The sequence below is a fragment of the Harpia harpyja genome, chromosome 15 (genome assembly GCF_026419915.1).
Source record: "Harpia harpyja isolate bHarHar1 chromosome 15, bHarHar1 primary haplotype, whole genome shotgun sequence".
NCBI classification, from domain to species: domain Eukaryota; kingdom Metazoa; phylum Chordata; class Aves; order Accipitriformes; family Accipitridae; genus Harpia; species Harpia harpyja.
Genome location: NC_068954.1, coordinates 27,502,723 through 27,621,045, shown reverse-complemented (window position 1 = coordinate 27,621,045; position 118,323 = coordinate 27,502,723). Strand labels below are relative to the sequence as shown.

At 38.7% G+C, this 118,323-nt stretch overlaps 1 protein-coding gene across 1 annotated transcript; it reads left to right on the top strand.

Moving 5' to 3' along the window:
- Positions 1-51,569: 51,569 nt before the first annotated feature.
- On the top strand, positions 51,570-115,128 carry BMP5 (bone morphogenetic protein 5). Its single transcript, XM_052809263.1, has 7 exons — positions 51,570-52,747; positions 79,929-80,121; positions 85,944-86,092; positions 96,459-96,656; positions 106,787-106,863; positions 108,696-108,806; positions 112,718-115,128. Exons 1-7 carry the CDS (start codon positions 52,264-52,266, stop codon positions 112,865-112,867), a joined length of 1,362 nt encoding a protein of 453 aa, XP_052665223.1. The 5' UTR covers positions 51,570-52,263; the 3' UTR covers positions 112,868-115,128.
- Positions 115,129-118,323: the final 3,195 nt, after the last annotated feature.

Here is a 118,323-nt window from a genome sequence, read left to right as displayed (position 1 = left end):
CTTAGTGCATGATAGTTTCTTTCCTTCAGCTTAGCAAGGGATTTTGCTGAGAAGCTTTGAAAAATCAGGTGTACTACATTCCAATGATCATCCTTATCTGCATTCTTGTTAATGATTTTTGGTTGTCTTGCTCTGGTTTTACATTTACAATTTTAATATTTTCCCTCTGGTTGGATGTTGATTTAGTTATTTAAACTGTTTTTTTACTTTAAATATTATTATTTTCTCCTTTTCTGCTATTTATCTGTACTTATTTTTTTTTCTTTCTTTTGCTAAGATTCTAACTTGCTGTTTAATATGTCTCCATCATGCCTGCAAACATTTTTAGTGATTTACTTTATTTTTTTTAATGAGTCCTCCTATTTAATTGTTCTCCTCAATAAAGCTGAGGTAGAAGGAGATCTGGGGGAAGGGGAGAGGGATTTTTCCATTCTACGAGGATGCTGAATATATACTGAGCTTGTTACATTTTTCTGTAGCTGCATTTTGATTTTTGTCATATTAATTACTCAGGAAACTCTATAGTTACTTTTTATGGATTTTCTGCCCAGATTTTTGCAGTCACATAGTCATATCTTGTTTTGCTTGAAATTTCATATTTTTTTCTATTATTTCATCCAAAAAACATGCTTTAAGTTATATAAACTTGTTGAAAGCATGAAAATAGTAAACAAGATTTTCTCCATGGAGTACTTTGAGACTTCTGTGTTACACAGTCCACATGTATTATAAAGTATTAATGTTATCATCCAAGTCAAATGCATTGTGAGTGTCTCAGAGAACATCTTTAAACAATAAACCCTCCATATTTCTTCTGTATTTCAATGTGCAGCATAAAATATCTTAAATGATATATGTAAGACATGTCAATTTTATCTCTAAATATAAGAAGTTTTCTCTGTGCTTTGAAGATATGCCTAATTATATTCTGATGCAGAGGAAAACAGGAAATATAGTAAGATACAAGAAATATAAAGCATTCTTCAATGAGTGGAAAATTTAAGAAATCCCACTGAAAGCAGGAAAAGGCATATTTCTGTGCTCTAAAAAGGGCATAAGTGTGAGGCATAAGTGTGCAGTTGTAAAATCAGAAAGGTGAATATTCAAATAGACTTAAATTTATCTCAAGAGACAAAAAAGAAAACTTAGGTTAATAGAAAGTTTGGCTAAAACTATATGTTTTATTACAATTCTTATTACCATTAATGTTAATATGGCACACAAAAGGAGAAAGGTCAGTTAGTGAATATTTAGATAAATTAATATAGCATGATATGAGACTATAGAGTTTACTTAGGGGACAAGATGAAGCAATTTCTGAATCATTGTGCTCTTCTTGGGGAACTCATGGAGGGCTAGGAAATCCTTGAGAACTCGCAAAAGGCAAAGAAATTACATTTAACATAGAGGGAAAAGTAAGTTTGAGTGGGGCCTATTTGCTGAGAAAATAGTAAATTGATAAAAATGTAATCATTGCTTCTCAATAAACCACCTCCTCAAACAAATTTAATATCCTTCCTTGATAGAGCAAGTAGTCTAATGGACAAAGAGAAACAGCATTTATGATACAACTTATGCAGACTTTTGGTTTGCCCCACATGGGACTATCATGAACAAATTAGGAAGTATGGTTGACTGTGAGGTGGATACAAAACTGTACAGAGACCTATAGTCAAAAAAGTGTTTCTGGTAGCTGGCTCTTAAGGTGGCATATCAGTGAGGTGAAACCAGCCTCCTCTGGGGCTAGTGCCCTTCTAAATTTTCATGTGTGACCTGTACTTGGCACTGGAGAAAAACAAGATGTTTGCAGAAGACAGCTAATTGTCAGGGGTTAGAGAAAACATGACTGCAATTCATAGTGGCTTTGCTAATTTGCAGGAATAGTCTGAAATCAACACAATGAGTGATGACCTGGTAACTTCATGGTCACCCTAACAAGAATTGCTTTCTAGCTTCTCATCCTTAACTCACTTCTGCCTGTTTTAGGAATCCAGTATAAGAGAACAGTTATTTTCTTTTGTATCCAGGAATTGCTCATTACACTTTGATTGTTTCTCCTCTGTGTGAAATTCATCTGCCCATATGTAGACATAAACATTGCAGACATTGTATCTGAACTTGTATTCCATAGCCAGGAAAGAGAAATAGGCTGTGATTTTTTTTTTTTTTTTTTTTTCATTTTAAAGTACGTGTCCAAATTAGACTAGATTAAATCCTTTCTAAAAGTGCCTGGGTTTGTTTACTGAATGCTAAGGATTACTATGTTGGGAGTAGCCTCTATATTGGAGGCTGAATCTGTACTAGAAAGTGAAGCACTGCCAGTGAATGTTTCTGTGTCAGTGAATTGCTGGAAGACACCCTGGCATGGTTACTGATGTTATTCCAAATAATTGCCAGGTACAGTTCGGAAGTGAAAACATTCCAGAGACCTTCTCACTAAGCTGTGCGCGTGTAGGCACCAAGAGAGTTCATCAGATTAGACATAGCCAACTCCATTAGCGATTGACCTTGCTGTCTGGGGAAGTCACTAACTCATTTGCCTGGGAAAGTTAATAAATCATTAGCTTACTAGTATGGAAGTGTTAATTTCACCTTTCTGTTTTAGAGCTCGCATTAGTACCAGCTCTTGTGCTTTGGATATTTACACTGGTTGCCCCCACAAAAGCTTTTGTCCACTTCTCACTGTTTTAGGTATCTATGGACAACCACTGTTGTCCTTAAGAGGAGTGTGGGCACTATTGCTCTCTACCCTAAATCCTACATGAATATATATAGCCATGATTTCCAGGTAACAGCTGAATCATCTTCCTACTGTATTTTCATTCTGAACAAGTGAAATCTTTGTGAAAGCTATATCCAATAAATTTCTGTTATTCTAATCAGGTCATAATTTTGATGATATGAAGGCTTCCAGATTTTGTTTGCACTCTTTGCTTTAGGATGAAGCCAAGTAAGGTATTCAGCAACTTGACAAGTGACCTTTTTTTTTTCTGATTCTCATGCCACCTTTATCAATAATTCTCAATGACTGAAATTTCTTCAAGAGTTTCAGATGACTGTATCCAAAAAGTTTCTTTCCTTTCTTTTTGGTTGTCACACCATATCTACACAGCAGTCTCTCTGCAGCATAGAGAAGGAAGCAAAAGTGCTACCAGAATAGGTATGCACATAAACAGGGTATATTTTCTCTTCACCCTGCTAAATGCTTGTATTTTGTCCTTCTATCCCTGAAAGCATGTGTATACATCATATTAACCAAAAGAGGTCAGTAATTGTCTAGCTTTTTCATGCATATGACAGAGTTGAGGAGACTATAATCTGAGCCTCTGGCCCTAGTAATTTCTGATCTGCTCACTTTCAGTCCCAGAGAAGCATCAGTGCATATGTGGATTAGTAATGTGGTAGAGTAGTCTGTGATTCAGATGAGTCCTGGCAGCTTTTCTGTAGTGGATTTGGGGCTCTTTGCTGTGGCACTTTCTGATACTTCACAAGTCAGGTCCATTCCTCCAGCTTCCTCAGGGCTGATTCCCAGAAGCACTGCTCTTTGAAATGTATAAGCACCACTACAAAGAAGAAACAGAGTCCTTAGGGCATTTTTTTTTTTTTTTAAATCAGTAGGGTAGATTCCTTGTTGGTCACCAAGATAGCAATCGGTTATTGGCCTGGGCTGCTGGGGCTAAGCATGCAGCTTTTCCTGCCCCAGGAGAAGCCACATTCCTTCTCTCGTGGTGGAATTGCTTCAGATTCCCTAGAAAACCTAGAGCCTTCACACTTCCAGATCTTATTCTGCTTCATGCAAATACTTATTTCTCATGTTTCAGTCTGCCCACTTCCTTCTCAATCTTTCCTGTTGTTCTTGAGAGGGTCTACTAACAGCAGCTCTTGTAATGGACTTTTTTATTTTCTTTTCATTCCTGACTTTCAGTGGATGTAAGATCCAGTCTTCAAAAAAAATCCTTATCAGTACATGCTTATATTTATTGGAATTCCTGGTTGTACACAGCTTTCACAGAAACAGTAGAAGATCTGGCAAGGAGATGCCTGCAATGAAACATTGAGGCTGCAGCATTTTTGTCCTTGCATATTATTGTAATCTTCATTTTCCTGTTCTGTAACTCTGACAGGAAATTCCTCTGCAGCTAACTCTTCACCTTCCTTTTTTCCATGGTTTTCTTTAGGTGGTTACAGAGAAGGAAATGCTCCTTGGAGCCTAGAGTAATGATTATGGAAATGCATACAAATAAGTCGTTATTATAAATGGATCTCTCCTTTGGGAGTTTTAGTGAATGTTAGTAGCCAGGATCTCTTTGCAGGACAAAGAAACATAGAATAATGTAGATTGAAAAGGACCTCTGGAAGTCATCTGGTCTCTCTGCTCAAAGAAGGGCCAACTTTGAAGTTAAATCCAACTTTGAAGTTAGATCAAGTTGCTGATCCATAAGATCAGCAGTTTTATTAGGGCCCTTTAGTTATGGACTATCTTCCTATTTCATGTGATGGCAGAAACTATTATTTTCTGTTAATCTTCTGTACCCCAAAAATATATTTTTATAGATATTTTATAGATTCCTGTCATTTGATGAAGAGGCTGCAACATTGGATAGGTTAAAGGCATGATGTAGAAGGGACCAGAAGCCAAAGCAGAAAAGAGGCCCAGGAGCAAACAAGGGTCAGAACAGAAAACCTGAGTTATTGTTATAAAACCATTCATCACCAGTGCACCAATCAAGGCAGAAGTAACAGAGATGATAGACTGGGAAAGCTTCCCTTTATTGACCTTTTGCATTGTTGGAGGGCACAGTTCCTTCACACAAATCTAATTTTCTATCTGTTGTATTCTTGAGGGAGAGGAGAGAAGAGGAAAATAGGAAGGGCTAGGCTGAGCCTAGCCCTGGGCAAGTAATAAATAAACTAGAAGGGTTCCATACGCACCACACATTTCTGTACAAAATGTGCATCAAAACAGCCTTGGGGTATGTGATCTGCTACAAACATCTGTATTTTCTGAGCTTGTACAAACTCATTTGGAGCACGCTCATGTTTGAAGCTGGTTAAACCAGTTATGCTTTTGGTTGCATTGAAATGTATACAGTTAGTTCCCTTTTACTTTAGCTTTGCTGTTGTCAGATCAGGTCATCAAATGAAAATATAGTGGATACTCAGATCTACTTCTGAAGCTAATAGCTACTGTTGTCCAAAGCAATAGCTAGTATCCTAATAGTAAAACTATTTGCTGGTGACATGGCAGCAAAAAGCTTTGGTTTTCTTTTGATACCTCTAATTATTAACCAAAGTGAATCCGGCCTAATTTGCAGGAATTTACAGCGTAGTGTAGTTCCATCATAGAATATTCCAAATTAAACATGAAGTCACAAGACAATGTTGTAAGTCTATCAAAATCAATATGTGATCTTCAAACACCATTATAGTAATCCAAGTACTCAGAACTTGTAAATAACCTTACTCATCTGGATTGGTTATTAGCTATTACACTGAAGATTATTTTATTGTAATGTATTCTAATCTTTGCTACTTTTCCTCCCCCCTTTTTTTTTTCTCTTCTTTGATTGTTCAAATACATTGAGGGCAAAACAAACTAGAAAGTTACTTAGCATATGTTCTTCCAAGCACTTAAAATTGCCAGGAACCATCTAATTTCTAGCCAAATTATTTGCACAGTTTGCTGAGTTGGAAAAAAGTACATGTAGCTGACACAAAATTAAGCGGCTCCCGTGTGCAGCTGATCTTTGGGGATTCTTACTTGAAGACCCCGAGCTAATAGAACTACCACATGTGTTGGCTAACAAAATGCATCTTGTTACTTACTGCTATGGTCATTGCCTATGGAAACTTACTTTTCTGCCTAACGTTAAAACATCACACTTCTTTCTGTAAACATGGTAAGGAGAACTGGAAATTTCCTTACAAAGTCACATTATTATAGCCTTGGGCTGTATTCTAACATGATGTGCTCTAAGTTCATGTCTTTTTTAAACATGTAATTATAAATATACTGCTTTGCAGTTGAAACACTCCCTGCAATAATGGCAATATGCAGCAAAGTCTGTTTCTTCGATTTTTTAGCACTCTCCAACATGGGTCAGTATTTCATGAATGTCATCATGATCTTTAAGGAAAACTTGCTTTTAAAGAAAATTATTTGGATGATGCAATCCATAGTGATACAGATAATTCATTAAATCCTTACTATTAGAGTGAAAAATACATAGAATACTTTTGGAAGCTGATTATGTGGAATTAGGCAGAGAAATATATAGGTGACTCAAAATGTGCTGCTTTTGAGGAGCATAAAAGGAACATAGTTTTTTCTTCTTGAATTCTTAATGAACAGGAAAACTATAACCAAAAGGAAAACTGGAACTCTTCACTCTTCTAGTCATGGTGCTCCAGGGAGCATCTGATCATTACTGTGCACCTTGTATTGCCTTTTATCCAATTGATTTATTTTTAAGATTCTACCAAGTCAAAATGGCAATCACTCAGTATTTATTTTTCATTCATATAAATAACAAGCAGAAAAGAACATAAATAATGCCATATTAAATCAGATCATCTGTCCATCATGCCTTGGTTTTTGTGCCTTGCAGTGACCAGTAGCAGACACTTCATATAAATTTGATAGAAATAGAGTATGCTTAACCTGCTCACTTCCCTGGAACGAGTTCTTCGTTTATGACAATCAGCGGTTGTAAGCATTTCCTGAATTGTGGGTCTCATCTGGACTCTCATGCTGTGTACTCTCTGATGGATCTATTCTCCATGAGAATTTTTTAATGCCTTTTGGAACCTTTTGGACTTTTGCCCTCCACAACATCCTGTGATAATGAGTTCCACAATTTAATTTTGCATGAGATTTAATTATGTGTGAAAAATGACTTCCTTTGTTTGTTTTAAACTTTCTGCATGATAAATAAATTGGGTACTTCCTGATTATTGTACTAAGAAAAACTGTGAATAGTGCTTCTCTATTCAATTTCTCCACATATTTCATGTTTTTATAGATCTCTAGCACATCTCCCTTTTGTTATCTCTGTCCAAACTGAAGAGACTATGTCATCTCTTCTTGCATTAAAATGACTTCATATCTTTGTTCAAAGATGTGCAAGGATACATAATGATGGAACGGTGAAGGTGATGATGCTTTTTGTGATAACAACTCACACTAAAATGACTGTGACTCCAATCCTTTTCCAAATTAGTGGGACTTCTGGCCAACCAATCCTTCTGACTACTGGGCTATTTTAAAGTGAGTCTCTGCATATATGTATACTCTGCTTATATGCATGACTTTAACTTCAGAGATTCTGGCTAAATTTCCACTCTGGAATTGCTCTGTCACCTTTACTTTCCTCTCTTCATCTAAAATTTGTGTACTTATCTATGATTTTTTTTCAAATCTAAGAATTAAAAGGTGCCATTTAATTGATAGATACTCTAGACGTTGTCTGACCCAGTCACTACTAAAGCTACATGATGTCTTCGTGACCTGCTTAGATATTAATAGGTCAGTAATGCAAGTACCTAATTAACAGAATTCTCACCTACAGAAAATTAGATTTCTACATCCAGCTGCTTTGTGTGACACAGAAAAGATGTCTGAGTCACCTGATTTGCATCAGGCAGCTGCTCTGGGCATCGCTGTCAGTCAGAGGCATGTGCAGAAGGAGTTGTGGGAACCGACAGAACAAGAACTTCTATTAAAAGTGCTGTCACAGAGAAGTAACTCAGATCCCAGATGTGCTGTGTTTTCTTGTATTTCCAAACATGGCACTGTCATTTGTAACCAAAATAATGAAAACTGCAACAAACCCTATTTTTATCATATGAATGCTTTTACCCTGTTTTGATTAAACATTATATTTTATGATAACATTCATCAATCCTTTTCCATTAATGTTTTTCAGGTGTATACAAGTTACAGTCTGTTAAAGAAAGGAGGTATGTGGGAGGGCAGTCACTGTCTCAGTGACATTAAAATGTACTGACACCTTGTCAGTGTGAACCTCCCTGGGCTTTGGCTTTTGTTATATTCTCAGGCCAGGTTCCCTAGGTTTTTCCAACCTTTTGGTGATTCTTGGTCATGTTCCATCAAGTTGGGGCCAAGTTTTAAGTACTCTGGAAACTGGACTTTGTTCAAACCTTAGAATAATTTATAGTTCGGGACAATATTTATATAAAACTTACTTTGATTCAGCCAGAATTTGGTGGATTTATGTAAGTTTTATTTCTAGTTTTATATCCTGTTTGAATGGATCTATGTAACTGGAATCTGAAGCTGATGAATGCATGTACTTATGGAAAAAAAAAGAAAAAAATGCTTAGCTTAACTAAAAGTACTAGTTGGTTTTGCCTATTTCCATGAAGTGAAGAGTGAGATGAGTAATTTTCTTCCATTCTACATTGTAAAATTAACAAGGTTCAGGGATCCATTGCAATATAATAGTTTTCTGGCAAACAGAGATAATGTTCTAATAAGATCACACTGTCATCCTAAATAGATCTGTGCCTATAGGGGCAAACATACGTATTGTACACCTACCCTGTTGGTATGAATCTCTCCATGATGCTCCTACATTATCTAGAAATAATGTAGCACACATGCTAGAAAACATCTGAGATCTATTTTGGAGTGGAACATGTAGTTCACACACATTTGGAATGGTTTACCTCTTGCATGTTAAAATGTTTCTCGCTCAGAGGGAGGTCACATCATAGACCAGTAAAAGACAATTTGACTGAAGGCCTACATCTGAAGGAGGGTGTGCAATTGCAGAATTCTACAATATTGTCACCTATGTGCATGTTGCTGGGTGACTTCTCACTGGAGGTTTTCAGTTCAGCCTGAAGACAGTTCCTGAAATAACAAATAGACCCCAGAAGTCTAAAATGTCATCTGTGTAAAAGTCCATGATGTGCCTAGTGTAAGTGAGCTGGAGAGGCTTGGATGTGAGCAGGCACAAGAACCTGTGCAGCTGGGGCCAGCACACACTCGAGGGTGCTGCTAGTGTAGAAGGAAGACATCAGCTGGTCCAAAGGATGCATAAAGGATTATGAAGGTAGTATAGACGTAAGTGATAATTTAATTCTTGTCTGCCAGTTTAAGTCAGTTTGCAAGATCAGGGTGCTTTGACTTAGCACAGTTTAATTCAGAAACAGACTTAAGACAATACAAATTTCTCAATATTTTTTTTTAATGCAAACTTTATCTCTCAGTTTGCTTTGTAAGTTGCCTGTGAAAAATTGTTTTCTCAGATGTAGATGCAATATTTATTTAGTAATTTTGTAAAATTCATGTTGATCAGTGGCTTTTGTAAGAATGATTACAGTGTGTGATATTAACAGCTGCTTCAGTTAAATTGAGAGGATGACAGGTCTGTTTCTTTGAAACTATCCTATATAACTGGATTTTTAGGCTTTGGGATTCTAATTAATAAATGCTTTCAATCAATATTCTATAATATTTATTTAAAGTCAATTTTTGGGATGCAAAATGAAAAAAAATGAATGCAAGCACAGTTGAAATTAACTATTACAATATTTTAAAATAACCTTTTTTTTATAAAAGGGACATAAACTTTTAGAAGCCTAAAATTCAATGGCATTTAATCTTCTTAGGACACATTTTGAAAGAGGTTTGCAGATGCATACAGGGATACATATAGGCTTGAATATTTGTATGTAGTTCTGTCAGGCTGAAAAATTTCATAATTTACATTTTCTCCATTAGTAGAGATGACTTTACCTTGTTATTCACATATTCACATCCAAATTGTATATTAGATGACTTTGTCTCACCTGGGCCCTCAGTAATTAACTGAAGATTTCTTGAGGGTGCAATTAAAACGTATTATAATTGTTGAAGGCGTTACCTGATCTGCTGTTTTATGCGAACACAGAGATTACTTGGGTAAAATTTCATACTTGGCCAGGTAAGCCCAGCAATGAGAGAAATCTTCTATTCTCTAGAACATAGTTTATGAAATCACCTCTGATGAAATTATCTTTCAGGTTCAGCTAGAAAGTACAGGTGGCCAGTACTTTAGTTTTTCTCAACATATGTCTCAGGAATGTCAGTATTAAATTAATGGTACTTAGGATGAGATTACCTACTTATAATAACGTTACTTAAACTTTACTCTGACTTTGTTCTTTGTAATTCAGAATTTGATTATCTTAAATGCATTATTAATTCCAAAAGGAAGAATACTCCTCTGCTTCCAAGACCACACAATGACTTCTTGTCGTGGTTTAAGCCCAGCTGGCAACAAAGAACCACGAAGCCACTTGCTCACTCCTCCCCCCCGGCCCCAGTGGGATGAGGAGAAAATATGAAGAAAGGCTCGTGGGTTGAGACAAGGACAGGGAAGGATCACTCACCACTTATGGTCACGGGCAAAAGACAGGCTCAACTTGGGGAAGAAACAAAATCAATTTAATTTACTAACAATCAAATCAAAACAAGGATAATGAGAAGTAAAACCAAACCTTAGAACACCTTCCCCCCACCCCTCCCTCCTTCCCACCTCAACTTCATTCCCGGTTTTCTCTCCCTCCTCCCCCCAGCAGCGCAGGGGGACGGGGAATGGGGGTTGGGGTCAGTTCCTCACACCTTGTCTCTGCCGCTCCTTCCTCCTCAGGGGGAGGACTCCTCACTCGTCCCCTGCTCCACCGTGGGGTCCCTCCCACGGGCTGCAGTCCTCCATGAACTTCTCCAACGTGGGTCGTTCCCATGGGCTGCAGTTCTTCACAAACTGCTCCAGCATGGGTCCTTCCCACAGGCTGCAGTCCTTCAGGCACAGACTGCTCCAGCACAGGCTTTCCCCTGGAGTCCCGGCCACCTTGGGGGGCATCCATCCCCCTGCTCTGGCGTGGGCTCCTCTCTCCCCGGGCTGCAGGTGGGCATCTGCTGCCCCGCTCCCCTCCATGGGCTGGGGGGGGACAGCCTGCCGTCTGGTCTCCCCACGGGCTGCAGGGGCATCCCCTCCTCCCCCGCTCCTCCTCCCCTCCTTCCTCACTCACCTCGGGATCTGCACAGGGGTTCCTCTCACATTCCAATCCCCCTACTCACTGCAGGTTCCCCTTCTTAACTCTGTTCTCCCAGAGGTGCTACCACCATTGCTGATGGGCTCGGCCTGGGCCAGAGACGGGTCTGACTTGGAGCCAGGGAAGCTTCTGGCAGCTTCTCACAGGAGCCGGCCCTGCAGCCCCTCCCCCGCTACCAAAACACCACCACACAAACCCAAAACACTTCTGCATATCCCAAATGGCACTAGATGCCTATGTGAGGACAAGTGAGTTGAACCATTTGTATTAGTGAAAAGAATGAAAATGTTTTCCTTTATTTTAGAGAGAAGTCTTATTTGAGAAACAGAATCATCTAACACATGTTTACTTTTTGCCTTACATATTTTATTCCCATGTCTTCATCTATACTCATAACATAATCTCCTGGAAAATAATTAAGCTGCTATCCTTCAAACACTTACCAAAAGAAAGCCTTCAGCTCACAGTGTACACACAGTAGTCACAGCCTTATTGCCTTACCCAAAGTCAGTGGAGTATAGCTGTTGCTATTTCCTAATTGGAGAGCCATTTAGGGAGAAGAGCTGTGGGAAAGTGATGGGAAACTCATCTTCCTAGGCAATCTGCCCTAGCGTTACTACCTAGTCACTTCAGTTGATATATTTCATCCCCAAACATATTAAAGCAGTTGGAAAGACTCCAGTAGACTCCAATGGGCTTACATCAGGCAATTATATGATTGCTGGAGAACTGGAAATTGATGGGCTTTTACTTTAAGTAGGAATTCTTTTGAAATCAATGTAAAATGATACAGGAGTATGTTACCAGATATTCATCTTAGTGATATATGTGTGGTTTCCCCTATGTACTGCCATTGCTGAATACTAAGGAGTGAATGGACTCGAGGTTTAATCAAATATTTCCTTCTAATCGAGTTGAGCGGGGATGTGAACTGTGCAGTGTAGAAGTGTGAGGGAGCTGGTACTGGCACGAGACCACAGCTGTCTGCCTTGTGCACACACAGTGATACACTCACTGAGCCCTCCAGGCACCAGAATGGTTGTTTTCGTAAAATAGTTTCAGTAGTGCATTTCCGTTAAAAGAGTTTCCTTTGTATTGACAAACTGATTACCTGACATAGACAATTGTAGATGTAATTTTCATTAATTTGTAAAAATAGTAAAAATTTACTGTCATCTCAAGCAAGTCTTAGCATTGTGTATTCCCTGAATGTCAGGTTAGTATCCAGACTCCTCACCTCTCTGTGTCTGAAGCCATGAATTAGTGCAGACTTCCCTGTGGCCAGCTGGGAATAGCTCACAACATGCAAATGATATATTAGAAACAATTATCCACTCTTCATTTTCCCCAGGGTGTTCTGAGCATTTGCACTTAAACATATGAACTGCCTTATTGAACTCAGTGAGACTACAAGCAAAAGCTTTAGGATTGAGCCATTTGTAATAAGTTTGGTCTTCAGGGCTTTCTCATTGATTTATTTCTGTTTATAAGGTACTATAAGTTGGGCGGTATATAAAACACTTCTGATGCAATATTAAAAGATGAAATTGTGGTTTTGGACTATTACTGGCTAGAAATCTTCAGATTCAGAAATGAATATGCTGAAGTCAGAGTCAATCCAAAAAACAATCCCATAGGCATGCTTGTTTCCCCACCAAGCATTGTAGTCTTTCCATACTGATGCTTTGTGTTCAGGTTTAGAGTTTCCCCAATGTACAATAACTTCTAACAAGACAGATTTTTATTTCTATCTTTTATAGACTCTCTAGCTCTCTCAGGAATGCCATGAAGATGTTTTACTGGATAAAAGGTTAAGTCATGAACCAACATTGACTTTTTCAAATGGTTTTGTCTGTAGTGGTCTGCCATACATATTGTACAGCACACAAAGAGTTAATACAATTGCATATCATGTGTGCTGACTATAAGGAATCAGTGTTGACATTCATGCATGCTTATTTCTAAAAGGAAGTACTTCAGATATTGCCTTTGTCTCTTATTAGTTTCCTTTTTGCCAAGAAGCATGTTTTTTTCAAATGAATCACTAATTTTTTTTCCAACACTATTATTTTGTTTAGCTAAATTTTGAGGCCCTCATAATAATCTGGAAGGAAATCTTGGCAAGAAACAAAACAGATCTTGAATTAGTTGTCTGAGTCCATTTTTACACTCCTTTAAAAAGACCAAGGAAACATTTCAAAGGAGTTCAAAGAGAGGGAGTAGAACATTTGGTGCAGATGTGAGTTTATGGCATGTGACTGGAAATGAATGGTAATGCAAAATGTACATTTTGACTATCAAATATAAACAACTTTGTTTCTTATTGGTTTTAAGGGTATTTTTTCTCCTTGCTTTATTTCATGGCATGTATTGACTGTGGGTTTGGATTATTTAGGTTTTTTTATGTGACCTTAAATCTGTGTTGAGTGTTAAGCATTCATTATATGCTCCACCACAGCTTTCATTCAGTTGCAATTATTTTAACAGGTTATGCAGTATTTATAAATTGTAATAGCACATAGTTCTGTGAACAGAGTTTCAGTGCAGTTGGATCTCCTACATATTTGTGACTTGGGTAGGTACTTAATAAAAGCTGAGCTGATGTTGCAGCTTTGAGGCATTAAAAAATCTGTCTTCTGTTGATCTGCCTATTTCCACCAACTTCATGAGGACTTTGCCAAATTTGGTTACCTTGAGATCAAAAGCTTGTGGGTAGGACTGACAGTATACCACATAACACTGATTTTTTTTTTCCATAGGTATCCAGAGAAAAGAATTACACACTAGTACTGATCCTTATCTTGCTGTTCTATGTCCGTTCCTCTCTCCTCGGCTTTTGGCAATCAATGGCTTAGGGATTTCCTGAGCTAGAGGCAGCATCTGGACCATCGTATTTTAATAGCCACTGGTGGATGCTTTCTCCATGAATTTGTCTAGTCTCTTCTTTAAGTCCATTTATGCTTTTGGCCTTAACAACATCCTGTGGCAATGAGTTCCAAAATGTAATTATGTGTTGCATGAAAAAGTACTTCCTTTCGTTGGTTCTTAAATACTTGTTATGGGCAAAGTGCATTCTCTGCTGAGTGATAACACTGGTTTCTGTACTGCACTGGGAAGCAATCGCACCCTGGACAATAGGTGTTCCCAGCAGTAGGCCAATGTGGTTATATGTGGACATCAGCAAGAAGAGTGACAGCAGACAAGAGAAGTGTGTAGTGGCCCCACATTTATTTGACTTTGTTCTGCCATGAGACTATATGTAAGAACATTATACCCTTAAATAGGAGCTGCCTGCTGGGTCGTTTATTGATGATGTTTAACAAAGTGGACAAGTGTTTATTGTAGGCTCTTCCTCTTCCCTCACTTTGGAAATGAACAGAAATATAAACTCTAATTTACCATACATGGTTAGGTGCAAGTTTCCATTGCTCTGTGTTTAACAATGTACAGTTAATATATTATGCACTAAACAGTTGTGTTTGCAACATAGAAATGTTGTTGTCTGACCCACAAGATGTACTTAATGTGTCACAGACTTTAGGGTCATTTTTTTCTGGCCAAGAGCTCAAAACTAGCAGCTGCGTCACAGGATGTCATTATCAAACCATGCCCCTGAGTATCAGGATCAATACTTTTGTTACTAAAGATGTTTTATTTGGTAATAAAATCTTTACCAGATATGCTGATTAAATTGGAATTGCTAATTGCTCAGAACTTAGGCTTTTTACTTATGCAGCAAAAAAAGGATATAGGGAACTGCAAAGCAACATTAATAAAGAAATCAGTGCCTGAAAGGTAGGAAAAATTTTGACCAGCTAGATCGTCTTATTCATGTCAGTAATGTCGCAAAAGAAGATTAGGAGAAATAGAGGGGTTTTGGGTGTTTTTCTGTACCACAGTGAGTTAATTTTTAATTATATCAAGTTGTTTGTTGTTTGAGCTTACATTTGGAGAGCAATCCTACACATTTTTAAGAGGAAGATTCAAGAGCTAATGTTATTGTAGAAGTAGATGAAGGTCACTCTTTTCACCTGGGTTTTGAAGACTAGAATGAAATTGTTATAGGGACATACCTGACGGCAGTGTAATGTGATCTCCTTTTTCACTTTTCATTAAATTGAACATTTATTTAACAATTAATAAAGACAAAAGTTGACCAAAGGAATGCTTTATTTTACTTGTAAAGGAAAATGAGATATTGCTTTACATGGTGGTGATAAAGAATGTCATAACATTGCTAACCAGTGACTGTGTCTTGAGCTGAAGCCATGAAAATGCAACAGAAAGTCTACATTACTAGAATATCTTTTGGGGAGGGACATAGGCTTATCCCATGTTGTCAAATTGCAGATATCTAACTCAAATACCTGAATAAGAGGGCAGTATCCCTATATTCCCATGTATAGGAAACCATAAGAGAAAGGAAGGAATTCAAAGAGAAGCTTAAATTAAATTCGATTCCTATGCCAAAGAGAGACACTACTGTAGGAGGCAATCCAGTGCTCCTATTCAGAATTACCTTTTGGAGGGGCCTGTTTCTCTCTATTAGCTGTATACAGATGTTAGCAAAACAAACCTATTTCTTTGAAGTTTGGTGATGTGAATTTCCTCCCTGCAGGTCTCACTTCAGGGAAGCATCGTGAATTCTTTTGCATGTGCTATGGGAATTCAGAATAGTGTAGAAATGAAAGGTAGGGAACTTACAGCATTCACATGGACTGTGGGATTCAGTTAATGAGGAATTTCACTTCATTCTAGATTTTTTTCAAGCACTTGAACCTACTGCCATGATTTATGCAAACTTAAGAGGTCAGAGTGCAGTAACTTCAGTCTGTACCATTCAACTTAAATTTCACATGCAGAATAATTTCCAACAAAATGTTTTCTTATTTTGCTTCAAAGGAGACTAGCAATTTTCTTGTTGATAAAACATTCAGCAATGAAGTCAGTTGTTTACAGCCTGGCTTGCACCAGGGGCTCTAGAACTATGCTTATAAATCTTCTCCTTTAAAACACAGTGGTCAGAGGAATCAGGATAAAAGAACTACAAGTCACAGTGTGGTACACTATAGTCATCAAATAATTTCCTAAAATATACTGGGAAAGTAACAGGCTTTTTTAGTGTTAAATATATCACATCATCTTTCTTTAATATCTGATTTCTGAAATAAATAAAACCTTGTTACTTAGTTAGGAAATGTTACATTGTTTGATCTAAATGGAAATTGCTGAGTATCATTTTCCAGAATTGGCTCTGCACACATAGGTCTATTCATTTACCTCATGGTAAACAATTTTACTCTAGTATTAAAATAATGTATTTTAATAATACAATGTTTTCTCTTTTTGAAGACTGTATCTGATCACCATAAGCTCAGGTAAATTGCAGATGATGGTAATTTCTTTGTTACAAAATAATTACCTAATTACCATCTGCTATAAAATGAAGATACGGGCAGGGTCTAAAGGGGCAGGTTCTACCTCTTCTGCAGAGTCTCTGTTTGGGAGGATGTGGTACAAAAAGCCCATATTCTCAAGAGTGACTAATAACCTTCCATAACCAATTTCAGATTCTTAAAAGGATTGACTTGCAGTGGCAGGAGTGGGTAACTGCACAAAATTTCTGAAAATCTGGTTACTTTATGATACTTTGCATTGGTTATTCACAAATGGAGGTTACCTGAGCTATGACCCACTTTAAAAATGAGAGCCCACAAGTTTATTTGCCGGAGTATTTTGCTATTTTTGGCAAAGCCTAAAGGCTGAGAAGACCTAAATGGAGGAGGCCTGAGAATAGAGAGTGAAATTCAAAATGGAGAAATGCTATAGCAAGCATAAACCTGTGTCCTCGTTTCAGCTGGGATAGAGTTAACTGTCTTCCTAGTAGCTGGTACAGTGCTACGTTTTGAGTTCAGTGTGAGAAGAATGTTGATAACACTGATGTTTTCAGTTGTTGCTAAGTAGTGTTTAGTCTAAAGTCAAGGATTTTTCAGCTTCTCATGCCCAGCCAGTGAGAAAGCTGGAGGGGCACAAGAAGTTGGCACAGGACACAGCCAGGGCACCTGACCCAAACTGGCCAATGGTGTATTCCATACCATGTGATGTCACATCTAATATAGGAACTGGGGGGAGTGGGAGCGGGGGGAGTCACCACTCGGGGACTAACTGGGTGTCGATCAGCAGGTGGTGAGCAATTGCACTGCGCATCATTTGTACATTCCAATCCTTTTATTATTGCTGTTGTCATTTTATTAGTGTTATCATTATCATTATTAGTTTCTTCTTTTCTGTTCTATTAAACCGTTCTTATCTCAACCCAGGAGTTTTAACTCTTTTCCCAATTTTCTCCCCCATCCCACTGGGTGGGGGGGGAGTGAGTGAGTGGCTGCGTGGTGCTTAGTTGCTGGCTGGGGTTAAACCACGTCAACCTGTTAACCTTAGCTTTCTCAATTTCATTCACCAATTTCTTCAGTTATTCCCCAGTACTTTTAAAATATATCATCAAACTACTAAAAATCCTCATGCAATTAAAATATGATCCTATCTGTGCAAGCGTGGCTGAGCTTGTTTAGACTAATTGGCTTAGGTACTGGTAACAGCCTTAGCCACAGCAGCAATGGCAGTATGAATCACCTGCCAACATTTTTATAGCAGGTTCCCAGCCGGGTTTTGCCATCTAAGTTAATCTCCCTGTCTTTATGGTTGGACTGTAATGAGTACCTGAGTGGGTTAGGTTAAGGCTCAGGAATGCCCTACCTGTAGCTGCAAAGGTAGGCATAATAAAAATATACTGTGTGTTATACAATATTTTCATATCAGTGTACAAATATACCTGTAGCACCAGCTATGCTTGTTAGGGATAGATGAAAAAAGTTATCAGGTCAGAAATGTTGCAAAATGGGAGGAAAATATCATTGGTTTGGACTCTGGCTCTTTTATGTAAGTGGTCAAATTTTATTTTGGAGCACTGCAAGTATATAGAATCATAGAATAATACAATCGTTTAGGTTGGAAAAGACCTTTAAGTCCAACTGTCAATGCAACACCACTATGCCCACTAAACCATGTCCTGAAGTGCCTCGTCTACACATTTTTTGAACACCTCCAGGGATGGTGACTCAACCACTTCCCTGGGCAGCCTGTTCCAATGTCCGATAACCCTTTCAGTAAAGAAGTTTTTTCTGATATCCAATCTAAACATCCCCTGGTGCAACTTGAGGCCATTTCCTCTTGTCCTATCACTAGTTACTTGACAGAAGAGACCAACACCCACCTCACTACAACCCCCTTTCAGGTAGTTGTAGAGAGCGATAAGGTCTCCCCTCAGCCTCCTCTTTTCTAGACTGAACAACCCCAGATCCCTCAGCCGCTCCTTATAAGACTTGTGCTCAAGGCCTTTCACCACCTTCGTTGCCCTTCTCTGGACACGCTCAAGCAGCTCAATGTCTTTCCTGTAGTGAGGGGCCCAAAACTGAACACAGCACTCGAGGTGCGGCCTCACCAGTGCCGAGTACAGGGGGACAATCACCTCCCTGCTCCTGCTGGCCACACTATTTCTGATACAAGCCAGGATGCCATTGGCCACCTGGGCACACTGCTGGCTCATACCCAGCTGGCTGTCAACCAGCACCCCCAGGTCTTTTTCTGCTGGGCAGCTTTCCAGCCACTCTTCCCCAAGCCTGTAGCGCTGCATGGGGTTGTTGGACAAAGGAGTTAGAGCTGGGTTAAAATTAGTCACTGCTTTTATTTGTTTGACTTAGACGCTTTGTATGTCCTTCACAATCGGTGGAATTGCATTGAATTTGCACATAATGCTGACTGCATTTACTTTGTTTTTTCAATTTGTGTTAATAGATGTTTATTTCCCTTTTTGGAAAATAACCTAGATGATAAATAAATATTACAATGCATATTGTCCCATTAAAATCAAATCTATGAACAATTGAACTTGTTATTCTGTGAAAACAGAAGCTGCACTCCCCTTGAGGATTGGTAGAGTTCTGATTGCACATCTAAAGAAAAAAATGTAACCAAAATCCCTTAAAAATATTGCAGCATAGAGGGAATGAATGGTATGTATAACTAAAACTTTAAAAATATTTACCTTTTAAATAAAAATCAAGAAATCCCTATATTAGGAAGAGTAGGGAGGGTGAATTTATTGGATTTATTGGAAAATATTTGTAAGTGTTCAGGACAGGCTTAAAACTTCTAGCCATATGGACAACATATGTATACATTAGCTGAAAACAATATGTAGTTTTGTATTGTCCAGGCACATAGAAGTTATTTCCTAAATGCATTTGTAGGCCAATAATTGTAAGACGTAATTCCTCATATCAATGAACCCCTAAGTTATTTGTTTATTGACTGAAGTAAGCAGGAAGAATCAGCAGTTACATTAGCAAAACTGAGATGGCATCCCATATGACTCACTTTCTAAGCCCAATCTTTTAATAATTGAGAGTGATATTTTGAGGGAGAAACAGTAAGAAAAAAATATCATGTTTGTTAATATATGCTAAAAGTGGAGGAAAATGAACATGCTTTTGAAGATAAAAAGTTTTGCTTGGGGGTGTGGCATTTTTTTTGGTTTCATTTTTAAATAGTGGATATCTTTGTGCATAGCTTTCTTACTCCTGACTGGACTACTTATGAAAGGAAGAGGAGTTTAAAGACATAATCAAACTTGACTTTTAGATTAGTCTCAAAATTATTACATTTCAAGGGTACCTGATATATTTTGAAAGGTACCTTGTCATTCTTAGCAGATTTTTTGACTATTATTTTACTTGTTGAAGGGTAATTTCACATGACCTGGAACTATTTCACGCAGAGATAGAAAGAACTGCTGGGGTCCCACCCATGCAATCTGTTGCAGCGTCCTTAGACTGACTGGTACTCTACCAGCACATAAAGTCATGTCAGGAGCAACATAGTTTGTAAACAGTGTGGGCAACCTGGAGAACAGCGCCCATCCCCCCGCCCCCCCCCCCCAGCTATGACTGTCTACTTTTGGGTTATAGGTATTTCTCAGGGGGGTGTAAAAGAGGTAATTATACACTCTTGCATCTAAGAACAAGCTGCAAATCTGTGGCAAGCAGGGCTATGGTCTAGCTGGGTGGAGCTGATAAAAGGTGGTGAAAGACAGGAACCTGAAATTGCACTGAAACAGAGCTGTTGTGATAAGCAGGGTTAATCCTGGCTTCCAGCTGGGTGACTAAAATGGGACCTTTGGAAGAGAAGATCAGGAAGTTTCCCAGCCATCACTGTAGAAAGCTGAGATCTGACCAAGACCCTGGAAGAGAGCTTGGATCCACACTGAATATCTGATGACACATAAGTCCCTGCTACTGGGATACAAAGATCACATGAACGGTAAGGGAGTGTTTCTGTCTGGGATGGTGAAAATTCAGTTGCTGGAACAACCATTTGTTTGGATTTCTCTCCATAGGGAAGGATGTAGTTCTTATTACTATATTTGAAGACTTCAGTTTTCTTCCCCACTGGAAGAACAAGGCTAAAAACAATTCACAGCATGGAGATGAAGAAAGGAATTTCTGTGAGAAGCAGTTTTAATTATTATGGTGGTATGCTAAATATTTATATGATTTTTAGGCTTAAGGCTCTAATTCTAGGATTTAAAACACACAATCATCACGCAAAGCTTGTGCCAGTGTGGCTTAGCTGTTAGCTATGTTACTGCTGAGAAGAAAAAACTAAGAAAAACATTCAAGATTTTTTTTCTTTTTTTACACAGAAGGAGATTTTTAGGGTTTCACATATGCCTTGATCTCTTCTTCTGTTGAACATTGCTAGACACCTTTCTTTGACAACTTTTTGGAGATTAGAAGGTTTAGTACAAGGTTGAATGTTGTCAGATGAATCCCTGTAGACTTGCTGACTTGCAGCTGAACACTAATGCTGTTTTACTACAGCTTTTTGTTTTGAGCATCCTTTTTCATTAGACTATTTCAGAAATTCTCAAATAAAAAAGTGCCTACAGTACAACTACTCATAAATCTGAAATCTCAAGCAGTTGGAGTATATAATACTAAAAATTGCCCTTTAAAAAAGGAACATGAAATTCTACCCTGTTTAACAGCAGGTCTCTGCTGAGAGTTTCAGGTGGAGAGTCAGATCTGCTCATCGGATCTGCTATTGGATCAATGTCTTCTGGGTTGGTCTCACTTCCAGTGATGAGTTAATCAATACAGTCCTACAGATAAACGACTCGGAAATAAGCAGCAATGATCTAATAATCTCCATGAAACAGTTCATTCAGCCATTTTTAAGAATACATTGCCATCTGGTGTACAAAATTTTGAATTTCTTTGTCTACTATTTAAAATCTAGTGTCCTTGATCAGAAAATCTTCCGTCATTTGAAACAAACTTCCTGGAATCAATCTATAATACATTTAAATTGCTACAGAGACCAGTTACTTTTAGTCCCTGTGTGACTGAAATATCTCTTTTGTTTTATCTCTAAGCTAAGAGAGGAAAGTGAACATAATTCTACAAAAATAAATTGTGCTTATATTAATAAGACAGGCACTGCACGTAGGTGCAGTATCCTTACTGGTTGTACCTTGTGCAAAGGGAAGTTTAAAAATAGAGGGGCAGATCTTCATCCCAGATTTTATAGCTCTTAGGGGATGTTTTGCTGGTTTAAATTAAGTAAAGTTTGATTCCTAATGTCTGGTTTGATTAAATTGCATCCATGTCCAAAAAAAGTGTGGTTAACAGCAGATTTTCAATATTTACTTTCATTTGGTCTCATAATAAGCAACTCTGAGTTTGTATTAGCTCTTTAGAATATGTCTTTGGCTCTTCTGTAAGGGTGATCAAGGGTGATCATGGTATTATGAAAGCTAGTAAAACTGGCTCCTCAAATATTAAATTTGTCACATGGTAGGCATCATACAATGATTTTCTTGCTAAAAATACAGGCAATCTGGAAAAAAAAAGATGGCATGCTTAAATGCATACTTTTTCTGAAGTGTAAATAAAAATCTAAAGTGTCTTAAAAGCAAACAAAAAAACCCACACCACCCACTGCAACCCAGTCTACACCCACACGCAATTACATCCAGTCTGATGAGAAATGGAGCAGTCCGTACTTCAAACTTAGTTTTGGGATTGGTTCTGAATTTCCATGTTAGAAAATTTTTTAATTATTCTAATGAAGTTTTAAAAACTTGCCCTTTTTTAACAGATGATTTCTAGTTTGAGTAAATTTTAGGTAGACTAGTAGAGTTACTTTCTGACAATGGTGGTATACTCGCTGCTCTGCCCCTGCAGCGTCTAATACAATGGGGTCCAATTCTCCTTAGTCATGAAAGACTGCCATGCTAATAAACATGTTTAATACTAATCTTTCTTATCTTGGGTTTCTGAGGACCTCTTTTTCTCTTCTCATGGAATCTGAGGAACAAACACATGAGGTTACTGGGTCAGGCTCTAGTCCTTCTAACAATGAACTTTGATTTGTTTAATTCCTCTGTCAGGATTGTTTGGCTTTACATAATTACTTCCAGGCTTATCTGTGATAACTTAATGGCTTACTTTTGTTGTGACCTTTTTGGTAAGGTTGTGTATAAAAAAAAAAAATGCACTGATTGCTTAAGAGGATGTGGGCAGTATTATAAAAGACATTTGTTTGATTAAATGGTAATTAAAAAGAGAAGGTAATTAAAAATACAGTTATGCCCAGCTCTTTTTCAGTATGACTCTTGTGGAGCTTAAAGGTCAGTCTACACTATTGCTTAGAATGGTTATTACTATTTATTACATGTATGCTAAAGTAAGCACTGCACAAATAAAAAACCTACAAAATAGTTCTTGCAGTCTTACAAAAAATTATTGTCTGAAGTAAACTTCCAGTGAATTGCATTTTAAAACTCTTCCCATTTTTCACCCTGAAGTTGCTTGCTGCAGTCAGGTTGAAACTTGCAGTAGAAAGCTGACCCTTAAAAAGACAGTAATTTTCAACCCAGAGAAATGTTTTGGCACATACTGCAGAAAGCTAGAGTTGCTTTGATATTTCTACATTCTGTTTTGGGATAATTAATACTTCAAGGGAAGCTCATCCCTCCTATGTATAAGGATATAAAGATATGGTTGCACAAGTGTGGGAAAACAGAGAATGTTTGCACCTCCTAATGAAAGAAGGAAGACTCCCTAGATCCCCATCTCACTATGACAGCTTTATCTTATCCCTATTAAACTATGCTTTGCACCTGATTGCTGGTGAGTCAGGAAAATAAGGAAAAAAAACATGCTATAAATTAGAGAGTTGTTTAATTATAAATGTAAGTAAGAAAAAGCTAAAGCTGTCTGATTAGGCAAAAGAATTAAAGAAAAAATGTCAGTTTTAAGATCAAGTATACCCCTTTATCTCTGCTTCCTCATCAGGATGATTTGCAACATTCTCTTTAATTCTATGATCAGATTATAATTTTTGAATAAGGCAGCAATCTGTGTTTTTCCAATATACCCGTGCAATCATAGCAAGTTAATAGAGGGATAAACTGATGCATTTTGTTTTCTCACTGAACTACCTTTTCATCTGGGACACAGGCTAAGGCTAGAAGCCATGAAGTCTTGATTTCTGTTTCCACCCTTATCTGGTCGGTCAATTTTAATAAATTTTAAAAGTCTTATGTTATGAAGCTTTGCAACGTGTCAGACATGGTTGCAACACCTACATTTGACAATGGTCTCAGAGGCATAGAAAATGGAAATGACATGTCCATCCAGAGTCTTGTTGCATAAATTGAAAAAACTTCCAGATCTTGGAATAAACTAGTTGTTTTTATTCTTTTCAGTCTTTTGTTGTTGTTGTTATTTTGTTCCTACATAGTTTTCAGGGGGAAAAATGTTTTTAATCTACTTGCTTCATTAGGTTATCTGTGAATAGTGGCTATTTGTGCTTCTCTGTCAAAGATTTGTAATCAGCCTTGAAGGGCAAGGTAGTTTAGTTCGTGTTTGGATTTTCAACCAAATAAAAGTCTTAATGAGTCTGATAATATTAAAGAGAAAAGAATAGTAATTTTTCTGCAGGCTTAATGCTAAACTTGGATTCCCTTTTGTGTTTTGCTAGTAGAGTTAGCTGTAAATTCATCTTGTTAATATGGCAGTGCTGTTCCTAATCTGCTGTGCTTGTGCCAGATCTAGATCTCTCCCCATCTATATTTCTTCTTCTGGAGTTAAAATCCTAATTCAGGCCAGCTGCTTAGGTAGCTAATGCCTAGGTTTTTTCAGCCAGTGAAAAATAGCAAATAGTAGTAAACACTCATTGTGGACGTGGAAGATCAGCAGTTGAGTCTCTGCTCTAAATCAAGCATGAGCTGTACCAGCTGTAGCAGGTATTCACATGCCAGATGAATCTCCCAAATATTTCTGTGCTGACCTTTGGCCGTAAGTATGCTCTGAACAAGTTTGTAGGTTTGAGCTCCACTAACAAATTGGGTGTTTTCTATAATGTTACATCTGTAAATGACAGTAACTCTGAATTGCTTGAGAAACTCCTTAGTGGAAAGTGCCTTTCTATGTGACTTGAGAGGACGGCAGCTTTGAGACCTAAGCTAACGCAACTTTGGCTGTCCCTTCCTTTCTCTCATTCTCATTTTCTGTTAGGAGAAATATATGATGTGGAGTTCAGATGTGAATACAGAACAGTTTGTTTCATGTCTTCTTTCCATTTGGCATGCAGATCAGTTGGCTAATCCTCATCCGAACATTAACTGCTAGCTTTCGATGCTAACCAAAGCCATCTTCCAGTGTGCCTCCAGTGAATCCCCTTGCCCCTCAGCCCTGCCTGGCCACCTGAAACAAGATTGCTCCTGGAAGGAAGAGCTGTGGTGTATTCAGGGACGTAAAGACAAAAGTTCAGAGACAGGAGTTTCAGGTGTTTTTCTTGTCTCTGTTTCAGGATTAGAGTTCACAAGATGGCCACAGAGGAGAGGGCTGGATACTGCTTTCATACGCAAGACAGAGATATTTTATCACCCAGTAGAAATCAGTTCAGTGAGAGTGTTTGATTTTGTTGTTGTTGGTTTTACATTTGTTTGCTAGATTTAATGTAAATGCTTAGACCATAGTGTCACTTGAAGAAAGGTGGGTTTGAGCCAGACAGGAACAGTAAATAAGTATTTCCCTGATGCTTTTAGTTACTAGGCACCCTGTGGAGGGAAAACAATGCAACAAACGTGTGGTTAGCCTTACTCTAGTATTAATTTTATTTTTACTCTAATAAATAATCTTCCAATGTAGGATCCTTTAGTGCTACTTTCAGTATTATAAAAAATAACTATTTGAAATCTAGATTAATATTAATCAGCTCCTCTAGACCTCAAGCTATACTGAGTGCAGGTGCCCAGGCGCTGGCAGGGGGGGCTGCAGGGCGGCCTCTGTAAGGAGAGGCCATGGCTGCCCCGAGCCGGACACAGCCGGTTCCAGCCGGCTCCAGCCCACCCACTGCAAGGCACGGCTCAGCCCCGCAGCCAAGGCCGGGGTGCCTCCGCATAAATATATTTAAGAAAGGGCAAAAACACTGGGCGACATACAAGGGAAGAGAGAGAGGGGGAGAGAGGAGCAGGGAACCGAGGAAGGAACACCAGAGGAACACCAAGGTCAGAGGAGTAGGAGGTGCTCCATGGCATAGCAGGCGTACCCCGAGAGGGACTGCAGCCCATGGAGGACACACGCTGGCACACAGGAAAAGTGAGAGAAGGAAGGACCAGCAGAGAGGAACCACTATGCACTGACCCCCATCCCCTGTGCCATCTGTCACCTCACCAAAGGGACGGAGTGACCTGTGGCAAGAACAAGGAGGCAGAAGGGACTGGAAGGAAAGAGTGGAGTGGAGGCCAGATGTGGGGGAGGAGAGGTGCCTGAAACGAAGCTGAGCCTGGGAAAGGACGAGGGGTGGTTTTTTCCCTGAAGTGCTTTGATGTTTGTCTTTTTTGTTTCCCAATACCTGGATCAATAATTAAATTGAAAATTTAATAATTTAAATAAAATTGTTTATTTTAATTGACAATAAATTAAGTACCCCATGTTGAATCTGTTTTGCCCATGACAGTGCTTGTTAATTGATCTCCCTGTCTTCATCTCAGCCCAGGAGCTTTCTCACTCCTGTTTGTCCTGTTTTCTCCCTGGTCCCACTGGTGGGGGGGAGTGAGCGAGCAGCTGTGTGGGAGCTTTGCTGACGGCTTGGGGCCAACTCACCACACAAACCCTTTCCTAATGGCCGTTACTGTGACACAGGCATCTCTTACACCTTTATCCTGAAGGTGAGTCCTTGTGGCCAGAATTTGGCCCAGTTCTGAGGTCAGTGAGGGATTTCAGAGGAATAATGCCTACCTAGTCAGTGGCATAATGAAGATAAAATGTCTGATTTGGATAGGCCTGAACTGTGACTTTTCATATTTGGATGTGGATCAGAACGACCTCTTCTCTGTTGAATTCAGGGCTCCAGGATCTAGCGTTGGCCCTTCTCCGTGCACAGTCTTTGTGGATATAAGCCATAATTTCCTTTATTGATTGACTGTGGGAATGTGGAAGAACATTGCAGGAGCTCTCTTGGATTCCTGTGACTTTCCTCCAACAAAAGTGCCCAGTACAGCTTTCCAAGGTATACTTCAAGGTCAGGATTGTGACTGTGTCTGTACATACAATAATATATTGCATCTTAGGACTGACAGTTCTGATTTGTTTCTGTGAGGTATTAAATTCCTTTGGAGTCCAGCTAAGAAGAAAACTAATGATCAGCTATGGTACTCTTATGATGTCTTCTGGTTTTATTTGGACTAAATGTTGTAAGATTCTCATCTTGTTATATACTGGAGTAAATATTTTTTAAGTTGGGCATCCTGAATGTAATAATCTACAAGTAACTGAAAGCACTGTGCTATTATTTGGAAGAGGTTCTAGCCAGTATATAGGTACACTGTCTTCTAGTCCTTTGCCTTTTGACAGCAAACCATCTCAGGTTTTTCCTTGAAACTGAAACTATTACTTTGGATTCCTCCTTCAAATTGCCTGATATTATGGCCCTTTGGTCTTTGGTATGTACCTGATATGCTTAACTTTAAGTATACTCTGAAGTATTTCAAGAGATAAAGTTATGGTATTAAACACATCCAATGTTTAAAGTCTTCACTCATAAAATCCAATATTAATGAAAAATTTTCTGGACAAATACTTATATTAAAGAAGATTTCAGAAGTGAACCTGTTTTCTTGCTAGTTGCATAACAATTACAATTGCATTTCCAATGAGTGCAAGTATTTTTTATCTTCTGCTTCTCAGGGCAGCATGGATGAACCTTGCCCGAAGACAGCCTAGGAGATATTTTGCCCACTAGATGGCAGGAGATGCTTTGGGCCAGAATATTCAGCAATTTATACAAAAATTACAATTAACTGACTTTAAATACTGGCTTTTGCCCACAACTGCAGAGATTTTATTTATTAAAAGTATATCTAGTCATACATTATCCACATTCCTTTGAGTATATAGGCCCACTCTCTCTGCAAATAAATGTTAAAATTAAATCACAAAGGTTTGATTACAAAATTCTCTTGTGCTCATGTGGTATTGAAATCACAAATGGCTTATAGAAATTTCTACATGACATAAATACATAGAAAAATCTACTAATCCAAAAGAAGCTGCAAAGGTGTAATGAAACTGATGCAAATACTATTATTATAATGTTTCCGTTATAATATGTATCATGTTTTGAGACTGTATATATAATATACTATATGTATTTTAAGTGTTTTATATTAGGAAGCATACTGAGTTGCTGTATGGCAAGATTTTTACCCAGTAAAAGTTTTCACTAACGTTTTCATGGATGTTCAATTTAATTTGGTTTTGGTACAACACCGTGACAAAGTAGTAATCTTTGTTTTGTGAGCACTTCCTAGACCATTTGCAGTTCCAACAGCTGGAATCTTCACTGAATAACACAGCAAGTATGCACTGCACATATACATAGAAATCCCCCTCTCTCTGGCATACACACATGTATGTAAATATGTATCTATACTTTGATTTATTTTTCCCTAAGTGCTTCTCTGACCATCAGGCAAATGCTGCAGTTACTAATGCCATTGTTTACTGTGAATGTTTTCCATACGAGTTTGGCTTCAATAACATCTGCTGGCTGGAAACACTGAAAAACCCAGCTACATCTCAGGTTGAGGGTGATAACAATGTATTCTGAAAAATGCAGTGGAAAGCAAAAAGGTGTCAACGACCTTAACTCCAACAAAACTTGCCCTATTTTTTTATATCCACAGAACAGATGAACTGCTGAGTATAAGTAAAAGAGTTCCAAATAAAAAAAAAACAAACCAAACACTTGGGAGCTCAGTTAGCTTGCCTTAATTAGCTTGTACTTAGTTAACTTGTCCTTGTGACTTGAAATGTTTCCTAGAGATTATGTAAATTGTATGTTATTGGGACTAATAGGATCACCCCTACTTTTAATGTTGCCAGTTCTAACCCCCAGTTTTCAGCCCCTTATGATTTTCTGAACTGTAACACTTCTTCAGGGTAGTATTTCGTATCCTGGCTGTGCCTCAGGCTGCGCTTTTTGGAAATTTTTGGCTGAGAAGATTCAGCCATTTCCAAGAAAGCCTGAGGAAAATGACTTAGTTATTCCATGTTAAAAAATAAAAATCTGGGATCTTTTCTTTGAATGACTCTTGCAGTCTGGTGCTCTGAAGTTAGCATTTGAAATTACGCTGGCAAGGAATGGATAAGAAAAGGCAATTTAGAGTCAGAATATGACCTTTGCTACTCATGGGAAAATCTGTTACAGGCCTTTGTAAAATCGGCCCTTGCACATAGGCAGTATAATCTCCTTTGGTTTTTGTAGCAAATGTGTCCAAAGAGCATACTTGTGCCAGAGAGGGCACGCAGTATCCCTGCAGCATGAATGAGAACGCTGCCCTCCGTCACTGCTCCTGCATGTGTCAGGTTGGTCTGTGTAAAGTTTCACAGGCAACTGAGCATACACCAGTCCACGGGACTGCAGCCGGAGATGGGAAGGGAGCAGGCTGGTTTCATCACTCCTCATTTCAGACATCTGTATCTATGTCAGCCACTGCATGCTGCTCCCTGTATAGGCTTTCTTAGGCACAATACATATAATTTCTTTTAAACTCTTAAGATGATCTGCTACCAGTGGGTGGGGTAACCTAGCTAAGATATATAGATTTCTAATCTAGATGAATCTGATCTGATGACTCCAGTGAGAGAATAGGATATGCAGATCTGCAGAAGGAAACTGGGTCTGGCTGAGCATAAAGAGGGTGCATATTCTCTGCATAAATTGGTTTCAGGTACCTTGTTTTGCTTGACAGAGGAGACTTTCTAACAGTACCCAAAGGCATCTCTGTACTTCTGGCATCAGGCACAGTCCCCAGAGTAGCTCCTGCAAGCTTAGTGACAATCCTGTCCCCCAGTTCCTGAAAAAAGCAGTTTCCTTGGCGTGCTTGGAGTATGCTTGTCCACCCTGAATAAGAATTCACTGTTCCTTAAGAACTTTTAAACTACCACAAATGTTTAAAAATGGAGGAAATCTCTTTTATTCTGTTAAGATAAAGGTTTAAGGATTCCTTTGGATGAAAGCAAACAGTTACCAAAAGACAGGACAGTGATACGCTGCTAGAATTTAACTGAGCTGTTTTCTCTCCAGCTTGTTGTGAGCCTTAATGAGAACGTGTTCTTGCAAGAATTGTATCATGCAGAATGAAGCCTGAGAAAACTACCCTAAGGCTACCCCCAAAACTTCCAAATTCTCACCTTGCATAAGGAAGAACAGAACACAAATATTTTTTTCAAAGGACACCCTTCCCTCTGTTGTGTAGTTTGAGGAAGTCCACTGTATTACTTCAAACTACTGAAGCCATGTGCTGATTCAAGCAAATTATTTTTTAATTTATTAGAGCTTGCCCTTTATTTTGGATGTTTGGGGTTTTTTATGCTCTCCTTTCTTCATCCTTTTATTAGGCAGAAAATATAAACATTGTGAAATTTGTTTCCCTTGTTTTAACTGATGTCTCTTTTCTTTTGTCGATGCAATATGCTGTCTGTTAACTATATTTCTTAAGTGAGTTCAACCTTGCCTTCTCAGCTAGCATTTGCAGACCTACTATTTCACAAATCATGTATCTCAAGAAACAATTATTATATCTATATCTTGACAGAACTGTAGAAATCAAATTGTCCTCAAGAGTTCATAGAGACCAATTAGTCTAAATAAACATATTTTATTCCAAAATTGGAAGAAGATTCTCTGGACAGTATAATACTTCTCTCTACACTGCTTTAGGGAACCGTTCCAGTGGGTTCTGTCACACAGAATGGTGTCATGGTCTAGAACTATCCTTTCTTGTATATGAAAAGTTGTTTTTAAATATATATGTATATAAAGAATTTCATCAAAATGATTGCCTAGATGATTTTTTTCTACTTTTCCATTGCTAAACATAAAACAGAGGAAAAGTGTTAAACAAAAGGAAGTGTTAATAGTTCCTTCTGTGAAATAGCTTCTTCTGATTACATTTCCAACTGATCTGAGACCTGCTAGAGTTCTGGGCAGGTTAGGGTGGCTGGTAATGCTGCTTTGTGGTTGTGGTTCTAAGCAGGTTTTACTGCTCTTGCTGATACCATATAAATATTCCAAGAAGACTTACACTTGAAACCAGTTAAAAATCAACTGTGTCATTTGGGATATATTTGGGTCTATATTCCCTTTGTTGTTGCTGTAAAAGATAACACAGCACTCTTTTAAATATACGTTTCCTGTCTCCCATAAAAATCTTGGCTCTTAGTTTGCTTTCATGTTAGCAGAAGAGATTAGTTCCAAATGACATTAAGAATCAAAGAAGCTCAGCAAATTAAGGTGCCTTGAAAAATCTGTCAAATAAATCCAATATAATGGATTGTTTGGTCTTGATAGCGAAACAAACCAAACAAAAACAGCATCTCATGTCTGCTAAAATTTCACTGTGGTGCTGGAATGGAGGTCAGAGCTTCCTCGATATGAAAAGGAATCCTGTTACAGGGATAAGTAATCAACCACCTGGGAGAATATAAAACTAAAATGAGAGGTGTCCACGGAGACGCAGCAGTGCTGCCAAGTTAAAGATTTAAATCCAAATAAAATATTACAGTAGTCTCAGGTGATAGCATCCATAGAAGTTTGGACCTCATTAGGGGAATTGAAAAGCTTAGAGCTGTTTCCAGTAATAACACTCAATTTAGTTGGTTAAATTAAAGCCAAACTAATCTCCTTTCCATGAAGTGTTTGAGCAAGTTGTAGAAAACTCCCCCATCAGTTTTCTTGTAGGAGAGAGGGAAGCCTCATATAAATAGTGCTGCAAGAGTGAACTCAAATTCTTCACACCAACCTGGCAATTCCCGTTTACACTTTGGTGTGGTCATATCTCTTCACCTATTAAACAAATCTAAGACCTCACTGTTTCATCCTTCATCAGATCTTATAAAATCAAACTTTTGCAGAGTGTTTGGGTTCATGAGTGTCAGCTTTACTCTCGTAAAGAAAGTGGTGAGTTCATGATTTCAACAGAAGCTGATGGAATTTGGTTTGAAAGAACTGGAGTAGAGTTTTCCTTTTCATGTGGTGTCTGCGGTGTTTTTTCATGTAGTCCTCAACCGCTTATAAAGATTCTTAGGAAACATTTAACTAGCCAGAATTAAAATCAAGACATGACTTTAAAGGAACTATTGAAGTAAGAAACAAAACATGTTCCATACATTAGAAATCAGTATTAAACTGAAAATGAACCAAACTAAGCAAAAGCTATGCTTCTTCATAATTCAAGGAATACCGAATACAGAAAATTACTCTGTACAGTGTATGTGAATATTCTTTGGCAAAGCCTTTTCTGTGAACCATGCTCACAACATGTCAGTCAAATTATAAATTCCAGTGTTTATTGGTGATTAAACTTAATCAGTGTCCATCTCAGTCTTGGTCTAGCCAGCCTTAAACAGTACTATTTCCTGTCACCCTTTGTAGGTTTCCACGACACTTCTGAAACAAGTGTCAGTGGTACAGCAAATTTGTTTTTCCAATTTTCCTTGGCATTTTTGACTATATATATACAACCAGACTGAATAAATTGTGTGAAGAACCGTCTCTGAAGAATAGCCACAAACAGGTTGAAAGCTTATGGATAAGAATCAGGGACCAAGGCAACAAGGGGAACCTTGTGGTTGGTGTCTACTACAGGCTGCCCGATCAAGGGGAGCCTATTGACAAAACCTTCTTACTCCAGCTACAGGAGGCATCACATTCACAGGCTCTTGTCCCGCTGAGGGACTTCAGCCACCCCAACATCTGCTGGAAAAGTGTCACAGTGAGCTATAGGCAATCCAGGAGACTCCTGGAATGCATTGAGGATAACTTCTTAAGCCAGGTAATAGACAGCCCTAACCAAAGGGGATGCAATACTGGACCTGATGGTCACTAATGCACGTGAGCTAATCAGTGATGTCAAGATTGGAGGCAGTCTGGGCTGGAGTGATCATGCACTGGTGGAGTTTGCAGTCCTGAGGGATATGGGTCAGGCAAAGAGTACAGTCAGGACCCTGAATTTTAGGAAAGCAAAATTCCAGCTCTTCAAGGAGTTAGTCAATAGGACCCCCTGGGAAACTGCCCTCAGGGACAAGGGAGCAAAACAGAGCTGGCAGATCTTTAAGGACGCTTTCCATAGAGTACAAGAGCTCTCAATCCCCAGGTGTAAGAAATCAGGCAAGGAAGGCAAGAGACTGGCATGGATGAGTCAAGACCTGCTGGTCAAACTAAAGGGCAAGAAGGAAATGCACAGGCAGTGGAAGCAGGGACAGGTATCCTGGGAAGAAAAATTTTTTTACTGAGAGGGTTGTCAAGCATTGGAATGGGCTGCCCAGGGAAGTGGTTGATTCACCATCCCTGGAGGTATTAAAAAAGCGACTGGACAGGGTACTCCAGGGCATGGTTTAGGGGGCTGGTTAATGGTTGGACTCGATGATCTTGAAGGTCTTTTCCAACTGAAATGATTCTATGATTAAGATTATAGGGACGCTACCCAGTTGTGTAGGGATGGGGTCAGGAAGGCCAAGGCGCAGCCGGAGCTGAACTTGGCAAGGGATGCAAAGAATATTAAGAAGAGCTTCTACGGGTATGTCAGCCGGAAAAGGAAGGTCAAAGAAAGTGTGCCCCCCCAGTGAGCAAGACTAGCAAACTGATAATGACAAACAAGGAAAAGGCTGAGGTACTCAACAAATTTTTTGCCTCAGTCTTCACTGGCAATCTCTCTTCCCACACTCTTGAGTGGATGAACTGCAAGATGGGGACTGGAGGAGCAAGGTCCCTCCCACTGTAAGAGAAGATGAGGTTCGTAACCACCTGAGGAACTTGAACATACATAAGTCTATGGGACCTGAGGACATGCATCCCAGAGTGCTGAGGGAATTGTCTGATGTATTTGCCAAGCTACTCTCCATGATATTTGAAAAATCATGGCAATCAGGTGAAGTCCCTGGTGACTGGAAAAAGGGAAACATTGTACCCATTTTTAAAAAGGATAGAAAGGAAGATGCTGGGAACTACTGACCTGTCAGCCTCACCTCTGTGCCTGGGAAGATCATGGACCAGATCCTCCTAGAAGCTATGCTAAGGCACATGGAGGACAGGGAGATGATTCGAGACAGCCATCATGGCTTCACCAAGGGCAAGTCCTGCCTGACCAACCTAGTGGCCTTCTATGATGGAGTGACTATATCAGTGGACAAGGGAAGAGCTATGGATGTCATCTATCTAGACTTCTGCAAGGCCTTTGACATGGTCCCCCACAACATCCTTCTCTCTAAATTGGTGAGACATGGATTTGATGGGTGCACTGTTCAGTGGATGAGGAACTGGTTGGATGGTAAACAGCTTGATGTCCAGATGGAGATTGGTGACAAGTGGTGTCCCTCAGGGGTCTGTACTGGGACCAGTACTGTTTAATATCTTCAGCAATGGCAATGTTTAATATCTTCATCAATGACATAGACAGTGGGATCAAGTGCACCCTCAACAAATTTGCAGATGACACAAAGCTGAGTGGTGTGGTTGACACACCTGAGGGAAGGGATGCCATCCAGAGGGACTTGGACAAGCTTGAGAAGTGGGCCCATGTGAACTTCATGAGGTTCAACAAGGCGAAGTGCCAGATCCTGCAACTGGGTTGGGGCAACCCCCGATATTAATACAGGCTGGGGAATGAAGGGATTGACAGCAGTCTGGCAGAGAAGGACTTGGGGGTACTGGTGGATGAAAAGCTGGACATGAGCCAACAATGTGTGCTTGCAGCCCAAAAGGCCAACCATATCCTGGGCTGCATCAAAAGAAGCATAGCCAGCAGGTTGAGGGAGGTGATTCTGTGCCTCTACTCTGCTCTGGTGAGATCCCACCTGGAGTGCTGCATCCAGCTCTGGAGTCCTCAGCACAGGAAAGACATGGACCTGCTGGAGCAGGTCCAGAGGAGGGCCACAAAAATTATCAGAGGGCTGGAACACCTCTTCTGTGAGGAAAGGCCGAGAGGGTTGGGGTTGTTCAGCCTGGAGAAGAGAAGGCTCTGGGGACACCTTATTGCAGCCTTTCAATATACAAAGGGGGCTTATAAGAAAGATGGGGACAGACTTTTTAGCAGGGTCTCTTGCGGTAGGCCAAGGGTTAATGGTTTTAATCTAAAAGAGGGCAGATTTAGACTCGATGTAAGGAAGAAATTGTTTACGATGAGAGTGGTGAAAATCTGGAACAGTTTGCCCAGAGAGGTGGTAGATGCCCCATCCCTGGAAACATGCAAGGTCAGGTTGGATGGTGCTCTAAGGAACCTGATCTAGCTGAAGATGTCCTGCAGGTGGGTTGGACTAGATGACCTTTAAAGGTCCCTTCCGACCTAAACTATTCTATGATTCTGTGATTCTATGTCTATGTTTAGATTTACCAAGAATTTTACTCTAACTAAAATTAGAGCGCTACAGCAAATGTGAGCTTGATATCATAATAAATTGAAAGTTGTGGACACCATAAAGGCAAAATTACCTTGTTTTTTATACAGAATTTTAGTAAATGCATAGAAATAAATCTTGAAAAATATGACATGTCTGTTGGCCTTTTCTGTTACTTACTGTATTCTACAACTTATCCTGGATACAATAAAGTACTTAAGAGAAATTGGCCTCAGTGAATTTCAGCATGTATTTAAAGGTTAGCATGTGCTGGAGGGCTTTGCTGAACTGGTCATCTTGCTTGTGTCTTGTGATGTATCATGCTTTTATTATGCTTTCTAAGTTTCTCATGCTTGTCACCTTTGCTTTCACAGCTTAGATGATAATTTCTTACTTTAAAAATCCCCTTTGCTTTTGATAAGTTTTGTAAAATTTCACTTTTCAAAGCAAAAAGTGTCCCATGGAAGATGTGTACAGCAAGGATGAGAAAAAAATGATGAGAAGATCAGTCAGAACTGTTGAGTCAACAGGACCAAAATCAAGAAACTGCTTTCTTATCTTCCGGGGTAAGGAGGCATTTTACTGTCTTGATCCTTCAGTGTGCTGTCACCATCATGTCAAAAACTCTCTGGTGTGGTTCATTTGAAGCTTATTGGATGGCTTTGGAAATGTGCTAAATGCACTCAGGGATGAGGATAGAGTTCCATAAACATGCAGAAATGAAGGCATTGCACCATTAGGGATCAAGACCCCCCCAGGACTCTTCTTGGGTAAGTTATGGCTGCTTTTCATGGGCGAAATAGAAGATTACATGCACAGAACATGGGTACTTCAAACTGATCTGTCCAAGTCTGCTACTCTGCGTTTGTCTACATCATCCACGGGTTGTGAAGTTTAGCTAGACTATGTTGTTAATGAGGGCAAAGCTGTTGATTTCAGGTTGCAAAACTTCAGCTTGACATGTCAATCTTGCAGGTATGGTCATGTAGTCACTGAACAGATTACAGTGATTTCTGAAAAAACAGTTTCTGCCTCAGTCATAGATGGGCAGCTGAACTGTGGGGTTGTGCTGTACAGGTTGGATTTAGCAGCCTGGGGTTTTAAAGGAGCAGAAAGGCTCATTCCCATGCCATGTATGTTTCCTTGCTGACCTTCCCAAACAGACTATGACCAAGACATTGCTAATAATACCCAAAGTCTTGAGTAACCTACGCATGTGTCTAAAATATGATTATAAATGCCTTAATATCTTGATATGTTGTAGAGAAGAAATAAATTAATAGCCTCATTTAAAAATAAAATAGCAAAAAACAATGCTAGAAAGTTCAAAGGTTAAGGTGATATTCTATGTCAGATATACCCTGCTTTTTGCAATAGTTGAGGCTGTTTACACTCTTCAAAGTACCTTCTGTTAAAGTAATCTGTGTTACATGACACATCTTTAAAGACTTAATGATGCTCACCTCACACTGTGCTGTTGATTTAGTGGGATGTTGTTTAGGCAGTACTCTTCCTTTCCATGCCTTTGTCCTTCTCCTTATTAAAGTCTCTTTTTGCCCTTTACTAAGTCCACTGATACATAAATCAAAGTACCATAAGGTAATTAAATAAATTTCTTTTTCTAAGAAGCAGTTGATCCAAAGTCTTCTTCAACACTCATTCTAGGTAATAAATACTACAATTAAGCTGTACTTATTTAAAAACTACCCTACAAAGAGCCCAAGCTAGCACTTCTTGTTGAGACAAAATCCAGTGGAAGCTGTGCCATTGAAAGGAATGCATACCCAAAAAATCACAACACTATGATGTGATTTCACTTTATTCAGTGCTCCTGAAATTGCTAATCATAGAAATTAGATTATAGGCATGAATCATGTGCTTACTGAATACAGCACATTTGTGAATTTCTTATTTATGTTTTATTCATATTGTATAGAGAGTCTAGAGATTTGGGGGATTTTTTTTAATAATCATGTATAGCTGTCAAACTGGGAGAGTCTCTTTGGAATATAAGCCTGTTTATTTTATTGTGCTCTGTTTAGTTATTCTAAAAAAAAGTTACAGACACATAATTGTAGCCATCTGTTGTGTTTTAACTCCAATCTAGCCCAAAAGTCAAAAAAGTCATGGCAACAACTTATAAAAACAATGGCAATAATATGAACTCACTATGGTTACTGGTGAACCTTTATTTCTCCCTTCAAATGAAGTAAGTTTCCTCAGAGAATTATTTTAATGTCTGATTTATTTCTTTATTAAATTTGCCCACAGTATGACCAGCTTCCCTATCAAGATTGTCATACAGCTGTCCTCCTGATAGTAGATCTATGTTTCTCCAAAAAGGTGAGTTCTGTAATTATACAAAACCAAGCTCTAAGAGAAACCCCAGTGCTTGCCATATATTACTCTAGCATAAACCAGCAAGGAGGATTAAGATTGTTTAAGAAAATTTATTAGTGGGACTGAATAATATTTATCATATAATATATTTAACCCATACTCTGACAGATTTAAAATTCATTATTTATATATTTTAGATATTTGATGTATTTGGTTTAGTAATTCACTCAGCTGTTTAGTAAATAATTTCTTCTATTAATTTAATCAAAATGTCAGTGATTTCCATGACAGATTGTTGATTTTCAGTATTATCCTGTCTTCTAGACATATCCAGTTTGTAAGTGTACCACAGTTATATTAACTAAGAGCGATGCATTTGTACTTGTACTGTGAGCAATAAATGGCACATGTATGTTGAAAATGACCTCTAGTTGTATTGGATAAAGTCAGATAGATAGACGCTTTCTGCTACTGCAGATTGTTGACATGGCATATTTCATTAGTTCCCTTTTCTCTGTATTTATGGAAGAATCACTTGACAGAAATCTATGCACAACTGTTTTTACGTAATCATTCACACACCCACCTCCTGTTAAACAGAAGAGATGAAGAGTGAGGAGCAGTGCTGTCCTTTTAGGAGAATTACAGAGCATAGAATTCTAGTGGCTTGTAATTTCTTGAGAAAGGTGAGGATGCCCGAGGCATGAAATGTATCCTGGCCAGAGCCATTTCTCTCTTTTGACTATGAAGAGCCTAGCCTTATGACGATCATAATTTGGAGCTTCGGGCAGTGCTTGCCATTAGGCAGGATGGATATGATCCCAGGCTACCTCCAGAGAGACGGTGGTCCTATGACAAGAATCACATTTCCCCCAGGTGATCAAGCAGTGGGCAAAGTTCCTTAATGGTCACCAACAGGGAACTGGGTTGTTTCTGTCAAACCAAATTGGGCACTGTAACAGTGAAGTTAAGACAAAAAATAACAGAGATCAGTTTGCAGTTCTTTAAGCCACCTGCCTGGGAAATAAGGGGAGATGTAAGTAATGGGCAGTGTTTGTAGATTGTTTTCTTTAGTTAATAATAATTTAAATAAAATGGCAGGTATTTCACATTGCTGTAAATGGGAGATGAAATAAGAAATGTAAATGATGGTGTCTGTGCAAACTTCATTCACAAGTATAAATGTCATGTAAAAGCCAACTGCTATTTTTTCACTTCTCATTTACTGGGTTAATTAAGACTGTGTATGGATGTCTTTGCTTTTACTCTTTGTTCTTTTGATAAATATGTGTAGTGAGCATGGGAGTGAACATACTGTCATTAGCATCTGCTTCATACTACCATTAAAAGTGATGGTGTGGACTTGCTTTTACAGGTTATTGCTACCTTTTTTTTTCCAAGGGTGTACAAAAAATATTGGTTTGTAACCTGAAGATGACATATTTACAGAGTGATAGTAACCACAAAGCTTTGTGCCAAAACATCAGCTGTGATTTATTTTTTTTCCTGAGAAACTTACACTGAACAATTATTTATAAAGTCAGACTTTCCCTGTATTTTCTTGAGTTACAGTGAAAAACATTCTATACAATATCATCTTCTCATTTAGGTGTCCTTGGAGTTCCTCCCCTTTTTTGCTCTCCTACTTTTGCTTTTATCAGACTTCTGATTCTCAACCATTTGAAGTAATTTTCCAGGTATTTATCATTATTTCATGTTTGGGTATGCATTTGTGCAACTGGAACTGTCTGTAGCCATTGTCTTTTGAGTCTTAATGCCTGAAGTTATCTGGTTTGATAACATTCCTTTTATTACCTTTTATCAAACAACACAGTAACTAAAAGTCAACTTTTTTTATATCATCCATACAAAGCACTCATTTCTTTACTACTTTATTGTACAAATCTTTCTCAGGCTTCTTTAGAAGCAGGTCAGTGTGTAAAAGTAGGGCATGCTCATGGTTCAGAAGGCAAAAGGTGTGTGTGGCTGCGAAAAAGAAGCTGTGCCAGACTCGAGTCTGATCAGTAGCACCATTAGTAACCTCACTTGGTCATCACCCACAGGCAGCTGGGACTGAGTTATACAACTGCAAGAGTTTCTGATTTTTTGGATCATCCACAGCAAGTAAGAGAAATAGTTTTAGAAAAAGGAAAGACCTTAGGACACTCTCAGTATGCAGCTCAGGAAGCTGAAATACTGATGACACCAATTTAAATGCAAGTGGGATACTTTGGGATGACTTAAAAACAAGGTTATTTTTAAAAAAATTAGTACTCCTGAAGATCAGAGACTTCAGTTTCTAATCAGAGATCTCATCTGTTAAGCAGGTGATTGTACAAACCATTTGAAAAGTATTAGCAGGATCGAAATATCACAGTTGTGTGTTGCAGTGCTTGGAATGTCAGTTCACTCTAAACCTCACTCTCCCATTATGTCTCTTTTCAATCTCTGGTTAATATTAATCCAGGCTAATGGTGCAAACATTCTGGGTGTGATGCAACAAGGCATAAGAGCATGTTCATAATTTGAAGTATTTGAGTCATCCTTTTAACTGATAAGCATATGATTAAGTGCTTTGCTGGAATGGGGCCAGAGTACGTTTTACTGCTCGCTAGAATAAGTTTGCTTGCATGCTTAACACATACCTTTAAATCTGACTCCATCCCTACACAGGATGGAGCTGGTACATCATGGACTAGATTGTTATCGCATTAAACAGCCAGAGAGTGTTCAAACCATCCCCCAATGCTGCACCAAAAAAAAAAAAAAAAAAAAAGTAGGAATCATGATCTGTGAGTGAATAAAGAAACCAGGCCCATGTCCCAACAGTTTGCATAAAGGAAAAATCTCCCACTGACTTAATTCGGTGCTCTGACTAAAGCCTGCATGATTTGGCCAACATTTCCTATCATTCCAGCGTTATGACAGAAGTAACCACAACAATTCCAGCTGAGTAGTCGTGCTCCTCACTTCATTTGAAGAACAAATAGAGGATGACTGCAGAACCTGCACACGGATTGACAATAGTTAACGATACCACATAATCCTGTTGCTCAGCTCCTGTTGGGCTCTCAGATTTAATGACCCTTCTGTTTACACAATTACATGAGACAGAGGAGGTTTCCTGTCAGGTAAACAAAATAAAGCTTTGGCTCTTAGCTCTTGCATATGTCGTATAGGAAGTTCTGTTTTGACAAATCCTGTAAAAATAGTATTTTATTTCCAACAGAAACCCTTAATCTTTTATTCTACTTATTATATTTTTTCTGTTATTGATATCTGGTGGCAGAGATTTAGTTACATTAGTTTCCTATTTGTATATCATTCTTGGGAGACTGATACCTAATTCTGGTTTCTAGCAATCACTCCCCATTGTATTTTTGGTTATGTCTCTTTTCTTCCTGAATAGCCTAAATGTTGACAATAACTCAAGTTCACATTATAAGACACTTCAAGAGGAAAAGCGCTTGATTTTCAAGGACTTCTGTCTGTAGCTGTCCTCCTCTTGACTGTAGAAGACAGACAGAATTATCCTCTTTTATTTGTTTTTTCTGCCACACCTTCTTTTTTGTAAATTTTATTTCTGAAATAATACATCTTCCTTTTCACATTTTTTGCTGTTTTTGAAAGGCCTTATTAATTTCCCTTCTACAGCACAAAATAACAAAGTGCTGCAGTCAAATACATACTCCTAGGAGATGGACTCTACTGGTTTCTGCTTTCACCTTTGTAGGCATCCTTTTCTGGGAATTAGAAAAAGGACCCAAACCACCCAGAACATGTGGAATTGATAAACATGATGTCAAGGCAATCAGCCTAGTCAGTTTGGATAAAGGAGTCAGATGATGGGGCTGGGATTTTCTTTCTTTTTCATTGTCACACACAGTCTGTTTGTTGGTCCCTCTCATTTCCTGCGTGATGAAATATTGCTTGAGCTGTTTTTGGAGGATCAGATAAAGAGGTGGTTTAGCATATAGCCAAGCAGAGAAAAAATTATGGAACTGAACCTACAGTAGCACTTACTGCAATAATTCTTCATCATCAGTGCTCAAATCTACTGGCTTTCCTAAATCCCCACGGTCACATCCCACCCTGCTCTCACCTCCACAGCCTGCTTGGGCAGTGCTGGGTGCCTCTCCCCCTGGACAACCCAACTGAGGGTGCTCCTTCCCTTGCATAGCATCAGCTGATTGGAACTTGCTGGAAATCTCACCTTAAAAGCTTCCCTCTTTCTCATGATTAAAAGCAGAGTGCAAGTCAGCATCCAGAAAATGATCCACCACTGCATCAATTGGATTTTGCTGTTCCAAGGGACCTCACTGGACCTTGGCTAGATGTGGGCATCCTAGGCTCAGATTCCAGCCTTTCCAGTCATCCCATCAATTATTGCTTGTTCACCAGTTTTTCTGCCTGAGCATTATCACTGAAGCATATTTTCCAGCCTTTTTTCCTCACACAGCTGAAATCAATGCCACCTAATAAATAGCTGGTGAAGAGTGATATGTGAGATATTTGAAACCTCAAATATAGATATTTGAGAAAGGCCTGTGATATAATTTCTGTGCATTTTCTATTAATTTTCTTGCTGGGTATTTCTCCCTTAAATTTCTCTTCACTTTGCATTTGTTCTCCAAGGACACAAAACAAAAACAAATACTGTATTTCCATTTTCATTCAGCTGTTTGGCCATAATTATAACTCTTTGGTAATGTAATACCAATAGCTGTTTCAGGACCCAAAACAAAAGCACAAGACAATGCCATTATTTTTTTGCCCTTTTTTTTTTTTTCCCAAGCCATGTAGTATTAGATTATGTCCTATACTCTTTTCCCTGTGCTCCATCTGGAAGATCCAAAGGCAGCGAAGACTTGTTGAAGGTCCTCTTGGCAGGAGGCAAACATCTGTAGGAGGAAGCAGGGAGAGATCTGCTGGTAAGGCTGACTCCTTTATCTCTTTTCTTAGCCTGGGAGTGTGTTGGAGAAAAGAAAGAAAGTGACATAATTAACTTTGATAATCTCTCCGGTTGGTAGATAGTCCTGGGGGAAAATGACTGAATGCTGTTTGTTAGAACAGCATCTTTCCAAGGCCAAACAGAGAGAAAGGGGCTGCGAGCAATGCTTTTAGCTGAGTCTTTGCTGTACCCAGTGCCAGTCAGGCATAAAAAAAAAAAATCATTTGAGAAACATATTCTTTTAGTCCTGGACTGCTTCAATTCATATTTTGTTTTTCAGTTAAAAATGTTAAATGCTTCTATTGATATAATTTCTGTATGTGCCTGTGTGATACTACTATTACAGCACATTAAATTACACGTGCTGGTGTGACCTACTTAATTTTGTACATATTAAGGTCCTTCTCTGAATACCTAATTAACAGCAGAGTTTTCCTGTCAAAATTAGATACCCAACGCTTGTAGACCATACAAGTAAAGAGCTGATGCTCTTTGTCACTGTTGGCTATGGGAGGACACACACTCCAGCAACATGAAGAATAACTGAAAAAAATCAAGAAACAAAAGCAAAGCCCCAAAACTGCCAGAGGATGTTTGTAGCAGCAGCTGCTTGGGCAGGAAGGGGTGAGGGCGAGGCGGGCCGGGGAGCACAGCCCTCACCCCTGCTGCCGGCAAACAGTCAATGTTTCTTGGGCTCCTGTGTGCCATGGTTTTTATTTCAGCAACATATAACAAAAGGAGCTTAGATGCAAGTAGTAAATATGGCTCGGTGTCCAGGAACAGAAATTCTCTGTAGCGTCTCAGCAGACCTGTGGTGATGCCCTTGTCAGGGCAGCGTAGAGAAGGTCTAAGTGTTTCTGTGTCACTAGGCAGCAACAGTCTGTAGTACCCGCCTAGGGCATTAGGCAAGCATAGCCAAAGAATGTGCTTTCCTATGGAAGGCCTGCATGGTACAGGTAAAGGCAGGTAACGCAGATGCTGTAGTATTATAAACTGTAAACCTTTTCTGGTCACAGATGAGAGGAACAAAAATCTCCATTAAAAACTATAGAACAACTGAAGTCACCAAAAGACAGTTAATAATGACCTATAAAATGCATGCAATCTTCCAGTCAACAATATAAAATGTACTTAAAATATTTAACAAAGAAAGACTACTAGAGGCAAGAGTCTCTTTTACAAGAGTGTCCTGGCAAGAGGGGCGGCATAACAGTCAATTATTACAAACAAAATCCAGGTTTCTTAATTAAAATACAAAATACTGGCTCTGCTGCATAGCCTGTAATAAGTTATGTCTTGAGAAGACTGTAATTACGCTGGCGCCTGCTAGTGCCGCCATAGTTAAGTCTGTCACCATTTCCATTATAAACCCCATTTTTAAGCAATTTATAATGTAGCCATAAAAAATAATTTTAGATTGAAACTTGGCAAAGAAATTCTTAGACCAAAAAGTTTGGTTGTTTTTTTTTTTAATACAAATAATCTGTTTGGTCATCTTTATGTTTTTTAGGAGAGCACTAAACAAGCCAGAATTTTTATGGTTTTGAAGCTTTCTGGCCATCCTGTAGTATAAACATATTTTCTTTTTTCATCTGCATCAAGAGGATCCTTCATTGCTTGGAAGCAGAGCATTTTAGTTCTTCAAAGGTCCATAAATACAGGAAAACAAACTTCATGATTCTTTACAGAAATAGTGAAGACTGATTAACTTCGAATTACAATGAAGAAATGAGAACAAATAGAAATTAGTTAACCTTGGGCCTCAGAATAAATCATTGTAAAATGTTTCTGCCATGAGACTAACCTCAGCTTTCCAGCCCCCTTCTCATGCCAGAGGAAGATGTGGCCAGAGCTAGAGGCAATAGCGTCTCAAAGGTGGATAACAAAGCTGAGGCTGAAGCTTTCCTGGCAGCCCATTGTGTCTGCTTCTTCTATCAGTGCTCACTGCAGCATACGGAAAATATCTGCCCAAAAGTCATAGAAAATTCTCATTGATTTGTCCCAGTGCACATTTTATCACCAGAGGGTGATAAAGAGGAGAAAATGAGCACAGAAAATATTGGGCATCTGCTCTGAGAAATTGCCATGGGAAGGTACACCTGTGTGCTTGGGCTATGCAGAAGTAAGCTATAACTCTTGACCACTATTGATATAACAACTGAGTAAACTAAAAATGTTCCCCATGTATCATCCTAATCTAAGCTATGAATGAAAAAAATCCAGTTTATTTTTATGATTCAGTACTGAGTTTCTAGAGAAGCAGGTACATTTTTTGATGAGTAGCACTGAACAACAAATAGTAAACCCTATGAAAATATCATTGTGAATCTACTTCCCAAAGGAAAAGACTGTTCTGCAGTCACAGTCTGCATCTGTAGCTGTCTTATAATTTACATGGCTTAATTAGAATTCCTCCAGGAAGTACCATTTGTTGCAAATTAAAGGTCTGAGTGCTAAGGAAGGAGCACTGAAGGTAGAGCTAAAGAAGCAGAAATTAAGGACTGCTCGTCTCTACCATGTATAGATTACAGTGCAGTTTCAGATGCAAAGGCTGCAATGTAAATCATGCTCCTCTTGCCTAAGCCTGGTTCACAAGGGACATGGATTACACTATTTAACATCATGCAGATTGTATTTTCAAACCTCTGGTTACGTAAAGGGAAGTTTAGCAGCTAAAGTGATCTTTCAACTTCAATGTACAGATTTTACTGCAAAGTAGGTATATACCTTCTCCAATATTTCAGTTTTTCTCAGCCACTGTAACAAAACTCTGAGGGAAACAAATGAGTTTTCTAGGCCAGCAGCATAAACTGGCTTTTCACTTTATTCCTTTGCTTTGCCAGCTTAACAAATTCTGGCTTGAACAGACTGTTGTAGTAAATTTTGGCAATGATTACCCATTGTTGATTAAATAAATTTCATCAGCTGTGGCCAATTGTAATCATTTTGCAAGATAAAGGCATTACATGCTAGAAGGGAGTATGGTCTAATGAGAGAAATTCAGGGAACCAGTATTTTATTTTAAAGACTTTTCTTGACTTGTATTATGGCCATTGCCACCACACTGCTACTGCATGTTGGCTAATTGAATAGACCCAACCCTGGAGAGTTTAAATGGTTGCTGTGATGTGTTCACACACTTGCCTGTCTCAATGCAGCTTGATTGCTACCGTCTGCTAGGGTTCTTATGATGATAATTTAGTACAAATACACAGGACACAAATAATGTCCTTTCTGACTGAGCTAGCATGGAAGCAGTGCCAGCAGAACAGCACTTGCTAATATTACTGGATGATTCACAAAATCCCTGGTATCTTACTGCTGATTCTTAGCTGACTCTGATGTCTATTTTCCTGAAAATGTCGTTGTGGCGAAAACCTTACAGCATTTTGTAGCTGGGTTGTTGCCAGTTCCTCAGCTGGGTCTGGCCTGCCTCCCTGGTGGATCCCCACACCTGAAAAAGTCCACGTAGAGAGATCAGTCAGCACACACTGAAGATTTTAGGGTGTGCATAGTCTAGCAATGGTCCTATGCACGTCTTTTTCTTTCGCAATCTTCCAACAGCAAGAGATGACTGGTCTCTCAAGGACTGTGTGATTCATGGTAGTGCTCACTTAATTGAAAGTACTGGAGCAGCAGCTCCTCTTTTACTGCCTGAGAGGCCAGCTGATCTTTTACAAAAGGGGAAACGTTAGTAAACAAAGGAAGTCATTTTGAAAGAAGAAAATAACATCTGTCTACAGATACATGGGGAGGGAAGGAAGAAATGTAAAAATGGAGATGGTGGGGGAAAAAGGTTTAAAGTTTTAAAAGCTGAAAAGAAAGTCCATGTAGGATCAGAGGCAGCACATCCAAGTGGTAGACCACATGTAGAGAGATGTAATGGGAGGAAGTATAGGAAAGAGAGGGAGAGTGTGTATAAAACAAAGCACAGAAAAAGGTATAAAACCCCCAAAACTAGTTTACAAAGACTGAGAGACTGCTGCATCATCCCATTGCCAGTAGAGGTGCTAAAGCCACGGCTATAGAACTTAGTAGCAAAATGCTCAAGGGAAGAAATAATTCCTATATTTAGATAGGTAGAGTATTTCACGACATGAACAATAGTGCAGTGCAGGTACCCAGAAGGCATCCATTTAGGAATGAATTTCTATACGTATCTGTAGTTGAAAACAAAAAGACCACCAGCAAGAGGCAGAAGAGGTTTCCCGAAAAAGCGCTGAGGCCAGTCGGCAACACCACAAAATGCTTATGGCCGTGCTGCAGCCACAGAACAAGGAGACCAGCAGGTACCAGTCTGCAGCTGGGGCACAATAATACCATTCTACAAGCTGAGCCAAGAATAATCTTCTTAAAAAGTGCTATGCTTTGCTACTTACAAATGCTGCTCTCGTCCAAGTGTTTTGTATTTGCCTCAGTGCAGTTCCTTTTTTCTTTCTTTCTTTTTTTTTTTAATAACTAATTAGAGCCTTATTGTAAACCAAAGGGGATTTCTGGGAGCTCTTTGGGTTTGTAAATTATACAGATGTGCAAATGACGGCACTCTGATGTTGGATCATATTATTAATTGTATATTTTGCAGTTCACGTATTCTGAAGAATATGTGTGAAACAAGTTGGTTTTTTTTTTTTCCAGTCCTTGAACACAACAAGTTTAAAAAAGAGTCTTCAGGCAGATTACAAAATGATTTTTATTCATTTTCTTGATGTTAAAGAAGAGTATATTTTTAATGCTACAAACTATTCTGCGCTGATAGCTTTACAACATTGTGTATGTACTATGAATAGAACAAACTTCACAGATGATTATACTTAAAGCCGGAGGTCTTTCTGTAAATTTTAAACAAAGTGTTCTATTAAATGCCATCTATAAAATGCTTGATGACTTACCTCCTAGGCTGATTTGTGATTTTGCCTGAGCTTTTGAAATCCTGGATGAAAAACTCTTTTGCTACAGGAAACCGGTTAGTAACTGAATAAATAGCACTATAATCTAAGTATTGAACACTTCTACATAGCAAGTATTATTTTGCAATGCATTGCTCTGCCTGCAGCATAAAATGGAAGTACTGTATCTATATAATGCTTAACAATCCCCAGGAATATGTGTAAACCGTATAGATGTCAGGTAAAACCCCAGTGTTTATCCTAAAATTTCCCCATGGTTGAGGAGCACAGCTATCTTTGTGGTTCAGGACAGCTATCTTTCCATTCTGACATGAAGTTAAATAAAGTAATAACACTGAACAAATTTTCTGTTAAAAAAATGGTAGTGTTTCTGCATCTGAAATTATTCCTGTCTATCAATTAGGAAACGCTGTGAGATTATTTGGGATAAAAGGGGTTTATATCAGTATGCAACATTTACAAATATCATACTCAATTTATGTCTCAGCTGCCTATTTCTGCAGCTAATTCTACCAGTTTTCACACTGTGTCCATTACAAGTGAAATTCCCTTTGCATTAGGAGACATATCTTTCATTGATACAGAAAAATACGTTTGTGTTTCTTTCTTACGTTTGCAGGGTGAGAATACAATTGTCATACAACATCCAACTGGATAAAATAAAATAAAAAACCCCTGAGTGAAAGATGTCATACGTGTTTTGTTGATTGTACATTTGGAACATATGAACATAAACATACTTATGTCCAAAGGATTGAATGTACACCTCATGCAGTCCATACCATTGTAAATCCAGGTTGAATAAATGTAGTACAACAGATATGCCTAACTATGGTGTCTGTGTAACGTTTCTGTCCCAGGAAGAGTTGAGATGACTTGCTTTCTTTTTGCTGGGGAATCTGTAGTTTTAACCTCTAATGATTTTCCTGCTTTCATGAAACCTTTTCATAAAAGTCTTTCTCCCTGTACCTTTTGCAGCAATAGCCTTGCAGAGAGACAACAAGGACAGACTTACACATTTGTAATGCTGGATCATCTGTTTATGCATAATATTGATCTGAATGCCAAATTTAGCTGGTCATTAAGATGGAAGGAGCCAGCAGAATCATTTAGCGTGTGTGTGTAGGTTTCAGATTTAGTCTGCAAATATCTTGGGAAGGGTCTGCATTTTAGTCTATTTTGTCAGACAGTTAGAGAGAACCATTGCTGTGGGAAATCACTTTCAGCTGATATGATATTGAGGACCCAGAGGGGTTCTGCATTCAGTAGCCATCCACTGATTTTATATATTTTTGAGTAGTGGGCATTGCCCATAAAAACAATTGCACTCTCAGTGATGGCAGTCATCTGTTGGGTAGTTATAATTTTTTTCACTGTTGCAGTGTTATGATCCATTGGAATCCGAAATTGGCGATATCTGAATTCACGGGTTTCACTACCACCCTTATTTGCTGTAACATTGTTTAGGTTAGTACAAACGTACTGAGCTCTGAATTCACTCATGATGTACATATATGCCACATTGTTTAAGAAATTCATGCAACTGCTTCCTATCCTGCGCTGCTAGGGGTGCCTGCATGGTGCTCTGCTGCTCTCCTGCCTCCGAGACCCTGCTCTCCAGGTGCTCTGCTGGTTACATGCTCCTCTGTCAGATATCTATCCCTAACGGGAGCTCACTTCTGGAGACATTTTAGTTTTTCTTTTATTTTTAAAGGACTGGATAAGGGCTGGTCAGGTGATTTCTTATGTTGCTTCCAGGTTGAGAATCTGGGGAAGAAAGAAGGTCTATCTGTGTGTAGGTTTTATATTTCAAAATTTCAGTTTTAGATGCAGGGTAGAACTGGAATCTCTGGGGCATCTTGTTCAAACCCCTGGTTTTGATTTTTGGTCAATACTTTATACTGACCTCAACTGTTATTTAGATTTGAGTGCATCTAAAAATGGCGCGAACATGGCATTTCTTTTAAGTTTCAATATTATGCAAACAGCTCGGAATAATTTTTTGTTGTAAAACTCGAAACCTAGATCTAAGGTGACTTTGAAACTGAACCCAAACCTAAACTACATCCAGATATCTGTGCCAATGTATTTTTATATATTATTAAATAAAATACCCTGACATGCTGAAACTGTATGTGGTATTTTTTCTTTAGAAGTAAATTGATTCATATTGAAAATATGAAATGGGTCCTATCAGCTATTACAGATCCCTTTCATTTCTTTAGCAAAGGCTTTCATTTTTAGAGCTGGTTGTCTCTCCCATGTACGAGATATCCTTGTTAACAATGATTGTTTATGGAACTCAGGCTTATTACAAAAGGACATTGTGTTTATATTAATAAAAAATATTTTTATTTTTGTGTTCTAGGCAAGGATGCTTGGTGCCTCATTGTAGGGTAGGTTAAATGTAAAATAAATCCTTTGTATTTAGGTTACATGTTTGGTTATGGCTCCGTCTGAAAATAACAGGGACTATTTTTGTCAAACATATGATTACTATTTTATATGTTTTCTTACTCAGTTTCTGTCTGGAAGAATGTTTACTACATAAAAGCATCCTCAAACTTGAGGGCATTTTTGGCTTTTTAGATGGGAAAAGATTAACTAATGTGGAACTCCAGGCACTCTAATGGGATAATGTAGGAAGTTTCTATTGTGGACATACTGATGGGCTGAGGACTTAAATCCTCTGAGCAATCAATCCACTGGCTTTTATGAATGCTTAGGGAAAAAAAGGAAATATATTGCTGGAAAAGAGGAATAAACCTTGTTGCAGGATACGTGATGGCCAAATTAAAAAAAGACATATGTATGGTAAAGTCTCATGTATAATTGCAACTGTCTGAGCAGGACAAGTGAAAGCAAAACAAAAACAGGAAATAATACTCCTCTTACAATAAATGCATTTTGAGGGAAAACCTCAATGAGGAGAGAAAACTTATTCTGATTCTGACTGCTCTTCTGCTGAGAAGAACAGGACTTTTGCTAAATAGCTTCATAATTAATTTTAGTGTTAATTCAGCAGGTCTAGTATGAAATAAATCCTTCCTTGGGAGAAGCATTGTGCATTATGTGCGCTGATTTATAAGAAAGAATCAGCTATATTTTAATGATAGCTGGACTAGACTGTAAATATAGACTAGGACTCAAAATATATCAGAAAAGTTCATTTTTGCTTAATATACTAGATAAATTGTTCCTGGCTTCTTAAGGTGTGACTATACTTGCTGTCACACTCCCAAGTTTACTCAAGAACTGTGTGATTTGCTCAGTAGGTGCTAGTCATGTAAGGGAAAACCCAATGGGATGCATTTTTATACCTGTTTTTTCCTCAGTGTCATGTATTAACCATTTTTGTCCTTTTTTTCTCCCCTTCATCAAACGAAAGTCTCCTTAAGACCAAAGGCCAATTATAGGAGTGGGGAAAATGACCACCAATAATCTGAGCAATATGAAATTTAACACTGTGATTTTGTTTTAGTGAGAGGAAAACACCAGTTGCTGGCTGTCAGAAAATTTTAAGCTGAATCTTAACTTCATGGGCAACAGCTTTAAAATCTATTTAATACTTCTTATTTCTTCAGTTAAGCTGTTTCTTTATCCAGTTAATAATAGGCTGTGGGATTAAATCTTAGCTTTTGATATTTACCAGGAAATGTAGTATAACGATTTATGAATCAAAATGTACTTTGAATAAATTATCATTGCAAATTACAGTTTATGAAAGTTGTGACTATAACCATAATTATGCCATTGGCTGTGCACAACCTGAAATCTCGCTTGCTGAATAAATTTGTTTTCATTCAGATTGCATTCCCAAGATTTTTAGAAAAGAGTGAATCAAGCCTCACCGACAAAATTTCCTGCAGAGTTTATTAAAAAGGTCACCTTTGTTTGCTAAACTTACCTAAAATATAAACATTCCTTGAATTAATGAGATGCTATTTTAGTCTGTTATGAGAGTTTCTTATTCAAGTTTACTAAACCATAGACTCATAAGGAGACTCACAAGGGCTTCCACGTTACGCCATGCCTTTAGCAATCTATATATATTAAAATTGTTAAAGTTAAAATTGATTCTGCAAGCTGTTAGGAAAAAAGCAGCCGATAGCCAAAATTAGATATATTACTGTAAATTGGGAGGGGGGGGGATTTAAACTCTGTCTGGTAAGAGAAGGGTTAAGGACTTTTTTGCTATACCCGTTTCAAATTACAATGAGAAGCCTCTTCTTTCCCAGCAGGGTTGTGCTTACATTAGTCTTTAGATCTCTCTTGAAAAGAGCTGTTATATTTTGTGCCTGCTAGAGTTGGAAATAACATTTCAGAAGCTGAAAAGGGTTGAATGGATTTACAGAAGGGGTTTTTTTGCGAGTAATTCATGGCAACACATTAATTTGATTAGTACGTGCTTTAGAATTACTTTACACTCAAGCAATTCAAAAGATGTCAAAGTTATCACCAGGCTGCTGGACAAATATGTGTTACACCACCAAGGTACAGATCAAGACAAATCTGTGACTCAGGATTTTATCTTGGGAAGAGCGCAAGGTGTACGAAGAACTCAGAATAACAAGGGAAGATAACTCTGGGAACTACAATGTGTCAGAAGAACAGCTCTTGCTAATACAGCTCCCACCAAAGACCTGGTTATCTAAGGTTTATATAGGAATGCCTAGGTCAGCTGACAAAATACTGGTCTTCTGCTCCATAAATGCAGAAAAAACGATAACAACAGTGGAAAATTGGAAGTCTGAATTTCAGCTTTCTTAGAAATAACTGCAACCTGACACATTCCATAATATTTAAACAGGGTGGGGGGAGAGAAATCACCAAAGATGTTACGTTTAGAGATGACATTGACATGAAGAATAGGTAAATTTTGTTTTTCAGCCACTGGGAAAGCAGACCTCATAGGAACTCAGAACAAGTAGGAGAAAAGATTTTTTTTTTTTCCTTGTTCTTTTTCTTTTCAAAGATGAACCTAACTGCACTCAAAGCTTTCGTGGGCTTGCTCTGGAATTGCTGGGTTCTGGTGGGTCACGCACAGGGAGGTTTAGGAGACAATCATGTCCATTCGAGTTTTATTTACAGGAGGCTGCGGAACCATGAGAGAAGGGAGATTCAGAGAGAGATTCTCTCTATCCTGGGTTTACCTCACAGACCCAGACCATTTTCACCAGGAAAGCAGGCTGCTTCTGCACCCCTCTTCATGCTGGACCTGTATAATGCCATGACAAATGAAGAGGATACTGAGGAGCTGGAGTATTCACTAAAGGGATCAATGGCAGGGGAGAGCAGAGGGATACGAAAAGGATACCCTGCCTCTCCAAATGGATATTCACGGAGAATACAATTATCTCGCATGACCCCACTGACCACACAGAATCCTCCCTTAGCCAGCCTGCACGACACCAACTTTCTGAATGATGCTGACATGGTAATGAGCTTTGTCAATTTAGGTACGTGGAAATTTTTTTTGTTTCTGCTCTCTTTGACAAACTGTTAGCCTGATCTTGCGAGGGGCTAACCTCTCGGCCAGACCGTAACCTTTTCTAAAATGGCAGGATTGGGCCCGGACTGCTGTGCCACTTGTAAAAGAAAAGTTGTACTGATGGTAAAGTAGCTACGTTGTAGGTGGCCACGGAAAAAGATTTTTCTCACTGTTTATATAAAGTCAGTTTCTATAACTCCCCTCTGCTGGCTTCTGTTTTCTTTCTTTCATTGATGTAATGAAAATTCTAGCCTTAGGCCAGCTAACTCCTTTTTTTTTTTTAAAATCTCAAAAAATCAAACACTTATGCCTATTGCTCAGTTATTTCCCTCACTGTTTTGCTTAAAGCTCAGACATGAACAAACATCAGATGTTAATATTTTAAAGCCTAGAATGTTATGAAAAGGGAAAAGTTAAGCCATTTCCGGGGGGAAAAAAAAAAGAAAAAAAAAAAGATTTCTTAGGTTATTTAGGGGTTTTTTTTCTGTTGGTAAAAGTCACAGTTTTATTATCTTTTCAGCTGGATGGCTGGATTTTAAATAATCTGCTGCTGTTTCTTTGTTATTTCTATTTAATAACCACAGACTGTGTTTTATTATACCTCCATGGTGCTCAGAGTCTGCAATGGTTCTTACTTTCTCTGTCATAAATAAATTAAATAACGAGTATTAAACACCAGAAACATGCAAGCAAAGAATGCTTTTGAAAATGATATCAATTCAGACACAAAAACTGATAAAACTAAATTATATTGGCTTCTGAGTATAATAAACATGCTTACCGGTTTCGTTGTGGTTAAATGAGGAGTTAGAGATTTCTTTAATAGAAAGCAAATTAAATCTTATTAAGAAAGCTGCAAATAATTCATGAAATGTATTTACTGTTTTTATAAGTATTTTAAATGCTACAGGACTCATAAAGTTAGCTAAAAAAACCCTCCTTGTTTGATCTGAATAGCAAGAGATTTAGTTGAAGTTTATTAATAAGCTGGTGCAAAATCTGATGAACTCTTGATTTTCAGGATAATACTTTCTGCAGAAACTTTTTAAACATTTCCAAATATACCTTCAGATTATCACACACATTCTGTACCTTTTATATCTACCAGGTCTTTAATCCTTGCTGCAGGATTAAAAATGTTTCCAAATACTAAAATCCTCAACAACTTGAATTTCTAGGAAAATGACACCCTAGAGTTTAGTTGTAGTGATAATAAAGTTACTTTTCATTAATTATTTGGCAGATAAGGAGATGTTCAATTCTGAGATCTTTTTCCTGAAGAGTAATATATGTCCACAACTCTAAATACATTTGCTCTACATAAACTCTAAATAAATTTGCTTGTTGCTCTTGCTCCTGAAATAGCAGACTAGAAAAATATTAAATCTCTGTTTTTTGAAAATGTGTTCCTCATCCTTAAGAAAGGGTTACATATTATCTGTGTATTACTTTTAAGTTATCGTTGTATGCCTCAATTTACCCAGAGTATCTGGAGTCAGCTGAATTTAAAATGGCAATGTTATAAAGGAAAATAGGAAATGCTCTGATCTCCTAGGCATTAGTCAAGGCCCTGATCCTTCAAAAATTTTCCTCATGTGTCCTGAGAAATACCCTCAGTAAATCTGTCGCAGTCCATTGCATCAGTGGCCCTGAGGACTATTTGCACAGGACCTAGCCTTTGATTTCACAAACCGCCTTTGATTTCAAGAGGACTTCTTGCAGTGCATGAGTAGAAGTCTTTGAAGGCTCAGTGTCAGGTATGTCCTAGCCTGATCCTGCTGTGCTTCTGCAGACAAAAACCCTCTCTGGAAGAACTCAAGTTTCCACTGAGTGTCTTACCTTGACTGGGAAGTTTCTAATATTTGTCTCATTTTTATGGGAAGCCAGTGCTGCCTTAAGAAAGTCATTTTGAGAAGCTAAAGTGTATCTTATGTTTCTAAAATGTGCAAACTGGGTATGAGATGCTTTATTTTTCTAGGGATTATGATTAATAGACACTATTAACTTATAAAAAAATACTGTGTAAACACCAGGTTCTGTTTGTCCTCTGTAAAATTAAAATGTGTCTCAGGTCCCAGCGAGTCTAAATCCTAATTCACTTTAACTGTCCTTCCATACATGTTGGAAGTTGTGGTTTATCACACATTCCACTGTGTAACATGCGTAAGAAATATTGATGACCAATATAGATTAGCTTCAACATTTTTATTAAACAATCCTGTGTTTCAGTATAATTAACATAAAAATGAAATAAATCATGGAAACAAGTAACTATTTTATATGATTTATGCAGTATAAGATCATGACAGATGAGGGCAAGCTCTTTTAATGTACAATGGGGAAAAATATGCAGTGATAAGTGAATGCTAACACTGTACCTTAAAATCAATAAATGCTGATGCAGCACAGTAATAACTCAACTGGTTTTAGATTTGAAGCCTCAGTCAACTTGCATCAAATTAATCTGCTCTGTTCATACTTGCACACCATTAATTACGCAAGTTGTAATTATAAGGCTTTATTAATCATCATGATATTTTAAATTGAAACTTTTGTATATAGTTGTAGCCAGTTATAATAATTTAAGACATATATATTAAACCAAGAAATATGTAGCTGAGATGTTGGATAGCAATTATTAAGCATAAGATTGAAAAGGCTGAGTAAGATTAAAAAGTAAAGTAAAAAATAGACGAGGACACATAATTTTATATTAAAGAAGAAAAATTGAAACTTAAATGTAATTTTGATAAAAATCAACCTTTCAGAGTTGCAAATACCTCACTTTCAAAAACAAATTTAAAAAATAATCATCAAGGGAACCGCAATTATAATTCTGTAAAGCAACCAGGGAGAAAAACAAGACTGCATTTACTTCTCCTGTACTTAAAATTGTAAACACCTGCTCTTTATACTGAAATTTATACCAGAATTTCCATCTCTTTCTTTCTTGAAAGATATGACAGGACAGAGACTATGTCTTGTCCTGTATCTTGTATGAGACTGTGTGTTGGCAGCTCTCCATAAATATTGATGAGTGTAACAGAAGAGTTAACTGGGGTTGGTCCAGCAGTCAAAGAATAAATCCTCCACTAAATACACTGGGGTTTTCAAAGATCTGATTATATCACCTACGAGTTCAGGACTTTGTTTTCCTCACTGGGTGTTTTTTATTCTGTTGTTATATTTTATTATGTTGTTGCAAAGCCCTGACTGTTTTGAGTTCTGGCGTCTTCTTTTTGGCCAGTCTCCCAAAATGACATATATAGGATACCCTGTTCCTCAGAGAACAGACAAATAATACTCATGTAGTTCTACTCACTTTTCTGGTCACTCAGAATTTAGTTAGGGAAGGACTTTGTTGAGATAAATGTTAGTGTTCCCACTCTTCACCTCTCACCAAAAGAAGGGGATCGAATAAAAAAATATGTACGTGAGGCTTGGAGAAACAGCACCACTTTTATAAACTACATTTAAACATTTCAAGGACTGAATCTTCCATTAGCATCAAAGTGATTATTAAATCCACTGTACTTAAGTGTTCCTTCTCTTGCAGTTCAAATGGTCTGTATTTTCACTTGTTTACAGCACGTCTGTAAATTTTTCTCTAAACAGATTGCTGCATTTGCTAAACAACTCTCTTTTCTTTCTCCATATTTTCCTATGAATTGATATGAACTTTCTATGATAGGGGATAAATATATAAAAGGGTTGTGGTTTTCTGTTGTTTTCTTTCTTAGTATATAAAACTAATTTCAAAAACTCAAATGTGAAGATCATTATAAAATTTGTGACCCTGACCTACACATGCTAATTTAAAGAAGGATACAATATTATGGAGATTTTTAAGGCAACCGATACACCCCAGAAAGACAACTTTTCTTCTTCACATACAATGTGATTCTGCAAACTTAATTATAATAATCCTCAAACCACACATGCTGTGATCATTTCTTAAATCAGATGCTGAAATCAAAGGAAATTTTGCCCGTTTGAGGCACAGAGGACTGTTCATATTTCTCCAACTTCTCTACCCCAAGTTTGTACACTCTCTTGAAGATTATGTTCTTCTTTAAAACCTGAATCATTAAGCAAATACATAAATTCACAAGATTTACAGCCCATTGTGTTCATTGGAGAATGCTAACATGGCAGAGAACAACTTTTATACAACTACTTTGAGAAACCTACAGTACATCAATCCACACCGAATACCTGTACTAATATATTTTTGTTACACACAAAAAAGAAAGTATTCCTAACTGCAATCAGACCTTGAGCGTATATAGTAGCTAGTTTCTTAAATTAAACTAATTCAGTTTCTACAACCTTCTGCTCACAGCTAACATATCATCAGTGAGGGATATGGAGTGCTAAGCTATAAAATGCCAGGAGCTGTGGAAGGGGAGCTGGGTTTGAAGGATACAAGCAAAAAAGGCCTCAGGATCATTAACTTCTCTCTTCAAAGCTTAGGAATGAGCACACTTTCTTTCTTTCTTTTCCACTGGATTTCAGATGTTGCTGTCTTAATTTTAACCTTACATGAATTTCCTTTGCTGTGGTACAATTTTAGTCCATGAAATGCAGGCTTCTAATGAAAATATTGACACAGCCTTAACTGAAGTGACGGAAGTAGTGCTATTATCTTGCCTTGGACAGAGGGATGCTATTACAGAGATAAAACTTGTTAAATGACAGATAGACCCCATGTCTTTATTTGGGGAGTTGGATCAATACTGAGAAAAAATGAGAAAACATTTGTGAAGTTTTTTTGAATGGCAACCCAAAGTCAATAAGATGCTGTTTTTCACTCTTTTACATAAAATTTAAAACAAATTAGATCAAGCAGGTCTCATTTAATCTTCACCCAAAGTACACCTCACTGGCATCTTGAAATCCTAAGTTTTTTTTCACTTAATAAAATTTTAGTCACATAATCAGTGAGCTGAACTAATTTGTTGTGACCTAGGCATGCAATCAAGCATTAGAAATAACTATTAATGATGAAATAATTTTATATGGCCAAATTAAATATTAAGACAGCTTTTTGCAAAATAGATTTATTTATTTCTAGAACAAAAGGACTTTACTCATGGGATGACATGCCCTAAAAATCCTCACCCAATCCTTACAATTCATTAGGCAGTTTTAACCAATTTTTGTGTGATAACAGAGCAGGTTGTTAGGGATTGTTTTTGATTTTGAGCAAGAAATATTCTCCACATTCCTTTTTGGAATTACACTACATTTGTTGTTTTATATTGAAATATTTTATATTTCCTTTGAAATCTGTCATGTTACATGAACTTTATGAACTATGTAGCTCTACCTCAAAATAGGTTTGTGTGCGATCCATAAATATCATCTAACAAAATAATGTTTTTATAACTGTCAATTAATTTTTTTGCCAAAGTTAACACTTTAAATCCAAGTAAATTATTGTATCTACCCAGCCAAAAAAATGTCAAGCTCTCCATTAACTGGGGTATAAAACTGTCTGATTTTCCTTGCCGACAGATTTGAAAGAAATTGCAGATAACTGAAGAGAAACTGATTTAGAAGATGGTTAGATGTGCGTGGTGAAAAGCTATATATATGTACGGATGTATATAAAAATATATATATTATTATTAATATTTTTCCCATTGGGAAGAACAGCTGACCCAGTTCTGCTTCTTCTTTTGAAAGTGCTCCTTTCCAGACTAAACACAGACTTTGGGTGGGGTTGTGGGGATTGTATGTATTGTACAGTACATATTTTCCCAGGAAAACACAATCTCGGAGTGCTTCTGGCTAGCCATGAAAGAGAAAGAGGAAGGCTTGTGGAGACGCCTCTGTGCAGAGGATATTAGGGGAGGAATCCGCCTGCCATGGAGTGGATGGAGAGCCTCTTGGTTCTCTTCCTAAACCCCAGGTTATTTGCTTAAATAACAGGACCACTTTGGCACATATGTGATCTCCCACACTTATTGCTCCTGTTATTATTTTCTCTGAATGTCAAATTATGCAAAGAATTTTACCATGGCTACCTGCCTACTTACTGCCTGAGTTATGGAGGTAATTACGACATGGGCAGTTCCTTTTTCTTCTCTTTTTAGCCACAGTGGTTCCTTTCAGCTTGCTTTCATAGGCCGACAAACTAATAGAGTTTTGCAGAAAATTGATTGATTACAGTCTGATCATTCTAGGTGTCATCTGGTGTTTCCACATAGCTGAGAATGAACAGTTTATGAAGTGCCAATTGCAGCCTCCAGCTAAAGAAAGGCTCCCCAGGGCCTCAGGAGAGCTCTGGCTGCTACCAGACTTTATAATTATTTCCCACACTTTTCCCCATCCTCTCCTACTTGTCCTTTCCCTTGTGTCTAACCCCCGCCGTCTAGGCAGGGTCACTGAACTTTAATTTTATGTCAGTGGCATTTTGCTGCAGAAAGGATTAAAGGCCGAGAAGCAGTGAGACTAGGTGACAGCACGGGAGTTGGAGAGGGAAGGAATGAGAACAGGCATGAGAGAAAAATGGCAAAGCACAGACCAAGCCTTACAGGGAGGACAGCCGTCTTCTTCTTGGTAGGCAATGGCCAACGTGCAGGGCTGGACACAGACCTGCTGGGCATAGGAAAGGTTCACAATAGAGAAACAGCCTCTGCAGGAACTGGTATTACTGAAAGAGTTAGTCCTGCTCCTCTGTGCCTCACATGGAGCATGGTGATATAGCACTAAGAGCATTTCCCATGCCAGTAGAGTTACAAAAGTGGAGGAAAGTTCATCATGGTAGGGAGAAGAAGGTGCATGTGGACAGAGGAAAGGGAAAGAACATGATAAAGACAGATAATGTGCAAATTAAAGAGCAAATTATTCCAGGTATGGGTTTCTTCTCCTAGTAAGCCTTGCAGGTGAAGGGAGCAGTTTTCTTCTCAGTCCCTTGTGGCAGAGCAACTACCTCAACCTCCCCAGGCACTTGGCTCCCCAGGCAAAAGTTTTTGTCCTTGCAAAATAAAACGCAGCTCACCCCACCCTTCAGTACATCTGTGCAGGGAGTACACAGACAGGCTACTAACATTTGCAGCCATAAATAACGTAGAAGCTAGCTTTTAAAAACCGCAGGTTAAAGGATGAGGGCTGCCATGACGCACATAGAGAGGTTGAGATCAGAGGAGCAGCTAAAAGGGGTCGGGAGAAACAATGAATCCCCTTGTTCTGAGTCATATTTATGAGTGCTCCATTGCACCTAAAGTTCATATTTTATTGGCTAGGCCATGGGGTTTCCCCATTTGCTCATCTCTTAAAATAACACCCCTGGTTAAAATTTCCTATAAAACACAGAAATGCTACAGCAGGCAGAACTTGTCAACCCTGACAACTACATTATTTAAGTTTGTGGGTGGGGTACACCAAGCAGGAGCTGGTTTGTGTTTTGTACTGAATTATGAATTTGTTTCTATAGAAAAAATGACCGTAAAACAAGTAGAAAAGGACAGGTTTTACAGCTCAGCTCTCCACTCAGAAACTTCCCACTGTTATTGAGGCATGCTCCAAAAGGTGAATCTAAGTGTTTAGTTCCCAACTGTTTTTGAGCAACTGCTCTGGTGCAATAGATCAAGAACTTGGCTTTATTGATCACTGTTATACAACTCAATGGCATGTGTGGTACCTTGCCAGAATGTGGCTTTACTATTTTTCCCACTGTAATTCAGGGCAAACTGAGACAACAGCTATTAATGAGTCAGGGCCTAGAAAACTAATCAGGACTGCTAGTGCTGGTACATGATATATATCCATAGCTGACAACCAGTGACTTTGCAGAAGCAAAATTCCACTTAACTCTCTTTTTGGAGGAGAATCAGGAGGAGGTAGGAATTTGTATAGCTGATATTTCTGTTAAGTTTATCTTTATCTGACTTAGCAATATTACCCATTCAGACCCCATGAGAACCAAAGGGTCTTTTCCAGCCTCAACAATTCTGTGATTCTATCCCTTTGTAGACTGTGTCTATCAAATGAAATTACTGTTGTTCTAAGTCTCGTGTATTTGACTGTAAATTAATGAAGCTATATTCATATTATCTGGAAAAGCTGTACCCATAGCCCAGAGTAATTATTATAAATTAATAACAATTTGTCTAGGCGTATCCATTTAAAATATCCCTTTTTTAAAAGTGAGGGGGAAATATAGATAGGGTATTCAACTATAAGGTACTGCAAAATAATTTCTAAAAGATACTGTGTTGGACTTTCATGATATGGATAGCATCAGTTTTTTGATCAGATAGCACAGTCAAATTCTGTCCTGACAAACCTAGACTACATAAGAGGAAAGAGCAGGGACACTGGATGATTTGTGAGTCTGATTTTGAGGCAGCGGGCAGATGGCGCCTGATGGCGCCTGATGGCGCCTGATGGCACCTGATGCCTGGAGCCATGGGATTCTAGTGGCATGGTTTGCAAAAATGTTAGCTGAGAAATCAAAAGAGTGGGCAAACAGTAGTGTGGATGATAAAGCCATGGGAGCAAAAGCAAGCCCAGCGTACAACTGCATGACAGCAGTAGTCTCTGTGGTGATTTATGATGGCTGAGATCCAGCAGGAACATAGCTTTGGGAAAGTTGTTCACAAGGTTCCCTCAGCTGGGGTATATGTCAGTAACTACAAGTCATAACATGCTAGTCATCCCAAAGGTTAATGTGCTACTCCTGACCAGGTTAACTTTCTGCCTTGCACATGAAATGTGTGCAAATGTTTTTGCAGTGGGTCTGTACCGGCCCCACCCTGAAAGTTGGAGAGTGAAATGTCTGAGCAGCCGAATAAGAAAAACCTGAAGAGCTTCAGATAGAGAATGAAAACAGCATGCCTCTGTTTTCCAATCCATAAAATTAGGATGGGCAAATACTTCTGTGTTCATTTTCACTTGTGTGCACTCTCATTCTTTGATCTTGCAGAGTACTGGAATATCTTTCTTCTTGTGAAGCCTCTTTTTATTCTGTCTGTGTGCTCTGTAAAATACCTCCCTCCTAAGAGCCTCGCAACACCTTGCATTTTCTCATGGTGATCTCAAGTGTTATTTTAGAAAGGGCTAAAAAAAGCCCTCCTATAAGGGCAACAAGTCTACTGTTCTTAAACCAGACAGTTTTACAAAACAGTGAAAAAGAAAAAGAAACACTGGCATTAAAGCAACAAAAATGAGATTTAAGATCTGGTGCAATGGAGAGAGGACGTGTGGCTAGTTTAGCTCTTGTTCTCAGAATATAGATTTGTGCCACTCTGATGCATGTGTGCATGCCTATCAGTTTGTGTGCACGGCTTTGTGTATGTAATATAGAAAGCATGTAAATCTTCAGTTTTAGTCATTGGGATTTTTTCCCCCTTAAATCATAATATTCTTTCCCATCAATACTATGTAGCTTTAGCAGCCCTGACCTTTCAAGCTGCCTGTTTGGGCCAGTGTTTATCAGATGACCGTTTGACCTCCTTTTTAATTGTACTTAATTACATCCTGTTGTAACATTTTGAAATAAGGAGGAGAGTTTATGGATCTGCTCCAAAGAGCTGAAGACTAAAACGGCAGCAGAATTCAGTGGTATGAGGTGCTGAGTAATCTCGTAGTTAGGTCAACAAGAGCTGTGCCTTGTCCAGTTGATTGCAAAATGGGATCCTTAAACGGTTCCTTTTCCATTTAGGATCCTTGGTACTTCTGAGAATAAAATCACACAATATCCTCTGTTCTGAGAAGGACTTCTCCTCTCTTATCTCAGCTTGGAGCTTTCTCTAAAGAGATCAAGGAATGAGTGAGAGGCCTATCAACAGCATTGCAAGGGCTGAAGTTCACATATGATGATATAAAAAAGACAAGCCTCTGTTGCCACAAGTGATCTCTCTGTGGTTTTCTAAAACTCCAGAGTTCCTTATGCTTCCCTAGAATTGCCAGTTCCCATGAGCTTTTTGAGACTTGTATAATATCTGCTATGAGATTTTCTGTGCATTGATGATTTATGTGAACATCTAAGGTTTCATTAAAAAGCAGCAATCATCCCTTGCAGTTGCAGAAAAACAAAAATGAAGGCAAATCAACATCCAGAAACAGATGCAGGTTTTGAAAGTGGGGACTCTAAAGTCTCGGAAAGCAACTTCAAACATTTCTTATTTTATAATGCTTTTCGTATAGCTGATGGCTTTTGAAACACATAAGGTTGACCATACTGCTTCTCTTCTCACTAGAGATGTTTCCTCTACTGTTGTTGTTCCATAGCTCACTTTCCACAACCTTGATTTATAAGATTATAGTAAACTTGATTTCCTAAAATGAATGAAGACAAAAAGAAACAGAAGCTATAAAAAAATTAATACCAAGTGAAAATCTAGTCCCAAGACTTTAAGGTTCACAAAGCAAAAGAATACACCTTCAATTTTATTTTATTAGAACACTGATAATTAGACTTATTGGAGAATGAAGTGCCATGAAGAATTAATTGTCTGTAGTAGTAAATTACTCATAATTATGGCATTATTGTAAATGGTTTATCAACCAGCATGAGTCATATTCCAGATAAAAAAGACAAGTTACTTAGTACTGTGCTGTGAGACTCTAGGCTGACACAGCACTGCCCATGATTATCACCATGAACTGAACAGTATTGTTGTGAAAGCTAAAAGTCTGTACTGTCTTTCAGGTAGCAAAGATTAAACCTACAGTTCAGCTACACACAATTGCATTTACATAGTTAAATGTTGATTTAAGTTACAAGCTGATATGATTAAAAATAAAAACCAGAATTTGCTGAAAATCATAGTAAGGTATTCAAAGATCGTAATGTTTAAATCCTCTTTGGTGTTAAGCAATAGTAAGTATAACTGAAATCATACAATTAGATATGATGATTTCAGGGAGGGCTGATTTACTTTTCAGAATTTTGAGAAATACATATAATGTGGCACAATATAGTATTGTTTATCAAAGTAGTTCAAAATTAGGTATTATTTCAGAATAAAGTTCTTTCTTTTCTTTGATTCCTTGGTGTGCTCCTTTATTAATGTCATCTTACAGTTATTGACTATGGGTCTTCAAAAAGTAATATTTTTTTCATCACTTCTTAAACTATTGAATTAATAATCATGTTTACTGAGGCTGTATATCATAATGAGATCACATTTACAAGGAGATAAATTTTTATATATATATATTTAAGCAAATATATTTTAATTAATATTTTATAAAATGTATGCACATATATATCTTTCACATATATATATATATATGGTAATGGAAAATCCGGACACGGTTTATGCTATAGAGTGAATACCAAGTAGATCGAGTTCATGTTGCAATTCACTGGGTCAGAATGGAGGGAGTAATGTCATTAAGATTAACAACATAGTACCTCCATTTTGGTTTCCCAGCAGCTATGTTTTGCTTTCTCCATATTTGTACGTATTTCTTAGAAATCGAAAAATACAAAGGATGTGCTTACTAGCATGTGTGTGTGTACAGAGGAGACCTAAGGTAAAAGGGGTTTATCACAGGACTTGAATCAATGAAACAGGCACATGCATGAATTGAAAACTTGGCTACATGGGCACAGCTCCCGAATAAGTTATTACCTGTTCATCCTGTGTTTACATTACCATCTGCTGCTGTACAGGAACAGAGCCTTTTCTATTAACATTATTTCACCTCGGGTCAATGAGATTTACCGCGGACTCCATTAAAACAGGCTGCTTCAAGCTTGTCCGCAGGTGGGGAGTGTGCTCTCATCAAAATGGGAATGAAAGCAAGCCTCCAAAAGAAGAGACTGTGATGCTTGCAGTTTTGGGGATGGGCAACAGCTGGTTCTAAATTACTTAAAAAAGAAAACCAGGCCTATCACCAAAGATTAGGGCAGTAGTCCCTTCTAGCCCTAGTAGAAACTATGGTTTAGCGCAAACACCTGCAAAGGCAAAGGCTGATCAGATGCTGTAAAATGCATGCCAAATATTCTTAATGGTGTTGTACCAAAAAGATTGCATTTGGAATAAAAGCACAATGTTAGTGGTCAGGTTCCCACTCCCTGCTCATTCTTACCCTCTGCTCAGAAAGACACCGAAATTTTGTCTGAGACACATCAGCTCAACTATAAGGAGTGGAGAGAAGCCAGTATTATAACATACCATATGAGCTTCAGGAGATCATCTTTGCTGTTCCAGAGATGTGTTACACCTACAGATAGCTCTACAATCAGCCTGGGTATTGTGTTTGTAAGTAACTTGGCGAGGAATATGAGAAATGCAGTCCCAGGTGGAATAACAGTGAAAATGCAGGAATGATACAAGCATGTCCCCGGTCCTGGGCAGCCAGCTCTAGGTGGCCGTGCTGAGCAGGGGGATTGGAGCAGTTGACCTCCTGAGGTCCCTTCCAGCCTCAGCTGTTCTGTGACTCTGTGACAGAGTGGTAACAGAGAAGGGGGATCTTACTCTTGTCTTATACATTGACATCAATCATTCCTACTTTTTTTTTTTTTTTTGAGTGGAGTGATGATCTTGCTCAGACAATTGTTGGATGAACAGTTCTGTGTGTTCAAAGTGTCATGCTTTTTCTTTCTACTTTGGAAATTATTTTCTTGCTTTTTATGTCACTTTGAGACTCCTGTGTCTGTCTCCCCAGGTCTGTCCAAAGTAACCTACTGTGAGAAATCACCACCTATTGTCATGTTACCTGGAGCCAAGCTATGCTCTTTCATGGCACAAATATTTTTTGTGAAGACTACTTTTCCTTTCCTCTGGCAGTGCAGGTGTATTGCTGGATCGCCAACCCAATGATCTTTTAATTCACTAACAGTCAGTGAGTTTCTGCCCTGGAAGAGGGTCAAAATACAATGTTCATTAACTTTGGTAAGATTTAAGTTTCTTTCAGGAAAAACAAAGTCCAGCTGTTTTTTCCTTCTTGTTGAGGGGACTTATTCTGTATGGGGGATTATATGTGGGTGAAATAATCTCTCTTTGCAAGACTAAATCATCATGAGATTAGACTACCAGAGCTGCAGAGGAAAGGGTGCAGTTTGAATCAGTATAACAAGCTGTTAAAATCACAGCCAGCTCCCAAACAGGCTGTTAAAACCTGCTGTCTGAAGGTGCCACTCCTCACCACCACTGCCCAGTCTCCTGGCTGCTCTTCCTCCTCATCTTCCTCCTGTTTGTCGCCAGGTGTAATGTCTGGAAGGGCCCATCCATGCTGTGCTTCTGGCCCCGTCACTCTGTTTCTCAGCACCACTGCCTAGGCTCTCCTAGGTGTGTCCTTGGTGTTGGCCAATAGCGAGCATGCACAGGGCAACCCTTCAAAATGAGGGCTAGCAATTTACATAAGATGAAATTCCAATCTCTTTACATTTTTAATTTTTAAGGTGATGACTCAGTTAGTATAGCAATTAGCCCAGTATATACTTGGACACACAAAAGTATAAATCTGAGGAACTCTGAATTCACTTGAGCCATACTGACATACTAGCTAAGCACATGGCCTGTGATCAGCTATTTTTTGCAAATGTATTTAATATCCTATCTATAATATAGCATATAAAAATAATTTTTAATTTGTTATATGTAATAAAGCATTTTTATACTCTCTAAATGAGATGTTCTTGAGGGTTTCCCTTTCTCATCATTGTTACAGCTGGACTGTTTTTTGTGGAATGTTTGGTCAGTGTCAATGGGTATGGGTAATATTGAAATACTCAGAAGTGAGCACAGGGTAAGCAGAAAATAGTGCCTTTAGAGTCGTTTCCAGTTTGGCACAACTTCCATGGAATCTTTTCGGACAAATTCCACAGCGGGAAGTGCATGGAGTTTATTAGACGACATGTGTGAATGGTAAACAGTGGAGAGACTTGCCAGTTCTGGATGGAAGTGAGCAGAGGGTTAACATGAGCAGGAACTAAGGAGATGTGGGAAGATTGAATGGGCTTTAATGTTTAACTTTTACTCCCCTGCCAGTTGCCCTATGATGATGTATGCCCTTTCACCCTCCTCAGAAGTTATGTTCCATCTGTATACTTTTACAGTGTCAAAACAGTTATAACTTACACCTATTTTCTGACCATTGGATCCCAGAGGTATAACTTTTGTTCTTATTCAGTTGCAGCTGAATCCAAGAGGGATCTTTTTTTCTGTCATTTGTTAACCTTGGGGTTGTGTTGATCTGACATCCTGACTTTCACACACAGTCAGAAACCTGGGAATAATTGTTAGTTTTCTTTGTGATGATCTGTGATTAGAGAAAAACAAGACTAAATATGAGAAAAAATGCAAGTCTATTGACAGATGGTATCAAAATGTACTGGCTTTGCCAAAGCCCAGGCAAAATAGACATCATTGAAAATGCAGACAAAATTACAACGTCAGGCGTGGTGGTGTAAAGATTAGCTAATTTATCTATGCATTAGCTCAGAACTACTTAATACAGTGATCTTTTCTCTATCTGTTCTATTCTTTCAAGTAACAATTTATTTATCACTGATGAAAATGAACACAACCAAAAATCTAGTAGATATGTATTTTTAACATAGGTATTTGTGACTGGAGTGTCTTTGTAATACAGTGCGACTTAAACCAATGAAGAAATCACAGGAGCCTTACTTATTACATTCAAAATAGCAACTGCATGTGATTTTTTCTTCATTGCCTCCTCCCAGACCCTTGGTTGCGATGCTTCCCTCTTTTGGCACACGTTACTATTGACAGCACGAAATGGGTCCAAATACAACCTGTTACTGTTAATCCTAGAAGCTGTGATGAGCTGGACTTTCAACTTTAAAATTTATGGAAGAAAATTCAGCTGTGATTCATTCTACCACTGTTAGTAGAATTAAAAACCACATATATGCAGTGTATCTTTTATTGTGCTTTGTGCTACAGCTGAACAACTGGAGTGAAAAGCTTGCATTTGGGAGGTTGAAGGATACAGTGCATTATACTGTCGAAACCAGGAGAAAAATTAGATTTTGAGGAATTACTTTTCCAACTATCTTTTGTATTAGGATCACGATAATACCGAGACTTAGACTCTCATAATTCTGTTCACTTCCAAAATTCAATCTCTTTATTCTGTTTACTTACTCCTACTCTTGCATTGGCCAGGATCAAACCAGCATACGAAAAGTAGGGTGTTCCTTTTCGACTTATTCTGTATCAACAACTGAAAGCCTTCCAGCATTTAATTATTATTGGAGCAGCTGCAGCGTAGCACTTGTTTTGACTTGTTGAGCAAGTGCATTTGACTTGGAAGAAGAGTAAATTGAATTAATAACACATGTTTACCAATGAAATTTTCAACAAAACATTGGCTATGGAATGAAGACCAGCAATTTCACTAAAACATCTATTTTATCCCCTATTTTAGTGTGATGTAACAAGAAGGCATCATAGGTAATCTCATGGTGTACAGAACACCTGGGAGATGATGCGTGAGAAAGCCAAGTACAGTTATGCCTCTTTGGTTGAGGCATTTCTTTAGGTCTGTGCTTATAAAAGTTGCTGGCAGGCACTGTTATACAGTTCCTGGGAACTCCTTCTGGTCAGGGTGAATGCTGAAAGCTTTTAATTACTAACCAAGCTCTAATTCTTAAAATAATTTATGAAAAAAAACCATTATCCTTTTACATATTCACTTATATTCTACCATGTTTCTGTAACTTCCATTTTTTGCCTAGCTGCTGCTTACCACTTACTAAAGTTGAATACATTGCATGTACATTTTGAGGGGATTAGAAAGTAGAAATCACATAATTTCAAAGTCCACCTTAATAATAATTTAGTGTTTCAAACTATTTTGACTTTTTCAAATGTGTGTTTTGTTAATCGCTAAGAATCTATCAGATCTTACTGACTACAACAACAAAATTAAGAACTTAAAATTTTAGTAATAGAACAATGCTTTCCTGGTCATTCTCAAAAGATGTAATACTAAATGCTCGGGTAGGATACATTAATATTCTAACCTATTTTTTAATAAAGTATGGGATATTGAAATACATTTCTCTATGAGGGATAAAGAAAGAAAACCAATATGTGCTTGAAAAAAGTCCAGGCAATGTATTATTCTTTTCTTTTTTTTTAAATTACAGTTTTGCTTTTCATGCTTGCTCTAGATTCTGTTGCAGTCGCTGAAGGTTTTTTTCATTGACTTTATCTTGACCTGAATTACTTTGCAATTCATACAGTTCAGTAATTCTGTGCAATTACGGAAGGGATGTTCTACCATTAAAAGTCTGGATTCAATAAATAATAGATGATTTTTCATTTATTGAAACTGCCACTGACTGCACAGTATTTCATCAAATAATTTTCAAACTGTCCCTAATTTAGTTAAGCAAAATAGCCAAATGTTGCTTGTTGATATTAGTAGCTGACCTGAAAATAAAGAATTTAGTGAAATAACTCTACATTTACAGCAGTGTAACTTGCTTCAGAATATGACCTAACAAGCTTTCTCCTTTGTGTTTTAATAAGAAAGTATATTTCATGTAAAAGCAATTTACATCATTCTTTCAAAACCACATCTGTAAATCTATAATTACTTTAAATACAGTCTAATAATAATAAATACAGAGAAACTCAAATATACAGTACTGCAATAAAGCAGTTCTTAAGAAACAGAACTGTTGTAATAAAAAAAAATAAAGTTTCTGCAGACTTACCCTCCCTAATTAAGCAAAACTCTCACTGATTATGGAAATAGTTTTGCCTCAGTTGGAAGGGAATCAGAATTTGGATTAAGCTTCTGACACTGAGTTTCGCGTTTAAGATAGGATATGTGTGGAATGTAATTTTGTGGACACCTAATTTCCACGCCTGCCTACATTTTTGACTTAAAGGATCATAGAATCGTAGAATCGTTTAGGTTGGAAAACACCTTTAAGATCATTGAGTCCAACTGTAAACCTAATAGTGCCAAGTCCACCACTAAACCATGTCCTTAAGTGCCACATCTACACATCTTTTAAATACCTCCAGGGATGGTGACTCAACCACTTCCCTGGGCGGCCTGTTCCAATGCTTGACAACCTTTTTGGTGAAGAATTTTTTCCTAATATCCAATCTAAACGTCCCCTGGTGCAACTTGAGGCCATTTCCTCTTGTCCTATCGCTTGTTACTCAGGAGAAGAGACCAACCCCCACCTCACTACACCCTCCTTTCAGGTAGTTGTAGAGAGTGATAAGGTCTCCCCTCAGCCTCCCTTTCTCCAGGCTAAACAACCCCGGTTCCCTCAGCTGCTTCTCATAAGACTTGTGCTCCAGGCCCTTCACCAGCTTTGTTGCCCTTCTCTGGACACGCTCCAGCAACTCAGTGCCTTTCTTGTAGTGAAGGGCCCAAAACTGAACACGGTATTTGAGGTGTGCCCGCACAAGTGCCAAGTGCAAGGGGACGATCACTTCCCTAGTCCTGCTGGCCACACTGTTTCTGATACAAGCCAGGATGTCATTGGCCTTCTTGGCCACCCGGGCACACTGCTGGCTCATATTCAGCCGGCTGTTGACCAACACCCCCAGGTCCTTTTCCGTAGGGCAGCTTTCCAGCCGCTCTCCCCCAAGCCTGTAGCGTTGCATGGGGTTGTTGTGACCCAAGTGCAGGACCCGGCACTTGGCCTTGTTGAACCTCATACAGTTGGCCTTGGCCCATTGATCCAGCCTGTCCAGATCCCTCTGTAGAGCCTTCCTACCCTCAAGTAGATCAACACTCCTGCCCAACTTGGTGTCGTCTGCAAACTTGCTGAGGGTGCACTTGATCCCCTCGTCTAGATCATTGATAAAGATATTAAACAGAACTGGACCCGATACTGAGCCCTGGGGAACACAACTAGTGACCCGCTGCCAACTGGATTTAACCCCATTCACCACTACCCTCTGGGCTCGGCCATCCAGCCAGTTTTTCACCCAGCAAAGGGTACACTTGTCCAAGCCATGAGCAGCCAGTTTCTCCAGGAGAATGCTGTAGGAAACAGTGTCAAAGGCTTTACTAAAGTCTAGGTAAACAACATCCACAGCCTTTCCCTCATCCACTAAGCGGGTCACCTTGTCATAGAAGGAGATCAGGTTAGTCAAGCAGGACCTGCCTTTCATAAACCCATGCTGACTGGGCCTGATCACCTGGTTGTCCTGTACGTGCCGTGTGATGGCACTCAAGATGATCTGCTCCATAACCTTCCCTGGCACCGAGGTCAGACTGACAGGCCTGTAGTTCCCCAGGTCCTCCTTTCAGCCCTTCTTGTATATGGATGTCACATTTGCTAACTTCCAGTCAACTGGTACCTCCCCGGTTATCCAGGAGTGCTGATAAATTATTGAAAGTGGCTTGGTGAGCACTTGTGCCAGCTCCCTCAGTACCCTTGGGTAAATCACATCTGGCCCCATAGACTTGTGTGTGTCTAAGTGGTGTAGCAGGTCACTAACCATTTCCCCTTGGATTATGGGGGTTTCATTCTGCTCCCCATCCCTGTCTTTCAGCTCAGGAGGCTGGGTACCTGGAGAACAACTGGTCTTACTATTGAAGACTGAGGCAAAGAAGGCATTAAGTACCTCAGCCTTTTCCTTATCCTTTGTCGCTATGTTTCCCCCCGCATCTGATAAAGGATGGAGATTCTCCTTAGCCCTCCTTTTGTTGCTAACATATTTACAGAAACATTTTTAATTGTCTTTTACAGCAGTAGCCAGATTAAGCTCTAGTTGGGCTTCAGCCCTTCTAATTTTCTCCCTGTATAACCTCATGACATCCTTGTAGTCCTCCTGAGTTGCCTGCCCCTTCCTTCAAAGGTCATAAACTCCCTTTTTTTTTCTGGAGTTCCAGCCAAAACTCTTTGTTCAGTCAGGCCGGTCTTATTCCCCACCAGCTCATCTTTCAGCACGTGGGGATGGCCTGCTCCTGCCCCTTAAGATTTCCTTCTTCAAGAATGTCCAGCCTTCCTGGACTCCTTTGCCCTTCAGAACTGCCTTCCAAGGACCTCTGTCAACCAGTCTCCCAAATAGGCCAAAGTCTGTCCTCCGGAAGTCCAAGGTAGAAGTTCTGCTGACCCCTCTCCTTACTTCTCTGAGAATTGAAAACTCTATCATTTTGTAATCACTATGCCCAAGACAGCCTCCAACCATCACATCGCTCACAAGTCCTTCTCTGTTCACAAACAACAGGTCCAGCAGGGTGCATTCCCTCATTGGCTCACTCACCAGCTGTGTCAGGAAGTTATCTTCCACACACTCCAGGAACCTCCTAGACTGTTTCCTCTTTGCTGTATTGTATTTCCAGCAGACATCTGGTAAGTTGAAGTCCCCCAAGAAAACAAGGGCTAGTAATTGTGAGACTTCTCCCAGCTGCTTATGGAATATTTTGTCTGCTTCTTCATCCTGCTTGGATGGTCTATAACAGACTCTTACCATGATATCTGCCTTGTTGGCTTTCCCCTGATTCTTACCCATCAACACTCAACCCTATCATCACCATCATTAAGCTCTAGACAGTCAAAATACTCCTTAACATACAGGGCTATCCCACCGCCTCTCCTTCATTGCCTATCCCTTCTGAAGAGTTTATAGCTATCCACTGCAGCACTCCAGTTGTGCAAGTCATCCCACCGTGTTTCCATGATGGCAACTATGGCATAGCTTTCCTGCTGCACGATGGCTTCCAGCTCCTCCTGTTGCTTGCCCATGCTGTGTGCATTGGTGTATATACACTTCAGTTGGGCTATTGATCCTGCTACCTTTTTTGGAGGGATAAACCCTAATTCTTATGTGACCATTCTCAGGTGCTTCTGTGGTTTCTAATACATCAATAACCCTTGCGTCTTTCCTGCTGCATGTATCTCCATCCCCTACCTCCACTGAGATGGCAGACCAAAGCACCTCACTAGCACACTGTCCCTCAAACATTGGTGTGCTGCCTCCAGGCTCATCTCTAGTGAGCCTGGTTTTATCCCTTTTCCCCTTCTAGTTTAAAGCTCTTTCAATGAGCCCTGCTAACTCCTGACCAAAGGTCCTTCTCCCCCTTTGAGACAAGTGTACCCTGTCTGTTGCCAGCAGGCCTGGTGTTGTGTAAACTGATCCATGATCAAAAACCCCCAAATTCTGCTGGTGACACCAGTCTCGGAGCCAGGTATCGATCTGCTGAGTCTTCCTGTTTCTTCCCTCATCATTCCCTGCAACTGGAAGGACAGAGAACACTACTTGTGCTCCTGATCCCTTAATCTTTCCTGATTGCCCTTGGATTTCTTATTTCAACTTCATCACTGCCTACAGGAAAAATCAATAATGGATAACAATCTGAGGGCCGTACCAGGGTAGGAAGCTTCCTCTTCACATCGTTAACCCGTGCCCCAGGGAGGCAGCAGACTTCCCTAAGAATTGGGTCCAGTCTGCGTATTGGGCCTTCTATTCCCATCAGAAGGGAGTCTCCTATGACAATGACCCATCTGTTTTTCTTTATGGTAGCAGTTTTTATGCAGGGTGTAGGCAGACTTAACCTCGGCAACACCTCCAAGCTAGATGAACCATTGCCCTCGTCATTGTTCGGTTCCACTTGCAGATCCTCATACCTATTATGCAAGGGCACCTGGGAAGGCTGGGGAGTCATGGAGGAGACGCGCCTGCTGTGCTGGGCAGGAACTTGTTGCCATTGCCACCTATCCCTTAAGTCACTGTGTTCAGCCAGGTGGAGAGAGGCTAGGGAACCCTCCATATCATGCGTTCTTTGTGCCTGTTAGGACCTGTCCTAGGGAAGGTAGGGTGCCATTCCAGTAGTCTACATCTCTCTCACACTCCCTGATACTCCTCAACCCACTCACCTCCTCCCAGAGCTCTGTCACTAAGCGGAGGAGTTGCTCTCCCTGGGCACACCTCCCACAGGTGTGCTCACTGCTGCTATCCTGTACTGGTGTAAGAGCAGGGTACGGCCTGCAGCCCCACACCTGGGTGGCAGCGTGTTCCCACTGGAGCTCTGTCAGGGAAGTTGCGCCAGTTGTGGTGGGTGCACAGCTTAGAGACGCCACGGCTTTCTGCTGGATCCTTATATGCCTGCTCTTGGGCTTTGAGTACGGGCTGATCCATTTTGATTGGAGACAAGTTCCCAAAAGATCTCAGTTCAGAAGGTAAATTCTGAACATCCCTAAGACACAAGGACAGACATGACTGAAGCCTGTGCAATGTATTTTCCCACCTCAGCCTGGGGAGGGAGATGGAGAGGGAAATGAAGGGTTATTAAGCATAAATCATACACTCTCCCTTACTACTGGCTACAGAATATGCTTGGGAGCACCAGTGCTCCCTCACTCTGCTGATGAAAATAGGTAAAAAGAAATTAAGAAGACTTGGTACTAAAAGGAGAACAAGCAAGTGGGCATATGAGTCTGAAGCTTTGTAGTTAAAACACTCAGCTGAGTGATTATCTAGTAAATGCCTAATGTCAAATTAATAAAAAAATCAGATGTGGGAACAAAAACTTAATTCATTCTCATTTTGACCCCCAGCCCCTGCATTTCTTCTGTGCAGTGGCCCAGGATGTCCCATTGCTGGGCTACTCAGCATCCTGGCAGTTAGGATACGGTCACTGAAAGCAGCTGATAGGGATTGAAATGTCATTTGACTGAGCAAGGGTTATTGCTTAGTCCTATTCTCTGGAGCTGCAGATGACTGAAGGGGAAATGTAGATAAACTCCTCTGTTCTTCTTACTGGCTGGTGCAAGACAGTTGGCCCTTAACAAACAGACGTGTCTCTCCACTGACTGTATCACGCAGCCATCTCTGGTGTCCGAAACAATCCAGATCAGGATTCTTACCATTCTATAAAACAGATTAAACCTATTAATAAAGCAGTAGTGCTTAGACAAGTATTTACATTGTCTGGGATTTTTTTGAATAATCACTTTGGGAAAGTATTTTTCATCACACTTGAACTTTAAAAATCCACTTGATTTAAAACCTTTTTTAGAAGACTGTAGTCCTCATTCAAAGGCCAACAGGCAGAATGAAAAGGCTGCCATTTACTTCAACAAACTTTGAATTATATTTGCATTTTTAGGACTTCCAGAGTAAAAAGATGAAAGATATACTTGCTGAGATAAGCTTAATCTAAGTTTCTAAAGTTAATGTTAATTTTCTACAGTGTAAAAGCCTAAACAAGGTTACAAAGCTTTAGCATACATTTTTAAAAATCCATTATCTGCTTTCCTCAACTGAGAATGATGTTCTGATGAATGTGTTCTTAACATCTCTCCGATGCACTTCATTAAAATATTTACACCTAGCATAGCTGTTGTCTGGTTTTTTTTAAATCCTTCATTCTGCTCTAGGATCACATCTTTTCTCCTATACACATGCCCTACGAAACTTTGTTGCCTTATTTTGTAAAAAGTGAGTCACTTTAAATAGTCTAATCATGGAAGAAAGAACATGTTTCTAGAATTCGAATGTTGGAGAGAAGAACAAGAATGAAGTAAATAGCTATTTGATGTCTGTCTTTTCACAGTAGCACAATAGCTAATTCCTAGGGCCTCTGACCTTTTAGTGTCCTGTAACAGCGTACTTGCATTAATCTGTTGCTTATCTGTCACCTACTGCATTTGAAATATCCAGCCTCTGCTTTCAATTATCAGTCATTAGAGGCAGCACTGAGTAATTTCAGGAGAAAACGCCTGGAACCTTTGACCTGGTTTTGTCAGATAACCACAAGTGTTCACTGTAGATAAACTATCATTTCATTATATTCAAGATGTAAATGAGTGTTGTTTGTAGTGTATCAGCTTACTGTACCCTTTATCACCCTTGAAGTGATTAAAACTGACTGGTTTACTTAGCACTTATACAAAGAATTCAGAGTAAAACAGTGAAATTCAGCGAGATTAGTGTAAATGGCCCCTTAGAATTAGACGCGGTCTGTAAGACCCTCCATTTTGCCTTGGCATGTATATTTAGTAGTTAAACAGTGACATTAAGTTGATTAGTGAGGCTTCACTATTTGTGAATCCAGTTGGGATCCTGGGATTTTACATTGTAAAATCAGATTATTACAACATATCTTTGGTTTGTTCCCTGATTTGCCAAAGAAGCTTTCACTTTCCCTACGTGTCACCACGTACCAACCTCTTCAGGAAAAGCAAAGCACATGTCAGTGGGAAGCTAATCACTAATGAAAGAGCACGTCTAATAGCCCCTCATGCACTATGACCTAAACTCATTGCTAGCACTTTTTACATTTTTTAAGCTCAGTCAACAGTTACTCAGACATTTATAGCTGAATTGGTAAAATACCAATTACTTATTATACTGTCCATCCATATATGTGCTTTGTATTTTTTTCCAGAAGACAAATACTTTTGTTAATGAAAATCAGTGCATGACATCTTCTCTTAGTGTAAAAGATGACCCCTTCTCCAAAATATCATTTTGGTGTAAATTTGTCTTCATTCTTAGAGTTGGGCTTAGTGTTAATACAGTACAAATAGTTCATCAGTTTGCCACATGGGTGGAAAATATCATTCTTTCCCACCATACACACAGGTGTTTGTGATATTCCCCTGAGCCATGATTTGTCTGATGTAACCATAGTGCTGAATGTATTAATTTCAGGTGGTATAAAAATAATGTTTTAAAAAGTTGATGCTAAGAAACCTAATTGATGAAAGCAAATGAAGAATTTTGTTGCAATCAGCATTGACCCTAATATTCTAGTTACTTTTACTTAGAAAAATTATATTCCTCCAATGGTTAAAAAAGGACTTCTCAATTTTCTGGTCAATCAGTTTTTAGATGCTGTGATTGGTCCCACAGAGATGCATTTTGGCAGATGAACTGAGCAGAGCTGGAGCAACATAAGAACGCTCTGGAAGAACTGAATACTTTAAAATGTTAACCTGTATTTTTTGGGCTGCCAGTGTTGAAAAGCTCTTGCATGTGAAATAAAAATATTTGAGATATGATGCCCCCCTGCACTTCATGCCATTTCAGCAGGTGAAAGGACCTCAGAGATACCCTGCTGAGCATTCACGGTCTTCCCTGATAAGGTATTTATTGGATGCAGAAGGGATCAAGACTTGTGTATTATTTTCAGTATTACAATACTCAAAATCATTAAATAACATTTCGCTTTTATAACTTGGCTGTCATTCTAGCCATTAGTCATTATTGCAACTTCACCATCACTGCTTTTTTTACAGTCTACTGTATAATGCAAGATCTTCTCTAAATTTGTGAAAATTGTTTTTATGTTTTGTACATTCGCCAACAGAAATTTGAAGTTTGAGATTCTGGCTTTGTTGCGGAGAGTGGGACCTCCCTGGACTCACGTTTTTTTGTGGTATTCAGTGCCTGTTTCCTACAACCCTTCATTTCTGCAGGCTGTTGCTACTCCCAAGTCCTGGCCTGCCTGCAAATGCTGTCTTGACCCAAGGAAATTTTGAACTTGTGTCCCTTTCAGATGGCAGCGATGTCTTTTCCTTGGGTAGACATGGAAACACAGATAAGTACTGTCTGTGTGAGCTGTAATAATTAATTTTGGGCCCATCAGGAAGTGGCTATCAGTATTCTTTCAGCAGTTGTGAGTGGTCCTGAGAGAACCCCACCGATGCTATCGCAGGGTATTGTAGAGGTTTCTGTCCAAACTGTAACATATAGGGAGGGAACTGCTGTTTCCAAACTAATGTTACTAATTAGAAGGTACTTGTAAGAAACTAGACAAAAGGAAACCTCAAACCCAAATAAAAATGAAACAGGCCAGGAGTAATGACATTTAAAACTTTTATTGAGCATCTAATTCTCCAATGCTTACTCATAGTGAGTAGTGATTAGTTACCTGTGCATGCTGGTAAATACTTGTTGAATAAATACTAACCAGAGATATCAGAAAGGGTTGCTACATTAAGTCTGCCTTTAATATATTTTTCATTTGAAGGTTATTGGCATATCTGTTCCACGTCAGCTTCGAAATGCCCAGTTATAACCTTAGAATCTTGCAGCAGACTCTGCACTAGAAAAAATCCTCCCCAGGTCAGTGCATTTGCATATGCTAATCTCTGCCAATTTGTCTCCAAAATGAAAGGCTTTACATGGACATTAAAAAAAAAAGGCAAACAACCCCCATACCTCAAGTCAGATCACTGTATATATCTTACAGTTTAGAACCGGGCAGTGGAGCTGCTAAATAGACTGTATCCTGTTTCTCTTCAGTAGCAGCCCATTCATCTTCAGGTACAGAGCAGTCAGTTTACATGCTTCTACCTCTTTTCTGCCTTACTTTTTCTACTTAGTGTATGATGGCAAACCCATGTAAGCTAAATACACACTTGAGCCAAGTAAACCTTACAGTTAGCAGACAATTTTCCTTTTGTCAGCCAGGAGAAAGTTCATTTTCACTGAAGATAAAGTGGTCTTATAGCCTATATATTTTATTTTGGTGGTTCTTAAGGCAACATAGATTTGCACATTTTAAAAAAATATATGCTAATGAAAACAGGGATAGTTTACATTTTGAAAGGGTGAAAGGGAAGTACACTGTAAGGGGCTAGCTACATGGCCACAGGTGACTTACTTAACTAGTAACTACTGCTCTGAAAATAATGTAAATACTTTTCTTTCAATAGCTCTCACTTTAATATGTCCCTGTACCCTTACATGGCAAGCCCAAACCATATTTTTCTTCTTTTAGTGCATTTCTGTTTTGTAAGACCACATATACATTCTAATAATACACATATGCAGGCTTATATATAAATATATATGTATAGTTATGCACACATACAAACCCACACATTGCATACAAAACACATACAAAATTGCTTGGGTGTACACATATAAATGAGGATATAAGTATAAATATACATATGTATTGTAATAACATACACATTTTATTATTTATACATGTAACATTTAGTAATCTAAATATGCGCTTTTTCAGAACTGACGTGGCTCCTCCCTCAGATCCGAGGACTGTTAATACTAAAATGCAATAAAAGAGCAGGGGTTATAGGAGGGAACATTTAGCAGAGCTGGGTACAGTCATAAATGTTTAGCTGGTTATCCAAACTGAATCCCAGCTCTGAGTGTTTTAGGCTTTGTCTGCCATCAGTAAAACAATGCACCTATCTCATGAGGCAGGTAGAACTTCTCCAGAAGTGAGAAGTTCTCTCTTCTCACAGAGCACAGGTTCTTCACAGGTCAATGATATGTTGCACTGTGTGGCAGTGGAAAACATGGATCATTTTCCATTCCATGTCCGTAAAATCTGAAGTATTAATCCCATAAAATGGTAATCAGCCAGTACTGTGGTCTGTAGGTTCCCTTGCCACATCAAAACATGTATTCCATTGCAAAAGTCACTCCTAACTCCAGGTCAGAACTGCAGCAGACAGTGGAATTAGCCCCAAATCAGTTGTAAACTCAAATAAACTAAAATCCTCTGTTTACTCCCCCTTAAAATTTTGTGCAATCCTGGATTAAGCAATGATGAGGTTAACTTTTTTATTTTAAATTGTGGCAGCGTCAGAAGCAGTAGAAGCTGCATCTGCCCACCCACAGAAGGTTTGAGGGGACTTCTTAAGCCGGGAGTGTGCTCCCTTTGCTGCTAGGGCCCAGAACGACTCAGCTCCTTCTTCTGACCACTGGCAAGATGACGTTTATGCCATTAGAGTACAATGTGTTTATTTATATGATGTAACTGCTTCTTAAATATATAGTTGTCGCAGTACACTTTAGTACCACTTCAGAATTTATTACGTTAAGTGGAAATGAGCAGCACTCCTCTCATCTGCCTGGTTATTAGTGGCAATTAGTGTTTTCCAGTCATGTATGGCTCTGACATTACTACTGCTGTGCTTACGACTACACTGAAGTCCTAAATCCTTTTGCAGATTTCAGTTTGTCCATATTTCTAGTTACTTCACAACACGCTCCCTTTCAGCTTTTTTTGATATTCTTTCCACTCCAACTTCTGGAATTTGTATAAAAGCCACCGAGGTTTTTTTCATTTTAACTGAAGACACTGGCCTGGTGGAATTTCCTTGAACTGGAAGTGTGTCTGGGCTTGTGGTTTTATTATTTGCACAGTTTTATATTGTCCTGTTTGTTTACTCCCAAGCACAGGGAATGCTCCATTAATCATGGGAAATGAGCATTCGTGTCACCTCTTTAATTTACATTCAACTCTTTTTCTCACAGTTGAAAGGGACAAGGACTTCTCCCACCAGCGAAGGCACTACAAAGAGTTTCGCTTTGACCTTACTCAGATCCCACATGGAGAGGCAGTGACAGCAGCCGAATTCCGGATATACAAGGATCGAAGCAACAGCCGCTTTGAGAATGAAACCATTCAGATTAGCATATATCAGATCATCAAGGAGTATCCAAACAGGTACCCTGTTGGCATGAACATATCACGTGTTGAATAATGTCTCATGTTTCTATCTTAAGTAGGGAGACAATAACTGATCATAAGCGTACCCTCGGCAAGGCATCATTGCTATCACTGTGGTTTATGCAATATTAATTCCTAGGCAAAGACAACAAATACTGAGCAAGAATAAAACTTATCTTCAATGTAATTTATTCCAGGTTTATGTAGAGTTGTCCAATCTCACCAAATAATCTGCCCATGCACAGAGAGGGTGAGGGTTCATGTTCTCAGTGAGCAAATGGTGGAGTTGTATGCACAGTCTAAGCGTCTGGATTTGGGAAACGCAGTATTTGCTGACACTGAGGTACTACAAGCCAAGATTCACTTAGCTCCTTAAAGGCAGATAGATTGTTCCTTTGCTTTGAAGGAGCTTGGCTTTTTTGCATGTACTTTAATATTTTGCAGAATTTAATTAAAAGATAGAGTCCTGCACTAACTTTAAGATGACAAATGCACACTTAACAAATGCTGCTCACCAAAACTGAAAATTAAAACAAATCATAGAATCATAGAATCATTTAGGTTGGAAAAGATCTTTAAGATCATTGAGTCCAGCTGTAAACCTAACACTGCCAATTCCACCACTAAATCCTATCCCTAAGTGCCACATATGATGTTACACATGAGCAAATCTCTGAACCTGAGTTTGCAGAGCTTTGTGTGTGACATACTTCCAAGACTCTACAAGACCTGAGTAAATGACCAGATTTCACCAAGCAAAGTAGTCAAATACCTGAAAATTCCCACTGAAAACTAGTAGCAATTCCAAGATGCTTCTGAAAAAAGCTACATACATGCAAAAATTGGGTTTTGAAATTAAATTAGCTTATGTCTTTTCTCAGAAAGGTGGAAAAAAAAAAAGGGGGTTTTTTGAGATAAACAAAACCTCTTCCTCATCTTGGAACAGATAAAACATTTCTATCCCGGGCGTGTTTAGCAAAAGCAAAGAAAATGGCAGCCTAAACTTGCAGAGTATTCTGGAGGAAAAAAATGCCCCATCACCAGTTAGCTCGAAGGTTGGGCCAGAGTTCAAATCTCTTTTCTGCCCACAGAAGCTTGAGCTTGTACCTTCCAGGTGAGATCTCTGAACGTCAAGTTATAAAATATTTATGGCTATAACCAGGGAGTCATGTAAATGGAGCAGAATCAACAGGAGGGAAAGAACTCATCCTTCCAGAATACCTTCTGCTTTCTTAGTAAATTTGGGGATGAACAAAACAGTGTGGGATTTTTTTTTACCTCTGTCTTCAGCTTGCAAAAATTCTTTTGACGTAGGTTCTAAAAGAAACTTATTGGACAAAGAAATGAAACAGGAAGGAACAAAACATATCTCTTTAAAGAGCACAGGCAGGCCAAGGCTAGGGTGATGAAAGCTCTTCACCTGAAAACTCAACAGATTTTTTTTGAAGAACTAATGGGAAAAGTTAGTTTTTCTAATCCATTTGATGTTTTCTTTTTGGTTTTGTTTGGTTGGTTGGTTTTGGTTTGGTTTTTTTTAATGTTTTCTCAGTAGGTGGTTTCTATTTTATTTTAGAGAAAGCAAAACTGCTTACTATTCTGAAGCAAGATCACAATTTAATATTATCTGACTTCTTAAAATGACAACTGTCTCTGTGAAGCCATTAAAGAATGCTCTTGATTTCTTTCAATACATAAACATAAATTTATAAACATTTTAGATTTCCATTTATAAACATAAAAGCCCCATGTCCTCTAATGGAAGCATGATGCTGGAAAGGGGGACATGCAATGATATGCCACCTATTTGATTTCACCAGTAAAGCTATAGAAACTTCAGATGTAGGCTAAATGTTTCCCTCCTATTGGTGATTTTGCCACTCTCTACTCATATATGGAGTATATAGAGTAGTATATATGGAGTATATATCTTGATACCTCCAGACAGAAGAGCTACCAAGAATAATTTATCTTCTTCTTTTTTTTTTTTTTTTTTTTCCAATAAAGCCACAGCTTTTGCTTTGGGGCCCAGAACTCATTAGTGTTATCCTTGACTTTGTCACCTCAGGTTTGTCCTACATATGTACGTGAGATTTTAGATGCAAAATTTTCAGAAGCTGCAACTGCAGAATGTGAGGGTGAGAGAACTGTGAGGGTGGTGACGCACTGAGGGAACAGGTTGCCCAGAGAGGCTGTGGCTGCCCCCTCCCTGGCAGTGTTCAAGGCCAGGTTGGATGGGGCTTTGAGCAACCTGGTCTAGTGGAAGGTGTCCCTGCCCATGGCAGGGGGGTTGGAAATAGATCATCTTTAAGGTTCCTTCCAACCCAAACCATTCTATGATTCTAGGACTCTGTAATGTCCCACACTCCTTACTAGTGCCATACCACAGAAAACCTGCTGGGTTTGACCCTGCTTCTCCACCCTTCTTTGCTTTGAACAGGAAACATGAGTGTCTGACAGGGCTCTGCAATGCAATCCCAAATGCAGTCCTGCTATGCTTTCAGGCAAGGAGGGGTCAGTGTTTAGGGTTTCTGAGTTGCAGACTAAGGATTATGTTGTAGTCTCAGACATTTTTCTGTCTCTGTGGCAACATGGCCACTGAAGTGTCTGTGTATTATAGTCGCCCAGAGTTTGCTGAAATTACAGTCTTTGGGATTGAAGTTTTCTATTTGTTCTAAGGAAACGTGTAAAGCACAGCCCATGGCAAGGCAAACTTTCCTACACAGCCCTGCCAATGTACTCCTACCCGGATCTTTTCTCATGACGAAAGTTATGTAGTCCAACAGGCCAAATCCTTGTTCATGATCTGGTGGCGGCTAGCCACTAATTTAACTAAACCCCAAGGATTTTTCCCGCATTAGGGAATCCTCAAGTGACATTAAGATACTAAAGCAGCTTTCTGGAATGAGGCAAGAGGTGAAGCAGCGTTATGGGGATGGCCTATTACATAGTAATCATGATTTGATCTGGCTGAAAACTTTGCTGGGTTTCAAGGAACATATAGATTCCACCTTTACTTCCTTAAGTGACCCAGGAGATGCAGAGCTTCTTAGACATTCTGCCCGCAGCTTCTTTGCTGAAATTCTTGACTGTGGTAGCATTTCTGCTGTAGACAACTGGCCGTTTGGGACAAGACTGAGATCACTAAACTTAAACAGCCTCCATAAAGGTAAAGCCAATCAGCTGTATTCTGCCTGAATGTGTTCACTGTTGCATTTCAGGCTATTTACGACATAATGCCTTACTTTTTTATTATGTGTTGTGGGCTATTTTTTAAATAGAAATATTTTTAAAAATCAGAGCCAAAATTTGCAGCTGTTTTTCATTTTAAGTGTGATCATTTTTTTCTTTCCACAGAATAAGGGAGAATTTTAAAATTAAAAATGTCACAAAATGTGATGAGAAGTTTGAGTGAATGACACCAGCTAATGGGGGAATCCTGATCCCAGAGCTCTCACTGCCTTCTCAGGGGTCAGGTTTTCACCCTATGTTTCTATCAATTGTGAAAAAAGTTGTTTTTTTTCCTGACAAATACTTTGCATTTCTGTAGTAAATTGCTGTTATGTGGGCTAAATCATTAACATTGGTCTGGAGGTATTTTCTCTATTCTACCACGTGTTCTCAAGAATCAGTTCTAGTTTTCTCTAGGTACCCACAACTAATTTTTGGTTCATTTGCTGACTTAAGGGGTAAGAACAATCTGCCTTTTTGAGTCTATTACATTAGCCAGATCTATACTTGTAGGAAGGTAGACAAGAAGATTGACATACCAATGCCAAAGACACTTTGGTGTGAGTTTCTGCTGCAGTACAAAATAATAAAGTCACATTGAGGAGAGATCCATGGGGGAAATTTGTCCTTTATGGGGATTTCTGGACTGTACCATTAGCAGGGCCCTACTCTGATTTGGCATATGAGACATTGTGCATCCTGACTTTTGAGAACATTTCGTATCAGTCCCAGCAAAATTTGGAGCTGAAAGAATCTATATGGGAAAACAATTGCAGATTCTATGAGGAGACAAGACAAATGTGAAATTATAGCACTGTGATACTGTAATATTTTAACAATTTTCTGTTAATTCTACTGAATGATACAAGAAATATTTAAAAATAAACATCTTAAAGACTGTCACATTCAGAATTAAACCTTTCAGCTTTAAAGTTCCAATAAAACTGATTATTAGAGAAAAAAATTGGCATTTAAGATGCCAGAGAGTACTATTTATGAGCTTGTGGCACGTTGTCAATTTGTTTAGTGCTAGCATAGCAGGTCAGGCTCTTTTGAATTGTAAGACTGTTTTCATGTTCGCTCCAGAGGAAGAATGTATGTTTTCTCCTTGTGTGGTCATTAGCACAGTTCTACTAGAATGGAAGTGATAAGACCCAAGCAAAAGATTATCCTTTTACAGAAGGAAAAAAGGTGACTTGAAAGAAAGCCCTTTCAATTTTCTTCTTTTTAAAAACAAAACTCCTTTATCATTTCTGAGCTCTTTAACCTAATTCTGCAGATATTTCTTACATGTAAGTAAACATATGCTTTTCATAGCTCATTTGGTCTTATTTTCCTGAGTGTTGAACAACCACAGTTTCAAGAGCTACACAAGATGGTTTTTTGAGTATCAGACCTAGATGCATTTAGTGTTTAGGCTAGATAAGACAGTAACTTCCTATGATGTTGTTGTGATTAAGCAACATAAAAATACAGTGACAGGACTGTCGTAATTTTAAATCCCCTTTTTATACACAAGGCCTATTATTTCTGTCTGTCTTACCTCTTTAAGCGTATATTCATGCTATCTGTGAGGTAACAACATGATTCCAAGGTCTGTGTAAGCCAAGTCTGTCTTTAGTTGATTTGGACAGTCACAATTTAGAATAAAATATTTTTTCTTGTATATTATTGTTTTGATTACTAGTTATGGCAGAAAAGAAACAGGTTTCTATAACTATAGATTTAAAAAGCTAAATGGTAAAAAGAGTTTTTAATACTGCATGCTGCTTTGTAGAAGAATGTAAAACAAAGCTGATGAGAGTTAAATTTCTTGGGTTTAGTGTGGTCATTGTAGTAAGTTATTTGTAATGCAGATGTGGTTCTGGAACCAATTGTGTCAGGAGATATGTGAAAACAGAATAAATAAACGATCCATGCTAAACATTTAGTAACACGATTATACTAACTCCCCTGAGCAGCCCTTCTGAATTACTGGAAGATTTAATGGGAACAAATTTGAGAATATACCAGGGAACTGAGGGTTAAAATGTAACAATTACATTATTGAATAGATACTTTGATATAGAGACTTGTTTTCATATTAATATGAAACTGTCTGAACCGTCATCTATTCATGTTTTGTCATATGATATAGCCGCTGTCATATGTTATTAATAACAGATTTTTTTAGCAACGCTATGCCTTTGAATTTTAGTTGAAATTGGAATGTGATTTTGACATTTTTTGTCTTTTACACTGAGTGGTTTATAAAAGTTAATTTTCCTGAGACATTCTAGTGCTGAAAGATGAATCCTTTATACACAGCCTCAATTATATATTTTGTGTATTTATATCAGGAAGCTGGATTTTTCAGATTTTCCAGAGCTGTAGTTTTTACATGCTGAGACTCATTTCAGAAAGGCCTCTCAGGGGAAATACCTGTATTATACTTAACAATTACGTTAGCTACAGCACATGCTGTACTGTGTCATGATGAGGATATGTCAAAGGATTATTCATTTGGACTCCAGGAAGTTATTGTCAGCAAGGAAATTAAGGACGAAAAATAATAATATTTGAATGCCTTAACTCTATTTTCTTTAACTTAGAGATGCAGACTTGTTCCTGTTAGACACAAGAAAGGCTCAAGCTTCTGATGTGGGCTGGTTTGTGTTTGACATTACTGTGACCAGCAATCACTGGGTGATTAATCCACAGAACAATCTGGGCTTGCAACTCTGCGCTGAAACCGGGGACGGTAAGATCACAACTGTAGATTGTAACGCTGTATATGCTCTTGTCGTCTCTTGCTAGGAATCTTTTTTGGACGGGTGTTTTTTAACTTGACTGGGTGACAATTCACTGAGAGTTTATAAGCAAAGAACACAAGTCTTATCCTGCCATAGCTATAGTCTGCAAACTTTCTATTATTCTTAATTCTGTAGAATATGGCAATTATAAAGCTAACTAAATTAAGTTAAATTAAATGAAGTTTGGGATAAAAGCTCCTGTATACAAAATGAAGTTCTATTTTAATATTCTTCCACTGATGATTACATTCAGGAAACTCAAGTAGATTTGTGGAATTTTTGTTTTAGAAAGTTTCTAAAGAACTTTCTGGGCTGAAGCCTGGAGAAAGGTATAGAAACACCTCAGGACAGTTCAGGAAGTATCTTATAGCCGCTGATACTGATGCTGGAGAAGGGTTAACAATAGGGTAATGTGGGAATTTACTTTCTATCATTTGAAAAAAAATTGATTTCAAAACTTTTTATCTTGAAATGGGTTAAAAGTTTGAAATCTTGAAAATTTTAATTAGGTGAAAATTAGAAAGAACCCTATAAAAACTGAAGTCAGAGTTGTGGGGTTTTTAGTACAAATTTACTGGGCTACTACATTATTCACAGTTATGCTCTTCATTAAAAAGTGAAAATGCATCTCAATGCAAAATAATATTTTTAGAAGAAATGTTCTTTACTTAGACTTCTTTAGAAACTAATAAAAAGAGACTTATATACTGTTTTTTCTGCGATGGTTCACTTAATCCATTCTACTTTACAAGCAAACTTTCAGATTTAGCGCTTTCTTGTCAAAAAGCTTTTTATGTCAGAGGTCAAGGGATCTATGATGCCAGTTAATCTAATCCTTAGCTGACATAATGTTAATGAGTAGCAGAAGAAATCCTGGTGTAAGGATTAATATTTTTTTCTTCTTTCTTTGTTCTGGCTACATTTTCTCATTGTTTTTGATCTGAATTCTCCCTCAGGCTCAGCTGGGCTGTGAACAAAGCCTCTCATACTTTTTCGGCAAGTGCTCCGGCTGCTGGAGAGTTACGCAGAAACTGTCCTCCTTTAGGCATGATGCTTAAAAACAGATTTGGCAGGCTTGAACCAGAGCAGACGACCATTTCACCTAATATTGCCTATATGGTCGGACTACAGTCAGTGGAAAAGGGAAGCAGCAATGCAAAGTAGAACACGTTGTTGCTGTGTTCAACCAGCCTTCAAAGGCACCACACCTGAGCTCGGGCTGTATGGGGAGCGGCTCTCAGGCAGCCTGGTTTTGTGAGGCCATTTTTAAGCCTGTAAAATTCTGGAGAGGTGACACCTCCATCAGGCATCCAAATTAGGTGGACTGGCTTCCAGCCAGCTTTTCTGCTCCAGAATAAACTCCATCCTTGACTTTTTTTCCCAGGACATTCAAATACAGAAATTCTTGAAAATTAAATATCCATGAAAGGCATTCATTAAGAAACCCTGGAACCAGCAATTTGTTGGTTCTAGCCTCAAAATTATATCCATTCAGTAAACAGCAGGAAAATTTGTATGGGTAAAAGGAAACCTTTAGGTTAATACACTGAAGAAATTGTAAAAGAATAGTTTATGTAAATATTTTCCCTGTCTTACTCCCAAGATCAGGAAGGTGATAGATAAATTTCTATTTTAAATTCCAAAGCCACAAGAAGCTTTACCTTCTGCACCTCACTTATTTGAATTTCTCAACACAGCTGCTTGAGTGAGGAGGGAATTCCCCTCTTCCCTCACTTTCTGTTCCCTTTTCAGTTTATTCATGCAAGAAGAGTGCCCTTCTAGGGACTAAAGTTTTCAAAACTATAGGGAAGACCTGTGCTATACCACTTCAGTTTACCATAAGGAAAATCATCCTTTCGTGCTCTTACAATTTTGCTCTTAAGGCTTTGATTATTTTTATTTGGTTGCTGTTACTTCTGGAAGCTGTTAGAAACACCAGCAGTTGAATGACACGTTTGTGTACAGATGGAAGATGAATTTTTATACATGACTCAGTATGTAGTGGACTCAGTTCGTAACCCAGAGAACCCCACCCACCTTCCTTCCAACCAGTTTTCTATAAAAGCTCAGACACTGGTTCAAATCAACCGAAAAACCTTCCCTTGGCTCAAGTGAACTTAGGCCATCCAGGTCTGAAGCATGTTTCTTCATGCCTCCAGCTGTCCATTGAGTTTTGGGGAGGTAAAGGAGTTCTGCCCCTGTAACTGGAGAGACATTTATGATAAGACCTGATCCATTAACCTTTCTATTGCAACAGACCAGTAAACTAAATGGGATTCTGTTAAGTCAGAGGATGCCTGTTTGAGGTATCCATGTGCTGCACTGGGGCCATGGATAATCAAGTTTGTAAATACATACTAATTTTTAGATTTATTCATACAGCACCTTTAAAATGGGGTGCCAATAATTACTGAGACTCCGGGGTGCTACTATATTGTTATTACCATTAACAGTAATCTTTCTTACAGCTAACTCTCAGTGACTTTTTAGGCAATTACTTGTGTAGGTATAATCCTTTCGTGATCCCTGAAGATGGTGCATAAATAATAATAATGTATACATAAGGAATAAAAAAATTTGTAACTATTTAATATAACAGTGTGATAAAAACACCTTTGGAAGAATGTCTGGTTGTTGTAATTCAGATTTTTCCCCCTTTGAAAATGCTGAAAAAGTACAAAAAGCCACATGACATTGGAATGTGTTTTCTTTTTTTTCTTTAAGACAGTATTTGGTATCATACGTCTCATTTTAGCATGAAATGTAGACTTTTTCTCTTAATGGGACGTTTTATTTTGAACAGTAAGAATAAAGGTTTGCATGACACATATGGAAGCTGTCAACATATAATGCACTGTTTCCCTGGGGCTGTGATAAATTAAGGATCAGGTTTTTTTGATTCTCTTTTTTAATGTCTCCTCAACATTCTGCAGCATCCCCTTTTGGCTGATTCCCTCCTTTTGACACCAAAACTCTCCATGGTGTTTAGAATGAGGGGTGATCATTTTCACACTGATAGAAGTGCGGGTGCTAGATGAATTGCAGCATAAAATCAATGCAGATGCAGAAACAATTCAAAAAGCTCCATGTGACACTTTTCCTGTATATATATCATATGTCTCCTAAGACTTAAAACAGGTTCCAGTGAATCAGCACCTTTGTATTACATTTAACATTTTTATAATTGAAAGTCAGCAACAGTTTGAACATCATTTTGCTGGAGGAGTATAAATGGCTGCAAGAGTACTCCTTTTGCTGTTTATATCATTGCTGAAGAGAACCTAGTGGTGTCTACAGAAAATGAGAGAGGGAGATAACGTGTAACAATGACTATTTGTGATCCACAGAATAAAACAAGTTCCAAATACACAGCTCTCAATGCAACATCCTGGGTAGCCCCCACAGCTGTGTTGTTCTGTGCCTTAGATTACTGCAGCTCCCAGTTATTTTCCATCCACCTGCACATCAGAGGGGAGGAAACTGGTGGTAACTTTGAAAAGCCTAAGATGATTAAGGTGATTGCTGTTACCACATTGTCCTATGGAAGGTTTCTTCCGACTTTCTTGCTGTTTGAGGTGGGCAGGCAGCAGGACTTCTCAGCTCCCCAACTCTGACTCTTACTTCAGGTATTTTTTTTTCTCAGAGCAAAGGGAAACTTGAAAGAAATAGGTTCCTTGATCGAAGTGAAGCCTGGGGAAGGCCAGTTGTCTCTCCAGCACATATTTGGGTACACTCTGACATGTGTCCCCTGAAGGGGGTTTGGCTCCTAATCCTATGTGCTGCAGGAAGGATTGGTGAGGTCCTTCTCCAGCAATGATGGGGGAGACATTAAGAGACACACACTCTCTCTTGTTTAGCCTCTTCTCCTTTCAGCCTGGGCCTTCCAAGGTCCCTTTCTCCTACAAAGCCTTCGGAGAGGCAGCATGGACACATTCTCTATGTTGCAGAGGGTGGCTGGCTTGCTTTCAACCCGTAGCAACCTGTGGCAGCACTCTTTAGGTAGTCGGCTGCATACTTTATGTTGGCCTTGGCCTTACCTTTACAACACTAAATGTTATCAAGCTCATCCTGAGGTTTCCCCAAGTCAACCTTGGCACCTAACTTACATGATCACAGTAGCCATCAGGTGCTCTGGAGGATGCTGCTGGGTTGTTACATTTAAGTCTCTTGGTGGATCTAATACAAGGCAAAGTATCAGGAGTGAGTTCACCTTCATTAGTGTCCTTACAGTGGGGGAATTTAGGATATATATATATTTATATTGATATATATATGGACTTTGGCAGGCAATAGCTCTGCCTAAATTCTGAGCCATCTGGAAGCCATATAGCCATGTTAGCACAGCACTGAACCCAAGCTAATATATCCTGCCCCTCAGCAGGTTTTATTAGCTTGGGCTCAAGCACTGCCTAAGTACAGCTACATGAGTTCTGGTTCAGAGCTGACTTTGGCCAAAGTTACACTAGTAAATTAAACATGCTCAGGAATACTGTGGTGTGAAAAGAGCTGGAGGGATGACTCTCTCAGTCTCCAAAACAGGGTAACCCCATGGCAGCTGCCCCCCTGGGAAAGGTCCCTCAGCACCACCTTGGGATGCTGGGGAATCTGTGGTGGTGCTGGCATAGGACGTAAGGGTACCAGGAGCACCCTCCCAGCCTGAGGAGAGTGGATGATCCAGCTCCAGTGCCTGGGAGCACTCCTAGGCACTCTTTAATTTACTCAGATAGGTGTAACCCCTGTTTCCAGCTGGGTCAGAAATACAGTCAACATTTTCTTGTGTCTGCTTGTAGGAAGCAATGTGAATACACCCTTTGTTAGTAAGAGCACACTTACTTTAAGCAGGAGGGTCAGGGAAGTGAGATGGGCTCCTGCCCCTTCTCCTGCCACCACTGCATACTGGTGCATACTGGTCCTGGCTGTACATCTGTGCAACTCCCCCTATTCTTTGTTGGATGACCAATTAAGCTAATCTCACCTTGTTTTATTGTCTTCCTGAACATATTTTTAACTGTGCAGAAAAGCCCGAGGACTCCCACAAACCATTCACAGTTTAAGCACGTTAAATTGAAAGCATAAATCAAGTACTTCACAAGTGTATTTGTGTATGATTACATCTGATTTTTTGTGTAAGCATACATGGTACTGCCACATTTTACAGCATACCATGGTTCCTAACATGTTCCCAAGTGCTTTCTTCAAGAGCTTGATGAATACCAAAATCAACACAAAAAGATGTGCAAAATTCCTTCAACTGAACTGAATAAAACCAGCAAAATGTAAGATTTTAAAAACAAAAACTGAATCTTTAGTTTTGACTAAAGCTGTAAAGCCTACGAAATGCAGAGCAGACCATCCAAGACCACCCATTTTTAAGAATTCCTTAAAGCCCCCAGGGAGCAGAAGAGTTAATAAAACACATGAAGCTTGTTTCAAAAGCATATTTTATGTTGATATATATATATATATAAATTTTTCCACCAAAGGGAAAGTTTGCATAACAGTTTATGTAGATGATACAGTAGAGACAGTATAAAATACTTTGAGTTGGAGCGTTGAGGGTGCCATATATGGACCATCACATTTGTGATGTTAGGTTTTCTCTGCTCCTTTTTTAAAATAAGCCTTCCTTTAAGCTTTGGTAGTTAAACTCTACCTCGATTCTTTTGTTTCTATGAAGTACTGTTGCTCTCAAGAGCAGTGTTCAGGCATGAGAAACCACACAAGTTTCTGTCTAATTTTGAAAACTACTTTGTGAGCTTACAGACTCAGAGCCTGAGGACAGTTTTTGCTCAAATATTAGATGTTATTGGACCTTGTATAGTCAGGGTCTTTCTCCAACAGGAGAATCCTCATTTCAGATATCACTCCCCATGAGGAGGAAACCATAGGTGTGGCACTGGAAATTTTTTTTTCAGCAAACCAGAAATGAATTCTCAGCATCACTAAAGTTTTCATTTCTATCTACAAATATATAAAATTATTACCAAAATAAATAACTACTGTGACCTAGCAGTAGTGGTTAATCTGTAAAATGTGTTTTGTGGTTTGTTGAACATTTTTGAAAGTAAGTAAGTGCTTGTTTTTCATAACAAAATGAGTGGTTTGCTGCAGTTCGATGACTCAGGACAAAATAATGGATCTTGGAATCACTCATTGTCCTGTGTTGCCAGTGTAAATCTGGCCCAGATGCATAATGGCTGAAAGCTCTTGCAAAATTAGTGTCTGCTCAATGCCTTACATAAAATATATGCTGCCTGAGGAGAGACAGCCAAGTCACAAATCTTACCACTGTCATTGGCATCCACGCTGGCGATCTCAGAAAAAGTCAGCTTTCTGAATGTCATGAAAAATGAGACGATGACTCCAGGTCAGGACTGTGAGACAGATTGTTAATGAAAGCTTGAAGGGCTCTTGCATTTCCATTTGGAGCAGCTGGGGGGAAAATGAACTTTTAAGATGGAGCTTGATCAGTTCATGAAAAGAATTGTATGATATGACTGCATGTGACAGCAGAAAAGCAGATATAGTGACACAGCAAATAGCTCCACAGTTATCATCCTGAGTGCTATTCCTATTTTGTGGGTAAAAAAAAAAAAGAACAAAAGCATCTGGATTGTCGAGGTAGGACCTTTTTATAAGCTGAACTTCACAGTTATTTTTGCAGCAGCGATTCCTTTATTATAAGGGGGCAGAACATGAAAAGGCAAATAATATTCATTCAGTTCAGTCAGTCAAATGGGCACTTCCATACAAGCTTTTATACAAACTGCTAAGGGCACTTTACTATCAAATAGAATAAAAGCCAAAAATCAGTTTAAATGCCAAGTCAAACAGATGCATCATGCCAAAGACTCAAAATCATATGAATAAGGACTAAGGAGTTCAGCAGATTTGGAACATAAAACTTTAAATAAGTCTTTGTCTCCAAATATACCTGTCAATATGGAGAAGAGATAATAAATTATCGTAGCAGGATTGAGAAGCACATGCCAGAATGTGAAGAATACAAAGGCTCTGGACTGTCCCTGCATGGAGTAAGTCCATCTGTTAGGCTTATTTGTTTTTTCTAGGTGTAGGGGCAATTGCAGTGGCTTGGTTCAGCGGAGCAGGCACTAGCTGACTGCTGGTTTCTTGCAGTTTCTTCTTTTCTTCTGAAGTCTGAAGAAAAGTCTTTGAAATCCTCAGAGTTAAAGATACACTGGAAAGATAAAACCAAACCCATTTTTCAGAATGCTTGACCATGTTCAGTTCTTGTTCAGAGATGCTCAAGAGAAGCGGAGACACACCTTGCTGTTTTGGTTTTACCAGTTTCATGTGGGTGAAGCTCTGAGGGAAGGTGTAGTTAAGCAGGTCAGCCTGAGTCATTCAGCTGATTTTAGAAAATATTGCTCTAATACCACAATATGGAACAACTGCGTGCTGGAGAGACCTGGATTTTCAGTTGTCACCGAAGCCAAGAGTTTTCTAAATGCTTAGAAGAAATGATAGATTAAAACCACTTACTAAAAATGAAGCCCATAAATGCTGCTTCCTACAAAGGCCAGTTCAGTTTAGGGTAAGATTTTTCTTACCGCATTCTGAAATCCACACTACGGACAAAGGTGAGGACTACCCAACAAGACCATGGCACACAGATGGAGCTAGTTCTGTGGCAGAAAGCTTGATGCATTTCAGCGGCAGGGTACTTTGAAATACCTCCTGTTCAGGAAGGGACAAAGCTTTGTGTTCTTAGACCGAAGGAAATCTCCCACACGCACACTTTTTTTTTTCTTTTAATAAAGGATAATAGAAGTTCTGTAAATGCAAACTTTCTTTTGCACAGAAGCAACTTAAAATGGAGACAACATATGTGGTTTGAATTTCCAAACCAAATAGTTCAGAGATCCTCCTTGGAAGAAATATAGAGTCTCAAGGGCAGCATATATTTCGATTGCTTCGTCTTCTGAAAGTTGCAGTTAAGCTAAGGTATATGATAAGCCAAGAGAGAAAAGTTTAATGATGAACCCACAGAAGTCAATAAAAGTTTTCCTGTTGACTGCACTAGAAGCAGATCCAGTGCATATTCCATTCATGAATTGAACAAATGGGTCCTAAAAACTCAGGTTGGCTGCTTAAAAGATCAAGCAAATAAAGGAATAAAGTCATATAAGCTGTTTCTGTGTGTAAAAAGGCTGTGGGTTACAGGATTAATTTTTTATAGTATATCTCTATACCCTGAATAACCGAGTAAGCCTTAACTTGTGGAATCTTAATAGCCATCTCATTGCTGAAGTCTAAAGGAAACCCAGAGGAAACTTAATAATATTAAAAGTTATTTTAAAGGGAGTTCACATTGGTTTGAAGGATATTTTGCTTCGCATACAATATCCACCATTGTAAATTCAGAGAACCTAGATTTAAATTCAGAAAACCTCCACACATCTTTACAGCCCTCAGTATATAAATCTAATAGTATTCTTAAAATGTCCACCAGTAAGGTATTAATCTTTTACAGATAAAATTAAAATTCTGAAAGTCATTGGAACAAAAAATAAAGAAAAATAGTAAAAATATTCCCTCTAGAAATGAGGGGAAACTTGGAACTTTGTGGTAAGAGGCTAGTTTGTCCATGTTGCAATGAATAGAGAATAGTCTGTACAGTTTTTCGTATCTGACTTGCAACAGGAGATTGGAACATATAGAAATTAATGTTACTGAATTCTTTAATAGTAACTCAAATACATGAAAAGAAGAATTAAAGAAATACAAGACTAAAAAGCCATTTAAAATGAAATCAGAAGCTTCAACAAATATAGTTTTCCCTTGCAGTCAAAAAAGTAATTATCAAAATTGTTCAGAATATGTTGCCAATTACTCTGCTCCATAACTGCTAACTTTCTCAGTTCTTCTTTTGCCTTTGCTGGGCTCTCTGTCACTGGAAACATCTTAAACCAATTTAAAGTGCTACACCTGAATAAACATGTTGTAAAAGTGTTTATGTATTGAAGTGGGTCAGTTCAAGGTATGGTATTTGGCTGGAACTTCTAATTTCTCTTTTTACTGCAAAAGGGCTGCCAGAAGGAGGAAGTCTGAGCTGAATTAATACATTTGTTACAGTGGAAGTAGAATGGAAACTACTTTAACCACAAATCAAACTGCCTCTTTCATTTACGCCAGTGATAGAGTTTTCCTAAGAAATATAGACTCTGGCGTACAGCCACTGTAAGTTTGTGTTTGAAAAGGAAACCTACATGTTTATTTCTATAAGGTTTACTCCTATGCTTATTTGCAAGTTCTTTTTCAGGATGATTGAGTTAAAGGTATTATACATTTGTGAGGCAGATGCTCCTTCGTTGCTTGCATAGCAAACTTTTCCAGTCAGTTTAGAAGAATCCCCAGGCGTCCTGATGACGCGCAGCGCACGCGGTGCCTGTGCCTGTACCTTCGCGTTTAAAGGACCTCTGTGTCCCCCACCCAGCACAGCTGCACAGCTTCACATGACACTGTCTCATTTTCTGACGGTTGAAGGGCTCTGCATAATACACGTATGCACAAAAGTGTTTATGCTGCCAAAATAAATTCTGCTAAGAGCAAGGGTTTATTTGCTAAAATGTCACTGATGCAGCTTCAGTGACTTGTTTTGCTTTCTTTTCTTTTAGTGAGGTTTAGATCCTATAATATAGTGAGGTTACCACACAGTCCTGACTGAACAAATATTTTAAAGAAATATGCACATCCCCTGGGAACAGAACCAGAGTCAATAAGGTACATATTTCAAACTCTGTTCTCGTGAAGAACTTGAATGCCTTCCTACCTTTACTAGTGAATGAACATCAGTTTGAGTAACACTGCACAGTATTTATTTTTAAAGCAGAAGTATATTTATTATCTACACTTCTATTTGTTACCGATTTGCTTTGGGGATATAAGGTTCCACGTCTCACACACAAGTGATGCAAAAATTAGATGACGGCATTACATTATCCTTTCTGTAGCCTATAGTGTTTAATGGGGCTCATTTATTTTTCAGTTCTATAGATGTGTACATAAGACTGAATTAAAATATCTGTGTAATGAATAAGATACATAGCGCACAGAGACTGCAATTGTATGCAATGACAAACTACCTGTAAAGCTGTTGAAACCTTTGTAAATTGTTGAATTTTTTTTGTCTTTTAAGTTCCATTCAACAAAATGCAGTTAGGATTCTTAATCACATAAATTCAGGATTATGGGCAAAATCCTTGCCATGCTTCAGTCAGCAGTTGAACTCCCACCATGGTTTCAGAAGAAGCAGAAGTTCACCTTTAACTTACAATTTCCATTACTTTATAGGTCGAAGTATCAATGTTAAATCTGCTGGCCTGATTGGAAGACATGGGCCTCAGTCAAAGCAACCATTCATGGTTGCATTCTTCAAGGCAAGTGAAGTGCTTTTCCGTTCTGTCCGAGCAGCCAACAATAAAAGGAAAAATCAGAACCGCAACAAATCCAGTAGTCATCAGGAGTCTTCTAGGATGCCAAGTGTTGGGGGTAAGATGAAGCTATGATTTACTAGCCTGTTTATAGGAGTTTTAGGCACCTGCTCAAATGCAGCGTAGTCACAGCAGCTCCAGATGATACTGCTCATTGGCTGAACTGTCAGAAACCATATTCCCACTCCATTTCTACCTGCCCATCTAGCTTTGCTTAAACCTCTTTTGTTATGTTGACCCTGAGCATGATCTACCTTCTGTGAGTCAGGTCACTTATATGAATCATGGGCTCCTGGAGGGTGAAATGACCAAGTGGTTTGGAAAAGGCTGTATCTGAGCTTGAAACTAGTCCTATGTAGTAGGCAACTGGATGAGATCTTTGCTACACATAACAAAAAAGTAGAGACAGTAGAGAGAAGGGTTGCATCCCAACTACTCATCTAGGAAGTCTCAGCAAAAGACAGTGTTTGAACTCTTGTTTAACTGCCTCTCAGCTGAAGAAGCCAAGGTGTAAATCTGAATATTGGAAATGAGGAAGCTTAACCAATCTTTTACAGTGTAAACTGTTTATGAGTTCAGACCAGCTGACATGTACTGATGTAAATACACAGCATATCCCTGAAAGGAGTTAATTCAATCCCTTATTTACGTGAAAGGTACTGACAAAATGCATGTGAAAATGTTGTTAGTCCCATTAAAGCCTGGAATAAGTTTTGCTCCAGTTCTTTCCTGAAATGCTCCTTTCAGCTGGAGGCACAAGGTCACTTTCTAAATATTCTCATTTTTGAACAAACATTTCTACTTTTTGGAGACAAGGTGTGAAAATGTGTCTTTCTAAAGGCATGGCAGATCTAATAACAGCATATCAAAACCTTAATATAGATGCTATTCTTAAGCCTTGTGGATGTCTACAAGTAAGCAAATTAGTATTCAGTGGAAAGAATTCAGCCCTGGATTAGAGCTTATCTATTTGAGGAGAACTGTTACGAGCATTATGCATTACTTATATCCATCTCAGAACCTCGACAGTGGCAGATTAGAGACCCCTCTAATGTAAAGCATAAGCCTTTCCCTGATCTTCTGCACAAGGATGAATTTTGCCTTAACAACCACAAAATGTTATTGAGTTGCTAAAGAAATCATAGAAATTATTTTAATAACTTATCTTTTTAAGCTTATTTAAAGTTTACCTGGTGATCTACTAGAATAAAATTCCACTTTAAGGTTAAAAATTAGTATTAAAACATACCTGGAAAAAAAAGGTTTTAATCCACAGCAATAATTATTACTGCTTTAGTAGTGGGGTCAATTTTATTTGTATATGATGTATAGGTAGAAAAAATATTATGCTATTATTTTTCTAGTTCCCATTGAGGACCTGGAGCATAGTTCTTTCTCAAGTAGATGACTGACTTAGAGATGCATGTGTTCCCTCTGAGGACACTAGCTTTCAAAAAGCCCCTGACACTTGTAAAGGCACCAGGGATCTCTCTTTACAACTGGTTTTTTTTTAAGTATAGTAAAATTTTCTGATATTCTGTATGAATATACAACAAAACCTCATCTGCACAAATAACTTCTAACCCCTTATTAGTCAATATTGCAGAGGAGCAGTTATAAATAAATAATGAAATAAGTCCCAAATTGGACAATTTTAGCTTTTTATTAGTAAAAAAAAAAAATACATATCTATAATCTATAGCAGAACAGCATTTTTTAAATTATTCATTATTTATAAAGTTATATTAACTAAACATTCTCTCTTCATTAACTGCTTAAAGTTCTTCAGGTTTTTTTGAAACAATGCAAGTTAAAAATTGACTTGGCATCTTGTAATTCAGATGTGGTTTAATCATGCACATCAGTTAAGCTTGCTAGCTGGTGCTCTCTCTAAATTAATCTACTTTTTAGTAGACTAATTGAATCTGCATTTTGTGTAATTCTAGTACGGTCAGCTTTTTTTCTGCAGAAACTCTTCCTCCTATTTTACTGGTACTGCATGATGTACTTCCCTATTTTCATAAAAGGGCTTTGGAATGAATGACACAACATGAACGTTTTCTTGTGGGGGTTTTTTGTTGTTTGTTTGGTTGGTTTTTAAATACAGTCAAACATGATCTGTGCAACTGCATTAACTCCACAATACAATCTCTTACCTCAAGGGTAAGTAATATTCTCTCTGTACAAAATATATTAAGAAAACATTTTTCATATTTCCTGGAAAATGTCTATTAATTTGGACAATCACATTATTTTGGGTGAAGGGAGAATCATCTAAGTCCATGGTACACACAAGATACCTAAATATAAATATCACACTTTCAGATTGAATCCTGTGTTTCTAGTCCACGAGGAAATGAGAATTAAACAGATTTGTTAAGCCTCCTTGATTATAGCAGGAAAGCTGAGCACAAGCCCCCTGCTCCTTTAACCTGGAAAAAACTCAACCTTAACACACAACAGCAAGTTGCATCGGCATGAGAATTACCTCAGGAAGAGCTGTCTGTATGTCTCAAAACACTGGTCAGCCTCATCTGTGCATCCAGTCATGCTGCAGAGCTGTTGTAAAACAAGAAGAATCAGAACATCTTTAGTGAAATGTGCATTATGAAACAAATTTTCTCCTAACCTCTTTAAGCCCCCAGTCTGCATAAGCGTAGAGGTACATCACTATATATGTTGATCCATGCCAGATCTCTGTCAAAAAAAGATTGCAGTTCAAGAAAACCATACTGTTAAAACAAAATTAGATTAAGAAGCAATTGCATGTGCAGTTGCGTCAAAGGCAGGGGTGTTGCCCTCTGACTGGAGATGGAGGCAGCAAGATACAGGCAGTCTCGAATAGGTGGCCAAGCCAAAGGCAACGTCCTCACACAGCAACGTCCTCTGCAGCAAAACTGCTTAGAGGAGTAGCTCCTGCACCATGGCAAATCAGCTTCCATGCTCTTGCCTTGCAGTTTGCCTCAACAGTCCCCATATCACAAATAAACACAGTCCTTTTGTTTGGGTGCCATTAATGATCAGTGACGGGACTTTTCACACTGTAAGTAATTCAAAATACTTTTTCTTTTAATAACTATTGCAACAATACTCATTAAAATCTGCAGATGAGCACACTGATGGCTACAAAGGCAATGTGCAGATTCTATCCAGATGTTCCAGTGTGCAAAAAAGACGTGGAGGAGAGAACACATTCTTATTTCCCAGATCTTTGCATCTTTGCAGAACACAGTCCTTCCATGGGGAGAGCCTGTTATGAGGGAAAAGCTATGCCCTTTTCCTCCTATTCACCAGCCCCAGGCACTGGGGGATATGCTGCATCCCTGCAGGCTTGTGGGAGAAGGCCAGTTCTCCTAGTTCTCTACAGCTTCCAGTAAGGAGCAGCACTTTAAAAGTATAATTCGTCTCTTCATAATTAAACCACAGAAAAAAAGCAAAGGACTCTGCCTATCCTTTTCCTCATGGAGGACTGTCAATAGATGATATTCAACTCTCATTCACCCCCTGATGCGAGACACTGTTGACCTAAATGACACAGTGATGGGCAATTGTCATTGTGTGATGTAGGTCCTTGTTTCTAAGCTTGTTCCATAATCTTGTATCTACAGCATCTAAGTCAGATATTGACAGTGAAAAATGCTCATCTACCTAGTCAGAGGTTATGTAGCCAGACCTAGATAGCTATGCTGCCATTTATACATCATAGGCTTCAGTTATACTTCTCTCTGCACATCAATCCCAACTTTACTACAGTTATGCCTTCCTTTTCTCCTTGCTTTTTTCTTCTTCTTTTCTGTTCCCCCCCCTTTTTTCCTTTTTCTTTTTTTTCTCTTTCTCCTTCCCTTTGCCCTTGCCTTTTGTTATCTTCCTTTTGCCTCTTGCCTTTTATCTTTTACCTTCTTCTTTTCTAAGTTCTTGGACCTCAGCAATTAGCTTTGCTGTATTCTCAGCACATCAAAAAAGAAAGCTCCACTGGGCAACGTGGTTCTTCCCTTCCAATAGACAACACATTTTTTTAATCATCATGAAGATATACACAAACACAACATGAAGAAAATAAAATCTATATGTGTCAGTTATTATAACAGCCGGGCAATTGTTGACACATTTGAGGTCAGGATCCCTGTGTTGCTAAGAACTTCAAGAGAAGATGACCTCAATGCAGTGTAAAGACAGACAGAATTAAACTTAGCATTCAGACTCCACCTGCCTTCTATGCACAGATGATTGAACTGTTTATTACTTACCCAGTTGTATTTTTGTCAAACTGCTGATAAAAGGAAAAATAATTAAAGCAAATCAAAACAAGACAACTTGTTCCCAAAGTATATCACATAACTCTTCCTCTTCCTTAAAACAAAGGCTGGCTTAGTTTTTATTTTTTTTAACATCATGTAAAAAGAGTTACAGTGTAATTGGGCACTAGAGGATATCCACATTTAAATACTGAATAGTGACTTTTACACCAGGAAACTCAAAAACAAAGCTTCGTAATTTTTGTTCGTAATGCAGTGAGATAAAACCAGAAAACAATGCTGCATTTCCTGTATTTTATTGATTCGTGTCACGCTAATTAATTAAAAACACAGCACTTTGTGATAGTATATATGTCTTTATTTCCCTTGCAAAAAAAAAAAATCCTTATTAAATTTCTTATAAATATATTTTCTTGCCCTCCTTCCACAGCTCTTTCTGCTATGTAGGGGTTTGGACTCCAACTGCAGTCCCTGAATAGCTGAGGAACAATGTTTTCTTAGTCACATTAGCCTACAGTTTTGATTCTTGACAGAATATGCATGTGGGCCTTGAAGCTACAGTATGTGAAATTGAATCCTTGGCACCAGATCTTATTATAAATGTCACATTTGATACTTATATGAAATGTTACGTTACACACAACATTCATCTTATATGAAAGATAGAATTCAAGGAAGGAATACAGACTTGCCTGAGTCTCACTTTCTTCATAGGTGTATAGGTTAGATGGTTTGCAGATATATGTCTGCGTATGAAATGCAGACCATCTTATCAGGTGTTCTGGTGTGACTGCTTATCCACCGCTGGTTAACCTATATTCAAACAATTCAGAGTATCGAGACAATGAAGACATCTATGCGATGACTCATGTATTTATTGCTCAGCCTTTCTCCTTTAACTGTAGGGACTTCTGCTACATTCTGTTGCTAAAACTTCTGTACATATTCTTAAATATGAAAATGTGACTGAGAGAAAACTGGCAAAAGCACAGTCTCCAGCCTTCATTTGTTTGCCTGCCTGCTTGGGTGCTATCTAAAACCAGATTGTGACTTTCCTGACTTTCTCATATGCATATTTTTCCCACATTTTTCAGTCACAGTTTTTTTGCAAAGTGACTTGCATTCTATATGGCTGAATTTTAAATTCCCACTAATAGCTGAAACAGAAAAGCTCAATATTTACCTCCTACGAGCACTGATATTAGTCAAAATCAGTATATAGATCCTTGTGAAGAGTGATCAGTGAAACACAGTTAAATCTTTTTTAAGTTAAAGTTCCTTTACTTTCCACTACCTTCACCTTACTTCTAAGTGTGCCAAAAATACTAGATTATTACAGACAACTCAGCACAAAGTGTGACTAAGGAGTTTTGGTTATATTAAAGGCATAATGATTTTTGAAAACTTGTGATGTCTTAGGGTATCCTGCCTTGTTGCTAGTGGCTACTCCAGAAAGACACAGGACTGCCATAGGATGTGGGTATGTATTTTGACCCCATGTGCCCTGGGACAACTGAGAGTATCTGAGATGCCCTCAGGTAACCAACTACCTGTGGAGAACCTTTAATGACTGTCATTGAGAATCAGCCCATGAAGGGCTAGGAAAATACCATAGGAAAGAAGGTAGTATTCATCTTTAAAAAGGAATGAGGATTTGAGGTATTACAGCTTAGAAAGCCTAACAACATCCCTGGTGGTACTAGAACAAGTTATTTAGTACCACAAACAGATATATCTTGACTTGTGCACAGCTTTTGACACAGTTTCAGGAGACATATTTGGACTCAGGTATATTAAACAGAAAGTAGGTACATAGCCTGTTTAAAAAAAAGCAAAAGCATATTCAAAGAGCGTGTTACCAGTAACAGTAAAATTTGGGTGGTTAATTTGAATGACGTCTCATTGAGACTCTTCTGGATCTCATTCAGTCCAACATTTTATTGGTAATTTGGATGATTGATCACTCCTCCCAGATCTGGTATCCCCTGTGAACTTGCAGAGAACACACTTTGTTCTATTGTCCAGGTTACTAACAAAGACATTAATCAGCATTGGCACCAGTACTGATCCTTTAGGGACATCCCTAGTAACCAGCTGCCAGCTGGACTTTGTACCACTGATCACAATCCTTTGAGCCCAGCAGCTCAGCCAAGTTTCCACCCATTATATTCTTTACCTAAGCAAAACCCAAAACGTATCATCTGTCCAATTTGGCTCTAAGAATACTATGGGAGACCATATCAAAAACCTTCCTAAAAGCAAAGCAAGCAACACCCAGTGCTCCTCAAAAGCCCACAAAGCTAGTCAGCTCATCACAAAAAACAATCAGGTTGGTTAGGCAGAGTTTGAATAAGTAAATCCATGCTGACTGTTCCCAAACACCTTGGTCTTCATGTGCCTGGACATAGCTTCCAGGAGAATTTTCTCCACAGACTTCCCAGAAGCTGAGGTTAAGCTGATTGCCCTTCTTGAAGATGGATGTGACATTTTCCATTTCTGAATCATCAGAAATATCCTCCAGCCACTATGAACACTCAAAAATGGCAGGAAGTGACTTTGCAATGCCATTGGTCAGCTCATTCCCCGCACTGAAATTCATCCTTTCTGTTCACATGGACTTGTGTATCTTCGATTTGCTTAAGTGGTTCCTAACTCTGTTTCTTGGCTTGGACAAGTGTACTCTTTGCTGGGTGAAAAACTGGCTGGATGGCCGAGCCCAGAGGGTTGTGGTGAATGGGGTTAAATCCAGTTGGCAGCGGGTCACTAGTGGTGTTCCCCAGGGCTCGGTGTTGGGCCCGCTTCTGTTTAATATCTTTATCAATGATTTGGACGAGGGGATTGAGTGCACCCTCAGCAAGTTTGCAGACGACACCAAGTTGGGAGGCAGGGTCGATCTGCTTGAGGGTAGGGAGGCTCTACAAAGAGATCTGGACAGGCTGGATCGATGGGCTGAGGATAACTGTATGAAGTTCAACAAGGCCAAGTGCTGGGTCCTGCACTTGGGTCACAGCAACCCCACGCAGCGCCACAGGCTTGGGGAAGAGTGGCTGGAAAGCTGCCCAGCAGAAAAAGACCTGGGGGTGCTGGTTGACAGCCGGCTGAATATGAGCCAGCAGTGTGCCCAGGTGGCCAAGAAGGCCAATGACATCCTGGCTTGTATCAGAAACAGTGTGGCCAGCAGGACTAGGGAAGTGATCGTCCCCTTGCACTTGGCACTTGTGCGGGCACACCTCAAATACTGTGTTCAGTTTTGGGCCCCTCACTACAGGAAAGACATTGAGTTGTGGAGCGTGTCCAGAGAAGGGCAACCAAGTTGGTGAGGGGCCTGGAGCACAAGTCTTATGAGGAGCGGCTGAGGGAGCTGTGGCTGTTTAGCCTGGAGAAAAGGAGGCTGAGGGGAGACATTATCACTCTCTACAACTACCTGACGGGGGGTTGTAGTGAGGTGGGTGCTGGTCTCTTCTGCCGGGTGGCTGGAGATAGGATGAGAGGAAATGGCCTCAAGTTGCAGCAAGGGAGGTTTAGGTTGGGTATTAGGAAAAATTTCTTTACTGAGAGGGTTGTCAGACATTGGAATAGGCTGCCCAGGGAAGTGGTTGAGTCACCATCCCTGGAGGTATTCAAAAAGCGCGTAAACAAGCTACTCCAGAACATGGTTTAGTGGGCATGGATGATGGTTGGACTTGATGATCCTTAAGGTCTTTTCCAACCTAAATAATTCTATGATTCTACGATTCTATGATTCTTTTACTGTGGGTAGAGCTTCAGTCACTAGGCTCAGGGACTTGGGAGTCCTGAGGGTAAATCTTGCCAGTAAAAAAAAAGACAAAGTCATTGAGTACCTTAACCTGTTCTGAGTCCTTTTTGCTAGGTCCTCTGCCCTACTGAACAATGAATCTGTATTTTTCTTTGTTTTTCTTTTTGCTATGAATGTACCTATAGAAGTCCTTCTTGTTGACTTCACAACCCTTACAAGTTTCAACTCCAGCTAAGCTTTGGCTTTCCTAACATCCGTCCCTGAGTACTCAGGCAATGTGTTTATATTATTTCTGTGTAGCTCATCCCAATTCCATATTATTTTTACTTCCTGTTTGAATTTGAGCTGTTAGGAGTTTCTTATTCAGCCACAGTGGTTTTGTGCCGTACTTGCTTGACCTGCACACAAGAGTAGACTTACCTTGTGCTTCTCTCAGAGGTTGTCCTGGGAGATCAGCCAGCTCTCCTGGCCTCCTTTGCCTCCAGGCCAGTCTGCTATGAGACCGTGTGAAGAAGACCTCTGAACAAGCTGAAATCTGTTCTCCTGAAGTCCAGGGTTGCAATGCTGTTATTGATCTTGGTCATCTCTCCACCATATCATGGTTGCTGCAGCCCCATCATGCTGCAGTGCTCATCAACATCCTCACCCCAACATCTGTTTATTTATTGATTTGCATAAATACAACATAATCCTAAGGCAACTAGGCAGGAAAATAAAAAAAAAGGATATGAAGCTGATCATTTGACACTGTGGTTTTGCTGCAAAACTCTTGTTCTGGGATATACTGCTAGAAAATAATCTGGAAATCATAGGAAATAATTATTTTACTTTATTTGGTACTGTGTTCAGTTTTGGCTGTCATGTCTTCAGAAAGACACAGAGAAACTGAAGAGAACTCAGAGAAGCAACAATAGCACAGATCAGGACAGCTGACAAGAAGCAGTTGGTAAATTTGCAGAAAAACTCCTTTAGGCCAGCTGTTTGGAAGGGTTTTCCGCAAGGACAGTGAAGCACTACAACGGGTTATCTCACAGACTGTAGAACTCCCTTCCCTTCATTTTATGTGAAAAAGGCGTCTCTCTTAATTTTCCAGGAATTTTTCAACAGACACCCTCCCATCCCAGCCTCAAGTCTTTTAATGTTAAAAAACTGTTCCTAAAAATAAATTCTATTCCTGAAAATGAAGGTTTTATTTCTTTTTCAGTGTCTTCATTGTTTGTTTGGGTTTTTTTGTTGTTGTTGTTGTGAATTTCAGCCAACTTTTTTTTTCTGCCAGAATGGTTATTTTGGTCCAAAAAAGCCACTTTAAGCATTCTTGAAATGGAACCAGAGGAGACAGCCTGGCCTCCCTGTTCCGTCACATGCCTCACTGATGGCATCGCTTGAATAGCACTATAAACCAACACTGGGGTGCTGATGTGGTGAAGGCATGACCCTATTCCCTTCCTTTCCTGTTACTCAGGGGCAGTAAAGAAAAAGTACTAGATTTTCTCCAGGATTAAGATTGTCCTGGAGAAGCATGCATAGAAGGTTCTCTGTGTCGTTCTATCCTGACATATCTCTGACAATGCAGAAATATTCAGGCCTTTAAAAAGCATCTCTTAGTCTACTTGTTTACATTAGTATTACCAACTAAAGATCATCAGGTGGTGAATATTTCCAGAAAATATGGTAAAAAATGAAGGAGTACAAAATGTGCTAATATTTAAGTCACAGACTTTTCGAAATTCTGTTGTTTCAGGACAATTTTTATCATTGTTAATTTTTCCTTTGAATTAAGCTACTTTCTTTAGCTGGCAGTTAAACTTACGCCACCATACAGATGACTTCCTCATATCTTGGATCAGGCTCTCACTTGTCCTCCTTTGATTACCTGTGTGCATATTATCAAAGTTGCTACCTAGCTAGCCACAAACAGACATCTTATAGACCTGTTTCCCCTAATGCTGTATGCTGTGTTTTGTCTCTGTGCACAAATTTTGTCAGGCTGACACTGTTGATTCTGCATTTCCAAGTTTACACTGCCTTTACAACCAACCCTAGGAACATAAATGACAGTACGCTTTTTTCCTTTCTTTTGTACAGCTTGGTCAGGAACTCAACAATAGCTAACTTGTCGGTTCCAGCAATGCTTCTAAACAATTTATTATTATTATTATTATTTTCTTCCTGTAGATTATAATACAAGCGAGCAAAAGCAAGCATGTAAGAAACATGAACTTTACGTGAGTTTCCGAGACTTAGGATGGCAGGTATGATTATAATGCTGTTGCCTATCAGTTCAAATTGGGACAATATATTTTACAGTCCCCCATTATTTTTAGTCTGTTTTCTTCATGGTAACTGGTATTGCACTGATGAGAGACAAATTCTTTAAAGGCATTTTGTAATGAATCCCTATCACTATCGCTTTACCTTTTTTGGCTGCTGTTCTTGCAAAGATTTTGCATACATTAATGGCTTTACAATCTGGATTCATTCACATAAAGATAAATCTGGACACTTACTCAAGATATGAATAGATCTGTGGTAAATGAAACCGAAATCCCCACAATGAGCAATGGAACTTTTGAAATTTACCCTTGAATTCTCCCTGGTTCAGTGCTGTCTACTGCAGGTCAGAGAGATTTCACGGGGGTAGAGTCTGTAGAGAACTAGACCTTGGATCACTGCTCAGTGGTCTTTATAACACCATAGCTAAGTTTATATAATTTCTGGGAAAAACTCATGCTGCCATACAGTAACAAAAGAAGAAGGTACTTGTAGTAAAAGGTCATAAAGACAGAGGCAGGACATTATGAGAAAAGAAAATAGAGCTCAATCTAGGTTTTTTTTCCAGAAAGCAAGGAGCTCTCTATAAAGAAAGAACAAGAAGGCCATCAGCAACCTATAACCTAGACCTATTGCATATGTAGGTAAGAACTCAGAGATGGCTGGCTGTGCATTTCACATTTCTCTGAATTATTGTAAAACAATTCTCCATGAGCAGAACAAGTCTATGAGAAGAAAAAGTGTGCTCTTTAGTGACAGCTCACCCTTTACATATCTAGCTTAGATTCTTATATGGCGTCATTACTCTGCCTGATATTTTGTAGTATATTTATCCTCACAGCAGCCTGAAGAAGTAGGCAGGGACTGTTTTCCCAAGTCTGCAGAGCATAATCACCCTGTCCGTGGGCACAGAGCAGTCTTATGGTATTGACTTGAACTCAGGCTACTGAACAAGTGAGCCATTGTCTGTCTGTAGATCACAGATTTTTCCAGATACCAACATTTTTTTCATTTTTGAAACAGTAAATTCTAGTATGCCCCAAGATGTGCAAGGCTCTCAGATCAGTCATTCAAGGTGGCTATAGAGAAAAGAAAATCTATGTTTTTCACAAAAAATGCCTGAAGAATTCAAAGTTTCAGTTGGAAAGCCAAAGCTACACTGTACAATATTTGATCAGTGAAACTCAGGGTGAAATGAGATAAAAAGAAACAAAACCCAAAAAGTAGGTACTTGATCCTCCCTGCCCTTCTCACAGCACCTCCATTACCTTTGCCTGGCAAAGGAGGAATTCAGCAAAGTAAACATATAGCTTGCATTAACCTTTTAAAATATTTTCCCTCTTGTGGTCTTCTTCCCATGCTGTGTTGCTAGAAATACTCAAAATGCATGATTCAGTGACATTCCAACGGGTAATCTCTAGCAACCCTCAGTCTCACGCAATGATACAATTAATGGTATTGAGTATGCTGAAGAAAGAGCATGCATTTTAATTACTTTTGTTGCACCAAGAAATGCTCAAGATTTTCAGTCTGGGAAGAAAAGTATTTTGACAAATATATTTGGACCTTTAATTCCCCTTATAGCCTCATTAGTTGATATTCAGTATAGATTTCTAAGTTCAGTTTAATTTTCATCTGAGTTTTGCATGAGCAAAGAAAATACTTCTTTTTTTTTTGGCAAAAAAAGTAATTTAACATGCCACATTGTGAAGTTCATTTTGTCCTTGGACAAGTCTTAGTTAGTTTGATAGAGTTTTAAATTCTCTGAGTGAGAAAAAAAAAAATTCAGTGGGTTTATTTGTTCTTGTTTTAGGATTGGATTATTGCACCGGAGGGCTACGCTGCGTTTTACTGTGATGGAGAATGTTCTTTCCCCCTCAATGCCCACATGAATGCAACAAATCACGCCATTGTTCAGACTCTGGTATGCCTCTGCCTATGTTGTAGTTGCCTATTTTGCAGTTGTAAGTGTCTTGGCACAGGGGCTGTCTCTTCCTCTCTGTTTACTCCTATTGGATTTCAATTATTTCTGGGTAAATGATAACCCATTTCAAAGATGTTCTTTGATGATGACGCTGGAGAGAGGATGAACTGTCCAGAGCAGCCTGTGTGGTAGGTTTCTTTTCCATTTCAAATGCAATAACACACAAGAAGACTGTGTCATATTACTGGAGAACTGTGTAGACAGGAACAAAAGGGGCCCCCTGGTCCCACTTCCAAGAGTTTTTTGCAGCTTATTGAAGCTCCATGTTAACATCTACATGCTATACCTTCCAGAAATGTTGATGCTTGGCCATTCTGTGGACCTCTGTTGTCAACTGTTGGCAGAGATACTTAAACTGTAATTTAGTGTGAAGCTTTGCAAGCAGATGCATTTGCATTTAAGAAGTTGTGTTCAGTCATGCCTGGCTAACAAATGCAATTTATAAATAAGTGTGTTTGGATCTGTTGCTCTGCCTGGTACATGTAAAAGGGGATTTGCAGCCAGCTTTCTGCCTCTGCTATTTCTTATGTTAGTCCTGTGCATCAGCTGGAGCAGCCAAAAAGATGATCTTAGTTGAAGAAGCTGGCTAGGCCTCCTCTACCCCAGCAGCATTCAGCTACAGAAATCAAGACCTTGAGACTGTGCCTAAATGTAATGCTGTGAGTCTGATGTCTGGTCATGATTTTTCACCTGTGCCAGCTGAAGAACTGGCTCTGAACAGCATCAGTATTAGTAGAATGATTAAGAAGCAGAGGAACAGGAGAGAATACAGAAGGAGGGAGTGGGAGTACAGAATCAGAACAGGAAAGGGTTGCCATCCCTAATTAGTTGCTGGTAAGGTCAAGGCACTCAACTGCAATTAGAGAAACATGGGTTTAAGGCTCCCTCTAATTTAAGCTGGTGATAGGAAAGTATCCTGACCGTCAGACTATGCTGATGAGTCTCCATGGATGATGATCTTTTTCTTTGATTTTGACGTGAAAAATCTGGGCCTGAAAAACCTTTCCTCCTTCAGAAATGAGTGCAACTACTACTCTTCTGGGACCCCCTGCAAACCAAAACCCCACATCAAAAAAAACCAGAAACAAAAACAAACAAACAAACAAAGTTTGATTTCTTTCTCATAGAAAACAAATTCTGCTTGTGAAAATTGCCATGTATTTCCACAAAAGGGATATTTTTAAAACCTCATCATGTGCTGAGACCTTTTCCTTTCCATTCAACATTTCATTTATGCACCTACTCCAAGTCCAGCCACCAATGCAACATTATTCCTCTATACCAGAACTGAAATCAGCAAGATTTAGAAAAAGAAGGGAAAATGTCAGAGCTGGAAATAAATAGAAGTGTGGTGAGGGGTACAGATGAAAGGAACAGCAAATGCTAGTTGGCAAGGAATATAGTAATGTGCCTAGGAGACAATGAAGAACAGCATATATGCAGTCCTGAGCTGAAAAGAAATAGGTCAGCAAAGCAATAATTTAGCATTTTGCAAACATTGTCCAAAAATGTTGCCAATATCAGTGAGATCCCCAGGTTAGAGCTTCCTCCTGCCATTATGGACTGTTAAATAAGTGGCCCAGTGCTACTTTCTCTTAGAATCATAGAATCATAGAATCATTTCGGTTGGAAAAGACCTTCAAGATCATCGAGTCCAACCATTAACTATGCCCCCTAAACCATGCCCTGGAGTACCCTGTCCACTCGCTTTTTTAATACCTCCAGGGATGGTGAATCAACCACTTCCCTGGGCAGCCCATTCCAATGTTTGACAACCCTCTCAGTAAAAAAATTTTTCCTAATATCTAACCTAAATCTCCCTTGCCTCAACTTGAGGCCATTTCCTCTTGTCCTATCTCCAGACACCTAACAGAAGAGACCAACACCAAAAAAGGTTAATTTCCTATTGTTAAGAAATTTGTGTAGCTTGTCCTATTTTTTAAATTGGATATTTAAATTTTCCCTCCTTTTTATGGCTTTTTTGGTATTGTGTGTTTCCCTCTACATGTACTGTACATGCATTCAGTTGTGCAGCCAAAAAAACATGAGGCTAATTAAAATTTAACTGCACATAAATTAGATGAGATAACAGTAGTTGAATGCTTTCTGGTTCAAATTATACAAAATTCAGATTTACACAAGGTGTGCACATGGGGATGGCTTGGGAAACAATTATTCATACACCCCACCCTAATCCATATGTAATCATCTCCCAGCCATACTGATTACACCATTCTAAAAAAGCCCAGTCTTTGGGTTGGGAAGTGATTGTTCCTTGGTACCCCTCCAAACTTTACTGACTCTTTTTTTTTCTTTTGTAACAAGAATAGGAGAAATGCTGGGCCAGTACCTCTCTCCCTTTTCTTTCTCTGAGACTCAGCTTAGGCAGACAGATGATAGAGATGCATACAAATACAAGACCAACTGCATTTAATGATTTATATAAGCTTTCTTCTCCTCTCTCACTTCCCATCACCCTTAGACCAGGCGTTGGAGTAGCGTTGACCTCCCGATCATGTGAGTCAGTGATCAGCAGGTTGACTCGGACTGACTTCCAGGCTCACGCTTGAGAAGGCTGTGAGCATCGCTGTCATGCAGGGCTAATGGGGCCATGGAGCTTCCAGCTGGGGTGGCAGGGGCTGGTGGGACCAGGAGTTATGGCAGGGCAAACATCTGCCTAGGCAAGGCACAATCATTCTTTTCTCCAGTGCTTTGCTATTCATTTGTTAAACTGTTTTTAAATGTGTGTCTAAACCCTTACTAAACTGCTACTTCAGGATTTATTATTGCTCATTTCAAAAGTACTTCTCATGGTAACAGTTATGTAAAAATCGTTTCCTGATAGACTGTTCTCTGTTGTCTGGCAAAGGCTCTGGGCTTATATCACTGCAAGACAGATGGCTCTAACAGATTTACAAAGACTTAACATACAAATGAAACCTATTACTGCTGAAGTCTTCATCCATGCCTTAATAATCTCTTGCCCTCTCTATTACAACTCCCTCTTTTCTGGCCTCCCCAGTTTCCAAGTCTTCAGCATGTGTAGAATATTACATCCAACCTTCTTTCAAGTACAAAGAACTTGTATTTCCCCCATTTTCAGATATTTCCACTAGATCTTGTTCGTTCTGGGATGCTGTTCAAAACTCCTTTCCTTCTCTTCAACCTTTCATTGATATATTTCAGCCTGGTGAACATAAAGCCTTCTCTGCCTCAGCCCTTTCCCCAAACCTCCTGTCCAGCTGGCACCCAGCTTATGAATTGATTTTGACTTCAGTGGAAGTAGAATTGGATCCATGGATACCCAGATAAGACCTTAAAATGCACTCATGCTGTCTGAGAGCCCACATCTTACCATTTCATAGGCTGAAAACAGCTTCAGTATGAGCCTTTGCCTGCACAGCCTTTGCTGTCTGCAACAGACTTTCCTCCACGCTGAGACCCTGACACAGGAAAGCATTTTAGCACATGCGGGGTCCCAGTGAGACCCGGGACTTGAGCCTGTGCTTTGTGTTAAGCACTGTCCTCAGCAGAGATGGTACTGACAATGTGTTTAAGTGTTTTCCTGAGCAGCCGCCTAACTCCAACTCTTTTCTAAATTTCATCTGAAAACTGACTTTCTGTCTTGGCTGCTCCTCCTCATTTCTCTCTCCATCTGCTATTATTGTATAACTCTGCCTGTGCAATTGAAATCAAAGCAACATTCTGGAGGTAAGCTGTGCTTTAAAGTTGCTAACTGAGGAAAATCTGTGACCACAGCACTCTCTGAATTGCAAAGACATGTTTTGCACTGATGTTGTCCTTGTACCTCTCTGTTTGATGTATGAGCTATGTATTTATCTGTCTTTCAGGTTCACTTGATGTTCCCTGATCATGTACCAAAGCCATGCTGTGCACCAACAAAACTGAATGCAATCTCCGTGCTCTACTTTGATGACAGTTCCAATGTTATTTTAAAAAAATACAGGAATATGGTGGTGCGTTCATGTGGCTGCCACTAGAATAAAAAAAATAATCTAAAGCAGAGGGGTTTATTCAGAATTGTAATAAAGTCAAGATATGAGCCTTGCTGATGAAAAGGCAGTCCTAAATTTATTCCATTTCATGTCATCTCTCATTTAAATGTACAGTGTAATGTATATAGTAGTTTTTATTTATTTAAAAGTATATAGTTTGTTTTGTATAGGCAAAATTTCAGAACCATTTATTTTATGGGTCACCTTGCTATGCTGCAGAACTTCACAAACTAGTTTTTCAATTGACCATACTGGAATCTATTTCATTCAATTTTGATAGTTTAAAGTAAAGCCTTTTTATAGATTTTTTTAAAGCTAGAAACTCCAGAACTTCTGTAACTGCTTCTTATTGTTAAAAGAACTAAAATACATTTGGTCATATCGTGCCAATGAAAACTGTGGCAGGATATGTATTTAGAAAAAGGCACAGAAAAAAAACTAAACAAAACTGCTTGGCTAAACATATTTTATCTTTTAGAAGTTCTGCTCCATTAGAAAAAGTGAAATGTTGAACAGTGCTTAAGTAAATAAATAGATAGAAAATAGAAGTGAAAAGATTGCACATAATTATTATAACTATTTTCTTTAACAAGATGAGTGTAACTGGAGGTGTATGTTGCTTTTTGGCTTGTGGGCTGCAGAGTTTGCAAAAGGCTCAAAGCTTCAGGAATTCTGTGGAGACAGACTCTCGCCTCTCTCTATGACTTTCCAAGTTAACACTAAAAATTGAACTACAACATTCTTACCTCAAATCATATCAGTCTATTATCTATTACACTGCTCTGGTAAATATTTTTATAATTACAGCACAAAGCAAAATCAAACAAAAAAACCACACAAGCCTTCCCATTACATACACATGTTACCATATACACAAAATATACAGAAGATAGGGTATGGAAGGGCTTTGCTTTATATAGCTCCTACTTTTGGATGTGTTTTCTGAGTGTATGAGCAAAGGTACAGGGGATACAGCAGTCATCACCTGTTTAATCGAAAATCTTGTCCCTGATGCTGGCTGTTTTCAGGCAAAGATGAAAAATACCTTTCATAATGAGCTGTTGGGTAATTTCCAGCCTAGTTTTGGTCCCATCTGCTTTTCTATCAGGTGGAGATTGGTTTAAATCGTGTGACTTAAGATGGGATATATTTCTTTTTTTTTAGTATTAACTATCATAATTTTTGGAAATTCTTAAATCCATATAAATAATTTTTAATCTCCCTAAATTTTTGGCCTCAGATGAAATCCTGTGGTTGTGAACTGCACAACTAATTACAGATTATCATTCCAACCACCCATATGCTTCTTTTGAATTAACCACATTTAATGTCTTTGGACACCCCTTTGTATTAGTGTTATGAAAATGGGAAAACAGAAACTCTGTTTTCTCTTTATTACATGGCTAATTATAATATATGCTTTTATCATGAATTGCCTTGGTTAAAAATGCTTCATTTAAACAGTTCTCAACAGAGAGTTGTTAAAAAATGAATACGACATACTGGTTTCTCCTTAGACAGTCTATTCATGTAAACTCTGACTTCTCTGGTTATATAAAGCACATTTCAGAAAACTCAGATTATTACAGACTGATAAAATCAGTGTGTGTGTGACTGTGTATATTCATGTGAATGTGCAACTGTCTTTTTTGCAGAAACTAATTTATTTTATCCTGCTGTTGGAGTAATACATAAATCCTTTTTATGCATACACTCAGTTTTTTTGAAAAATTAACAGTTTTCATTTTAGTCTTGCTAACTCTTTCCCCTTAATACAACAGTTCCATTTTACACTTCCATTTCTATTTTATACTGACATTACCTACATATCTACATTTAGTTGCAGTTCATGCACAAGGGTGTATAGCAAAATACAATGTCTCCAACTGAATTACCATTTTGGAACAGTTAAATTCCTGGGTTGTCTTCAGAAAAGTTACTGGTTTCTGTATAAATTGGGTAGGTGGACATGCTTTTTTGAACTCAATTTATTCTAAATGGAATTTGATGGAAACTAAATTTGGGGTACATTAAGTAATATATTTTTAAATAATGGTGTACCATTTTGAGAATAAGAAACTGAAGATTATTGTTATATTATTCTTTGAAATATGCTGTTGGAATATATTTCTATATTTTGAGACATAATAAACCTGTAATACTATTTTCTTCTGCTGTGATTTTGCTTGAGACACATGACAAAACGACACTGATTTCATATATTCTTTTAATGGTAAAAGTAAAAGATCACCAATAATTATGGATAGATTTTGTTGCATTTCATTTTTTAGTACAAATATTTTGCAAAAATACTTTTATTTTGTTACTTCTTAAATTGCAGCTGGTGAACCACCTACACTACTAATAAAAATCATGCCTGCCAATCATACTTCCAAATGCTAATACTCTACTCAAAATATACTAGAAAGGAGAAATAGGGTTTTTTATTCTCCATAAATCCCTAACTGGTCATTCCTCTGTTTGAAAGGAAGTATAGTGGCATCACACCTTCTGCATGCTCTGGATAAGTGTATATGTGTGTTTTCATGTAAACTTGTTCAGGTAAGCCCTTCTCCAGTGGTACCTAATACAGGGCTTTTTGTTCTTTTGCTTGGTCCTATCAAATACCTGTTATTTTATATATATTTATACATAATATATGCACACAGATTATCTAATATAATGTGTATGTAATTATATTAAATTATATTAAATATATACCTATTCCTATAGCTATATCTATTTCTATAAAGACCATTCCATTACCATTTAGGACACAAGAGCTTTGTTCTTTATAAAGTTGTTTAAACTTTCTACATCCTTAACAACTGGAAAGAGTCAAAGGGGCTGAAAACTAGAAAAACAGAAGCAGCTCTGTACAGAATTAATGTTACATTATGGGTCAGAGCTTCTTAGTCTTTAACTTACTCATAATGTTAATACTATTGCTACACATTCTGGGCCAAAATCAAATGTATACAGGGTGTTACTAGTGGCCACTTCTATGGCTTAGGAGTTTTCACCCCGTGGAAGTCAGAGTTGAGAGCTGAACAGTAATGCAGCAGTGATTTCATTTCCCTTTAGAAGCACGTTGTTCTCTGAGTGTGATTTTGATGTCCAAGACAAGGTGAGCTCTGACTGACTGAAGTGTGGAGCATTTATAAGTTCTCTGATGTGCTAAGCTGTGAGCCCACATAACAGTCTTCCTTCAGTTAAGACCACTTGATGAGCATCTCGCCTTTATCTGGATGCCCATTTCCACAAAGTATTCATTGGGTCAAGTTTTTTTGATTTTAGCCAAAGGTTTCAAATTAATTAATTAGGGAGCAGGGGTGGGAGATGCTTGCTGATAGTCAAAAACATACTTGTTTGGATTGCATTAGTGCTTTTTTTTGATACAAGATCAAGCGAAAAATTAAATTCATATAAAGCTGTCTGGTAGCTGACAACACAGCAATACATCCGATCAATACAAAACTCAGCTAGAGATATCTCGGACAGACATTGGCAACAATGCCTTCAAACGAAAAGGACGATTGTTCCTTGTTCTGTTGTGTATCTGTCTGAAGGGCTGTTCTGACTGACGTCCTTTGCAACCCCACGACTCTTCCTTCTGCAGTGGCCTGTTTAGGCTTTTAGGTAAATATGCATTTGGGTTGAGTGATTAGGTAGGTAATATAAATGGAGCCGAATGAAGAGCTCAGGTATCTTCAGGAATAAGAAACCAGTCCTTTACAGCTGCACAGGAGAGCACAGCTGTTTGTTTTGCATACGGGCACCTACAGGACTATAGAACAGTACTTAGTCCTATATTATGATAGGAGTCAATTGTCAGACAATTTGGGGCCTCTTTTTATTTTATATATATATATATATATATAATATACATAAGTGCTGTGAGTTACATCTATACTGTAGACACCCGAACTGAGACTTTCTTTAGGGACAACACTGAGAAATTGCTCTTTTGGATTGCAATTCACCTATTTCTCTCCAAAGACTACAAAGTGGGTTTAGGACAATGGCTCTGCTATAGACCTTGTCTGAGCAACTGTAGTCAGTGACAATCCCTGACACCTTTAAAATAATGTTACATTGTGGAAGAAGTTTTACTGGGATGTTTAATTGGGATGTGAAGCTTTGAGAAATCTTTTGTTATCATAAAGGGATGTCAGACACTTCCATTTTGGAATACAATTTTATCTACCATTTACTTGGAAAAGGTTGGCTTGCTGACTGTGTATTTCTTCTGTTTTCTTTGTCAGCTCCTCTTTTGAAACAGTTCCATGGTAAATTGACTTTGACTCAAAGATGGTTAAAAAAATGATTTAGGCTTGTACTCATAAGATTACGAGTTGTTTCAGCAATAACCAAAGGATTCTAATAGCCAGGACTTTAAAATTATGTTCTTTGCAATCTCTACCAACTTTTCTGCTCACAGTCAGCTGTGCATAGGGAGAATCTGACATGTGGTGCCTGAATGACGAACAAGCCACATGTGAATTATACAGCATTATCTTTTACTATCTCATCTGCAGTCACAGAACTTGCAAACTGTGATTTACAATGTGTTACTGAATTCTTACTCACATGGCTTGAGCAAGAGCTTGATTAAAACCAAAAGAAAACTAAACTAAAAATCCAACAAAAAACAGCAAGAGGAGGTTTTCTTGCCATCTTAATTCAAATAAATCAGCACCAAACGTGGTACATGAGGCATCAGGAATCTCATGTGAATTAAATGGGCCTTTTGTATTCTGTTTTCCATATTTACAACACATGACACAGACACTTCTGACTGCTATATTTCCAGCTAAATACTTTCTGTCCTGTTCCTGTACTTTTTTGCTTCCAGATGGGTGCCATCAATTATTATTATTAATATGAATGAAGAGACTTTCATTGCTTTAGCAGATGTTAATGCTTTTCAAAAGAGGTATGTGTTATTAGTATTGCTACTTTACAGGTACAGAAAAGTGGAGAGACTTGCCTAAAAGAAGAGCAGATGAGAGGTGGTTTAGGGGAGACAGCCAGATCTCCAGTGTCCCAGTGCTCTAACCCCTATCTCACACGCTTGGTGGAGTGATGCATACACTTGACTTTCCTGTCCCTGGTTAATAGGCAATCTTAGGGATTACGTGGACCTCTATTTTGCATTTACCAAGTACTTTTCTAGTTTCCTGATTGTTTGTGGAAATCTGGGCAGTGACTGATAAAACTGGGGCATGCGCAGGGGGCAGACCATGCCTTTCCTACGTGGGGGTAGTTATATATTAAAGCTACTTCTAGGGAACCAACCAAGATCTCCTTGAAGCAAATCTTGGAGCACCTTTTCAACAGCGTCATAAATCTGCACCAGTAGAGTTGAAGGCGGTGATGCATCCCTCCCTTTTCTTCCTTACATTTTCCTCCTGCTCAGTGGGAAGTTCAGCAATGCATTA

What these genes read in the sequence shown, in the direction of transcription:
- BMP5 (XM_052809263.1), top strand. Translation starts at nt 52,264, where the DNA reads ATGAACCTAACTGCACTCAAAGCTTTCGTGGGCTTGCTCTGGAATTGC. An exon ending in AATGAGCTTTGTCAATTTAG is followed by an intron (nt 52,748 to 79,928) that starts GTACGTGGAAAT and finishes TTTTTCTCACAG; the next exon opens with TTGAAAGGGACAAGGACTTC. An exon ending in ACGCCATTGTTCAGACTCTG is followed by an intron (nt 108,807 to 112,717) that starts GTATGCCTCTGC and finishes TCTGTCTTTCAG; the next exon opens with GTTCACTTGATGTTCCCTGA.